Source organism: Arachis ipaensis, chromosome B7 (assembly GCF_059453495.1).
Source record: "Arachis ipaensis isolate K30076 ecotype BB chromosome B7, ASM5945349v1, whole genome shotgun sequence".
NCBI lineage: Eukaryota > Viridiplantae > Streptophyta > Magnoliopsida > Fabales > Fabaceae > Arachis > Arachis ipaensis.
In genome coordinates, this window is record NC_142442.1 from 142,023,203 (window position 1) to 142,163,689 (window position 140,487).

The 140,487-nt window shown below is 35.3% G+C and overlaps 14 protein-coding genes, 1 long non-coding RNA gene, 1 other non-coding gene and 1 pseudogene across 36 annotated transcripts; 8 read left to right on the forward strand and 9 right to left on the reverse strand.

Annotated features, from left to right (window-relative positions):
• Positions 1-274: 274 nt before the first annotated feature.
• Positions 275-3,829, reverse strand: LOC107606321 (ferrochelatase-2, chloroplastic). The gene is made up of 9 exons (XM_016308366.3): positions 3,499-3,829; positions 2,624-2,954; positions 2,349-2,492; positions 2,086-2,187; positions 1,791-1,894; positions 1,583-1,709; positions 1,266-1,418; positions 1,067-1,167; positions 275-952 (listed from the first exon to the last, which is right to left on the reverse strand). The coding sequence occupies exons 1-9, from the start codon at positions 3,573-3,575 to the stop codon at positions 643-645; spliced, it is 1,449 nt and encodes a 482-aa protein (XP_016163852.3). The 5' UTR covers positions 3,576-3,829; the 3' UTR covers positions 275-642.
• Positions 3,830-4,023: 194 nt separating this feature from the next.
• Positions 4,024-5,742, forward strand: LOC107606322 (BRISC/BRCA1-A complex protein). Its single transcript, XM_016308367.3, has 3 exons — positions 4,024-4,384; positions 4,677-4,838; positions 5,019-5,742. The coding sequence occupies exons 1-3, from the start codon at positions 4,115-4,117 to the stop codon at positions 5,373-5,375; spliced, it is 789 nt and encodes a 262-aa protein (XP_016163853.1). The 5' UTR covers positions 4,024-4,114; the 3' UTR covers positions 5,376-5,742.
• Positions 5,743-7,217: 1,475 nt separating this feature from the next.
• On the reverse strand, positions 7,218-9,903 carry LOC107607947 (protein PARTING DANCERS). Of its 2 annotated transcripts, XM_021106599.2 has the most exons (8): positions 9,775-9,903; positions 8,624-8,745; positions 8,455-8,543; positions 8,258-8,353; positions 8,062-8,156; positions 7,947-7,987; positions 7,759-7,842; positions 7,218-7,457 (listed from the first exon to the last, which is right to left on the reverse strand). In XM_021106599.2, exons 1-8 carry the CDS (start codon positions 9,830-9,832, stop codon positions 7,308-7,310), a joined length of 735 nt encoding a protein of 244 aa, XP_020962258.1. In that variant the 5' UTR covers positions 9,833-9,903; the 3' UTR covers positions 7,218-7,307. The 2 variants fall into 2 exon arrangements, with proteins under 2 accessions (XP_020962258.1, XP_088350105.1); XM_088493979.1 differs by having other exon boundaries at positions 7,356-7,842; positions 8,624-8,796; positions 9,775-9,832.
• A 10,814-nt stretch (positions 9,904-20,717) lies between these two features.
• Positions 20,718-22,792, forward strand: LOC107606325 (uncharacterized). 8 transcript variants are annotated; one of them, XM_088492663.1, is made up of 4 exons: positions 20,739-21,566; positions 21,998-22,109; positions 22,198-22,388; positions 22,506-22,792. In XM_088492663.1, the coding sequence occupies exon 1, from the start codon at positions 20,979-20,981 to the stop codon at positions 21,483-21,485; it is 507 nt and encodes a 168-aa protein (XP_088348789.1). In that variant the 5' UTR covers positions 20,739-20,978; the 3' UTR covers positions 21,486-21,566; positions 21,998-22,109; positions 22,198-22,388; positions 22,506-22,792. The 8 variants fall into 8 exon arrangements, with proteins under 8 accessions (XP_088348788.1, XP_088348789.1, XP_088348791.1 ...); XM_088492665.1 differs by having other exon boundaries at positions 20,845-21,570; positions 22,312-22,388; positions 22,506-22,645; XM_088492664.1 differs by having other exon boundaries at positions 20,845-21,566; positions 22,312-22,388; positions 22,506-22,645.
• A 393-nt stretch (positions 22,793-23,185) lies between these two features.
• Positions 23,186-25,470, reverse strand: LOC107606323 (uncharacterized). Of its 2 annotated transcripts, none has more exons than XR_002350605.2 (4): positions 24,959-25,470; positions 24,159-24,834; positions 23,921-24,051; positions 23,186-23,684 (listed from the first exon to the last, which is right to left on the reverse strand). It is a non-coding gene; the product is annotated as an uncharacterized LOC107606323 (transcript). The 2 variants fall into 2 exon arrangements; XR_015892040.1 differs by having other exon boundaries at positions 24,159-24,615; positions 24,959-25,081.
• A 500-nt stretch (positions 25,471-25,970) lies between these two features.
• On the forward strand, positions 25,971-33,987 carry LOC107606327 (protein REPRESSOR OF SILENCING 3). Its single transcript, XM_088492660.1, has 5 exons — positions 25,971-26,111; positions 27,157-27,381; positions 27,489-27,704; positions 32,053-32,457; positions 32,813-33,987. The coding sequence occupies exons 2-5, from the start codon at positions 27,175-27,177 to the stop codon at positions 33,803-33,805; spliced, it is 1,821 nt and encodes a 606-aa protein (XP_088348786.1). The 5' UTR covers positions 25,971-26,111; positions 27,157-27,174; the 3' UTR covers positions 33,806-33,987.
• Positions 33,988-34,409: 422 nt separating this feature from the next.
• Positions 34,410-42,111, reverse strand: LOC148554358 (CRS2-associated factor 1, chloroplastic-like). Of its 7 annotated transcripts, none has more exons than XM_088492653.1 (8): positions 41,675-42,101; positions 40,821-40,922; positions 38,028-38,855; positions 37,511-37,638; positions 36,885-37,110; positions 36,659-36,786; positions 35,636-36,534; positions 34,410-34,918 (listed from the first exon to the last, which is right to left on the reverse strand). In XM_088492653.1, coding segments are annotated over exons 2-7 (2,199 nt in total). In that variant the 5' UTR covers positions 40,822-40,922; positions 41,675-42,101; the 3' UTR covers positions 34,410-34,918; positions 35,636-35,646. The 7 variants fall into 7 exon arrangements, with proteins under 7 accessions (XP_088348779.1, XP_088348783.1, XP_088348780.1 ...); XM_088492657.1 differs by having other exon boundaries at positions 41,788-42,070; XM_088492654.1 differs by having other exon boundaries at positions 41,729-42,064.
• A 1,321-nt stretch (positions 42,112-43,432) lies between these two features.
• On the forward strand, positions 43,433-44,577 carry LOC107606328 (uncharacterized). Its single transcript, XR_001612647.3, has 2 exons — positions 43,433-43,730; positions 44,119-44,577. It is a non-coding gene; the product is annotated as an uncharacterized LOC107606328 (long non-coding RNA).
• Positions 44,578-45,425: 848 nt separating this feature from the next.
• Positions 45,426-47,352, reverse strand: LOC107607949 (protein PARTING DANCERS-like). The gene is made up of 6 exons (XM_016309840.3): positions 47,268-47,352; positions 46,112-46,284; positions 45,943-46,031; positions 45,746-45,841; positions 45,550-45,644; positions 45,426-45,475 (listed from the first exon to the last, which is right to left on the reverse strand). The coding sequence occupies exons 1-6, from the start codon at positions 47,350-47,352 to the stop codon at positions 45,426-45,428; spliced, it is 588 nt and encodes a 195-aa protein (XP_016165326.1).
• An 11,896-nt stretch (positions 47,353-59,248) lies between these two features.
• LOC107606329 (Protein phosphatase 2C family protein) lies at positions 59,249-61,415 on the forward strand. The gene is made up of 5 exons (XM_016308377.3): positions 59,249-59,491; positions 60,162-60,470; positions 60,560-60,674; positions 60,821-61,044; positions 61,200-61,415. The coding sequence occupies exons 1-5, from the start codon at positions 59,303-59,305 to the stop codon at positions 61,413-61,415; spliced, it is 1,053 nt and encodes a 350-aa protein (XP_016163863.1). The 5' UTR covers positions 59,249-59,302.
• Positions 61,416-61,624: 209 nt separating this feature from the next.
• LOC107606330 (uncharacterized) lies at positions 61,625-64,883 on the reverse strand. 3 transcript variants are annotated; one of them, XM_016308379.3, is made up of 5 exons: positions 64,829-64,883; positions 64,350-64,620; positions 63,937-64,042; positions 62,332-62,475; positions 61,625-62,174 (listed from the first exon to the last, which is right to left on the reverse strand). In XM_016308379.3, the coding sequence occupies exons 2-5, from the start codon at positions 64,604-64,606 to the stop codon at positions 61,911-61,913; spliced, it is 771 nt and encodes a 256-aa protein (XP_016163865.1). In that variant the 5' UTR covers positions 64,607-64,620; positions 64,829-64,883; the 3' UTR covers positions 61,625-61,910. The 3 variants fall into 3 exon arrangements, with proteins under 3 accessions (XP_016163865.1, XP_016163866.1, XP_016163864.1); XM_016308380.3 differs by having other exon boundaries at positions 64,791-64,843; XM_016308378.3 differs by lacking the exon at positions 64,829-64,883 and having other exon boundaries at positions 64,350-64,762.
• An 11,737-nt stretch (positions 64,884-76,620) lies between these two features.
• LOC107606332 (vacuolar-processing enzyme) lies at positions 76,621-81,233 on the forward strand. Its single transcript, XM_016308381.3, has 9 exons — positions 76,621-77,093; positions 77,691-77,855; positions 77,934-78,090; positions 78,553-78,638; positions 78,737-78,936; positions 79,264-79,312; positions 79,528-79,740; positions 80,424-80,630; positions 80,735-81,233. The coding sequence occupies exons 1-9, from the start codon at positions 76,884-76,886 to the stop codon at positions 80,915-80,917; spliced, it is 1,470 nt and encodes a 489-aa protein (XP_016163867.1). The 5' UTR covers positions 76,621-76,883; the 3' UTR covers positions 80,918-81,233.
• Positions 81,234-91,505: 10,272 nt separating this feature from the next.
• Positions 91,506-98,694, forward strand: LOC107606333 (uncharacterized). Of its 4 annotated transcripts, none has more exons than XM_088493038.1 (8): positions 91,506-91,706; positions 91,852-91,975; positions 92,073-92,299; positions 92,468-92,538; positions 93,155-93,568; positions 96,021-96,387; positions 98,256-98,333; positions 98,489-98,694. In XM_088493038.1, the coding sequence occupies exons 5-8, from the start codon at positions 93,174-93,176 to the stop codon at positions 98,537-98,539; spliced, it is 891 nt and encodes a 296-aa protein (XP_088349164.1). In that variant the 5' UTR covers positions 91,506-91,706; positions 91,852-91,975; positions 92,073-92,299; positions 92,468-92,538; positions 93,155-93,173; the 3' UTR covers positions 98,540-98,694. The 4 variants fall into 4 exon arrangements, with proteins under 4 accessions (XP_088349164.1, XP_088349165.1, XP_088349166.1 ...); XM_088493039.1 differs by having other exon boundaries at positions 91,507-91,706; positions 92,073-92,389; XM_088493040.1 differs by having other exon boundaries at positions 91,507-91,706; positions 92,138-92,299.
• A 14,056-nt stretch (positions 98,695-112,750) lies between these two features.
• Positions 112,751-116,220, reverse strand: LOC107606334 (glycosyltransferase BC10). Its single transcript, XM_016308384.3, has 2 exons — positions 114,794-116,220; positions 112,751-113,785 (listed from the first exon to the last, which is right to left on the reverse strand). The coding sequence occupies exons 1-2, from the start codon at positions 115,316-115,318 to the stop codon at positions 113,147-113,149; spliced, it is 1,164 nt and encodes a 387-aa protein (XP_016163870.1). The 5' UTR covers positions 115,319-116,220; the 3' UTR covers positions 112,751-113,146.
• Positions 116,221-117,137: 917 nt separating this feature from the next.
• LOC148554359 (uncharacterized) lies at positions 117,138-119,954 on the forward strand. The gene is made up of 4 exons (XM_088495128.1): positions 117,138-117,709; positions 118,586-118,981; positions 119,090-119,162; positions 119,442-119,954. The coding sequence occupies exons 1-4, from the start codon at positions 117,138-117,140 to the stop codon at positions 119,952-119,954; spliced, it is 1,554 nt and encodes a 517-aa protein (XP_088351254.1).
• Positions 119,955-120,375: 421 nt separating this feature from the next.
• On the reverse strand, positions 120,376-120,825 carry LOC148554360 (uncharacterized; annotated as a pseudogene).
• A 6,863-nt stretch (positions 120,826-127,688) lies between these two features.
• Positions 127,689-132,027, reverse strand: LOC107606335 (protein EARLY FLOWERING 3). Its single transcript, XM_016308386.3, has 4 exons — positions 131,030-132,027; positions 129,736-130,592; positions 129,120-129,171; positions 127,689-129,005 (listed from the first exon to the last, which is right to left on the reverse strand). Exons 1-4 carry the CDS (start codon positions 131,249-131,251, stop codon positions 127,989-127,991), a joined length of 2,148 nt encoding a protein of 715 aa, XP_016163872.1. The 5' UTR covers positions 131,252-132,027; the 3' UTR covers positions 127,689-127,988.
• Between the last annotated feature and the right edge of the window lie 8,460 nt (positions 132,028-140,487).

Genomic DNA, 140,487 nt, shown 5'->3' on the forward strand with positions numbered 1-140,487 from the left:
TATGAAGATATCTGCCTATGAATTTTCATCCTAATTTTTTTTGTCAGATAAATATAAATTGAACAACTCCCAATTTTAAGCATTACAAACTCATCTACACTGCACTCACATACAACACTTAAAAATTCCACCCACTCTTAACTTTAGCCTAATTTTTAACCCAAGTACACTTATTGCAAGGCATTGGTGATAACCACTTAATCAAAGTCTTACATGCACAGAAAATGCTTCCTCGGGAGCAACAGTATTGGACATGTAATTGAGATTTCAGACGAGAGAAAACAGAAGATCCATGTCATGAGTCGTAACCCAATAGCCAATAAGTATTGTTGCAGATACATATTTCTCCTCACACCAAAAAAAAAAATACATATTTCTCATTTATGAGGCTTAGGCTAATAGACACTGCTCTAATTGCAGCCTTTTCCGTTTCGGTTGTATGACCAATTCGTAAAATTCAGAAACCTATAATGAAATATTAGATACGATCCATATTCATTACAGAGACAAGCTATTTTGAGATATCCATATTACTCTGCTGATTAACGATGTGTAAGAACCAGTCATGATCAATGTACAAAAATCATTGCTTCATTTCTCTGTGTGTTGGCATGCGAATTCAGCATGCGGTTTGTAACACTTCTAGATTAGATTCCTGAATGCCGTTATCATTCTAGGTGACAGAAACAAGATGAATGCCAATATTGAACCAAAGAACATCTTGACCAAGTATCTAAGTAGGTCATGCTCTTCTTCAGAAGTGCTGGTAGATGCATACATTGCTTTTGCAGATGGAAGAGCTTCTATCACTGCATCTGCCAGGTCTGTAATGAAGGAAGGGGTGAGACCAAGAGCAGGAACACGCCCCCAATTCTTGATACCAGATTCAAGAGCCAACTCCCTGTACTCCATGTCAATTTCTTCAAGGGTCTCTATGTGCTCACTCACAAAGCTGAGATACAGGGAGGAGGAGTGTCTTTTACTCGTAAGGCTATTTCACAACTTTCAAGAGTGTCTAATGCAAAACACAACTAAAAACAAGGGCAAAAGTCCAAAAACAATGTACCTCACTGGAACAGCTAAAAGACTCCTCACACCTTTCTGACCAAGCTCAACGAGAGTTTCATCTGTATATGGTTTCAACCACTGTACCGGGCCCACTCGACTCTGGAAATTCATCCAACAATGCCATAAGAAACAGAGGCTCAAAAAGGTAAGCCAACAATTCAGCAATTAAAAAGCAAGTTGATGAGGTCCAAACTAACCTGATAAGCAAGAGTGTGCTCATTGTTAATTCCTCTAGCTTTCAACTCCTGCATGATCAAGTAGATGCACTCCTCCATTTGATCGCGGTATGGATCACCAGCATCCTCAACATAACTGACAGGTACACCATGGGCGCTAAAAAATATCATTGCCTGATATTTACAAAAACAAGATACAGTATGGTTCAGATTGCATGAAAATAAACTACATAGCCTTCAAAATTTTTAACCCTAATAACAGGCCTGTAGTGAAATATTTTCATTAATTGCATGAAAATAACTTTGTTCACACCAATCAAAACAAGAATGAGAGTCACCTCCTTCGGTTCAGAAAAGCTCTGTAGCTCCTTCTCGATTAAATCAGCCATTGACTTGATGTAACCTTGTCGTTGATACCAAGAATTTATAATGGAAACAGGAAGCTTGGACAAAGAAGCATCTTCCCTGAAAATTACATAATATCAATTAATAATAATCTTAAAATCACTTCAGAGGTTTGACAAATCAGAATATTACAAAAAGTACCGGAACATATGCTGTAGAACGCGGATGCTAGATCCAGTAGTGGAAATAGAGAACTGGGGATAAAGTGGTAGCACCACAAGCCTTGTTATTCCATCTCTCTTAATCTATAATGCATGACAGGTATTTAATTAGATTCAACTCAAAGATGATAAAAATGATCTTGGAATAAATAATCTAACTTGGGACTATTCACCCTGTATATCATTTAACAATTGAAGGAAATACCAGTACATGATGAATTGATGACTAACATAATAACAACATGGACAATACAAAAAGAGGACTCTTCATTTACTTGATGAACTGCTTCTTCAGTGAATGGATACCAGTACCGCATCCCAATGTAGACATTTGAGGAGAGGCCCTTTGCGTCCAAAGCCTCTTTAAGTGCAAGTGCCTGCACAATTGCAAACCATAAAGGCTTTGTAAGTTTCAATATAAATTTAAACCAGAAATAAGCAGAATGTTTATCAAACATTAAACACCAAAATGGTATTCCTCTTGCAAAATAGTAATAAAAAGCACCAAGGAAGGCACAAAAGGGAATCGAGTGTCCACCTGATCATCTGTGATTTTGCGTAAAGGAGAGCCCCCACCAATTGCAGCATATCCTTCCTTGGATTTAGGAGCCCGAAGTACAGAAATCAATTTTGCAAGTGGTCGCTGAAGAAACTGAAACAGCCTTGGAAGACGGATGATATCCTATCACAAAACATGCAACATATTAGTAAAGATTATACTAAAGTGTACTATTGCTACTATGCATCTTCATTTAACAGAATGAAACTCCATAATCAAACACTATCATAAGTACAAAAAGAAAATTAACTTACAGGATCAGCAAAGAGATTGAACAGAAAAGGCTGAACATCATTCAGCGTCTCTGGTCCTCCTAGATTGAGCAGCAGTACCCCAACTTTTTCTTCTGCAATATGAGAAGGAGATTCTATAGCAACCCCTCCATATGTGGTTGTACTCACAGAATAAGAAGTTTGACCAATTAGGTTCCTCCTGGGAAGGGTATCCCAAGAAGAAGCTCCACCAAGCATGCCCTTCCATCCATTATTTGAGCTACGACACAAAAGTAAGGATGCTTGTGATGTAGACTTGTTACAATCCGAATGACAAGTGACACGAATAAGACTTGGGATACCAGAAGATGACCTGCCAATAAAGAAAGCCATTGAAGCAGAGCACTCTATTTAGCAAATACTAATTGTGAGCATAGTGATGAATTGTTCACAAGAAGAATAACTTAGATAACATATCGAATTTGAAAGGGAAACCAAAATGGATGTCTCTGCTATCACTACAGTGTAAATAATGGCGCAGTTTCACTACATATAATAATTCAGAAGGAAATATGCAAAACCCTGAATAGTTCAATCAACCCAAACTCAAGCTGGAAATTCAAGAGAGAAAAAAATAATAATAAAAGCAGCTCACTTTGCTAAATATATAGAGTTGTTTCAACAATGATAGTCCAGAAAATCGTTTTGAGAAATGAAAGATACATAATTTGCAATGAAGAACAGGCGCAGAAAACAAATATAGGGCTAGGTCAGGGTTTTATTGAAATTCCGGAGAATGGATCACCCTACAGAATTCATAATCAAGCATTGTTTGTCTTTGGGATAAACTTAATATTAGAAAATGAAGAAACACAGAAGCGAAAATATCAGTTATGATTAGATGAATGGGAGCTTACGGAGAAAGCTTGGTATCCAAACTTCGGAAAGCAGAATGCGAAACAACGGAAGAATAAGAGGCGGCGTTCATGGTCATAGGATATAAATTGCGGATCCAGATCACTTCTGAGTTTGGCGAAGTACGAAAAGAATAATGAATTGGGAAAAATCTTTTATGATATATTTTATTTTATTGTATTGTTGATATTTTCCTTTGTCTTGTGGGGGTTGAAGGAGTAGTTGAATTGGAAATGAAGCGGAACAAAAATTTAGGAAGAAGAAGAAAAAGGGGAAGGTGGTGAACAACTGAAAAGTCAATACCAAACTTAAAAATTAAGGAATAAGTCACCAGTCCAAGGTGCAGCTATACCATTTAGAATTTTGGAACGAAAGCTACGTCCACGTGTTCCAATTCAGGACGCCAAACCGCACCGACCTTTCCATCCTGGGCTGGACCAGCCCAATTCCTCTTCTTCAAAGTGTTTAGTTATTGGGCTTACTACGGCCCAAATTTCTGAACATATCCCGTCCAAAGAAAGGGGGCAGAAGACGGTGGTGAGTGGTGACTGGTTTTGTGTTGAGCTGAAATTCCACTCCAGTTTTGAGAAGAAAAAAAAGGAGTAATTGGTGATCAAAATGGAAGGGGTAGAAGGAGAAGGGAGCGGCGGCGGTGGTGGTCAGAGGTACAGTTTGAAAGCGTCGCGAATCAACAACGAAGATATTCTGATGTGCGTGGATGTGGATCCTCAGTGCCTGGTTGAGATGAAGTTTTCCGGCGCCAATGGCAGGCCCCTCACCCGATTGGACTCTATTAGGCAAGCCATCGTTCTCTTCGTCAACGCCAAGCTCGCCATCAACCCCGAACACCGCTTCGCTTTCGCCACTCTCTCTAATTCCATCTCTTGGGTACAGTACCACTCCTATTCTCCATAACGTTTATTTAAATCCCAAATTACTGCTCTTAATCTTAGATTTTCATTCTCGAGCAAACTTTATAAGATGAATACTTTCGTTATATGCAAATGCAGATGTTGTTTCTGCAACGATAACCTTTACTTATCTGCTACTTGTTGTAATCAAAGTTTTTGGGGTTTCCCCTGTCTTAGATGTGGCTCTTTCGTATGTTCCATTCTTTTTCTTTGCCTGTGTTGGTATTATTTGAAGCACATTAATGTTGAATGTTCTTTAATGATTACAGCTTAGGAAAGAGTTTAGCAGTGAAATTGAGTCAACAATTGCAGCAGTGAGGGCGCTTTCGGCTACTTCCTCAACCACTTCTCAACCGGATCTTACTAACTTGTTCCGACTTGCTGCTCATGAAGCTAAGAAGTCCCGCATGCAGGGTCGCATTCTAAGAGTGGTAAGCAGTGGCTGCCTCCACTGATTACATAAACTATCATGTGCACTTGCTTGCAAGTCATTAGCATTTTTGTTGGTTACTACTTATTAGTTATACCCATGAGCTATCTAATTATAGAACAAAACTGTCGAAAGTCGAAACATGAATCCTAATTTGCAATAATATCCTGTTCCATTGTAGATTCTATTCTACTGCAGATCAAATATACGGCCGCAGCATCAATGGCCGGTGAACCAGAAGGTCTTCACTTTGGATGTGATGTACCTTCATGACAAACCAGGACCAGACAACTGCCCCCAGGAGGTGTATGATACACTGGTGGAAGCTCTTGAACATGTTAGTGAATATGAGGGTTACATATTGGAGAGTGGGCAAGGCTTAGCGCGCGTTCTTTTCCGGCACGTTTTGGTACTTTTGTCGCATCCGCAGCAGCGCTGCATCCAAGAGTATCTTGACATGCCTAAGTCACTTACAAAGAAGGCTCCTCAGCCAGAGCCTATGGCTACTGAAGATAGTGCACCAGGATCCAGTCAGTGAGAATGGCATTGAACAACTTGGTTCTATCATGTCACTTATTCTAGTTATTTATTGCCTTTGTGTAAAGGTTTCTTATATCTCCAAAAAAGATATTTGATTTTGTTAGAGTAACATGGACATGTATGACTCTGGTAACTTTCTGTAAAATATGCATTTTAATTAACTGAAAATTTTCATGGATTGTAAGTTACCTAGTTGCACTTTCCTTGTGAAAATTTCTCCCCAGGGCATGAGTAAGTCTTGGCTTGGCTTCTGGAGGTGCAATTTTTTTGCCTTAGTCACTGATGTAAAAAAATTTGCTTTATTCTGTATTTACCACTTCTAAAACAGATCCTAGTGCTTGAGAATGTATTTAGTATTTACAGTATTCCACGTGTTTCCCACATTTTCCCTCTAATTGCTCACATCTAGGTACAGTTCTTCTGAATCTAGTTAAGCAAATTTTCTCCTCATTCTTTTTTCTAAACACCACACACAATTACTTTCTACGGTCCTCAAATTTGATGATAAAGTAATGAATAACAATAAACGCATTGAGTAGGGTAATTTAAAATGTTTTTATACTAATTTAAAAAAGAGTAAATTACCATTTCTATCAAAAAAAAATAAAATTACAGTTGTACCCATGAAAAATAGATTTTATACAATAAAATTATCCAAACATTGAAAAAAAATGTAAAACCTGGATAAAAACAACGATTCATGGCCAAATTGGGTAAAGTACCAAATTGGGTAAAGTACTAAATTGGTCTCCTATGTTTGGGCGTAATTCTGTTTTGATCCTTAAGGTTTAAAGTGTCCTATTTGAATCCAAAAATGTTTCATTTAGCATCAATTTAATCCCACAGTGAGGTCAAAGTTAAATAATTAACGAAATGTCCTACATAACAACAGTACAAGAACAAAATCGATAATCTAGAGAACATGTACAAACTCCAGAGGCACAAAATCAACCGTTGATGCATCAATACATTTATTTATTATTTTTCTCATAATATAAATAAAATATTTTCTATAGAACTAAAGAAAATGATAAATAAATATATTGATGCTTCAACGGTTGATTTTGTGCCTCTGGAGCTTGTACATGTTCTCCAAATTATCGATTTTGTTCTTGTACTGTTGTTATGTAGGACATTCCGTTAATTATTTAAATTTGGCCTCAATGTGGGACTAAATTGATGCTAAATGAAACTTTTTTGGATTCAAATAGAACACTTTAAACCTTAAGAACTAAAACAGAATTACACCCAAATATAGGGGACCAATTTAGTACTTTACCCTGGCTAAATTCATTGTATAAATCGTGGTCAAAAAAGAAAAGGGAAACCTTGTTGGCAAGGTGAGCCTAAATTGTAGGTAAAAAGAAGATTCCATAATTTATGTACTATGTAGTTCTAGGCCAAAACCCATAAGAATCTCATGATTTATATAGTTTTAGACTAAAATACATGAGGATCCCATGATTTATGTGTTTTCTTTAATTAATATAACTATTGTTTGTTTCAATTATCAAATACAGATTAAATATCAGAATTACTAAATATAGTTTAACTATTAGTTTTTACCTGTAAATTGTTTTCAGCCTTTATATTTTAAGAAGAATTACAAGTGTTTTAGTATTTAATCATTTCAGGTATATATAAAACTCAATAATTAAAATTGATTATTAGTATAAAATATATAGTAGAAAATAAAATATACATAAGTACAAACAACAACCGTATAATGAGATTTGAATACTGTTCAACTAGAAGGTTTCTAGGTGGCTATCTACTTCTCGGTCGGATTTGAAACTACGAATACGAGAACTATTTTATAGTGAAGCTAACCAGGTAAAGAAATAAAAAAGAGATACTCACTTTTTATTATTATTTATTGTTGTCGGAGAAAACAAAAGATTCCAACCTGGGTTCCATTGTTATTGCGCCATCAGGTGATCTTGGGAGAAGAGTAAAACTTGGGGTCCCTCAGAAACCTTGAAATCATCTCCGCCTTCTCAGCTGAAAGGTCTGTGTTCTCCAGAATTTGGTCTTTTGATGCCTTGGCAATTGCTTGGACAGAACCAATAGCTTGACTAAGCTGAATTGAGTGACCAGAATGACAAAATAACTCAAGCTATGCCTATATGCATATGCTTATCATGGTTTCATTTCACATTTAAGTCAAATATTAGGTGATATAGTTATTCTCTAACGAGAAGTAGCACAAGCCTAATATTATATACAGCATCAAAATGCACAAGACCGTATCTGTACTATTGTTAGAGAAAGATACTCCAAAGTTTAAACATCTATATAATTAAGAGTCCTGAGCTTTACAACTGGGAATGAAAAATTACGAAAACTAAATTGAGAAGATGTTTCATAATAAAATGATTTACCGCATTTGCATCGTGATTGTCAACGCCTGGAATCGAAGTAACCACTTTAAGGTAAAAGTTCATTCCTTGCACCAATTGCTTCCTCTTTATAACCATAACAAAAGTCCATGCATTAAATCAATATTTAAGATTTCATTCTTAAACAAGTCCTGTCAGCTAAACTATTGTGTGTTCTTCGCACAACTGACCTCAGCTTTCAGTTTCTCTCCAATTTTCTGCTGCTTGTATACTGCAATTATTTTGACGATAAGAAATATGAATTGGAACAACACATCATAGTTGGTAACAAATTTCAGTTTCTACCTCCAGATGAATGAGCTATTTTTACCATCTTTTCAAACCCCATCTCTATGTCCTGAACTGGAACAAACGTAGGCTTGCCAATCACCATCTCAAATCTATTGGTGAAACATAAACATGGATCTTGCTTTCTCACTATTGAAGTTGTACATAGCAAATGATCAATTAGAACAAAATAAAAGTAACGTATTTAACTCACTTGAAGTATGACTGAATAAATGAATCGATTTGCTGTTTAGCTGGGAGTGTGATGATAACATAAAAGCGTGCAAATTGTGTTCTCAATTTCTGAACTCTGCAGGAGAAGATTTGAACCTGACATACGACTCGAAAAGCTCTTTATTCAATAGATGACAAAGTCCCAACTAAAGACTTGAAAATCAACAGCTCAGTTACCTGCTGAAGATCAGAGATACATTGTTGCAATCCCAGTTAGTCACAAAAACAAAGGCTACAGACAAACCCCCACAATTGAAAATGAAGTCCTACAAATAAGCTTCTCGAAGTTCAGTAGAGAGCAAGTATTTGAAATAAACATTAAGAGGACACAGAATCTGTCAATTACTGGAGCAATAGGGACAAAGTTAAGGCGAAAAGAATTTGCAGAGAGGAAACTGGAGATAAAGTTGATAACAGATGGATGTTCCCCTTTCCATGCATTTCTCATCAAACAGACTCCCCCTGGGCCTGCAGCAATCCATAATTGCAGCCTCATTATAAAGTGTTGGATGCAATTTCCTGTGATTAAACATTTAAGCACGAAAAATAAATATAAAAACAAACATGCGATGCTATAATTGCCTGCATCAAGCTGTAATTACTCAGTACAGGGTTAAGACAGTGCAATAGTGCATACTTAAGAAGCTAAAACAAATAGATAATGATCGGAATTCAGAAGCATTATAATATACTTTTTAATCTACAGTTGCAGGTTAACAAGCAGCTCTACCAGTACATATTATGGAGCATTCTCTTGAAAACGCCATTACTTACCTAAAATATTCTCATACGCCACAAATCAATCCATGCTCTAGCTAGATTTGTTACACCATAATTAATTTATGATAATTACGAATTGTTTGTTTCATACAAGCTAGTTAGGCAGTTATTAAGGGAAGTTAAACTTGTCACTCTCTTATTCCCATGGATTCTGTGGTTACAAACCAGATTCTGATTATTCAATGAATTGTAGTGCTGATTTAATCAAAATCGTACTTCAAAAAATGTTTATGGTATTCGAACTGTGAAAAAAGATCAATGAATAAAAGCAATAGATTCCTAAAACACGAAATTCAAATTGATTTTGAAATTTTCTTCTGCCGATACACTATGAAGTTGTTCCTACACCGAAATCAGATCAAACCAAAAAGTAGAGAAAGAGAATCGCATGAACCTACTCTTCTCGTTTCATCTTGCTATTAGTAAAGCAAAGCTTATTATTACTAATTTTACTACTGTATCAACTAGCATTAGATCGATTCCATGTCCTCTATTTATAGGATTCGTAACGCTAACAAACGGAATCCAACCAAAACAAAACACGATTAGTTTTCTCGCGGAACAAACATAATCGCTAAGGAAAAAAAAAAAAAAAACTAATATTCAATAGAAAATTAAAATAAAATAAAATCGATAAGCAAAGAGCATTCGTTCTGGAAACGAAATTGTGACTGTAACAGTGTTTTTCAGGTGATTAAGAAAACAAAAGATCGGTACCAGATAATGTGGCATGCGATGGAGCTGAAGTACTTGAATCACTGAGGTGCATATCCATGAGAACTGAGAACTGAGCATCAGAAATGAGAAGAAAGAAGAAGCGGTTTGCTAGACGGATCTCGAACTCAAAGTTCGTTCTCTTTCGGTATTGCAGAGAACAAAGAACGGAAACAGAAGATGGAACGTGATTCCCGTCTTAGCCTCTTAGGTACACACAAAAAAGGTGTTTCCCGCCAAGTTTTGAACCAATTTAATGAATTTATAATTTTATACTTCTCTGATCTTTTTTAAAAAAAAATAAAAATAAGAATTTTATACTTCAAGCATTTTTCTTTTATTTTTAAATTTTATTTATTTAATTTTTTTTGGGTATTATCTATTAATCTATCTATTAATATATAATATATAATATATAATACGAGAATAGTAGTAAGTTGGTTGAAGGACAAGTGTTTAGATTTGTTGAACAACAAATGTATGGGTTAACGAGTGGCAAAGTAACAAAAATTATGTGTAGGAATTCAAAGTTTCTTAACATAGAAAAGTATTTAGCGGGAGTTTTATTAAGTTTAAATTTAAAATTATTTTGTTCTAACTTTATTTCAGCTGTAGATCACTTTTAAAATTATTCTTTCTCTCTTATCCTTATATATGGATTTGTTTGTTCATCTTAGTCATAAAAAGAAACAAAAAATTGAAAAGACAAATTTTGAAAATGAGAAGAGAAGAACAGAGATAGAACTGCAATTCTTAATAAAGAGGAGTAGGTGGCGTGGACTGGAAAAAGACTTTCTCAGTGACGTTGCAGAGAAAAGAGGGTTAAGGGTGAGAGAGAGAAAGACAGAACGAAGCAGAGAATACGAAAACCTGACGGAAGAAGGAGAAAAGGGTGCTGAAAAACTGGGATTCGCCGCAGAATAATGCCGCAACCGCTCCTTCGCCAACAGTGGCAAATGCTGCGAATGTGAAGAACCACTTCATTACGTGGTTGTTGTACGTCGAAGATTTAGATCCTGTTGTCGACAAGAGGCACCGCCACTATTTGTTCATCCAGGTCCGATAAGGGGTTTCAGTTTAACCCGAAACGAGGTACTTAAAATCCTTCATGTTTTTCTTCCTATTTTTTTCTTATTAAAAGTCAGTTCTATTTTAAATTATTATCAAATTATAATAATGTTGCATCTTTTTTTTAACTTTCGGATAGGATTAGATACTCGCGAGTTAAGAACGAGTAGGGTTAGAGTTGAGATATTCTCAACTCGCAGATAGAATATGATTGAATTTATATAAAAATTTCTACCCGCGAATAAGATCAGGATTGGATCCAAACCCTATCCTACTCTACTCATTGTCACCCCTATATTTAAGTCAATGTGTCGTGTGTTAGGCTATTAGCATATGAAGTGGATTTGAGTAACATATAAAAAGAACAACTGTGCCTGAATAAAAATAAGAGATATCAAAGAATATACATGTATTAGAACTACATAAATCATGATGATCCTCATGGATTTTGAATTAGAACTACATAAATTTTGGGTTCTTCATATGCTTTACCTTTTTATGTTTAAAATTATCTTTTTATTCATGATTTATGCTCATTCTGCTAACAAGGTTTTTCTCCTTTTTTTTTTAACCACTATTTATGCACTGCATAATTTAATCATGAATTGTTGTCTGGGATTTTATATATATATATATATATATATATATATAAATAAAGGCAACGATTTATATAAAAATTAGGAGGACAAAATGTTATCCTTTCTCATTTAAAATAATATGATAGTTTTCAGTTTCACTTTCATTTAGCTTCTTTGAGTATATTATCCCATTGCGTAGCTTTAATTGTTTTCGACCTTAAACATCATATTGTTGGATTTTAGACTCTCTTCATATATGGAAAAAGGCCCATATATTGGTATTCAGTTTCATAGATAGTTTAAGTTGTTGAAAATGTGCTAGGGTTGAAATGAGAGGTTTTATTTTGTCAAAAATACAAGCATTGAGAGAGAAAGAGAAGAAAGAACATTGTCCACGTTTTTTAACAGAATAGCAGATTTTGAACGTTTGTTTTTCACTCGTTCACCATTGGATCGACGAGAAATTTGGACTGCATATTTACCTTATCTTTTTCTTCATTCTGAATAGTAGAGATTTTGATTAGAGCTCTACAGTTGGAGAAATAGAGCTCGGACAGAGGCTCTATTTTATGGTATCTTCATCTTCTTTGTTTTTTGTTTATGAGTTTTGAAGTTTGGGTTGTTTAGCTTATTGTATGCACATTTTGTATAGTAATTTGTGATTTTTTTATGTCTTATTTTTTTTTATCATAGTGAAGCTATTTTCTAGTCTTGGTGACTCGTGATTTTTACTTCTCACATTGAGGATGCTTTTCACGTTAAAAATCTTGGTGTGTTAGCTTGCCTCTATTTTCTGGTTTATGTGATTTTTTTGCTACTATTTGGTATTATTGTGCTATTGTTATTACTTGTTGTGAGTGAGTATTGTTGCTCCTCTTATTATTGCAAGTAGGAAATTACAAGATCAGGAGCATATACAGCAAAATAAGCTTTTGGTTCCTGATGATCAGTAGTTGGGAGATCTAATTGATGCTCTAGCTAATGATGATATTGATAATCAACCTGAGCTACCTAAAGATCCACTAGGTTTTCATCCTAGGAGGTCTACTAGAGAGCAACGACCTTCAACGAGGTATTATTCTAATGAGTATGTAATATTTACTGACGGGTACGTGACTGTTGAGTTAAGAAATTAACTAACTAAATTGATGATAACAAACATTGATCTAATGAGTTAAATACCCAGTTAGCTTTTAATTGTTTTGGTTATTAGTGCAGGCCAAAATTACAATAGCAGCAGCCCAATAAGATAGAGAAAATAAAACAAAGATTATTAGTGAGTTCTCTAGCTAACAAAGCCCAAAATTAATAAAGCAAAGAATTCTGCTGGGTCAGATGGAACATATATCTAACCCAAGTCCAAGAAGCTTCCACCAAGCTGAAGCTTTCCAAAGTCAACGTTCACATAATTTGCTTCGGTCAAAATCAGAGAGAGAGAGAGAGAGAGAGAGAGAGAGAGAGAGAGAGAGAGAGAGAGAGAGAGAGAGAGAGAGAGAGAGAGATCAAAAGCTAGTGTCTAATCACCCAAATCAAAGCAAGCTAAGCTAAATCAGAGGATAAAGGTGATTTATTTCCATTTGCATGTAATTTACTTTCTTTACTCCTTCTCCAAATTTCTACAACTCCAATTTGGGATAAATGGAGAAAGTATTCTCTGATAATCACTGCTGTAAATCAAAGGCTAAAGTTATTTCTTGGGGACAAAGCACTTGCTCAAGGGTTCATATTTGGGTTTACCATTGAAATATTTCTCTTTGCTGATCTGAGATCTTCGATCAAGCAAAATGACCATTTTTGAAATCCCTAATTTGGGTATTAATTGAAGAAAGTGAAATGACAAGCCTGGGAAGCACACGGCTTAAAGAGATGACTAAGAAGAAATCCAAACAGAAACTTGGCAAGAGGTACAAAAAGAAAATGTTTTTCATTTTTGAAGACAAGGAGAGAGAACCAGAAATTGAGTTTGCTTTGAAAAACTTCTCTGTGAAGAGTTCATTAATTTTGGAAAGTGTTTTCTAAGGTAAAGAAGCATTCTGCTAAGATGAAGAACTTAATCAGAGTCAGTTGAATTCGGTTCAACTTATAGTAACAGAGGCTGTTAATGGATCAATATCCTTCATGTTTTACAGTTTGTATGTCATTTTCGATGTATTATTTCTGTAATTTCTTGAGAGGTAAAAGGCTGAAAGAGAGAATTCAAGAAAAAGCCAATGAGTGACAAAAGGCTGAGTGAAACACTTGAGAGAAAAGTCTAGAGTTATTTCAGATTTCTTTAGGTTGTTTCATATGTCTTGTGTCTTGTACCTGTGAGGTGTCCCTTTCTAAGTTGGATTAACACTTAGAGTAAAGAGTTAGGTATTAGCATCCAAGTTGGATTAACATCTAAATTAAATACTGAAAATATTCACTTGTTATGTGACAATATGAGTGCCATAAATATTTCCAAAAATCAAGTTTTACACTCTAGAACTAAACATATTGAGGTGAGATTTCACTCAATAAGAGAACATGTTCAAAAAGGAAATATTAGCATTCAATTTGTTAAATCAGAAGATCAATTAGCAGATATTTTCATCAAACCTCTAGCTGAAGACAGATTTTGCAAGTTTAGGACTAATCTAGGGATTTTAAGTCATGATTCGTTATTTGTGCATAGCTGATATTTTTGTTGAAATTTTTGTCTCTCAGTTATGGATGAGAAAATTATGGGCAAATGAAGAACCATCGCTCTGAATATCACTTTCTGGGCTCATTTGCACGATCTGAATCTTCTGGGCTAACCCTTCAGTTCAGAGTTACGTTGGTCCAATATGTTTCCTTAAACACCACCATGTGATATTCTGTGTTTTGTCCTTTAGTAAAAAAAGTTTCTTTTAAAATTGTTTTGTTTTATTTATTAATCAAATCAAATCACGTTTTCTATGATGTCAAGTCTTTTCAAGGTCAAGTCATAGGTGATGCAGTTGCATGTTTTAAGAAACCTCTTTTCTTGGTGCAGCTACCAAACTTCTCTCTTCTTAACTCCATCCACTACCTCTTCATTTCTTTCCCACTACCATTAGTGCTTTGTTTCATTCAAAACCTGAGTTCACTCTAATGAGGAAGAAAACTGTGATTCAAAAGGGTCCAAGGGCTAAAATCCTCAAACTCCCAGAGAAACCTAGACCCTCTACTCGCTCCCAAGATCAGACTTCCACACCCTCTCCATATCCTCCTACCTCTCCTCCTCGTACAGTCCCCATGGTGCGAACGAAAAACCCTTCAAGGTTTCCTTCTTCCTCCAAGCCGACAGCTCCACCTAGCGCTCCTTCCAAGCCAAGCACTTCGAAAGGGAAGCACCCTGCTGCAGAGGAACCTGTGCCTGAACCCACAAGATCTAAACCTAGGTCTGCTCCTTCTCGTCCTCAAAGAGGTAAACCTCGCATTCCTCTCAAATCAGTTAAAAAGCCCTCCATTGATCTTTTTGTACACAAATCACACTTTATGACCTTCCACTCAAACTACAATCCTCTCCATTTTCGATCTGCAATGAACAATAATTTCTATGATGGTGTTATTGCTCATCGTACCATATGTCCCACTTTTTTGGTTGATTTACCAAATCTGAAAAAGAAAGGTTTTGTTTATGCTGAAAATTTTGAATTTCTGGACTGGAATTATATTTTTAAAATAAAAAAACCAGTTTACCCAGTTTTAGTCAAAGAGTTTTATGCAAATATGACCTATCATGAGGGCACCATTCACTCCTATGTTAAAGGCCGAGATCTTGTTCTGAACAATGAAACCATCAGTGATTCGTTGAAATACATTGATGTTGGTGCTTGTGCATACACTTCGAGTAAGTGGGATGAAAGGGGTAGATCTTTCTTACAATGATGCTCTGGCCTATCTGTGTGAGCACATATCTTTGATTGATGGCATCACTCCAACTCACAAAGCTCTTGGTTACACTCGTGCTCAATTACATTGCATAGTGAACCATATCATCCTTTCTCAGAGTGACTCATATCAAAGGGTGTCTTTCTGTGATACTTTGGTTTTGTATGCTATTCTCACAAAAACTGAAATTTCTTTTGTATACCTAATGGTAAGATACATGTTTGATTGTGTTAGAAGTGAGAAAGATAAAGCTCTTCCTTATGGCATGTTCTTAACCTGTATTTTTGAATATTTTGGTGTTGACTTGTCAAATGAGACATATGAAAATAGACACTCATATCTAAAAGGAGGTGGTTCAGTGAAACAACAGAAAAAGGGACCAACTCGAACTGAAAGGGTGGTAATCAATGATGATGATGATGATGACTATGAACCAGAAGAATCCTCTCCTCCATCTGCCTCTGGGACTTCAGCTTCCACTAGACACAAATCATTTTTATATGGAGTGGTGAAAGATGTAGTCTAGAAATTTGTTTCTCAATCTAACCATCTAATTGCAATGAGCAAAGAACAAAGAAAACTTGCTGCCAAGCATGAAAACTTCCTCAAAAAGTCCAGAGATAGAGTGGCAATTTCATGAAGTTCATTGACAATCTCCAAAAGAATGAAACAATGGCCATCGATCCTGAAGATCATGCTGATTCTGATCAAGAGGATGGTTCAGATGCCTAAGGATGCCTCCTCTTTTGCTATTTTATATGCTGTTTTATTTTGAAAATTATCTCGTGGAACGATTGTATTTTGTGTTTGGACTTCCTAGCAGTCTCGGATGACTGTAAATTGTTTAACAACTGCTAATTTTTGTTTTACTTTTCTAATTATCTAGACTATGTCTTAACTGTTTGCTGTAGGTTTGGAAGTTGGTTGCAATTTCCTCCCTTGATTACAAAAGGGGGAGTAGTATTAGTATTAGTATTTTGTATTTTGTTGCTCTTGCTTTATTTGGGTTGACTGGTCTTGCTGTTTTTGATACATTATTTGGCTCTGTTTCATGTGATGTTAAAAAGGCTAAAATTCTTGTTGGATGCTTCATCTATGGATAACAAATTGTATATAGTATAGTGTTGTGTTCCCTATGTGAATATGTAAACAGAAAACAAAAGAAGAGCACTAATTTAGGGGGAGCAACTCTTGAGAAGGAAAGGAAGAGCAATTCAAAAGCAAGTGACATCACATAAAGGGAAGTACTTTAATCTTATTGAATTAAATCTCTTTTGATCAATTTCATAACTATGTTTGTCATCAATGAGGAGATTGTTGAGTTAAGAAATTAATAACTAAATTGATGATGACAAACATTGATCTAATGGATTAAACACCCAATTAGCTTTTAATTGTTTTGGTTATTGGTGCAGGCCAAAATTACAATAGCAGCAGCCCAATGAGATAGAGAAAATAAAACAAAGATTGTTAGTGAGTTCTCTAGCTAACAAAGCCCAAAATTAATAAAGCAAAGAATTCAATTGGGCCAGATGGAATATATATCCAACCCAAGTCCAAGAAGCTTCCACCAAGCTGAAGCTTTTGAAAGCCAACGTTCACATAATTTGCTTCGGTTAAAATCAGAGAGAGAGAGAGAGAGAGAGAGAGAGAGAGAGAGAGAGAGAGAGAGAGAGAGAGTTGTTCTCTTTGTTCATTTCACCAGAGAAGAAAGAGAGAGAGAAAGGTAAATATCAAAAACTAGTGTCTAATCACCCAAATCAAAGCAAGCTAAGCTAAGTCAGAGGATAAAAGTGATTTATTTCCATTTGCATGCAATTTACTTTCATTACTCCTTCTCCAAATTTCTGCAACTCTAATTTGGGATAAATGGAGAAAGTGTTCTCTAAAAATCACTACTATGAATCAAAGGCTAAAATTGTTTCTTGGGGACAAAGCACTTGCTCAAGGGTTCAGATTTGGGTTTACCATTGAAACATTTTCTCTTTGCTAATCTGAGGTCTTCGGTCAAGCAAAATGACCAGCTTTAAAATCTCTAATTTGGGGGTTAATTGAAGAAAGTGAAATGACAAGCCTAGGAAGCACATAGCTCGAAGAGTTGACTAAGGAGAAATCCTAACAGCAACTTGGCAAGAGGTACAAAAAGAAAATATTTTTCATTTTTGAAGATAAGGAGAGAGAACCAGAATCTGAGTTTTGTTTGAGAGCTTCCCTGTGAAGAGTTCAACGTTTTAGACAGTGTTTCTAAGTTAAAGAAACATTCCACCAAGATGAAGAGCTTCATCAGAGATAGCTAAATAATCCGGTTCAACTTATAGCAACAAAGGTTGTTGATGCATTAATCTCCTTCATGTTTTACAGTTTGTATTTCATTTTCAATGTATATCTTTCTGTAATTTCTTGAGAGGTAAAAGGCTGAAAATGAGAATTCAAGAAAAAGCCAACGAGTGACAAAAGGCTGAGTGAGACACTTGAGAGAAAAGCCTAGAGTTATTTCAGATTTCTTTAGGTTATTTCATATGTCTTGTGTCTTGTGCCTGTGAGGTTTCCCTTTCTAAGTTGGGTTATCACTTAGAGTGAAAAGTTAGGTATTAGCATAACCAAGTCAAGTTAGATAAGAACTTGAGAGTGAAAGGATTGAGTAAATCCTAAGAAATTGATGTATGTAATAATTTAACTATAGTAAAAATTTTACCACTGTTGTGGTGGAGACTGGATGTAGGTTGCATTGCACAAGGCATCTGAACCAGAATACATACCTGTGTCATCTTTCTTCTCTTTCTCTAAGTTCTGTTTTCTGATATTTATGAGACAAAATAAAATTGTCTCATAAAATTTTTGCTACACAGTTTAAATAGTTTTTAACTGTAACTTAGATATTAAAGACTTAATTCATTAAAGTAAAAGAAGGCTATAGATTCAACCCCCTTCTCTAAGCCTTCTACAACCTTCAGTGACATTAACTGATAGGGGAGAACCTAAATGTTATGAGAAAGCTATGAAAGGTGATGACAATAAGAAATAGTTTAATGCAATGCAAGATGAAATGAAATCCTTGCATGATAATCAAACATTTGAGCTTGTGAAGTTGCCAAAAGAAAAGAAAGCTTTGCAAAACAGGTGGGTTTATAGGTTGAAGCATGAGGAAAATTCTCAATGTTCAAGGTACAAGACTAGATTGGTAGTCAAGGGCTATAGGTAGAAAAAGGGAGTTGACTATAATGAAATCTTTTCACCGATTGTGAGAAGATCTTCTATTAGAACTGTTTTGAGTTTGCTTGCAAGTCTTGATTTAGGGATATAGCAAATGGATGTGAAAATTGATTTTCTTCATGGTAATCTTAAGAATGAAATTTACATGCAACAAACTGAAGGTTTCATAGTAAAAGGCAAAGAGGATCATGTTTGCAAACTGAAGAAGAGTTTATATGGCTTGAAACAAGTTTCGAGACAATGGTACAAGAAGTTCGAGTCTGGTATGATAGACAAGGCTACAAGAAGACTACTTTTAATCATTGTGTATTTATTAAACAGTTTGCTAGTAATGATTTTATTATTCTTTTGATAGATGTTGATGACATGCTTATTGTTGGTCAGAATACTTCTATGATTGACACATTGAAAAGGCAATCATTTGCAATAAAGGATCTTGGGCTGATAAAGGAGATTCTTGGTATAAGAATCTAGCGTGATAAAGAGGAGAAGAAACTTTGGTTATCACAGGAGAAATATATTGAGACAATGTTGCATAGGTTCAACAAAGGCTTTAGTACTCCTCTTACTACACACTTCAAATTGAGTTGCAAGAAAAATTCATCAAGTAAAGAAGAGAAGAAAGATATGAAAAAAATTCTATATACATCAGCCATGGGTGGTTTAATGTATATTGTGGTGTGCACAAGGCCGAATATAGCTCATGCTGTTGGTTGTATTAGCCATTTTATTTTAAACCCAGGAAGAGAGCATTAAAATACTGTAAAATGGATAATGAGATATTCTCGTAGTACTTCTAGCATGAAGTTGTGTTATGGAAGTGAGAAGCCTATTCCATTTGGTTATACTGACTCAGATATATTAATTCTAGAAGGTCCATTTCAGGCTTCTTGATCAACTTTGCAGGTAGAGCTATGTCTTTGCAATTTAGATTGCAAAAATGTGTTGTTTTGTCCACTATCGAGGCCAAGTTTATTGTCATTACTAAAGCGTGCAAGGAGATGTTTTGGATGAAGAAATTCTTGAAGGAACTTGGATTTGTTCAAGAGAGGTACGTGTTGTTTTGTGATAGTTAAAGTGCTATACATCTTGGTAAAAACTTTACTTTTCATTCTCGGTCAAAACATATTGATGTGAAGTATCATTAGGTATATGATGTTTTGGATGCTGAGTTATTAGAACTTATGAAGGTTCACACTTATGAGGGTGATTCTGATATGATGACTAAGACATCACCAAGGTGGAAGTTTGAAGTTTGTTACTTAATCGCGGATTGGCGGTTACCTCCACATAATCGTGAGGGGGAGATTTATTGGGCTTTGGGTTCCTTTCCTACATGGAGAAAGGCCCAAATGTTGGTATCCAAGCCCATAGATAGTTGAAATTGCTAAGAATGTTAAGGTTGAAATGGGAGGTCTCATTTTGTCAAAAACACAAGCATTAAGAGAGAAAGAGAAGCGAGAACACTGTCTACGTTTTTTAGCAAAGTAACTTTGAGTGTTCGTTTCTTGCTTGTTCACCATTGGATTGGCGTGAAATTTGGACTGCATATTCACCTCATCTTGTTCTTCATTTTAAATAGTGGAGATTTTGATTGGAGATCTACCATTAAAAAAATCGAGCTCGGATAGAGGTTCTATTTTTGTGGTATCTTCATCTTTTTTGTTCTTGTTTATGAATTTTGAAGTTTGGGTTGTTTGACTTGTTATATACATATTTTATGCTCTAATTTATGACTTTTTTGTACCCTATTTTTCATCATAATGAATCTATTTTTTTATTTTAGTAACTCATGATTTTTATTTATCACATTGAAGAGGTTTTTTACGTTAAAAATCTTGTTGTGTTAATTTGTCTCTATCTTTTTGTTTATGTGATTTTTTCAGTACTATTTAATATTATTGTGCTGGTGTTATTATTTATTATGAGTGGGTATTTTTATTCCTCTTATTCTTATAAATAGAAAATTGTGTATTTTATTTATATCACATATAACACGGATTACATGAATATAATATATCTTAAATAAAATGGTCAAAATTAAAGGTAACCTAACGTTATTAAGAAATTTAAAACTTAATAATAACAGTGAAAGTATTTAAGATATTAAAGCTCTCCTCTCCTTTTTTTTTCTTTGGTGACACATCGTAACCATTGAGTTCTCCCTTTTTATTTTTTATTTATCTCATACTTTCATTATTATATTTCAATTGAACGCATCATATAATTGAATGATCATGAGAGAAGTTTGCCCTTTCATGCGAACCTAAAGTTCTTCCACTCTAGATTTATATTTATTGCCGTATAAGTAATCCTCAACATCCATCTATATTTCATTGTTAGAATTAGAATTGGTTTGACCTTCCAAAGTAAGTAAACCACGCATCTTACGAGAAAATTGATAAGAACTACCAATAATTGGTCTTGTATGATTAATTCCCAATAGAAGATAGCAATCTACCTTTCTCGATGGTTACCGACGCTGCTTCACTTTCTATGAGAACCTGTGAAGTTGAAACCACAGATGATGTCAGGGGTTCTCCACCTTCTGATAGCACAAAACCAAGTGTTTCTGTGCTGGAAAGTTGTGAGAATTCTATTGATGGCAAGGTAGATCCTTCTACAGATGGGTTGCTAGATAGTTCAAGTGCAGCTGATGAAAGTTTAATTTCAACATCATCTGCATCTTGCACAGAAGGAGTTATGTTACTGTGGGAGCAAGCTGTTGAGAAAGGTAGTGCACTTGTTTTAGATGAAAGATCTTTGGATGCTGACAATGTTTATCAAACCGCAGTGGCTTTTGCCAAATCAGCTCCCCCAGGGCCTGTTTTTAGCCGATCTAGAAAGGTTAGGGTTCAAAATAATGACGAGCAAGAAGATTCAACTTTTGAGAAAAAAGAAGTTACCACTGTTGTAATTGAAGGTAAAAATGGAGAACACTCGAAAGAGTTCCGAAATTCGAAGAAAAGACTTTGATGAGCGACAGAGGAATGTAGTGCCACAGGGAACAACAAGAGTAGATGAATTTGTGAGAATTCTGACATGATACCACCAAAAGTAGGTACTTTGTTGCACAATAAAATTATTATTGTTTTGATATCCAAAATAGTTGACTGTTTTATTTTTGAATGGAATTAAATTATTGTCAAGAAGATATCTAAGTGTGATCCAAGTTTAGACTTGATTCATGACGTTTGATCTATGTAGACTTGGGCAAGGTTTTATTGTTGTTGTTATTATGCTATTGCTGCCCCTTGCCTTATTTTTATTATTTTGAATAATCATAATTCTTATGTTATATCAATGCAATTTTCTTTGCGCATCTAATACATTGGTCTTGGATTTCACATTTAAAAGTTAATGTTGACACACTCAAGGGAAAAAAAATCTCACTCGGACCCTACTCCCTTAGTGGACCCGAGATCTTCCATATGCCAAAGTGTAACTTAAACATAAAATGACTCTATTACCCTAATGACTTTTGACAGTGTCCTAGCTGCAAATGGGGCTAATTAGTTTAGGAAGTCCAGAGATATGGATGGAAAATATCCTTGTGTTTGGCTACGGTTCCAGCAACTCTAATGTTTCTAGTTCTTGGAGGTACATTTTGTAAGAAATTATATTATGTCTCTAGTGTTGTGTGTTTCATTTTATAGGATTAATAAATATATCAATTAATTAAATGAAGGAAAGCTTGTTAGTAGATATTTGAAAGTAACTAACTTGATGGAAGTTAGTTTTATGAGAAACAAAACCAGAATTCCTCTTCCTGCCAATGAAGTTCCTCTTCTTCTTTCACAAGTCTTGACGAAGAAATAAAGAAAGGGCAAAGGAATAGACAAGTGAATTCTCAATATGAACTCCAATCAATGGATCAGGGTTAGTAACTCTATCTATTCCTATTTGTGAGAATAATGAATTTCAAGATTCTTATGACATGAATGGTAGTTTTAGAATGTAACGTTGACACTATTAAATTTGGATATATTTGTACAGAGACACCTAACAGCCTTGCGGAACCAGGCAAACTTGAAGAGGCAAGATGGGTGCTAGGGAGAGTTAGAGCCAAGAGGCATCGAGATTATGGAAGCCAAATTTCATGCTAGGCTCTTCTGTTTGTTAGTTCTTATTTGGAAGCCTTTAGCAATATTTGAGTTGCAGAGAGACCTAATACTATTTTTCATTGGTTGCCTTGTGATTTGAGAGGCCTGAAATTTCATAAACAATATCATATTAATAATGCACATTTTTTTTATATGCTACATTAGGTATATGGCCATCATCCCTTTCATCCAATTAAAGTGATTATTACATGTTTTATCATAAAAACTAGGGCAAATTACACTCCTTGAGGTTTGCTGAAATTTTTTACAATACCCTCGACTTGTCCAAGTGACGTTGATCTCCCTCAAGGGAAGGTTAGTGCTATATTTTACACAGGAGAAATGTTATACGCACCACTTTTGTATATACCTTCCACTTTTGGTATTAAAAATGATCGATAGAAAATGAAAGAAGATAAAAAAAATTGTCTTTTATACCATAAAAGGAAGGTGTACAGAAGGTGGTGTTAGGTGTAGACATCATTTCTCTCCCCTAATCGTAAGGACTTGTACACTTGTCTAGATGTGTGTGTGAAGCGCCTCGCTTTGAGTATGATCAATCCTAACTAATTATCTCGGTCAAAATTTTGAATTGATAAATGCTTGTTGCTTAAAACATTTTCCAAAAGGAGGTCAATTAAAAGAATGAACTTATTGACATTAACTTGTTGAAAAACATTACATAAATAGTAATCAAAGAAATGACAGTCTGAAACAGAAGCTCACCCAGTCATGACAAGCAACAAGAAAATGGTCTGCTCCCCCAGTTCTGTTCCAGAATCGATATCTTCCTGCGATTAAATGCACGTACCTCTCTAGGTATTGCTCCATCTGCTTACCATTAAGCTTTTGTTCAGCAAGAATAATTCTTAGCTTTTGTGAACTGAATGGCAGGTAAAACAAATGAGCTCTGCGAGGATCCTTCTCTACGAACCGTTTATTTCCCTCCATCAGTTTCATAAACCAACCTTCGGATGCATATAGTCCCCTCGTCCTTGGCTAGTGAAATATAGGCTTATCTCCTTCTCTGTAGACGTAAACTTTGAGCCTGCGTTCCATCAGTGCATAACTCCTGAAGAACAGATGTAGAGAAATGCTTCAACCATCAATTATCTACTGGAAGAAGAATGGTGAAATCTAGTTGACATGTGCATATTTCAAATTTGAAGCACTAAAATACAAAGGACTTGCTGAATTAATCAACGTTATCAAAGTTGCAGAATGATAACAATGATAAAAATGGAACAAGAATAATTCACAACTCAATGCTATATATCTATCTAGCACATTTAACTATTATGATCATACCTTGAGAACTTGGCAACATCCCGGAAAATAGGTGGATGAAGCCCAGAAGGATTTGATACGACACGGCCATTTTCGATCTCCAGTTTTGCTGATAAGAGTTCACGATCAGGACGAGAAGACCACCTAGGTCTCTGTCATCAATGATCAATCAATACACAATATGCAACAATTAGGAGTCCATACATACATATTCCATAATGTCTCATCTTTTTTTTACCACAAAGCTGAAACTCCATACCATATAAGAAGAGTTAAAACTCTGAAGCAATAAGGAGTTCATCCGAGTCAATGAAGTACTCAAATTGGACAAAGGAACTTTCGATAGAGGTGACTTCTCATTTTGAGCTTTCATTTCCCCCCTTTGCATTCCACTGCCATTTGAAGATTTTCTTGCAGTGATTAAGGTGCCCAAATCTTCATCCAGAAATGTTATGCCCTTTGAAGGAACCCCTAGTGGTGAAGCATTATATCTGTATTCTACAGGATCATGTGCATAGTTTGGTCTTTCATGAATGAAACCTTTCTGAATTGCATCTTCACTATTTTTCCCTCCATAACTGCTATCTAGGGTCTCTCCAATGCTCAAATTCCCATCCACATTAGACTCCAACTCATAGTCCAAATCTACTCCATTCCCCATATCCTTAGCTGGCAGAGCTACTGAGAGCTTCTCCGAATCTAACAGAGAATGTAATCTCCAAGAGGGAAGTGCAAAACATTAGAAAACAACTACTATTGCAACCAACACACCAACAAATAAGAACCGCATAGTAGCAATATGGTACAATCTCCGATCTAGAATAGACATAACACCCATTTTCATGCCTCAAAACTCAATTCATCATCACTTCAAAGTTCAAACTAAACATTCATCCTTACAGCAATCTTAAACTCCTGTTCCAATATCCCAAAAACTAGAAAAAAGTTTAAAAAATAAAAAATAAAAATATAAGCATGGTATCCCAACAACAGTTCTCACTTCTTAAAACTAGAAAAATTAAGAAAGAAATTAACTTTATCATGAATTAAAACATATACCTTTGCTCCAGCAACCAACTAAGCTTCACACTACTCTATTCACTTGCAAGGAGAACGCATAAGAATCAAACTGAAGTTACTATAAAATGCTCTCATTCTTGAAGTTAATTACGTTCATACCACTGTCCAAAAACTATACAAAAAAAAATTGCCTTTTTGTGTGTTGGCGATGGAGGAAAAAAGAAAATAGAAAACCCCAAAACGACGTCGCTTCGTAATTCCGAAAATGCCCTTCATCCTTCGGTTTATCGGTTAGGAGAGTTATGTTTCACTGTTTTGAGCAATATTCTGAAAACTGGACCGAACATGTCAGTTCGACCGGTCTAATTATGAACCGGCAGTAATTACGGTCCGATTTGTCTTCTAAAACCGTTTCTCTAAAAATCGGAGGAGAATCGTCGAACCGGCCGGTTGAATCGGACAGAGAACCAACCGGTTTAAAAGAAACGGCGTCGTTTTTGCCAAATTTGCTCCTCCGTTTCTTTCTCCCTTTCTCCCTCCGTTTCTATCATTCACAGAAACTCCGCCAAAAAACCCTAGCACTGTAAGCCTACACCACCGCCGCCGCAAGGAGGGGCATACTGCCGCCGTCCGTCCGTCTATCTAGCTTCCCTCGTGCTCCAAGTCTTCAACCCCCGTTCGTTGTCACCGATCGCAGCTGCTTCCACGAGCTCGGCGTCCGCCGTTGGTTGCCGTTAACGTTCGCGTCTTCGTTCAGCCGTCGTCTTCGTTCGCGTTCTTCGCCGTTCAAGTTTGCTTGGCGTTCACCGTTCGCGTTCACCGTTCGGGTTCGCGTTCGTCTGGAAGCCATGTTGCCCTGCTTCAAACTCTGCGACCAACCCGCGCGCTTCACCTAGCCGTCGAACTGCTCTCTTTTGTCGCCGCCGTGAGTTCCCTAAACCCACCACCAGACAATACACTCACACAACAACAATACTCTGCGTGAACCAAACACCCCCCCTCCCCCCTCTTCCCCCAATCATTCATTCATTTAATCATTTGTCACTATACTCCCTGTACTGGAGATTGGAGAACTCTGAAGCGGAGGAACCCTAGCCCTCCATAGTCGCCGCCGTTCCCAGGTCGTCGAACCCTAACCCAGTAACTCGGCAGGTACTCTTCATCTTCGCTGGCTTCTCGGCACCGAACCCAGGTTAGTGGCTCGTCTTCATCTTCGGTCTTCTTCTTCAATTTTTGTTCCATTTTTTCTTCAATTCTTCTTCGGTCTTGGTTTGAACTTTGAAGTTTGGTTCTTCAATTCTTCTTCTTCGGTCTTCCGTCTTGGTTTCCAGTTTGGTATTCCCTTGTATTTGCTGGTGGTTAATGGTGGAAATTTTACAAATTTGCAAATTTGTATGTATGATTCTGATTGCTCTGTCTTGTATTCACTATACTCTGATTGCTCTGTTAGTCAGTAATACTTACTCTGTTAATCTGTTTTAGTGTTTTAGTCAGTAATACTTACTCTGATGGCTCTGATAGTGTTTTACTGGTTTACCAGTTGCTGATGGCTCCTAATTTGTTTGTTGCAATATTGTTGAATGCTGTAGGCTGATGGCTCTTAATTTTTTTGTTCAAATTTACTGATGGCTTTGTTTGTAGTTGCTGGTTTTGCTGGGTGAAGGTTTAGTGTTTTGGAATGTTTCATAACGTGCTAATGTTTGTAATTGCTGGCTTTGTTTGTAATTGCTGGGTGAAGGTTTAGTGTTTTGTGATTATTGGTTAATGTTTTGGTTTAGTGCTCTCTCTTTTCCAGATTCCCCTTTTCCCTGTATTTCTGCATGTTGCTGAATTGGTAATTAATAAATTTGCCTTTTTGCTGTAAATCGGGACTTTACTAGGATTTGTTAAATTTGTTGCTGTAACTTGAATTTGTTGCTGAATTTGTTGCTTCCCAGTCACAGAATCAGAACAGAATGCTCAGTCAGTGCTTGATTGATTGGCTTTGCTCACAGATTGTATTTGATGATAAATTTTAAATTTTAAATTTGCACTGCCTATGTTACTGATTCACTGTTCTTTTAGTGCTTTTTGTTGTTGTTAATCATTGTGATGAGCTTTGTTAAAATTTGCACTGCCTATATTGTTAATTAAGAAAAAAATTGCCGCTTCTAATTGTTACTCTTGGAGGCACAAAACATTGTCGAACCAACTTAATAGCATTCCTATATCACCGTATTATTGTTAATTGAGTGCAGGCTAACGATCCTTAGGGCATGGAGGGGCAACAGAACAAGACGGTGAGAATATTTGTCGGTGGATTGGGGGAATCAGTAACTAAACAAGACCTACACAGTTTGTTCAGCTCTTTCGGCAATGTCGAAGCAGTCGAAACAATCCGAACCAAAGGTCGCAGTTTCGCCTATCTTGACTTCCTTCCTTTTCCCACCGATGACAAATCTCTTTCCAGGCTTTTTAGCAAGGTTAGTTTTTTCTCTTTTTTTTTTAGTTAAAACTTCATTAAATTCAATTGATTATAACAATATGCATTTTCTGTTAAAAACTAAAAAAAAAAAAATTGTCTTGGCAGTATAATGGTTGTGTTTGGAAGGGTGAGAAGTTGAAGCTTGAGAAGGCTAAAGAACATTATCTAGTGCGGTTGAAACGAGAATGGGATGAAGATGCTATGTCTAAGATTGAGCATGTTAGTGACAAACCAGTCACTACTGATAAGTTAGAGGAAAAGCCCACAAAAGAGAGTTTAAAGACAAAGCAGCTCCACATTTACTTCCCGAGGTTAAGAAAGGTGACATACTAATGTAACATACCTTTATTTATTCATTTAGTCGACACAAGTATGTATTCATTGGTCATTGACGTTGTTAAAAGCCAATATCCAATGAGTCTGGATGGATCAAGCTCCTCTAAATTGAGGATGTTGGTAAAGTTACAAATTAAGATAGTGGGGTTCACATAAGTTAGAAGTTACAAATTCAGTGGTGATTAAACCTTCACTTTATCACTTTACTAATCTCATTTTAGAGGATCTTTTTTCAGTTTGGGAACCCTACGTTGAATGAACTCCATCTACAAATATGTTCACTGGTTGTGTTTCAACATGTTTTTTGGATGTTGAACCGTGACCTTTAAAGGCGTTTGTGTTTTGAATAACCTTTAAACTGTGAAGCTAAAAGGTGTGGATGCCAGTCTTTGGTGTGTATCTAGTGTGGCTATGGCTTTGTAGAATGCCATTTTTGCGTATGAAAGTGGTATAACATGGGAAATATTATGTGAAATACTGTAGAGCTTTGTCATGGATTCATGTCTTAATATTTTTGGTTTTTTTTTTCAATGTCAAGAATTAAGCTCACAATATTATTGGTACAGTTATTTCGGTAATGAATGACACTAAGAAATGATCTGAACTGTTAGCTGTCTCCATTTCTATGAGGCCATACTGTAAACATTTATTATGACATGTTTTAAAGGTTTTGGCATTTGGCAGGAATAACAAGGCCAACATTTGTGGGAGTGTCTAATTATGCTGTTCTCAGATGGTCTGTTTGTTTGAAGTGTGTCATCTTAGATTTTTTAGGATTATTCTTTTCTTTTACATATCTTATAGGTAATTTTGTGCTTTTGGTGTCTTGTTTTTGTTCTGTGATGTATATGTGTTTTTTCGGGACTGTCCCTGTATAATATGTAGAGACTTCAGGGAATGTTTGCAACATTTGAAGCCTTGAAGACTCGTTGTTGCCTTCTAGGTACTTTCATGAGAAGAGAGAGAAAAAAAGAGAAGGGGGGGGGGGGGAGGGTTTGTATATATTTTTATATCATTGTTTTAAATGGTTTTCATTTATATTCCTCCTCTATTCTGTTAAAATTTCTGTTCATGTAATACATGTTAGGTTTAACATCTTATCACGTAATAAGGTTTAAAATGGTCAAGAATTTGAGATTAAGAACCTAAGTTGTAATGCACCTTATAAGAAAGGGGTTAAGTACTGAAATCGTCCCTAAGGTCTGGGGTGAAAATCAAAATCATCCCCGACCTTTTTTTGTTATTAAAATCATCCTCAACGTTTAAAAACGCTTTAAAATCATCCTTTTTACCAATTTTATTTTTTTTATTACCAAACTACCCCTCATTAAAAAAATTAAAAAATAAAATAAATAAAATTATAAAATAAAATAAATATAAATTAAATTAAAAAAAGGGAAAGAGGGAAAGAAAGGGATACAGAGAGAAACGGGGGGAGAGAAAGAAGGGGGTGGGGCGCGAGAAGGGGGGTGGGGGGAGGGGGAGGGAAGGGAAGCCGGGGGACGGCGGCTGCCAGGCACGGCGCCTCCTCCGCCTCGGCCTTGGCTCGCATCTTCTTCTCCCGCTCCTGCTCGCGACTCCAACGGCGGCGGCAAGGACGGATTCGATGGTCAGATCCGGCGAAGCTGGCGGCAAGGATGCGATGGTGGCAGTGCGGCTTTTCTGCAGCGACGGTGGCCACCCCTCCGCCTCGGCCTTGGCTCGCATCTTCTTCTCCCGCTTCTGCTCGCGACTCCAACGGCGGTGGCAAGGACTGGTTCGATGGCCAGATCCGGCGAAGCTGGCGGCAAGGATGCGACGGTGACAGTGCGGCTTCTCTGCAGCGACGGTGACCACTCCTGCGCCTGGTGCGACGACGTCTAGGGACGGCGACCAAGCCGCCTGTGATCTGCCACTGTTCTTCTTCTTCTTCTTCTGCCACTGTTCTTTTTGTTGTAGAATTTCCAAATTTTTTGTGAATTGTTGCTGAGTTTTGATTATTGCTGAGTTTTGATTATTGTTGTTGCTGAATTTGTTGATTATTGTTGCTGAGTTTTGATTGATTATTCTGATTTTTTGAGTTATAATTTTCTGAGTTATGATTTTCTGAGGTGGGGGTGGTGGTGGGTTCTGGGGGAAGGGGTTACGGGAGTGGGGTGAGGGGATTACGGGATAGTGAGGGGAGTGGGCTGAAGGGAGTGGGCTGAGGGGGTGAGGGGTGAGGGGTGAGGGGTGGGGGGTCGGGAGGGTGAGTGAGAGGGAGTTACGGGAAGGGGGATGGGGGAGGGGGAGGGGTGAGGGTTGAGGGGTGGGGGGGGGGGGTGAGGGAGTGGGCAGAGGGGGGAGGCGAGAGTGAGTGAGGGAGGAGGGAGGGGGGAGGGCGGAGGGCGGAGGGGGAGGGTTGAGGGGTGGGAGGGGAGGGGGGTTGTTTTAATTTTTTAATATTATTTTTAATTATTTTTATTAATAATGAAGGGTAATATGGGAAAAAAATAAAATTGAAGTGAAAAAGGACGATTTTATAACGTTTTGTAACGTTGAGGATGATTTTAATAACAAAAAAAGGTCGGGGACGATTTTGATTTTCACCCCAGACCTTAGGGACGATTTCAGTACTTAACCCTATAAGAAAGTATGCAGCTGAAGATATAAGATGTGAAGAAAAAGGTAAATGGGTTAAGGAAAATGTGGGGCAGGTTTAGAGCTTATTTGGGTGAGCTTTTAAGAAAAGATCTTTTTTTGAGTTATCTTTTTTTAAAAGATCTTATGGAAAAGTAAAAGTAATTTTATGTTTGGGTATCTCATGTAAAAAGGTCTTTTTATCAATCAATTATGTTTGGGTATAACAATATAAAAGTACTTTTTTGTTTATTTATTACATGAAAAACATCTTTTTTTAAGGAAAAAATATCTTTTAAAAAAAGATGTAAATTACAGCTTCTCAAAAAAGATTTTTTTTTTATTTTACTAGTGCTTTTACTTTTACTACTAGAAATTTGCCAAACACGTTAAAAAATAAAAAAAGATATTTTTTCATTGAAAAAAGATCTTTTTTTAACAAAATAATGGCGCTCAAATATGCACTTAGAAGAATGATCTGGTGGGGGCAGGGTCAGCGTAACTGACTTGCTGACTCAGCAGAAGGGTGTGTGTGAGGTGCTGTGGAGAATATGCAGCATGGATAGGGCACATTTGTAGGAATATGTGTGTCATTTGGAGGTAGGCTATCATTTAAGCAACAAAAGTTCGGATAAATAAGAACTAACAAACAGAAGAGCCTAGCATGAATGTAGCAAAAATGTGAAATTCACTAATCTATCTCTCTTAATTTCTAAGCCAGATACCTCAAATGTTTACGTGCCTTGCACCATGTACAAGCAAGGCATCAAATCCTATCCCACATGGCTTGCTTGTTGGAATGTCTGTCATAGCCAAATGTGTCAATGCCAATCAATAAGAATTGCTCTGAGCCTCTAGGATACACCCAACACTCGCCAAAGATACTAAACAATGCATTCCAAAGAAAGCAAGCCACTGGATAATGTAAAATGAAAAAAAGTGATATTGATTCAGAATTCAACCTGAACATAGCACACATCTGGAGGATTATCCATATATGGCCTTTCAAACCTGAGAAAGGTCATTGTTATCCTTGGATGTGAACAATACACCTTTTTTCCTTCTTTTCTTTTTATCATGTAACATTGAAGACCAAGAAGCTATTTCAGCAAAATTAAAGAAGAATCTGCAGAAATGCACACACCAGAAAAAAGAAAAAAGAACTCGTGTGCAAATGATAAAAAACATGAGAAACTCTAATTTGGCCATAGCATAACATATAAGATACATTGCCTTTGTTTACTGTCTTTGTTTCTCCTCTGTTCCAACTGCGACAAAACACAGGCTGAGACAGAGAGAAGGGATGAATGAGGCTGCAACAGAGGAAGAAGAACCTAATTGGGTTACCCAAGTTGTTTGTCTTTGACCTGACTACCCACCATATTTTGATTATGGCCTCAACACCACGGAAAGAAAAGCACTCCGCACCAGAAGCTCCATTGCATCCGGCTCCTGCTCTCCTCTGCCTCAATCATGTGCTATATACCCCTACAATTGCTAAGCCTGCATGCTTCTATTGCTAAATTTTGGCTCAATTTGTATGTTTTTTAAATTTTTTGGATTTTTTTTGTTGATATTTAATTTAAGACTTCCATTTATCTGTGATATATAAGTGTGTAACAGTTTTATTATGTAGAATGCATTCTTGCCTTTCCCTTATATTCGGTCATGTAAAGAAACGTTAATGCTTAATCATATGGTTCAATTTTCACATGCAACATCTGTACTTATGCAGGTAAAATCTATACCATTCACTGGAACTGGAAAGCACAAATACAGTTTCCAGAATATTAAAGTTCCTCTTCTCCCTGTGCATTTCTGTGATTGCAAGGAACATTGTAGTCCTTCTGGCACAGAAAGGGGAAAACTACATATTGAAAGGGCAACAGAAATTGGAGGAATGAATGATGAAGAAATTAACATAATGAATGTCGTGATGAACAAACTACTTGGAAAAGAAAATGTTTTCGAAAAGAAGAATCTTGAAACAGAGGATTCCTTTGAATCACCTGCACATCCTGATGACTCTGAAGTAGGTAGTTCAACAGATGAAGATGATCTCATTATTAACGTGAACACACAGAAAAATAAATCGTCCATAATAGGGAGTGAGAAACTTCAAATGATCTTGGAAAATCAGGTTAATTTTCATTGCTGTCATTATTATTATTATTATTATTATTATTATTATTATTATTATTATTCAATAGGGCTTACTAGCAAATGGATTCTCTCAATTTTTTTTCCCTCAATTGTTTGGTAAAGTGTGATCTCTCACGTTACATTAAGTGGGACCAAGAAAAAAATATGTGAGAAAAGATATTGAATGATAAGAGATCACACTTTACCAAACAATTAAGAGAAAAAAATTGAGAGGATCCACTCCCCTTACGAAAGAAACCGGTTAAGTTATCTCTTATTGTATCACTCCTTATTTTTTTTTATCAAAGAATAGATTTATTTATATTGTTTCTAATTGCTGTTTGGATATTCAGGACTCATGGTCCAATAAATCAAAAATTGGTAAGGAAGAAAATGACAAGAGTGAGTCTGATGTGCATAAAGGGCATAAGAGCAATCCCAACAATAAGAGAAAATCACTTCGCAAATCGGAAAGGGAAAGCATTGGACATGTGTCTACTACTGCTAAAGGAAAGAATAATGTGCAGACCCTTCCAGATGAGGTAGAATCTGGAGTGCAACCTGTTGAGTCAGAAGATGATTTTGGCAAACCGTCTAAAGTTTCATGGTCTCAGAAATCATCATGGAAAGAACTACTTGGTAATGGAGGTAATACTGCTTTCAATGGCACTCTCATATTTCCTACAGAACAAGAAAGACCTGATAGTCCATCCCAATCCATATCTTTAAACGACAAAACTGAAAACATGGAAGGGCATGAACACCTAGGGAGTGAACCCACCGATACAGAATCGACAAAGGAGCTCACTGAAGATAATCATACCAACACATCAGCATTAAGAAAGCATGCTGAATCTCAGCCTGCTGACAACAATGTGAAGTTGAAGAAGACCGGTCGAGGTGCATCATGGCGACGGAAGCAATCATGGACACAACTGGTTGCTGGAGACAACAGTTCATTTAGCATTTCACAGATTTTGGCAGGCATTACATTCTCAGAGCCAATGGCCAAGGGGTCTACCGTGGACCCTGCAAATTCCAACAATCCCAAGCATAATAATGTAGGTAAGGATGCCATTAATGAAGTTGTTACTAGTGATGGGTGTATACCGGAAAAGAGTCAACATGATGGTGGTGGTGCCAATGATACTGCATATGAGGAAAAGAGTGAGACAAGAGAAAAGGAAGGATCGTCTGAAGAAACAGTACAAAAAGAGAGATCCACTGCGAGGGTTGAAGTAGGCGAAACTTGCACATTCATGAGAAGTTGTTCTTCTTTGAAAGAGTGGGCGAAGGCTAAAGCTGCTTTAAGTGGATCACTCAAAAGGAAACGTCCCAACTCCTGAGAACCAGTAAAGAAGCATAAATAACACTGTCGTGTATTTTTAATTTGTTGTTTTTCTTGGCTTATGCATAGCAAAATGAGGGAAATTAATTTTCAGATACTGCAAAATGATTGATTTCTGTTTGATTGGACAATGCTGTAGGGACTGCTTAACAACGTGCTATTTTTAAAATTTTCTGAAAATTTTATGGCGCACAATTCAAAGAGATTGTATTACCTGTACAAGTCTTTCTACATGTTCTGCAGTACACATTTTTGTTGGAGAGCATACAAATTTCGGAGCATAGCATATAAAGTTTTGAAGTATAGCAGACAAATTTGCACGTAACACAAACTTATCAATATAGCACACAAATTTTTGCACGTAACAAATTTTTGAACTATAGCACACAAATTTTCGAAGCGCAGCATACAAATTTTTGCTGCACCAAAATTTAAGTGTGTGTATTTTTTTTATTGAGTTCTTTTACACATTTATTTTCTCTCTTTTTTTCTTCATGGTGTGTAAACCAATCACCATTTATTGCAAGCCAATGTTACATTACAAGTTCCATTTTCCAACAGACACACACAAAAGGATACTACTATTGACAAACTTATCGATATAGTACACAACTTTTTGCAAATATTACACAAATTTTCAAACCATAGCACACAAATTGTCAAAGCACAGCACACAAATTTTTGTTGCACCAAAATTTATGTGTATATTCTTTTATTGATTTTTATTACACATTTATTTTTTCTTCTTTCTCTTTTTCTTCATGGTGTATAAACCGATCACCATTCATTGCAAGCCAATATTACATTACAGGTTCTATTTTTCAAAAAAAAAAAAAACCACAAACACACACATAAAAAGGTGCTGATGACACTCTTTTAAAGTATGTCATCATAGCTCATGGCTATTAACTTTGATGTGCAGTTCCAACATTTCTTGGTGGTTATGGTCCACAGAAAGTGTGACACGACAATCTCTGAGTGCACTCAACACATCTCCTTTGTGTTCATGGAATGTTGCCCTTAGAAGCAAGAGGTGCAAATCAGATTTGAATGCAATGGCTCTTGAAAAGTTCAGCGATCGCCTTGTCTTTCTTGCAGTTGTCCATCAACACTGTAAACAAACCATACCACATTACATGTGTAAATCAAGCAAAGTGAAACAACACACACCCCTTCATTTTTACAGCACACACATAATCGAAGCTAATAGTTTGGTAACTCACACTAATTTGACAGATATCATTAAACAAATTCTGGTTTATCATAGCACACAAATATTTAAGCGGAGCACAAATTTTTGTTCAGCATAGCACAAAAATTCACACATATAGCACAAAAACCAAAATCATAGAATAACACTAATTTTCTAAACAACTCAATTTAAAAAAAAACTAAGATCATCATAAATAACCATAATCAAGAAAAAAACATATACAATAGCACACAAATAATCGAAGTTAATAGCCTGGTAACTCACACTAATTTGTCATAAATCATTAAAAAATTTCTAGTTTATTACAGCATACAAATATTTAAGCATAGTATACATTTTTGTTCAACATAGCACACAAATTCATACATATAGTATACAAATATTGAGTATAAAAAAATAATATAAAAGACATTCGTGCCTTTTTAATTTCACTCAATAAAAAAGATACATCCAATTCACAAAGAAAAAGATACATCAAACGTTGTGAATCAAGTCTAAACTTGGATCACACTTAGATATCTTTTTGACGATAATTTAATTCCATTCAAAAATAAAACAGTCAACTATTTTGGATATCAAAACAATAATAATTTTATTGTGCAACAAAGTACCTACTTTTGGTGGTATCATGTCAGAAGTTTCACAAGTTCATCTACTCTTGTTCCCTGTGGCACTACATTCCTCTGTCGCTCATCAAAATCTTTTCTTCGAATTTCGGAACTCTTCTGAGTGTTCTCCATTTTACCTTCAATCACAACAGTGGTAACTTCTTTTTTCTCCAAAGTTGAATCTTCTTGCTCGTCATTATTTTGAACCCTAACCTTTCTAGATCGGCTAAAAACAGGCCCTGGGGGAGCTGATTTGGCAAAAGCCACTGCGGTTTGATAAACATTGTCAGCATCCAAAGATCTGTCATCTAAAACAAGTGCACTACCTTTCTCAACAGCTTGCTCCCACAGTAACATAACTCCTTCTGTGCAAGATGCAGATGATATTGAAATTAAACTTTCATCAGCTGCACTTGAACTATCTAGCAACCCATCTGTAGAAGGATCTAACTTGCCATCAATAGAATTCTCACAACTTTCCAGCACAGAAACACTTGATTTTGTGCTATCAGAAGGTGGAGAACCCCTGACATCATCTGTGGTTTCAACTTCACAGGTTCCCATAGAAAGTGAAGCAGCATCGGTAACCATCGAGAAAGGTGGATTGCTATCTTCTATAGGGTAAGGCACCTCAGCTTGAGAGAAACTCACATCATCTGAACTCGAAGAAATACTAGTGTCATAAGATTCACTACTTCGATGCTCTAATGAATTCTCCTGTAAAGACATTTCAGACAATTCTGGGGCATCTGAAGTCGGTGTATTGGAATTGTCACTGTCAACATCAATTTTATTGGCTTCATTGTAATCATCTTCGAGACCTGAGAAAGAGGACTTCCACTTTTTCCCCCTCCACATAAGTATGTGTTCATTCTCAAATGAGAGCAATATGCATGGAACAAGATCCTACAGTCAAGAAACAAAATTGGAAGAAAAATGTTACTTATTATCCTATATCACCAACGAAAAAAGGGCAAAAAAAAAAAAATCTTCAATGTTGTTTGCAAGATATAGGAGAAAATGGCTATACCCTTAGTTTTCCTCCAATCCTTCGATAATCACTTTCATTTAGTCCTTGACAATTTATTCGCACTAGTTCACACTCTTCAAAAGCCTCTCTGACATTTGCTACAAGGTCACAGTAAACACCATTTTTTGCTGTATATAAAGATAGAAGTTAGTCTCACATGGTCAGCAAAAAAAGAGCAAAAACTTGCTTTCTTGTTAAATTGTAATGAAAATCTGAAAGATTCTACCTAGCTTGAATATCGGTTCCAAGTTCCTTCCCTTCCGACGAAATTCAGTTGCTTCTTCTAGTGTTAGGCCTTCTGGAACTCGCTTAACCAACCTAGGATATACTGGAGATACAGGTTTCCACAGCATCAGAGGAAAACGTTGGCGTGTTCTATAGTTGTAGTTTCTGCCCCGGAAGAGGTATACCGTACCACTTTTCCTATGAATGATTTTTCCCCCAGTCCTTTCCTACGAAACCAGACAAAGACCATAAGTAATGAAAAACAATTAATTTCTTTATTGAGGAATGTCAGAGGACATGGTCAACTCAGAAAAGTAAGATCAGCGAAGGCATCGTAAAGAAAAGAAAAACAAAAGTTAAAAATTTATATCCTTGAGAGAAGCCAAAGAAAATGTCATCGGAAACCGTAGCCCCCCACCCCAAAACAAAAGATGCATGAACTATATTCTCCTTTACCATTTAAATTGCATAGCAGGATGAACAAATAAACGAATGTTTTAACCCAAAAGCAAATACACATCGACCACACAAGATGAGGTTTTACTTCCAAAACACAAGCACAGATTTGAGGTCATTATGAATTGATATCAGTGAAAAGTGGGACAGTTGAGAGCAGAAAAAACCAACCTCTAACTGTTGGCACACATTATCCATGTCGACGGTGCACACTCCTTTGCACTTTATCTTGCACACTCTCCGTCGTTTCCAAAGAGCATGTATATTCTCCAACATGTTATGTGTCAAACCATCTCTACCTGAAAAACACCCAACACAGAGAGTGCGTAGGAAAAAGGTAAATTTTCCATGAAATTCACATAACACTACCCAGAGTAATCAAATTTGCACAAACATTCACATACACACCCTGATCCACCATAACCTTTCCAATTGGGCCAAATTTTGCATATCTTATCTTATTGATTAACCCTTAATTTTGTTGGGGCAAAAGGATATTTCAATTATCAACAAAAGGAACACACTTTTCATTACCTTAGAAAACTCCCAAGTACAAACTAACTAGATATTTTCGAGCAAAGTCTAACTTCTGCCTCACATCAATTAACTAGATATCTTTAACTCTCAAATATGTAAAAAATAATAATAAAAAAAAATTAAAGAAAAAATTCAAAACAAGCAAAAGTACCAATATTGAGCTGGCGGGCAGATTTGACGGTGCCGGCAACCAACGCATTGATCTCTTCCTTCGTCAATGGCTCCCCCAACAACTCTTCCTTCCACTGCACGTGTTTCGGGCCCGATCCAGGTAAAAAGGGCCCGGGCTTCTGGACGGGCTTCACCCCCTTCTTGTCTGCCGGCGGCAGAACGAACGAGTCGAATTCCCTCAACTTCTTCTTGCTCGTCGGCAGCGGTGCCCGTCCGGTCCATGGCCGCAGCATCGTCGCTGGTCCGAACGGCACGTACGATGGCTCCCGAATCTTCACCGGCTTCGCTGCTGGCGTTTCCGTGTAGCTGTACCGAAACTCGAACGGTGCGCCTTCGACCACGTAGGAGACTCCGTCGTCACCGATTCTCACGTTTGCTGGCGCCAATTGAGTCCTGCTTGGATTCGAATTCGGGGTGCTGGAAAACCTAACCGCCGCATGAGAATCCCGCGGGGGCTCCGCCGGCGGTTTGGAGTACTTCGATTTCCTGCCGGGGATGGAAGGCCTCGACGGAGCGGAGGGCGTCCCGGCGGATTTGAAGGTTTTAACAGTGGCGCTGGAAACGGCAGAAGTCTCGGCGGTTCCGGCGATTTTGTCGGCAGAGTCGAAGCGGCGCGTGCGGCGTATCTCATCCTCGATTTCCTGCTGGGTTCGCCGGCGCTCGTTGAACTTGGCGGCATTGGCGTTGTTCCAACGAGAGAATCTGACCTCTGTTGATATTTGGGTCGGTTCATGGGTCGGATACGGGTCGATAATTGGCGCGGAAATTGGGAACCGTATTGGCAGCTTGACGGTTAGAGCCATTTTCACTGATCCAAAAGTGAAGTGAACTCTCAGAAAACTGGATTGGTCATCGAACCGCTCATTACTGGTTCACTAATTCATTGGTTCAACTGGTTCAACCGGTTCAACCGAAAAAACCGGTTCAACCATGGTTCAACCGGAAAAACTGTTTTATAATAAATACCTGATTCTATAAAAATTCAATGAATAAAGCAACTGGTTCTAAACACTCTTCTACTGCATTTTTTTACTTCAAAGGGGGATCATAAACAACTAGTTCTATGAATAAACAAACTACAATGATATGCAATGCCAAAAATAGGCCAATGATAAAATAATAAAGGGTTTCTCTCTTCAATTCTATGTTCAAGCTTGTAGCATACCAGAATCAACAGAATAATACCGTTAAAATAGTCTTTCTTCTTAATTCTTATATACCTCAAAGAATTTCCTACAAAATGAAAATTGAACACAATACACAGCTTTAAAACAAAAACAAAACAACACTCAGAAATCAATCACCTCTTCTAAACTCAGCCTTAAAACAAAACAGAACAACATTCAGAGTATGAGCATTAATCACAAAAAATTGATTTCTGAAACAACAAAAACAGCAGAACAACATTCAGAGTTTGAGCATTGATCACAAAATATTGATTTATGAAACAAAACAAAAACAGAAGAACAACATTCAGAGTTTGAGCATTGATAACAAAAAATTGATTTCTGAAACAAAACAAACACGGCAAAACCAACAGAACAACATTTAGAGTTTGAGCATTGATCACAAAAAATTAATTTCTGAAACAAAATAAACAATCAACAAAACAATGAAAACAGAATTTTTTTTTCCTTCAGAAGAAGAAAACAATGAAAACATGAAGCATATAATAAATCAATGATCACCAATATCCAGCAAGAATCTCAAAGACAACAAATACACAACAAAAATTTAGCAAATAAACAAGAACAAGACCTAAATAGAAAATCCAACAAATTAAATCACAGAAACCTACAATTTAGCAAATTAAAACAACAGCAGCCCAACAATTTAGCAAATTATCAACTTAACAGGTTCAAGAACAGAAAATCACAAAAAATAAAATAAAATAAAATAAAAATAACAGAAGAACAACAGAACAACAACACAAGAACAATTAGCAAATTAACAAGTTCACACTAACCGTTAAAATTTACCAGAAGAACACTAATGCAAGTGGAATCATCATGCTAATATGTTTTCTACAAAGATGCTATTTGTGCAGCTAAAATTTCCTAATTACTAAGATCCAATTATTCTAATTTCACATGCAATCAACTTACTAAGTTTCTAAAAGCTAGAAATGATAAAACCAACCCGAAATATGGTTAAAGCATTTCATCAAACATGTTGAGTGCGGTAAACTTGAAACGAAATAAGAGAATTCAAAGCTTAGTATCAATGTGATCAAGGTTTTGAAAACCGGACCGGTCATTGAACCGCTCTAATCACTGGATCACTGGTTTATTGTCTAACCGGTCTAACCGTGGTTCAACCGGAAAAACCGTTCCTTAATAAAATAATAAATAAATTATAAATAAACATCATAAAGTATCTTTCAAATTTAAAACCCTATATAAAATATCACCAACTAAATGTAATTAATCATCAAAATACTCAAATTTACAGCAAATATGTTGACATTTAACATAATTATACTTTCTTTAAAAATAGTTGGATTGAATTGCAGTGCACAAGTTAAAAATAGAGAATATAGCCTTAATGTAGCTAAGTCAAAAAGTAAAACAAAACAGGATTCTTACGCTTGTAGGCTTCAATATAATCATTACCATACAGAAGAACTTTCTTCAAGGGATTTATGGCAACCAAAATTGTACAAGATATGATTAACAAGGTTAAATTTAAAGAACACTTTCCAGTTGTCTCACTGAGTCCAGCTAGATGAAACAAACATCACTGTGTACTATGGTAATTCTAGATCAAATCTTACTTTTCCATCAGGCAGTAAAACAACAGACTCAGTTCCAGAAGATGTTATTATCTTCACCAGCTCCCAATTCCCATTTGAAAGTTGAAGCCAACACTAAACCTTCTGAAACAATGAACTTCAGAAGTAAGGGAAAGAAATAGAAAATTCTAAACTATCCATGTCTTACTAATAATGAGAACAGAAAAACTCAATCTCTTGAACTCAATAATTACATCAGTTATTCAACTAAATAATTGCATCAGTTATCATAAACTGATTTCAAAGCCTAGAAGTAGAGTGAAATTAAAAACATGAGGCATATAATCAATCAAAAGATCAATTGCAAATTTTTAACAAGAACAGCGGTTAAGAACAATGAAATTAATAAATCATTCACGAAATTAAAAACAGCAGCAGCATTCAGCAACAAACACTTAGCATTCAGCACAAACAGCATTCAGCAAGAAGACCATATCTGAACTCAACAATCAGCATTCAGCAACAAACATTACAAAACATTAACCAATAATCACACTAAACCTCCAACCAGCAATGACAAAATAGCAACAAACATTAGTACATAAACACTCCAAAATAGTGATGACACTAAACCTGCATCCAGCAACCAGCAATTACAAAACAGCAACATTATCAAACATTACAAAACATTACATACAAATTTGAACAAAAATTCCAGAAATTAAAAAGAACAAGAAGAACAAAGCATTCAAAAATTAAACAGAGCCATCACTTATCAGTAAATAGAGCAAATTAAAAGGAAGAAGCGAATGCGAAGCAAAATTAAACAAACCCATCAGTAACCAGAAACAACATTAAACAGAGCCATCACTCATCACTCATCAGTAACCACTAACCATGGCAAAATTAAAAGGAAGGAGCGGATGCGAAGCAAAATTAAACAAACTAACAGAGCCAGGGATGGGGGCAAGGAGAAGGAGAGAAGGGGGCAAGGGGCTCTCAGCGCTACCGAAGCTTTGTTTCTTTTTTCTGGGTTGTAAACGAAACGGCGACGAGACGACGGCGAGCTGCTCCAAGGCTTGAACAAAGAGGCCAGGGATGGGGATGACGTGCCGCGCTAGAATAGAGGTCCTGGGTTTTGGCTCGGGAAAGGGGGAAGGAGGAACCCACGGAGGCGCCGACAACCACGCACGGCGGTAGTAGAATCATTGAGGAGGAGGCTAGGGTTTTGGTTTGTCAGTATTGTGAACTTTGCTTTAGAAAGGGATGAGATGAGTGTGGCATTCACGAATGAGAGAGGGGTGTTGGGGGAAGGAGGTGACCGGGTGAGAGTGACGCGTTGCTTTTCCTTTTTTTTCTTTTTTCCAAAAAACTCCAAACGGCGTCGTTTTTAAGGAACCGGTCGGTTTCCGGTTCGGTCCAACCGGCCGGTTTTTGACCGGTTCAACGGTTTTTAAACGGTTCTTGACAGAGCGGTTATAGATAGCGGACCGGATTGTTTTTGTTGTCGGTTCCCGGTTGAACCGGTTCGACCGGCCAGTCCGGTCCGGTTTTCAGAACATTGAATGTGATAGAGAAGAGAACATAACTATTGTATACTTTAATTCAGTCTATGAAAAAAATCCAAACCACTGCCAAATCAAATAGTTACTTATCGTAATAGAAATAAGAAGTTGCAGAGTTTCAAGCAGAGTATTGGTGTTGTGTGAGTGTATTGTCTGGTGGTGGGTTTAGGGAACTCACGGCAGCGACAAAAGAGAGCAGTTCGACGGCTAGTTGAAGCGCGCGGGTTGGTCGCAGAGTTTGAAGCAGGGCAACGTGGCTTCCAGACGAAGGCGAACCTGAACGGTGAACGGCGAGTGAACGCGAACGGTGAACGCCGAGCAAACTTGAACGGCGAAGAACGCGAACGAAGACGACGGCTGAACGAAGACGCGAACGTTAACGGCAACCAACGGCGGCGGAAGCGCAGCTGAGCAGACAAAGACGACGGACGCCGAGCTCGAGGAAGCAGCTGCGATCGGTGACAACGAATGGGGGTTGAAGACTTGGAGCACGAGGGAAGCTAGATAGACGGACGGACGGCGGCAGTATGCCACTCCTTGCGGCGGCGGTGGTGTAGGCTTACAGTGCTAGGGTTTTTTGGCTGAGTTTCTGTGAAGGAAAGAAACGGAGGGAGAAAGGGAGAAAGAAACGGAGGAGCTTTAGAACCAAGAGTGAAAGTAAGTAAATTGGCAAAAACGACGCCGTTTCTTTTAAACCGGTTGGTTCTCTGTCCGGTTCAATCGGCCGATTTCCGGTTTTTAGAGAAACCGTTTTAGAGGACAAATCGGACCGTAATTACTGCCGGTTCACGATTAGACCGGTCAAACCGGTAATCCGGTCCAGTTTTCAGAATATTGCTCAAAACCATGGTTCTAAAAATCGAACCGAACTGGCCGGTTCAACCAAATTAACCGGAAATCAGTTACCTAGCCGGTCCGGATAAGGTCAAAAATCGTTTGGCAAAAAACCGGTCAAAAAACCGGTCGAACCAGCGGTTAACCGGTGAACCGAAAGAACTGTCCGGTTTTTTTACGGTTTTTGGTTTGAAAATAAAAATGCTAAACGGCGTCGTTTTGGGAGTTTAAAAAAAAAAAAAAGGGGGCTAAACGCCTAAACGAGTAAACGAAGCCCTAAATCCCTAATGTTCACAGAAATCACCCAGATCCCAGAACTCCAGAAGCCAGAAGAGAAGAAGAATCACTGAAAAAGCAGTTCACCACCCACAGTTCCACCGCCATCGCCACCGCATCCCGCAGCGACAGCAGCGACAGCGTTGAGCACGGCAACCACCACCGCGTCCTGTTTCGTCGCCGAACTCGCCCCCTGTTGCGTCGTCGCCGAGCTCGCCTCCTGTTGCGTCGTCGCCGAGCTCGCCTCCTCTTCCGTCGTCGCCGTTACTCGCCGCCGGTGATACTCTGTTATTCACTTGTTCTATTATTCCTCCTTGCTGCTTCATGATTTGTGGTTTTTGATTTGCTGAGGTTATTTGAATTTTTTTGCTGCTTCATGGTTTTGTGGTTTTTGATTTGCTGAGGTTATTTGAATTTGTTTGCTGCTTCATGGTTTTGGGTTTTGATTTTCTGAGGTTATTTGAATTTGTTTGCTGCTTCATAGTTTTGTGGTTTTTGATTTGCTGAGGTTATTTGAATTTGTTTGCTGCTTCAAGGTTTTGGGTTTTGATTTTCTGAGGTTATTTGAATTTGTTTGCTGCTTCATGATTTTGGTTGCTGAATTATTTATTTGTTCATGGTTTTCTGAAATTATTTTCTGGCCTTTGATTTTCTGATTGTTACAGATGGAACAATCACAAAGTAACCCACAGCCACAAGATAATGCTGAGAAGTGATTGAGCAATCTGGAGCAGTTCTTGCAGGCGATCACGCCCTCTGTGCCTGCTCAGTATCTTTCTATGGTTAGTTTTCAGTAACTAGCTGGCAAGTTTTGGCTGGAATTTTTAATAGTTGTGGCTGGGTTAGGGAAGAAATCGTTTCTTTAACTAAGTTATGTAATTTATTGTAGTATTGTCATTGTTTGTAACGGATAGATTTAATGGCTGGTGTGACAATAAGGAGTAACATTTTGAAGGTCTGAATAGGATCAATGAATAGAAAGGAGAAGTGAGTTTCTCATCCATAAAGAAGTAAGCTAGTAAATGATTATTTGGTATTTGATTATTGACAGATTTCCATTGTTTACAAGTCATATGACAGATTTCCTTTATTTTAATGTGGTTTACGGATTTGATTCTCCTTCATTGTTTTTGTTTTTAGCCATTTGCTTGTCTTTCCTCTTTTGATTGTGAATTGAATATTGCAGAGGATCATGATGAGAGTATACCCTTGTATTAAACAAGAATGAGAGTGTTGTTCAATATTAAGTTTTCTATTTTTCTAGAATTAAACATGATCATGATGGATTGAAATTTTTATTGAATTTGTATATTTAAAATTGTATATTGAATTTTCAATAATTATATTATATATTTAATGAAACCGGTTCAACCCCGGTTGGACCCCGGTTGAACCATTGAACCATTAAACCTGTCACCTGACCGATTCAATGACCGGTCCAGTTCTCGCAACCTTGCTCAAAACAGTGAAACATAACTCTCCTAACCGATAAACCGAAGGGTGAAGGGCATTTTCGGAATTACGAAGCGACGTCCTTTTGGGGTTTTCTATTTTCTGTTTTTCTCCATCGCCAACACACAAAAGGCAATTTTTTTTGTATAGTTTTTGGACAGTGGTATGAACGTAATTAACTTCAAGAATGAGAGTATTTTATAGTAACTTCAGTTTGATTCTTATGCGTTCTCTTTGCAAGTGAATTGAGTAGTGTGAACTGTGAAGCTTAGTTGGTTGCTGGAGCAAAGGTATATGTTTTAATTCATCATAAAGTTAATTTCTTTCTTAATTTTTCTAGTTTTAAACTTTTTTCTAGTTTTTGGGGATATTGGAACAGGAGTTTAAGATTGCTGTAAGGATGAATGTTTAGTTTGAACTTTGAAGTGATGATGAATTGAGTTTTGGGGCATGAAAATGGGTGTTATGTCTATTCTAGATCGGAGATTGTAGCATATTGCTACTATGCGGTTCTTATTTGTCAACTGACCTCAGCTTTCAGTTTCTCTCCAATATTCTGCTGCTTGTATACTGCAATTATTTTGAAGATAAGAAATATGAATTGGAACAACACATCATAGTTGGTATCAAGTTTCAGTTTCTACCTCCAGATGAATGAGCTATTTTTACCATCTTTTCAAACCCCATCTCTATGTCCTGAACTGGAACAAACGTAGGCTTGCCAATCACCATCTCAAATCTATTGGTGAAACATAAACATGGATCTTGCTTTCTCACTATTGAAGTTGTACATAGCAAATGATCAATTAGAACAAAATAAAAGTAACGTATTTAACTCACTTGAAGTATGACTGAATAAATGAATCGATTTGCTGTTTAGCTGGGAGTGTGATGATAACATAAAAGCGTGCAAATTGTGTTCTCAATTTCTGAACTCTGCAGGAGAAGATTTGAACCTGACATACAACTCGAAAAGCTCTTTATTCAATAGATGACAAAGTCCCAACTAAAGACTTGAAAATCAACAGCTCAGTTACCTGCTGAAGATCAGAGATACATTGTTGCAATCCCAGTTAGTCACAAAAACAAAGGCTACAGACAAACCCCCACAATTGAAAATGAAGTCCTACAAATAAGCTTCTCGAAGTTCAGTAGAGAGCAAGTATTTGAAATAAACATTAAGAGGACACAGAATCTGTCAATTACTGGAGCAATAGGGACAAAGTTAAGGCGAAAAGAATTTGCAGAGAGGAAACTGGAGATAAAGTTGATAACAGATGGATGTTCCCCTTTCCATGCATTTCTCATCAAACAGACTCCCCCTGGGCCTGCAGCAATCCATAATTGCAGCCTCATTATAAAGTGTTGGATGCAATTTCCTGTGATTAAACATTTAAGCACGAAAAATAAATATAAAAACAAACATGCGATGCTATAATTGCCTGCATCAAGCTGTAATTACTCAGTACAGGGTTAAGACAGTGCAATAGTGCATACTTAAGAAGCTAAAACAAATAGATAATGATCGGAATTCAGAAGCATTATAATATACTTTTTAATCTACAGTTGCAGGTTAACAAGCAGCTCTACCAGTACATATTATGGAGCATTCTCTTGAAAACGCCATTAGTTACCTAAAATATTCTCATACGCCACAAATCAATCCATGCTATAGCTAGATTTGTTACACCATAATTAATTTATGATAGTTACGAATTGTTTGTTTCATACAAGCTAGTTAGGCAGTTATTAAGGGAAGTTAAACTTGTCACTCCCTTATTCCCATGGATTCTGTGGTTACAAACCAGATTCTGATTATTCAATGAATTGTAGTGCTGATTTAATCAAAATCTTACTTCAAAAAATGTTTATGGTATTCGAACTGTGAAAAAAGATCAATGAATAAAAGCAATAGATTCCTAAAACACGAAATTCAAATTGATTTTGAAATTTTCTTCTGCCGATACACTATGAAGTTGTTCCTACACCGAAATCAGATCAAACCAAAAAGTAGAGAAAGAGAATCGCATGAGCCTACTCTTCTCGTTTCATCTTGCTATTAGTAAATCAAAGCCTTATTATTACTAATTTTACTACTGTATCAACTAGCATTAGATCGATTCCATGTCCTCTATTTATAGGATTCGTAACGCTAACAAACGGAATCCAACCAAAACAAAACAAGATTAGTTTTCTCGCGGAACAAACATAATCGCTAAGGAAAACAAAAAAAAAAAATAACTAATATTCAATAGAAAATTAAAATAAAATAAAATCGATAAGCAAAGAGCATTCGTTCTGGAAACGAAATTGTGACTGTAACGGTGTTTTTCAGGTGATTAAGAAATCAAAAGATCGGTACCAGATAATGTGGCATGCGATGGAGCTGAAGTACTTGAATCACTGAGGTGCATATCCATGAGAACTGAGAACTGAGAACTGAGCATCAGAAATGAGAAGAAAGAAGAAGCGGTTTGCTAGACGGATCTCGAACTCAAAGTTCGTTCTCTTTCGGTATTGCAGAGAACCAATAACGGAAATAGAAGATGGAACGTGATTCCCGTCTTAGCCTCTTAGGTACACACAAAAAAAGTGTTTCCCGCCAAGTTTTGAACCAATTTAATGAATTTATACTTCTCTGATCTTTTTTAAAAAAAAAATAAAAAATAAGAATTTTATACTTCAAGCATTTTTCTTTTATTTTTTAATATATAATATAATATATAATACGAGAATAGTAGTAAGTTTGTTAAAGGACAAGTGTATAGATTTGTTGAACAACAAATGTACGGGTTAACAAGTGGCAAAGTAACAAAAATTATTATGTGAGCAAGAATTCAAAGTTTCGTAACACAAAAAAGTATTAAGCGGGAGTTTTATTAAGTTTAAATTTAAAACTATTTTGTTCTAACTTTGTTCTAGTTGTAGATCACTTTTAAAATTATTTTTTTTCTCTTATCCTCATATATGGGTTTGTTTGTTCATCTTAATCATAAAAAGAAACAAAAAACTAAAAAGACAAATTAAAAAAATGAGAAGAGAGGAACAGAGACAGAACTGCAATTCTTAATAAGGAGGAGTAGGTGGCGTGGACAGGAAAAAGACTTTTTCGGCGACGTTGCAGGGAAAAGAGGGTTAAGGGTGAGAGAGAGAAAGGCAGAACGAAGCAGAGAATACGAAAACCCAACGGAAGAAGGAGAAGAGGGTGCTGAAGAACCAGGATTCGTCGCAGAATAATGTCGCAACCGCTCCTTTGCCGACAGCGGCGGGTGCTGCGAATGTGAAGAACCACTTCATTACAAGGTTGTTATACGTCGAAGATTTAGACCCTGTTGTCGACGAGGGTACTGCCACTATTTGTTCATCCAGGTCCGATAAAGGGTTTCAGTTTAACCCGAAACGAGGTACTTAAAATCCTTCATGTTTTTCTTCCTATTTCTTTTTTATTAAAAGTCAGTTCTATTTTAAATTATTATCAAATTATAATAATGTTGCATCTTTTTGGTAACTTCCGAATAGGATCGGATACTCACGAATTAATAACGGATAGGGTTAAAGTTGGAATATTCTCAACTTGTGAATAGAATATGATTGAGTTTATATAAAAAATTTTACCCACAGATAAAATCAGAATTGGATCTAAATCCTATCCTACTCTACTCATTGCCCCCTCCTAATTTAAGTCAATGTATCGTGTGTTAGGCTATTAGCATATGAAGTGGATTTGAGTAACATATAAAAAGAACAACTGTGTCTGAATAAAAATAAGAGATATCAAAGAATATTGCATGTATTAGAACTACATAAATCATGATGAGATCCTCATGGATTTTGAATTAGAACTACATAAATTTTGGGTTCTTCATATGCTTTACCTTTTTATGTTTAAAATTATCTTTTTATCCATGATTTATGCTCATTCTGCTAACAAGGTTTTTCTCCTTTTTTTTAACCACTATTTAAGCATTGCATAATTTAATCATGAATCGTTGTCTAGGATTTTATATATATATATATATATCTTTTTAACTAGTATAAAGGCAACGATTTACATAAAAATTAGGAGGACAAATGTTATCCTTTCTCATTTAGAATAATTTGATAGTTTTCACTTTCATTTGGCTTCTTTGAGTATATTATTCCATTGCGTAGTTTTAATTATTTTTTACCTTAAACATCATATCGTTGGATTTTGGATTCTCTTCATATATGAAAAAAGGCCAATATATTGGTATTCAGTTTCATAGATAGTTAAAGTTGTTAAAAATGTGCTACGGTTGAAATGAAAGGTTTTATTTTGTCAAAAATACAAGCATTGAGAGAGAAAGAAAAGAAAGAACACTGTCCATGTTTTTTAGCAGAATAGCAGATTTTGAGCGTTTGTTTTTCACACGTTCACCATTGGATCGACGTGAAATTTGGACTGCATATTTATCTCATCTTTTTCTTCATTTTGAACGGTAGAGATTTTGATTAGAGCTCTACAGTTGGAGAAATAGAGCTCAGACAGAGGCTCTATTTTGTGGTATCTTCATCTTCTTTGTTTTTTGTTTATGAACTTTGAAGCTTGGGTTGTTTAGCTTATTGTATGCACATTTTGTATAGTAATTTGTGACTTTTTTATATCTTTTTTTTTTTTTTATAATAGTGAAGCTATTTTCTAGTCTTGATGACTCGTGATTTTTACTTCTCACATTGAGGAGGCTTTTCACGTTAAAAATCTTGGTGTGTTAACTTGCCTCTATTTTCTGGTTTATGTGATTTTTTTGCTACTATTTAGTATTATTGATTTGCTGTTATTACTTGTTGTGAGTGAGTATTGTTGCTCCTCTTATTATTGCAAGTAGGAAATTACAAGATCAAGAGCATATACAGCAAAATAAGCTTTTGGTTCCTAATGATCAGTAGATGGGAGATCTAATTGATGCTCTAGCTGATGATGATATTGATAATCAACCTGGGCTACCTAAAGATCCACTAGGTTTTCATCCTAGGAGGTATTCTTCTAATGAGTATGTGATATTTACTGATGGGTATGTAACTGTTGAGTTAAAAAATTAACAAACTAAATTGATGATGACAAACATTGATCTAATGAGTTAAATACCCAATTAGCTTTTAATTGTTTTGGTTATTGGTGCAGGCCAAAATTACAATAGCAGCAGCCCAATGAGATAGAGAAAATAAAATAAAGATTGTTAGTGAGTTCTCTAGCTAAGAAAGCCCAAAATTAATAAAGCAAAGAATTCAGTTGGGTCAGATGGAACATATATCCAACCTAAGTCCAAGAAGCTTCCACTAAGCCGAAGCTTTCCAAAGCCAACATTCACATAATTTGCTTTTGTCAAAATATGAGAGAGAGAGAGAGAGAGAGAGAGAGAGAGAGAGAGAGAGAGAGAGAGAGAGAGAGAGAGAGAGAGAGAGAGAGAGAGAGAGAGGTAAATATCAAAAGCTAGTGTCTGATCACCCAAATCAAAGCATGCTAAGATAAGTCAAAGGATAAAGGTGATTTATTTTTATTTGCATGCAATTTACTTTCTTTACTCCTTCTCCAAATTTCTACAACTCCAATTTGGGATAAATGGAGAAAGTATTATCTGATAATCACTACTGTGAATCAAAAGCTAAAATTGTTTCTTGGGGACAAAGCACTTGCTCAAGGGTTCAGATTTGAGTTTACCATTGAAACATTTCTCTTTGCTGATCTGAGATCTTGATCAAGCAAAATGACCAGTTTTGAAATTCTTAATTTGGGAGTTAATCGAAGAAAGTAAAATGACAAGCCTAGAAAGCACACAGCTCAAAGAGTTGACTAAGAAGAAATCCAAACAGAAACTTGGCAAGAGGTACAAAAAGAAAATGTTTTTCATTTTTGAAGACAAGGAGAGAGAACTAGAAATTGAGTTTGCTTTGAAGAGCTTCTCTGTGAAGAGTTCATTTGGAATGTATTTTCTAAGTTAAAGAAGCATTCTGCCAAGATGAAGAACTTAATCAGAGTCAGTTGAATTCGGTTCAACTTATAGTAACAGAGGCTGTTAATGCATCAATCTCCTTCATGTTTTACAATTTGTATTTCATTTTCAATGTATATCTTTCTGTAATTTTTTGAGAGGTAAAAGGCTGAAAGAGAGAATTCAAGAAAAAGTCAATGAGTGACAAAAGGTTGAGTGAAACACTTGAGAGAAAAGTCTAAAGTTATTTCAGATTTCTTTAGGTTGTTTCATATGTCTTGTGTCTTGTACCTGTGAGGTACCCCTTTCTAAGTTGGGTTAACACTTAGAGTAAAGAGTTAGGTATTAGCATCCAAGTTGGGTTAACACTTAAATTAAATATTGAAAATATTCACTTGTTTTGTGGTAATATGAGTGTCATAAATATTTCCAAAAATCCAGTTTTGCACTCTAGAATTAAACATATTAAGGTGAGATTTCACTCAATAAGAGAATATGTTCAAAAAGGGAATATTAGCATTTAATTTGTTAAATCAGAAGATCAATTAGCAGATATTTTTACCAAACCTCTAGCTGAAGACAGATTTTGCAAGTTTAGGACTAATCTAGAAATTTTAAGTCATGATTCGTTATTTCTGCATAGTTGATGTTTTTGTTGAAGTTTTTTTCTCTCAGGTATGGATGAGACAATTATGGGCAAGTGAAGAACCATCTCTTTGAATATCACTTTCTGGGCTCATTTACACGATCTGAATCTTCTAGGCCAACCCTTTAGTTCAGAGTTACATTGGTCCAATATGTTTCCTTAAACACCACCATCTCTGGGCCCAATGAGTGTTACATTATCCATGTGATATTCTGTGTTTTGTCCTTTAGTAAAAAAATTTTCTTTTAAAAATGTTTTGTTTTATTTGTTAATCAAATCAAATCACCTTTTTCTATGATGTCAAGTCTTTTCAAGGTCAAGTCATAGGTGATGCAGTTGCATGTTTCAAGAAACCTCTTTTCTTGGTGCAGCTACCAAACTTCTCTCTTCTTAACTCCATCCACTACCTCTTCGTTTCTTCCCCACTACCATTAGTGCTTTGTTTCATTCGAAACCTGAGTTCACTCTAATGAGGAAGAAAATTGTGATTCAAAAGAGTCCAAGGGCTAAAATCCTCAAACTCTCAGAGAAACCTAGACCTTCTACTCGCTCCCAAGATCAGACTTTCACGCCCTCTCCATCTCCTCCTACCTTTCCTCCTCGTACAGTCCCCATGGCACGAACGAAAAATCCTTCAAGGTTTCCTTCTTCCTCCAAGCCGACGGCTCCACCTAGCGCTCTTTCCAAGCCAAGCACTTCGAAAGGGAAGCGCCCTGCTGCAGAGGAACCTGCGCCTGAACCCACAAGACCTAAACCTAGGTCTGCTCCTTCTCGTCCTCAATGAGGTAAACCTCGCATTCCTTTCAAATCAATTAAAAAGCCCTCCATTGATCCTTTTACACACAAATCACACTTTATGTCCTCCCACTCAAACTACAATCCTCTCCATTTTTGATATGCAATGAACAATGATTTCCATGATGGTGTTATTGCTCATCGTAATGTTCCACCTTTTTAGTTGATTTACCAAATCTGAAAAAGAAAGGTTTTGTTTATGCTGAAAATTTTGAATTTTTGGACTGGAATCATATTTTTAAAATAAAAAACCACTTTACCCAGTTTTAGTCAAAGAGTTTTATGCAAACATGACCTATCATGAGGGCACCATTCACTCCTATGTTAAAGGCCGAGATCTTGTTTTGAACAATGAAACCAATAGTGATTCGTTGAAATACACTGATGTTGGTGCTTGTGCATACACTTCGGGTAAGTGGAATGAAGGGGTAGGTCTTTCTTACAATGATGCTCTGGCCTATGTGTGTGAACACATATCTTTGATTGATGGCATCACTCCAACTCACAAAGCTCTTGGTTACACTCGTACTCAGTTACATCGCATAGTGAACCATATCATCCTCTCTCAGAGTGACTCATATCAAAGGGTGTCTTTCTGTGATACTTTGGTTTTGTATGCTATTCTCACAAAAACTGAAATTTTTTTTGCATACCTAATGGTAAGATACATGTTTGATTGTGTTAGAAGTGAGAAAGATAAAGCTCTTCCTTATGGCATGTTCTTAACCTGTATTTTTGAATATTTTAGTGTTAACTTGTCAAATGAGACATATGAAAATAGACACTCATATCTAAAAGGAGGTGGTTCAGTGAAACAATAGAAAAAAGGACCAACTCAAACTGAAAGGGTGGTAATCGATGATGATGATGATGACTATGAACCAGAAGAATCCTCTCCTCCATCTGCCTCTGGGACTTCAGCTTCCACTGGACACAAATCACTTTTATATGGAGTGGTGAAAGATGTAGTTCAAGAATTTATTTCTCAATCCAATCATCTAATTGCAATGAGCAAAGAACAAAGGAAACTTGTTGCCAAGCATGCAAACTTCCTCAAAAAGTCCAGAGCTAGAGTGGTAGTTTTCATGAAGTTCATTGACAATCTCCAAAAGGATGAAACAATGGCCACTGATCCTGAAGATCATGCTGATTCTGATCAAGATAGAGGATGGTTCGGATGCCTAAGGATGCCTCCTCTTTTGCTATTTTATATGCTATTTTATTTTGAAAATTGTCTCATGGAACAATTGTATTTTGTGTTTGGACTTCCTAGCAGTCTCGGATGACTATAAATTATTTAACAACTGCTAATTTTTGTTTTACTTTTCTAATTATCTGGACTGTGTCTTAACTGTTTGCTGCAGGTTTGGAAGCTGGTTGCAATTTTCTCCGTTAATGACAAAAAGGGGGAGTAGTATTAGTATTAGTATTTGTATTTTGTTGCTCTTGCTTTATTTGGGCTGACTGGTCTTGCTGTTTTTGATACATTCTTTGACTCTGTTTCATGTGATGTTGAAAAGGTTAAAATTCTTGCTGTATGCTTCATCCATGGATAACAAATTGTATATAGTATAGTGTTGTATTCCCTACGTGAATATGTAAACAGGAAACAAAAGAAGAACACTAATTTAGGGGGAGCAACTCTTGAGAAGGAAAGGGAGAGCAATTCAAAAGCAAGTGACTTCATCTAAAGGGAAGTACTTTAATCTTATTGAATTAAATTTCTTTTGATCAATTTCATAACTATGTTTGTCATCAAAGAGGAGATTGTTGAGTTAAGAAATTAACTAACTAAATTGATGATGACAAACATTGATCTAAAGGATTAAACACCCAATTAGCTTTTAATTGTTTTGGTTATTGGTGCAGGCCAAAATTACAATAGCAGCAGCCCAATGAGATAGAGAAAATAAAACATAAATTGTTAGTGAGTTCTCTAGCTAACAAAGCCCAAAATTAGTAAAGCAAAGATTCAGCTGGGCCAGATGGAACATATATCCAACCCAAGTCCAAGAAGTTTTCACCAAGCTGAAACTTTTCAAAGCCAACGTTCACATAATTTGCTTCGGTCAAAATCAGAGAGAGAGAGAGAGAGAGTTGTTCTCTTTGTTCATTTCACCAGAGAAGAAAGAGAGAGAGAAAGGTAAATATCAAAAGCTAGTGTCTAATCATCCAAATCAAAGCAAGCTAAGCTAAGTCAGAGAATAAATGTGATTTATTTCTATTTGCATGCAATTTACTTTCATTACTCCTTCTCTAAATTTCTGCAACTCCAATTTGGGATAAATGGAGAAAGTGTTCTCTGAAAATCACTACTGTGAATCAAAGGCTAAAATTGTTTCTTGGGGACAAAGCACTTGCTCAAGGGTTCAGATTTGGGTTTACCATTGAAACATTTCTCTTTGCTGATCTGAGGTCTTCTGTCAAGCAAAATGACCAGCTTTGAAATCCCTAATTTGGGGGTTAATTGAAGAAAATGAAATGACAAGCCTGGGAAGCACACAACTCGAAGAGTTGACTAAAGAGAAATCCAAACAGCAACTTAGCAAGAGGTACAAAAAGAAATTGTTTTTCATTTTTAAAGATAAGGAGAGAGAACCAGAATCTGAGTTTTGTTTGAGAGCTTCCCTGTGAAGAGTTCAACGTTTTAGACAGTATTTCTAAGTTAAAGAAACATTCCACCAAGATGAAAAGTTTCATCAGAGATAGCTAAATAATCCGGTTCAACTTATAGCAACAAAGGTTGATGATGCATTAATCTCCTTCATATTTTACAGCTTGTATTTTATTTTCAATGTATATCTTTCTGTAATTTCTTGAGAGGTAAAAGGTTAAAAGAGAGAATTCAAGAAAAAGCCAACGTGTGACAAAAGGTTGAGTGAAATACTTGAGAAAAAAGCCTAGAGTTATTTCAGATTTCTTTAGGTTGTTTCATATGTCTTGTGTCTTGTACCTGTGAGGTGCCCCTTTCTAAGTTGGGTTAGCACTTAGAGTGAAGAGTTAGGTATTAGCATAACCAAGTCAAGCTAGATAAGAACTTGAGAGTGAAAGGATTGAGTGAATCCTAAGAAATTGGTGTATGTAATAATTTAACTATAGTGGAAATGTTACCACTGTTGTGGTGGAGACTGGATGTAGGTTGCATTGCACAAGGCAACTGAACCAGAATACATGTCTGTGTCATCTTTCTTCTCTTGTCTCATAAAATTTTCACTACACAGTTCAAACAGTTTTTAACTGTAACTTAGATATTAAAGGCTTAATTCATTAAATCAAAAGAAGGCTATAGATTCAACCCCCTTCTCTAAACCATCTACAACCTTCAGTGACATTAACTGATAAAGGAGAACCTAAAGATTATGAGAAAGCTATGGAAGGTGATGACAATAAGAAATGGTTTGATGCAATGCAAGATGAAATAAAATCCTTGCATGATAATCAAACATTTGAGCTTGTGAAGTTGCCAAAAGGAAAGAAAGCTTTGCAAAACAGGTGGGTTTATAGGTTGAAGCATGAAGAAAATTCTCAATGTTCAAGATACAAGACTAGATTGGTGGTCAAGGGCTATAGGTAGAAAAAGGGAGTTGACTATAATGAAATCTTTTCACCGGTTGTGAGAAGATCTTCTATTAGAACTGTTTTGAGTTTGGCTGCAAGTCTTGATTTAGGGATATAACAAATGGATGTGAAAATTGATTTTCTTCATGGTAATCTTAAGAATGAAATTTACATGCAACAAACTGAAGGTTTCATAGTAAAAGGCAAAGAAGATCATGTTTGCAAACTGAAGAAGAGTTTATATGGCTTGAAGCAAGTTTCAAGACAATGGTACAAGAAGTTCGAGTCTGGTATGATAGACAAGGCTATAAGAAGACTACTTCTAATCATTGTGTATTTATTAAACAGTTTGCTAGTAATGATTTTATTATCCTTTTGATAGATGTTGATGACATGTTTATTGTTGGTCAGAATACTTCTATGATTGACACGTTGAAAAGGAAACTTGCGATGTCATTTGCAATAAAGGATCTTGGGATGATAAAGGAGATTCTTGGTATAAGAATCTAGCGTGATAAAGAGGAGAAGAAACTTTGGTTATCACAGGAGAAATATATTGAGACAATGTTGCATAGGTTCAACAAAGGCGTTAGTACTCCTCTTACTACACACTTCAAATTGAGTTGCAAGCAAAATTCATCAAGTAAAGAAGAGAAGAAAGATATGAAAAAATTCTATATGCGTCAGCCATGGGTGGTTTAATGTATGTTGTGGTGTGCACAAGGCCAAATATAGCTCATGCTGTTGGTTGTATTAGCCATTTTATTTTAAACCCCGGAAGAGAGCATTAGAATACTGTAAAATGGATAATGAGATATTTTCGTAGTACTTCTAGCATGAAGTTGTGTTATGGAAGTGAGAAGCCTATTCCATTTGGTTATACTGACTCGGATATATTAATTCTAGAAGGTCCATTTCAGGCTTCTTGATCAACTTTGTAGGTAGAGCTGTGTCTTGGCAATTTAGATTGCAAAAATGTATTGTTTTGTCCACTATCGAGGCCGAGTTTATTGCCATTAATAAAACGTGCAAGGAGATGTTTTGGATGAAGAAATTCTTGAAGGAACTTGAATTTGCTCAAGAGAGGTACGTGTTGTTTTGTGATAGTTAAAGTACTATACATCTTGGTAAAAACTCTACTCTTCATTCTCGGTCCAAACATATTGATGTGAGGTATCATTGGGTATATGATGTTTTGGATGCTGAGTTGTTAGAACTTATGAAGGTTCACACTTATGAGAGTGATTCTGATATGATGACTAAGACATCACCAAGGTGGAAGTTTGAAGTTTGTTGCTTAATTGCGGATTGGCGGTTACCTCCACATAGTCGTGAGGGGGAGATTTGTTAGGCTTTGGGTTCCTTTCCTACGTGGAGAAAGGCCCAAATGTTGGTATCCAGACCCATAGATAGTTGAAATTGCTAAGAATGCTAAGGTTGAAATGGGAGGTCTCATTTTGTCAAAAACACAAGCATTAAGAGAGAAAGAGAAGCGAGAACACTGTCTACGTTTTTTAGCAGAGTAACAGACTTTGAGCGTTCGTTTCTTGCTTGTTCACGTTGGATTGGCGTGAAATTTGGACTGCATATTCACCTCATCTTATTCTTCATTCTAAATAGTGGAGATTTCAATTGGAGGTCTACAGTTGAAAAAATAAAGCTCGGACAGAGGCTCTATTTTTGTGGTATCTTCATCTTTTTTGTTGTTTATGAGATTTGAAATTTGGGTTGTTTGACTTGTTATATACATGTTTTATACTCTAATTTGTGATTTTTTTTGTACCCTATTTTTCATCATAATGAAGCTATTTTCTGATTTTGGTAACTCATGATTTTTACTTATCACATTGAAGAGGTTTTCTACGTTAAAAATCTTGTTGTGTTAGTTTGTCTCTATCTCTTTTACTTTTTGTTTATGTAATTTTTCCAGTACTATTTAATATTATTGTGTTGGTATTATTATTTATTATGAGTGGGTATTTTTATTCCTCTTATTCTTATAAATAGAAAATTGTGTATTTTATTTATATCACATATAACGGATTACATGAATATAATATATCTTAAATAAAATGGTCAAAATTAAAGGTAACCTAACGCTAGTAAGAAATTTAAAACTTAATAATAACAGTGAGAGTATTTAAGATATTAAAGCTCTCCTCTCCTTTTTTTTTTCTTTGGTGACACATCGTAACAATTGAGTTCTCCCTTTTTAATTTTTATTTATCTCATACTTTCATTATTATATTTCAATTGAACGCATCATATAATTGAATGATCATGTGAGAAGTTTGCCCTTTCATGCGAACCTAAAGTTCTTCCACTCTAGATTTATATTTATTGCCGTATAAGTAATCCTCAACATCCATCTATATTTCATTGTTAGAATTAGAATTGGTTTGACCTTCCAAAGTAAGTAAACCACGCATCTTACGAGAAAATTGATAAGAACTACCAATAATTGGTCTTGTATGATTAATTCCCAATTAGTTGTATCTACATTCTATGGAATAGTGATATAGCATCAAACGTGTATGAATTGTTCAAATAATGGAACACTAATTTTGCATAACCTTGCTAATAATTATAATAGAGTAAAGTATCGTTTTTATTCCTAACGTTTGGGGTAAGTCTTATTTGTGTCCCTAACGTTTAAATCGTCCTATTTGTATCCCTAACGTTTATAAAAGTGATTCAATGTTATCCTACTATCAATTATACTAACAAATCAGATTATGTTTTTCAATTATTCTCATTTGGATGTATTCATTCTCAATTAGGTATCACTTGGATGTGTTCGATTTTAATATTATACACACTATTTGTGTTTAGATTCAATTATGTTCCTAGAAAAGTGAATTATGTAAATGTTGTAGAAATCAGTTTCAACTTTTGATGATCTATTTTTCAAAGTGGATCATCGATTCTATCCCAAACATTTGTATTCTAACTTTAAGAAGAGATTTTTAAAACTCAAACTAAAGCGTTCATGATGTGTAATTGACGGCAGGATAACATTGAATCACTTTTACAAACGTTAGGGATACAAATAGAATGATTTAAACATTAGGGACACAAATATGATTTACCCCAAACGTTGAGGACAAAAACAATATTTACTCAATTAGAATATAACATGATGCAAGTGAACTTAATTTAAAATAGAAAGTCATACCCCTTGATGACTATAATATGGTAGAAATACGACGTACATGTCCCTTAAAGCCACTGTTGGGACATCCTAGTTTAATAAAAAGACATTAAAAAATATAAAATAGTCAATCATAAAGATTTTAATAACTTGTAAGCTCTCTACGTATGCACGTTTGTTGTAAAATGGCTATATATTTAGTTCCTCAACTTCTTGAGGAATGAGGATTAGGACTTATTTGATTCTTTGACCGTAAATAAAAAGAAATTAGAAAAAGAAAAGCTTCCTCAATTGAAATGGGTATCTGCATATCCGCTGAATCTTCAGAGATTCATCACGAATCATCTAACTTAGCTACTGAAGAGAATGTAACAGTGTATGAATCTAGCAAGAATGTTAATTTAAGTAAGATTCACAGACTTTCTTCTATTCACTCTAAAAAGGGTAGCAAAGGACTTAACCAAGATGCTGCCACTCTTTGCCAGGTAATTGTTTATTATGTCGAACAAAATTTTTGCTTGATATATGTTCATTATTACAAAGCATATAATAAAATCGTTGAAGGAATTGAAACCATTTTGGCCCCTGAAATTTTCGACCGGCCTCAATTTCGACCCCCAAATTTATAGTTACCCAATTAACACCCCCAAATATTATATTGTGACCCACGTTTGTCCTTGTAGATATCTCCATTAACAGAGATCTGATATGGCACGTTAAGTTGACATAATGTGTATCCACATGACACCCAACTTGCTAGAATGGATGTGTGATGAGTGAATGATGTGGCAAAAGTTGAATGAACTCAATTTCTCCAGTAAAGTCTCGAACATATTGGGAAAAGAGGATCGCAAATTGAGTTCATTCAACTTTTGCCACGTCATTCACTCATTACACATCCATTCTAGCAAGTTGGGTGTCACGTGGATACACACTCTGTCAACTTAACGTGCCACATCAAATCTCCGTTAACGGAGATAGCTACAGGGGCAAGCGTGGGGCACAATCCAATATTTGGGGGTGTTAATTGGGTAACTATAAATTTGAGGGTCGAAATTGAGGCCGGTCGAAAATTTCAAGAGCCAAAATGGGATAGCCAAAATGGGATTCAACTCATCGTTGAAGATTTCTCTCTTTCTTTTTTCATCCTTAAAGGGTTATGGAATGGAGGATGCAGCATTTTGCGGTGTTTTTGATGGGCACGGAAGGAATGGTCGCATAGTGAGCCAAATAGTAAACAAGCGTTTGTCTTCACTCATTCTGGACCAAAAGAATATGATAGCTCATGCCAAGATTGATAACAATACCATATTGGAAGATGATGACTCGTGCACAAACAAGAATTTTCAAGAGTGGAAAGAAGCTATTCTTTGTGCTTTCAGGGTGATGGACAAGGAGGTGAATCAACTAGAGAATCTAGATTTCTCTTGCAGTGGAACTACAGCTATAGTTGCTATAAGACAGGTAAACCATGAAACTATTGCAATATTTGCACTGCTTCTGTGGTCTCTTCTCTTGTACCTCAAAATTTGCTAATCATAACAACAAAACAGAGTGAAGATCTTATCATGGCTAACCTTGGTGACTCAAGAGCTGTCTTGGGGACAATTTGTGACGGTGAAATCATTCCCATTCAACTGACCACAGATATGAAGCCTGGATTACCTCGTAAGAGAGACTAATACTATGACCACTTTTTCCCATTCAAGCCTTAACCATCTAACAAGGATATCAAACATTCAAGTTTATGAGTATAATGAGTTCTCAAACTTGATAATTTTGCATACTAAGTATGTTATATTGACCCAATGCAGGTGAAGCAGATAGAATAAGAAGTTGTAATGGTCGTGTATTTGCTCTACATGAGGAACCACACATCCAAAGAGTGTGGTTACCCAATGAGAACTCCCCAGGCCTAGCCATGTCTCGTGCTTTTGGAGATTTCATTCTTAAGGACCACGGTATCATTGCTATTCCGGAGATTTCGTTTCGCCCTCTAACATCAAGTGACCAATTTGTTGTGCTTGCAAGTGATGGGGTATGTGTTGTGTGACTAATGGTTTCTTGTGTGTATGAAGATTTAGAAAGGAAAAATAAAAGGGGGAGGGGGAGGGAAAGAAAATCTATGGATGTTGATTTTCATTTTCATTTCACATTAGCATTATGGTTCAGAGGTTTCTTATCTTGTTGTAGGTGTGGGATGTACTAAGCAACATCGAGGTTTGCTCGATCGTGTGGATGACAGAGAATGAAGCAGCGGCAGCTAAGGCAGTGGTGGAAGCAGCTACAGCTGCATGGAAAAGCAAATATCCTTCCTCCAAGGTAGACGACTGCACCGCAGTTTGCCTCTTCCTGCAGAAGAAACAAAGGAGCCTAGTATATGTAAAAACTGGAAATAATGTTAACTAACTTGCGTTATTGACAAAGGCCTTGCTATGATATAATGTGGAATCGCAAGCCTAGTTCAATGTGATATATTTATATACATGATACATCACTTAATGATAGTAGTATGGAAGAGAAATTCAAACTCTGAAAGTGATTAGTACATCCTCAAAAAGTCCTCCAGTTCTTAGTTCATTATTTTTAATAGAACTCTTCAGAGACAAGGTTTCATATTAGACAAATGCAGCGTTTCATATTAGAGAATTGAAATCACTATACATCCAACATTCTTTTGTAATTAAAAAAAGGGGGAAAGAAAAGAAAAATACTTAGCACGATTCTCTTTGAAGAAAAAAGGAATATACAAACACTGCTCAATCTCTTGTAAGTTGTATAGCAAAAAGAAGTTGGGGAGGGGCGAAAAGCAGAACAGAGTAGCAGTCCAAAAGGGGTATGAAAAAGAGGTGAAGTAGAACTCCAAAAACTTGCCATGTGATAAAGGGCTATTTACTTCCATAATCAGGTTGCATCTTTTTCTGGATCCTCTCCAAGCAGATCATCATCATACGAAACAGGGGTCCTTAACCTATCATGAATAACAGGGATAGGTTTCGCTTCAGAAGTTGCTGCTGGTTCATGTTGATCTTGCATTTGGGAAGCAGGGAAGGCACTGCCTAAAACATTTCCCTCATCTCTGTCAGCAAACGGAAGGTTGATCCCTTCCGAAGGATCTATCTTCTTTGGCACAGGTGGTTGCTTAACGTATGGCTGCCTGAATTGCTTCTGCATCATTGTACATAATGAGGAATGACACAAATAGAAGTTACTACAAAGCCGATAACAACTTTTAAGAGTCTTGGACCTTGGCTATCAATTACTTTTTTTAAAAGAAAACTTATGAAAAAAAGTGTGAGCACTAGAAAAAACATCAATTACACACCTCGAATTCCTTTACTTTTTTCATTATCTCTTTGTACACCTTTGGTTCTCGAACTTTAATGATGTTCCACAGTATGCCACCCCCTGTCCGGAATCGACTGCCATCAGCTGTTTTTTGGCCCCCACAAGCCTGAATTGCATCAACCTGTGACTTTCACATATCATTATGAAGTTTGTGGTGTATTGATTTGGACAGATTCAAGATAGTAAAATTACAAGTTGGTTCTATAAGTCTGAAATTTAAGTAAGCAATGTCTCCAAAAAAAAAAGGGCAACCTGGTGCACAAACATCTCACGTAACACACGGTTTGTATCAGTGGAAAATTTTACGGCTTAAACCCATGAGATAATATAAATAGAGGACATTGCCCAGCCATTGCATGAAAAGTACATGCCCAATTATAATATAATATAATAATGTATAATGGCACTGTCAAAATAGTGGGGGGGGGGGGGAAGGGAAGAAGAAGCAGACTAAGTTCATAGGTTATAGTATTTCAAAATTTCTGCCAAGTTTCCAACGCTTGAAGAAGCTAGAGTAGAAAAGGATGCAGACGTTAACCAGGGGGAAAAATACTAGATGACTTGCGATGTAAAAAATGAAATGATATTGAGATAACCATCAATGTGATATGATGTAATTTTAGAGGAAATCAGATATAAATTTGGCTCTGAACTTTCTGTAAATTTAGGTGAGTAAAAATGATTTAGTTGATTGCACTAGTTTCCCTTCACCTTCACAACAGGGCATGGTAAATCTTAATTTAGTTTAAACTGAAAACTAAAAGCATTCTCTACAGTCTACATGCATATACATATCAACATAAATAAATGGATATCAACCTTCAAAATCAGTAAATAATGAAGTGGTTCACTCAAGAACAATGAGGCTCAAGCAGAGGAGAAGGAGCAAACTAGCATCAGGAAGAAAATCTGCAATGTTATGGGAAAATTACACACATCAGAACTATGAATGGTTGTGTGATGCTTGAAAGAGTTGATGAGCATAGCAGCTTAAGACTTTTCCAAATCTGATGGAACCTTAACTCCCACCTTTCCTTGCAATAGGTGAGTAAGTTGCGCCTACTCCCAAACATAACCACATTTCCATTTAAGAAATGGAGAAATTCAAAGGAAAACAAAACGCAAAAATAGTAATTTGAAATGCACATTTCAGAGAGTGATTAAAAGAACAGACCATTGTGGAAATCATCTAATAAGCTTGCACATGTGGCCAAAACAGGTCAAGACATAAAACAAAGACAATTCTAAACAATATGTAAGATGTTGAAAACCATACACAATTTGGGTGGGAAAAGAAGGATTTAGAAGTATGAAACTAGTGGGAGCAAACAACTACACATGACAAGATGCAGAGAGAGAAATTTTGTGAAGGAGGCTGAAAACTCCAATACAAAGATATCATTAGAAACAAATCCTTGATTAGCTTTTGATGACAGAAAAACAATTGGGTTGGTAGACCCTCTGATTAGATATATCTTCTAGACTTCTAGTTGAATACTACCAAGTCACATGGTGCACTCTTATGGACAAAAAAAAGAACAAATGAAACTTGCTTTCTAAAGACATGGAATACATAACCTACCTCTTTGACGAGATCGCTTAGTGCAGAAATCCCAAGGCAACCTACAGCAGTGTATACCATATATTGTTTTTTCTCTTTCAAACGGCGACACACATCTATCACAAATCTGAAAAGCACACAATTCATTACAAATTCAATCATGTGGACAAGATGGCAGCAAAAACTTGTTAACAGTGATACAAACAAATCAAGGCTTATCTACACATTAATTCGATTAAGTTTCAGGGACTATATTGAGGTTGGGATTAAAAAGGAGCAGTGACCAATGCTTCATTCTATAACTAAATGAAAATGAAGAGATGAATTCAAAAGCCTTAAATACATCATAAAACAATCCGAATTCTACTGGGTCATAAAGTTAAAATGAGTTCATGAAGATAATATTAAATTTCGCATTGGAGAAAATGATAAACCTGTTTATATCAATTGCCTTGTTGGACCCTGAAGCTTTCTTCTTTCTCTTATTCCTTTTCTTTTTAGCTCTAAGCCTGTGGTCCTTGTTATGAGAGTCTTCATTTGCTTCATTGGTACCTCCAGCTTCACTTTGTCCCAAAGAATTCCGGGAATCAGGTTCCACCAACTCTCCTTCTTCAACATCAACCATTTCAACATCATCACCATCATCATAATCATTATGAATGATATCTAGAATGTTCTCTCCACCTTCCATATCAAACAGATAACCTACACACAGGGTACCCAAACTGTTACTCATTTGAACATATCAACAAATAGATGGAGCGCAGAACATTCAGGTCGGTGATAACAACATAGGAACAGTAACAGTATTATGATAAGTGAAATAAACAACGAACTAAAATGCGAAAACCATAAAGTTACAGAGATGAAATAACTGAGCAGAGTAAAAAATGGAATGATGAGCTCTGGTCACCTTTGCTTTGCAGAGCGCCACTGTTGAGGAACGGAACAGAATAGAAGAGTATTGCCGTAATGGCGTAGGTGCAAGAGTGGGCCAAATATATAATTGGGCTTAAATCATTTAACTTGGGTTGGTCTTCTCAGTTCTTATTTTGGGCTCATGAATATAAAATCACTACATAAAATATATACATACAAAAAGTGGGGCCCATATTTGGTGGTGGAATGTTAAATTTTGAATTTAACTTTAAAGAATAAAGTGTGATCTCTTACTATTTATTGAAACTAAAAGAAAATATGAGAGAAAAACTATTCAAGAATGAGATATCACACTTTATCCTCTAAAGTAAAAATTTAAAATTTAGAGGATTCAAATTCGTTTCTATCATAAAGTAGTATCTTTATATATGAATAATGTTAGAGATATAAAGAATTAAACAAATTTAGGTTGGTCGATTGGTTTGTTCACTCGTCTATTTTTATTGAGTAGTTTAAATTTTAAATTTTTTAATTAAATTTCAAATATTTTTATTTTTAAAAGTTTTAAATATTTTTTCTTATATTAAATGTTGTTTGCATAAGTCACCAAAAAAAATGTTGTTTGCATAATGTTAATTATCAATACTTTTTACTTTATATTTTATGAATAAATATTATTATAAATCAATTAAAAATGGTATGTAGAGTGTTATTTTTAAATTAGTCAAATCTAAATTAAACTATTTTTTTATTAGCCAAATTATAATATTTTATCATGAAAAAATCTTGTTCTACTCTATACAAAAAGTTGACCCTTTTTTAGTATGACAAAAAAAAAAGAAGAAAAGGTGTCAAAATAAGGATATTTCTAATATTAAAAGATGTTTGTTTGAAGAGAACGAAAGATAGCGTGTATAATATATTTTTAAAAAATTAATCAAAATAAAATAATATATTAAAAAAAACTTAATTATCTATAAAAAGTAATTTTATAAAAAAAAATTAAGTGTACTAAAAATACTAATATTTCAATTATTTTAATAGTTAATTTTAATTAATTGATTTTAATTAATATATATTATATATATCGTTTATAATTCAAATCAACAATTAAAATAACGATATTTTTGGTAAACTTAAAAACTCTTCCAATCTTATATCCCTTCGCCATTTTTTCTCTTCCCCATGCACAAAGAAATAAATCTGTTCTACATTAATAACTATTGTGAAATAAAAGATATATATATATAATAAAGTTGTATAAATAGAAGACTCTAGTATTAAAATAATTAGCTCAATAATAATTTATATATATATAATAAAATTATATGTTGTATTGTGTATATATATACAAAGATAAGAAAAAGTATTAAAAATAAAGAGAGAGAGATTTGCATTTGATACTATCTCAATATAATAAAGATGGTTAATATTGCTATTAATATTATATGTAAAGAGTAATAGAAAATAGAATTTAAAATACTTATAAAATAAAAGAAGAGGAAGAATTGTAATAGTAATATAAGGAGAAGGGTATTTGATTGTAACATAAAAGAGGATTTATTTGTATGAGAAGGAAGGAAGGATAATATATTTATTCTGTTGTTGTTGTAATATATGAATAGAAAAGAACTTTTGTACGTAGAAAGAAAGAGAAGATTTTGTATTTGTATTATTGCTTGTGTGTAATTGTTAGAGGCTTAAGCCTCTATTTATACACGTACATTAGGTAACTTTTTCAACTTCATATTAAATGAAGTCATTCTTGAGAAACTATATATCATGGAAAATGGTCATCCACGTAAGGTATGATAAAGTATCCTTATCACAACACTCCCCCTTGGATGACCATTTAGGATTATGCCTCGTTAAAACCTTACTAAAGAAAACCCAATGGGAAAAAAACTTTAGTGAAGGAAAAAGAGTACAAAATCCTTTGTGATGGGGACTGCCTCATTAAAAACCTTGTCAAGAAAAACCCAATGGGAAAAAACCTGACCAAGGGAAAAAGAGTACAGTCTCCCCCTCTTGCCGACATCATTTAATGTCTCGAAATCGGCGCATCCCAATCTCATGTACCAATCTTTCAAAGGAGGATTTTGGGAGTGACTTTGTGAATAAATCTGCCAGATTGTCACTTGAACGGATCTGTTGGACATCAATTGTCCCTTGATTTTGTAGGTCATGAGTGAAGAAGAATTTGGGAGAAATATGCTTTGTTCTATCACCTTTGATGTATCCACCCTTAAGTTGAGCAATGCATGCTGTATTATCTTCAAACAGGACAGTTGGAGCTATCTTATGATCAATCAGTCCACATGATGACATAATATATTGAATCAAACTCCTCAGCCAAAAACACTCGCGACTAGCTTCATGAATCGCCAGTATTTCAGCATGATTAGAGGAGGTTGCTGCAATCGTTTGTTTCGTGGACCTCCATGATATAGCTGTACCACCATATGTGAACAGGTATCCTGTTTGAGATCTCCCTTTATGTGGATCAGACAAGTATCCAGCATCTGCATAGCCAACTAATTGTGACTTGGATCCATGGGGATAAAACAAACCCATATCAACTGTCCCATGAAGATATCGAAAGATTTGTTTGATTCCACTCCAATGTCTTCTGGTTGGAGAGGAACTATATCTTGCTAGTAAATTCACAGCAAAAGATATGTCAGGTCGCGTATTATTAGCAAGATACATTAGCGCTCCAATGGCACTAAGATATGGTACTTCAGAACCAAGGATATCTTCATTTTCTTCTTTAGGACGGAATTGATCCTTTTTCACATCTAAAGATCTTACAATCATTGGGGTACTTAATGGATGTGACTTATCCATATAAAATCTTTTCAAGATCTTTTCTGTGTATGTTGTTTGATGGATAAAGATCCCGTCTTTTATATGCTCGATCTGCAGGCCGAGACAAAACTTAGTCTTTCCAAGATCTTTCATCTCAAACTCTTCCTTTAGAATTTTTATAATTGTTGGAATCTCTTCAGGAGTCCCAATGATATTTAAATCATCAACGTACACAGCAATTATAATGAATCCAGAAGCAGTTTTCTTTATGAAAACACACGGGCATATATCATCATTCTTGAAACCGTTTTTGGCCAGATACTCAGTAAGACGATTATACCACATTCGTCCAGATTGCTTTAGACCATATAAAGATCTTTGCAATTTGACTGAGTATAACCCTTGCGAATATTCATTGGATGGTTTAGATATCTTTAGTCCTTCGGGGACTTTCATATAGATATCCCGGTCTAATGAGCCGTATAAATAGGCTGTTACCACATCCATTAAATGCATATGCAGTTTATGATATGCAGATAAACTGACCAAATAACGCAATGTTATCGCATCCACTACTGGGGAATACGTTTCTTCATAATCTATACCGGGCCTTTGTGAAAAACCTTGTGCCACAAGTCGGGCTTTATAGCGCACAACTTCATTTTTCTCATTTCGTTTTCTCACAAATACCCATTTGTATCCAACAGGTTTTACATCTTCTGGTGTACGGACTACAGGTCCGAATACTTCACGTTTTGCAAGTGAGTCTAATTCAGCCTTCATGGCTGCTTCCCATTTTGGCCAATCATTTCTTTGTCGACATTCTTCAACTGATCTTGGCTCAAGATCCTTACTTTCATGCATGATATCTAATGCCACGTTATATGCAAATATTTCATTGACAATTGTCTTATTTCGGTCCCATTTCTCTCCTGTAAAGACATAATTTATCGAGATCTCGTCATTTTCACAGTTTTCAGGTACCTGAACGTCTTCTGGCGTTATATCAGAATTTTGGACAACTGCGGGTGTCTCTACTATGTCTTTTTCAACAGGAATAGTATTTACCTCTTTTCTCTTTCGAGTATTTCTATCTTTAGAACCGACAGGCCTGCCACGCTTCTGGCGTGTATTTGCTTCAGTGGCTATTTTTCCTACTGGGACATCAATTCGAATTGGGACATTTTCCGCCCTGCCATGCTTCTGGCGTGAATTCGCTTCAGTAGCTACTTGTCCTACTGGGACATCAATTCGAATTGGGGCATTTTCCGCTGGTATATAAGATTTGGTTATCCTCTTTGTATCGGAAAATGCATCAGGCAATTCATTTGCTATTCTTTGCAAATGTACAATCTTTTGAACTTCTAGTTCACATTGCGCTGATCGAGGATCTAAATGCATCAACGATGATGCATTCCAATTAAGTTCCTTTTCAGGAAACTTATTCTCTCCCCCTAATGTTGGAAATTTTGATTCATCAAAATGACAATCGGCAAACCGGGCTTTAAACACATCACCAGTTTGTATCTCAAGATACCTCACTATAGAGGGAGAATCATATCCAACATATATCCCCAATTTTCTTTGGGGTCCCATTTTGGTGCGATTAGGTGGTGCAATGGGAACATATATCGCACACCCAAATATTCTTAAATGGGAAACATTTGGCTGCTGGCCAAAAACTAATTGTATAGGAGAGAATTGATGATAACTCGTTGGCCTCAAACGAATAAGTGCTGCGGCATGTAAAATAGCATGCCCCCAAACCGAGGTTGGGAGATTTGTTCTCATAAGCAAGGGTCTAGCAATTAATTGGAGGCGCTTAATAAGTGATTCTGCTAACCCATTTTGTGTGTGAACATAAGCTACTGGATGTTCAACACTTATTCCATTAGCCATACAATAAGCATCAAAAGCTTGGGAAGTAAATTCACCAGCATTATCAAGGCGAATTGCTTTAATTGGATTTTCTGGAAATTGTGCTTTTAATCGAATAATTTGAGCCAGTAATCTCGCAAACGCCAGGTTGCGAGAAGATAATAAGCACACATGTGACCATCTCGAAGATGCGTCTATCAGGACCATAAAATATCTAAAGGATCCACATGGTGGATGAATAGGTCCACATATATCACCTTGAATCCTTTCTAGGAATTCAGGGGACTCAAATCCAATCTTTACTGGTGATGGCCTTAAAATTAACTTCCCTTGAGAACATGCAGCACAACAAAATTCACTAGTTTTAAGAATCTTCTGGTCCTTTAGTGAATGTCCATGAGAGTTTTCAATAATTCTTCTCATCATGGTTGTTCCCGGATGGCCCAAACGGTCGTGCCAAGTTATGAATTCATTTGGGCTAGTAAACTTCTGGTTTACAGTGGCATGTGATTCAATTGCACTAATCTTAGTATAATACAACCCAGATGAAAGTGAGGGTAATTTTTCTAATATAACTTTCTTATTTGAATCATGAGTTGTGATACATAAATACTCATGATTTCCCTCATTCATCGTCTCAATATGATATCCATTTCGGCGAATATCTTTAAAACTCAACAAGTTTCTTCGAGACTTGGTAGACAATAGTGCATTATTTATTATAAATGTTGTTCCTCCAGGAAACAAAATTACAGCTCTTCCGGAGCCTTCAATCACATTGCCTGAGCCAATGATAGTATTAACACACTCTTCTTTTGGCACAAGATGGGTAAAATATATATCACTTTTGAGAATAGTGTGTGAACTTGCACTATCCGCAAGGCATACATCTTCATTACATATCCTTGCCATTCTTCAAAAACAAATAATAATAAAATGAGTAGTATGCATAGTTAAATTGAATACTTGATCAGAATTATTTTCTAAGAAATACTGCACATAAAATAATGTCATATACTGAAATTTTATTTTAAAATTTGACACAATTAATAATTTCAAAATTCATAAATATTAATATTTCATTATTTATGTACATCACATTTGAAACTTAAATACATAGAAAATAAAACTTAACAATAAGTTCTTTACATTATTTATTTACATATATACTTCACAATCCCATAGATTAAACTATTCCATCATTGATCAAATGACCAATATTTCCTTCAGGATCCTCAAAGAAATCAGATACATCATAATGAGTGGTGGAGTTCTCAGCATCATTTGAAACAAAATTTGTTTCCTTTCCTTTGTCGTTCTTTTTCAAAGATGCCTGGTAAAGATCGACTAGGTGCCTTGGGGTACGACAGGTACGAGACCAATGGCCCTTTCCACCACAGCGGAAACACTTCTCCTCGGTTGATTTATTCTGCCCGATATTCTTTTCTTTGTCCCACTTCTGGTGAGATCCTCTCTTTTGAACATAATTCTTTTTCCTTCCATAATTTTTCTTGTTATTAAAAGCTTGCCATTTACCTCTTCTGGGGTAATGATTTGCCGCATTTACTTCAGGAAATGGGGCGGCGCCAGCTGGGCGCGCTTCATGATTTTTCAATAACAACTCATTGTTGCGTTCGGCAACAAGAAGGCAAGAAATTAATTCAGAATATTTCTTAAACCCTTTCTCTCGATACTGCTGCTGCAGGAGCACATTCGAGGCATGGAAGGTTGAGAAAGTTTTCTCCAACATATCATGATCAGTTATTTTTTCCCCACACAATTTCATTCGTGAGGTGATCCGAAACATTGCAGAATTATATTCATTTATAGATTTAAAATCTTGTAAACGCAAATGCGTCCATTCATACCGGGCTTGAGGAAGTATCACCGTTTTCTGATGATTGTACCTTTCTTCAAGGTCTTTCCAAAGATCTGCAGGATCTTTTAATGTAAGATACTCATTTTTCAATCCTTCGTCAAGATGACGACGGAGAAAAATCATGGCTTTGGCTTTATCCTTCTGGGATGCATTATTTTCAGCCTTAATGGTATCTCCAAGATCCATTGAATCAAGATGGATTTCAGCATCTAGTATCCATGATAAATAATTGTTTCCAGATATATCGAGAGCATTGAATTCAAGATGAGAGAGTTTCGACATAATGAAAATTTGTTACCTGAGTCTTCCTAAAGATTTGATCAGAGTCTCGTGCTGATAACGTATTGTGAAATAAAAGATATATATATATAATAAAGTTGTATAAATAGAAGACTCTAGTATTAAAATAATTAGCTCAATAATAATTTATATATATATAATAAAATTATATGTTGTATTGTGTATATATATACAAAGATAAGAAAAGTATTAAAAATAAAGAGAGAGAGATTTGCATTTGATACTATCTCAATATAATAAAGATGGTTAATATTGCTATTAATATTATATGTAAAGAGTAATAGAAAATAGAATTTAAAATACTTATAAAATAAAAGAAGAGGAAGAATTGTAATAGTAATATAAGGAGAAGGGTATTTGATTGTAACATAAAAGAGGATTTATTTGTATGAGAAGGAAGGAAGGATAATATATTTATTCTGTTGTTGTTGTAATATATGAATAGAAAAGAACTTTTGTACGTAGAAAGAAAGAGAAGATTTTGTATTTGTATTATTGCTTGTGTGTAATTGTTAGAGGCTTAAGCCTCTATTTATACACGTACATTAGGTAACTTTTTCAACTTCATATTAAATGAAGTCATTCTTGAGAAATTATATATCATGGAAAATGGTCATCCACGTAAGGTATGATAAAGTATCCTTATCACAACAATAACCGTACTTAGTTTTTATTGCTATTTCTTTTAATGATCTGGACCACCTAAAAGCTGCTCATTACGAAATTCATGGCAACAGCTGTGAAACATGCTCTTTTGACCTGTGTCTCAGCTGTTGCCATGAATTTCGTAATGGGCAGCTTTTAGGTGGTCCAGATCCAATTGGGTTTGGGTTTGTCAACCGGGGAATCGGATATCTGCATGGTGAACCAAAACCAGAAGTAAAGGGAAAATCCAATGGATCACAGGTTCAGACTCAGGAATCACAGGCTATTCCTGTACCACGTGGGTGGTCAAGGGATGGGTGGCATGCAGAGAGTGACGGCAGCATACCCTGCCCAAAAGTCACTGAGGAGTGCTGCGGCAGATCTCTGGAGCTGAGAAGTGTATTTGGTCCAAATTTTATCTCTGAGTTAGTACACAAAGCAGATGAGCTAGCAGAAGCATATAAGCTTGACAATTCAGTTGAGATTCCTGATAGCTGGTGCTCATGTTCGACGTTGAGAAACACTGTTGATAAAAATAAAAATTACAATGGTAAACCTATTATTGATAAAGAAATAATCTAGGTAACAGTTTTTAAGGTGAATGGTTTGACTGTTTGGTTAGTTCTTCATAATCAAGCCAAGAGAGTTTAGAAAAACCTTAAAACTATAAATATAGTTATCTTAATTGAAAAACTTGAAAAACTCCATATTTTTTTTGAAAAATAAGTCTGCCGATAGTTTCTTATATTCTCTTAACATGAATTGAGCTGATAATCTATTTGTTTTATGCTTCATCCTGTATTGATATACATTCAATGTATATTATTTTATCTGATTCGTGAAACAACCTCCTCAGTCACATGCGGTATCTTGGCGGGACATGTGTTAGTTATCCATCAAGTGTAATTTTAGAATAATTAATTTCTGATATGCAAAGAATATGCATTTTTGTGTGTGAGCAATTTGCCTGAATTCTGTTCAAGGATTAATATTTCGTTGTAAATGAGTTTAGAAGCAATCTGAAAAAGCTAAGCGAGGTAAGTATGAAAACTAAGTAAATCTTAATTAATGAAGCAAGTTGAAAATCTCTCACCATCAATATTGATTGCTATAAACTACCAAAAAAAATTGATTATTATATATTGGATTGGACAGGAAGTAAGGATGAAAAGGGTGGCAGTCTGGCGGATACACAACTGCAACACAAAGTCAAACAAACAAACGTTGTAGATATCAATCGACTGTATTATTTATATGATGAAATTATTGTAGTGTATCCTACGTTTAAGTCATTCTGTATCATCAAATATGTGTTGCTTTACTACGCATAAAAAAAAAGGGTATTGCTTTAACTTTGTAAGTCAGCATGAATCACTTAAAAAACAGGGGGAAAAAGACTAAAGAAAGAGAAAAAGGGGATACAATAATGTTAATTTTATTGAACTCCATATATATGCGATAATTAAAAAGACGTGAAACAATGAAATTAAACTCTTATTCAAAAAATGCGAAAATAATATTCCAATCATATTTAAATTAAGAGGTAAATACTAAATTGATATCTAAAAGATGATAACACTGATAAAATGGTATCTGACTTTTGTTATTGATATAATAATTTTTGAAAAATTTAAAAATTTGATAAAATCATTTAACTGTGAAAAGATGACGTCATAGTGAACGAAAAACGGTAATGTAACCATCGAAAGAGAGCTTTGATGATGGCAAAGAGCTCCAGCGATGTTTCTGGCGACCTTCTTCTTCTTTTTCGCATTCGCTACTTTTTCTTTAACACGTCGCTGCGTCCCCTTTCACCATGGCAGCTCAAGAAGAAGACCGCCATGGCACGCCACTATGTCCCTTTCCGCCATGGCAGTACCTCGCTGTATTCTTGTGTTCGCTGCTTTTTCTTCTTCAACACGCCATTACGTCCCCTCCGCCATGGCAGTATCTTGCCATTGCATCCCCTTTCGCCATGGCAAAGAAGAAGAAGAAAACGTCCTCTCCGCCATGGCAACATCTCGCCACTGCGTCCCCTTCCGCCATGGCAAAGAAGAAGAAGACCAGAAATGTCGTCAGAGATTTCTGCTATCATCAAAGCTCTCTTCCAACGGCCACAGCAATATTTTCCGTTCACTGTGACATCATCCTTTTACGGTTGGGTGACGTTGTCAAATTTTAAAATATTTCAGGGGCTATTTTGTCAATAACAAAAGTCAAGTACCATTTTGTCACCGTCAGAATCTTTCAGATACTAATTTGATATTTACCTCTTAAATTAAAAATAGTTTAAAACGAGAAGCTTGATAAAATAAAAATTTAAGAGTTCAATAATTTTAGAAAAGCTTCATTTTAAACATGAAAATTCTAAGATTTTCTTAGCCCCAAAGATCATCTATGTTAAATCATTAAGAAAGAGATACTTGAGAGCGCAAAGATGTACTTGAATTCGTGAGTATAATTGAGAGAGTTGATTCTTTGATTTTCTTCAACCAAAGTCTTTTGTATCCTTGGTAGAACTGAATTGTAACTCTTTTGATGAAAAAAGAGATACGGAGACGATTTTGATGTATTGGGACCAAAATCCTGAAATCACTATTTATATTTGAGTGTGATACCCATTAAATCCTAAAATCCAAATAAAATAGTATCTTTAGTTTTATTCTCGTTTAATTTCAAATCAAAAGTAATAATGACTTATTTAATTCAACATTTATAACAATAAATGAGATCACCGTTATATAAGTCATTTAATGTAAAATAACTTAATTTGCGATTATAATTAATATATGTATTGTCTATAAATATATTAGAAAATAATAATTTCTTAAAAATCTCACACTTGAGCTATACATATATACTTTTCTGAGATAATCACATCTTATAAACTTTATGCGCGCATCTAAATGCTATTTCTTTTATTACTTTAATAATCTGGTCCATCTCATATATCAGCTATGAAATTACTGCAGCTTTTATCATATTAGTGTTGCAACGAAACTAGGATAATCACCATATTAATATACTCAACAATATAGATCAAATTTAGATGAGAACATTCAGAAATTACATACAAAAATAATCTCATGCATGCCTATTTTCAACTGGTCAAACTTTAATAAACTTTATGAGATCACGAGTCAAAGTGAAAACGAATCTGAATACTTTATTTCTGCAGAAATATCTATCTTCATAAATTTGTCTAAATCATATGAGAATTCAAATGCACACTTTCACTAAAATAATATAAGAAAAGTTTATTACTGTTCATAGAAAAATTTTTAGACGTTGAAAATATTTAGATTTATATATATAAAAAAGAATAAATTACCATTTGTACCCATAAAAAATATAGATGCTGATAAATGTACTCATATAAAAATAAAATGACAATTATAATCATGGAAGATGGTTTTTGTGTGCCAAAAGTACCCAGACGTTGGCTACACAATTGGTCCGTTAGGGTATTCTTGGCACACGGAAACTATCTTCCGTGGGTACAGTTGTCGTTTTATTTTTATATGGATACTGTTCATGCCCTAGGTAACCCTCAAAACAGATACATTTGTCAGCGTTTATATCTTTCATGGATACAAATGGTAATTTATTCTATAAAAAAAAGATGTATCTTACTGTCTTGTAATAGCAACACGAATATATAAATTTAAAAAACAAAAAAAATTTATATTTATCTTCTTATTATCAAATATAAAAGTGATATTTTTATGATAGATGTAAATATCGGAATGACTTCTTTTTTTTTTTGTGACTCAAATGACTTCTCTACGAATGAAAAATATTTCTTTCTGTAAAAAAAAAGGCAAAATGCAAGAAAGGTGAAAAAAAAGTACGAGTAAGACATGTTTGGATGAGTTTTTAAAAAAAGATTTTTTTTGAGTTATCTTTTTTAAAAAAGATAAAAAATAAAAGTAATTTTATGTTTGGATATCTCATGCAAAAATTTTTTTTTTATCTATTAATTATATTTGGGTATAACAATATAAAAGTACTTTTTTGTTTATTTATTACATAAAAAATATTTTTTTTACGAAAAAAATCTTTTAAAAATAGATATAAATTACAACTTCTCAAATTTTTTTTTTATTTTTTTAATGTTTTTATTTTTATTATTGAAAATTTGTCAAATATATTAAAAAATATAAAAAAAAATCTTTTTTTATTAAAATAATATTTTTTTATTAAAATAATACCACCCAAATAAGCATTAAGAGAAGGGAAAAAAAGTTGGCAAAGGGTTTAATTATAAAACGTAAGCAACAAGGAACCCTTCAAATGTGGCAAGAAGCACTATGAATAAACAAAAAACAAACCTTGAAACCCCCCCAAAAAAAAAAAAAAAAAAAGAAGGAACCTTCCAACGAGACGTTACTTCGTCTCTTTCCTTAACAAACACCATCCTCATGATAATAATACACACGACAACATGAAATATTGAATTGGGGGAATACCAATATATATATGAGGGAAGGGAGTAGTGCTCCCTTTCTTTATTCATCTCCTTCTTCTCCTCTCACCTAATCTTCAAACCCCTTTCTCCCTCTCTTTCTTTTCCAGCCCAATGGGCCGTTCTCTCCTCTTTCTGCTCGCGGCCTTCCTCGCCGTCCTTGTCTCCGCCGTCCGAGACCCCGACCGAGAAGTTATCCGCCTTCCTTCCGAAGCTTCCAGATTCTTCAAAGCGCCTTCCGACGACGGCGACAACGTGGAGGAAGGAACTCGCTGGGCCATTTTAATCGCTGGTTCCAATGGCTACTGGAATTACAGACATCAGGTACCGTCATTCTTATACTCCCGTTCTTTCAAGCTTCAATTTTTTTTTTCTTCTTATGCTTTCCTTTCCTCAACGCTTTCCCTTGTCAGTATTTTGTTCCTTCTTTGTTTGACTGTTTAGTATGAAATTGATGAACTGTTGCTTATCACTGTCCTTCGGTTTTCATATTGTTTTTCCTGTTCCACTGGTTCGTGGGCATCTTGTTTAGTTGACAGCATTTAGAATACTATTTTCTTTTATTTCAGTCTAGGTTAAAATCGGCATTTGATGCAGATTCTGCATTCGCCTCAGCTACTTGCACCTTAGATTCTAAAGGTGAATTGTGAATAGTGGCCCTTGGAGGATCTAACGTCTATACTGCACTGAAACAAAAGCCTGCAATAATTGATAATTTGTGTTCCACGTATCAAAAAGAAACTGCTCTCTGTTTTGTTCTGGGTTTGGGTTGTTCAGTTTGGTCAACTTAATCTGTGGTCATTGGTGATTGGTCTATATAACTTGCTGATTCAGCTGTTAGTACTAATTTACCATTTGGACTGTATTACTTGGTTTGTTTCACTGATGAGTGATGATTGATGAGGCTTCATCTTTTTTCAGGCTGATGTTTGTCATGCGTATCAATTACTGAGAAAAGGTGGTCTCAAAGAAGAAAACATCATTGTGTTTATGTATGATGACATTGCTTTCAATGAAGAGAACCCAAGGCCCGGAGTCATCATTAACAGTCCACATGGAGATGATGTTTACAAAGGAGTTCCAAAGGTTTGAGATCTTGTTATTGCAAATCCTGATTCTGTTTGAAACTTAAAAAGTCTTCTGATATGAACTTTGTTATGATAGGATTATGTTGGTGGAGATGTTACTGTAAACAACTTTTTTGCTGCTATACTTGGAAATAAGTCCGCTCTTACAGGTGGCAGTGGGAAGGTTGTGGATAGTGGTCCCAATGATCATATATTTATATACTATAGTGATCATGGGGGTCCTGGGGTGCTTGGTAAGTAGCTCTGAATTCTTCCAAAGGGACTTTATGACGAAAATCATGGATTGTGTATGTGTTGATTGTATCCTTTTTCAGCATGGTACTATGGGTTGTCTTCTACTGGGGAGTATTACTTGCAAATAGTGTTTGCTGTAGCATTTTGGGTTTATTTGCTAACATGGAGTGAAACAGTGAAAGAAGTTATGTTCTGTTATCTGGTTATTTTTACGGTTAAAATTGTCTTTTAGTTTTTTTCTTTTTTGTTTTTAGTGTGTCAAGATAAGAATGATAGAGAGAAAACTGAATTGATTGGACGTGATCCCTTTATTCCAGTCAAAATTGTCTTCATTTGTGATCCTTTTACTAAAATTTTGCTTTGCATCCTTACACAATACAACTCTTCTCATAACAATGATATCTGCCCTTTTGAAGCTCTTATATGGTCTAATATTTTGTGGGAACTGGGATGGATTTCAGGGATGCCTACTAGTCCTTACTTATATGCATCTGATCTGATCGAAGTCTTGAAGAAGAAGCATGCTTCTGGAACATATAAAAGCATGGTAAGTTACTTGCATACTATACGTTGCTTGATTAATGTTTATATCAATCTTTGTTGAGATATTTCCCAATTCTTTGGATTTACGTAATGCTGGTGCAGGTATTTTATCTCGAGGCATGTGAATCTGGAAGTATCTTTGAAGGCCTTCTTCCAGAAGGTCTGAATATCTATGCAACAACAGCCGCAAACGCAGAAGAAAGCAGTTGGGGAACATATTGCCCTGGGGAGAATCCTAGTCCTCCACCAGAATTTGGAACCTGTCTAGGTGACCTATACAGTGTTGCTTGGATGGAAGACAGGTATGAAAATAGCATATAGAATAAATAAATCTTTTTCCTATATAATTTGCTGACTCTATAATTAATTATAAATTATATGAGAGCTATAATTAAATAAGGTTTATTGAGTGTGTTATCTGTTCCCAGACTATCACCATGAAGTGTTGAAAACAATTGGTTGCTATGATGAGAGCATGTCAATATTAGGATTTTATATACCTTGTATTTGTAATTTGCTGAACGCATTTTGTTCTAGAAGGAAAAGGCAATCTTTTTCATCCCTCCTTTTTTACTGCAAGTTCTTTTATGGTACTGATTCTTTGTTTTGTTCTCCTTACTCTTGAACAGTGCCATACACAATTTACATACAGAAACTTTGCACCAACAATACCAATTGGTAAGATCCTATTGCTAACTTAGTTGTTTTAGATAATCAACTAATATTAACTGAGGAATGTAGATTTATACCTTGGTTTCTTAAATGGATGGGAGAAAATTTTGTTTGTTTTCAAAATTGTGTATGTTGATTGGCCTAAAGATTTTCTGGTCTCAAAATTGTAGAATGTGTGCATGAATTGAGTGAGAAAAATTTTGTTATTCCTGTGTTCCCAGGTTAAAGAAAGGACTTTCAATGGAAATTCAATGTATGGCTCTCATGTGATGCAATATGGTGATATAGGGATTAGCAGTAATAATCTCTTCCTATATTTGGGTACAAATCCAGCTAATGAAAATTTTACGTTTGTGGATAACAACTCCTTGAAGCTACCGTCAAAGACAGCAGTAAACCAACGTGATGCAGATCTTGTCCATTTCTGGGATAAGGTATCATTTTGTGAAATATTTTACTTTATTCCTGTTCAAATTATTTCTTTGCTATGTCCTCCTTGTGTACCCAAATTTGAAAATGGAGCAGATTGAGTGGTAGATATATTTTTCTCATCATTCTAGCATTGAAATTTAATGAAGGATAGCATAAGTTAGTATTGAACAATGAAGATATATGAGAATGGTATTGGGAGTTCAGGTCTAGCTTCTTGTCTGATACTTGGATTGTGATCCACCATTACTTGGAATGAGGCTTATCGTTGATTTATTGTAAGTACAAAACAATTGAATGTTGTTTTGTTCCTGAACTTATGAAGCTTAACGCTGGGAATGGCTATTCCATTTGAGGTTACTCCATAGAATCTACCACTCCTTGCCCTGAATGTGCCATTAGAGTAGATTCCATTAGCAAGATATTCTATGGCTGATTTAATTTGGTAAACCCTAGGAACTCTATGCTTCAGTTAGAACTTTAGATGAATGCCTGTTCTGTTTACAATGGTTTCCTCTAAACCGAATATGGGTTATTTATTCGGATGCAGAACTTGAACTAGATTGGGAATGTTGGCATTAATGTCTGAGTCTACACGATGAAATAAAGATCGTTATTTGTTGACACTTGACACTTATTTTCTGGTTTATCTACCTGTTGACATCATCTTCTGTTTCTCGTTTGTCAGTACCTCAAAGCTCCTGAGGGTTCTCCAAGGAAAGCTGCAGCAGAGAAACAAGTTATGGAAGTAATGTCTCACAGAATGCATATAGACAGCAGCGTCAAACTTATTGGAAAGCTCTTATTCGGCATTGAAAAAGGTCAAGAAATACTTAGCAGTGTTAGACCTTCTGGGGAGCCACTTGTTGATGACTGGGACTGCCTGAAATCACTGGTACTGTTTTCAATTATTCATTTTATGATTTTTGTTTTATTATTATTATTAATAATTCTATGATTCTTGACTTCTTGTTACACCTTAATCTATTGTTGATGCAGGTTACGACTTTTGAGACGCATTGCGGATCCTTGTCTCAGTATGGAATGAAACACATGAGATCCTTTGCAAACTTCTGCAATGCAGGCATAAGGAGGGAGCAATTGGCTGATGCCTCAGCACATGCATGCACAAGTGTTCCATCCAATCCATGGAGTTCATTACACGGGGGTTTCAGTGCATAGTTCCGAGAATTTGCTCCATTAAAGACCACTGTTACAATTAAAATGAATATACAATATATACATTGGTGATGATTTCTCACATGCTAGTTTTGTAAATATACAAATGGGAGGATGGGAAGCGGGGAACCTCCTCTGATTGTGTGTCCGTTGTAATTAAGGCATTTTATTGAAGGAGGAATAGTGGACCATGAAGTTCCATTGGACCCTCCAGGATAATGTCATGCATCGATGCCAAGATCATACAGTAACCTGTTATTTGGTAAAATTTTAGTAGAATCTCCATGGTATGGTAAATATATTATATTTGGTCTAAATATTTTACTTGAATCTTTAAAAAATTACAATGCATTTTTTTAAACTTGGCAATGAGCCAATGACCCTTCGGGTATTCCTAGTCTTGATAACTCAAAGAGAAAGTATTGGGAACTAATATTGTGTACAATGAATTAAAAAAAAAGGTAAAATTAAAATTAAAAATTAAGATTAGTATTTAAATCTATTCATACTATGTACAGTTATTTCTAATCTTACCGTAACTTTTAATACACGTCTAAAATTTACAGTCATCGTCTTCGGTTCTCACCTCGCGTCACTGAATTTTTCGCCGGCCATACTGAGGCCGCCGCATCCTCCCACCAATACCGTTCTCAGCTCCGCCGGTCAGTTCGATGCGCCTCGTCCTCCGACGCTAAGCCTAACGTTGCTGTCGCTGTTTTCGTGCCTCTCTTCCGAACCGGCTTCGCTTTCTCCCATTCCTTCAAGCCTCTTCTCACCGATGATACCACCATGCTCTTCTTCAGATCCAAGCATGGTTAGTTTCTTTCATGATTTGAGCCATATGCTTTACAACAGTGCTGCTTTTGTCATGACTAGTCTTTTAAAATTATGTTTCACCACAATAATAGTTTCTTCTGTTTATTCATCTTCTATTTTAATGGTCAATTTAGGATGGTCATTTTAGTAGGTATGTGGATGGTTATTTTATTTTTTATGTAGATGATTATTTTGATTAGCTTGAGTTTAGTTATATATAATTAAAATATATTAGATGTTCAATTCATTAGGTATGTGGATGATTATTTTTATCCTTAAGTGGATGGTTATTTTTATTAAGGGTGAGTGGCGTGTGGCAAGCCAAGTAGCGACGGTGAAATGGGATGATTATTGATGAAGGTGGGGTGGCTGCCGGTTGAAAAAGAAGAGAGTATTGAAGGATTTCAGATGGTTATTTTTTTGAAATAACTAACTGGATTTTTTAAAAATTTGAAATTTAAAATTGGAGAATTTGAAATTTGAATTTTGATGTGAAATACCTGAATAAGAGTTTTTAAATTTATTATTTCGTGGGTAATTTTTATTTTTAACTCATATTAGGCTAAATAAGCAGCCCATTGTACACATTATACAAATACCCCATTGGCTCCCTAGCGGGACTCTAACTCAAATAATACAAACAACAACAATAAAGCCTTGTCCCACTAGGTGGGATCGACTTTATGAATCAAACAATGTCATTGAGTTCTGTCATGTATCATGTCTGCAGAGAGATAGTTTACATGTAGATCTCGTTTGACCACTTCATGGATGGTCTTCCTAGATCTTCTTCTGTTTTTCACCCCTTGTCCATCTTCCATCTCATCCACCTTCCTGACTGAGTGTCTGTTGGTCTTCTTCTCATATGTCTAAACCACTTGAGAGGCGATTTTACCATCTTTTCCATAATAGGTGCTATCCCAATTCTCTCTCTTATATCTTCGTTCCTTATTTTATCCAATCGTGTATGACCACTCATCCATCTCAACATTTTCATCTCTGCCAGACTTAACTTATGTTCGTGCTCCCTTTTGGCCGCCCAACACTTTATACGATAAAGCATAACCGGTCTGATAGCACTGCGATAAAATTTACTTTTAAGTTTTAAAGACATTTTTTTTATCACATATAAAACTAGACACACTCCACCATTTTGACCAACTTGCTTGGATCCTATGATTTACATCTTGTTCAATCTCTCTATTATCATGTATGATACACCCAAGATACTTAAAACTTTTAACTTTTTGTAGGATAATTTTTCCAATCTTCACTTCTGTATTAGAGTTTTTCCTTCGGCGGTCAAACTTACATTCCATATATTCCGTCTTGCTACGGCTTATGCGCAAACCATACACTTCTAGAACTTCTCTCCATAAATCCAATTTTTTATTTAGGTATTCTCTTGACTCTCCCATAAAAACGATATCATCGGCAAAAAGTATGCACCATGGAACAGGCTTTTGGATATGCTCTGTGAGTCATTCCAAGACTAATGTAAAAATGTATGAACTTAAGGATGATCTCTAGTATAATCTTATACCCATAGAAAATTCATCTATTTCTTATATAAGTAAAGAAATAAGTAGTTAGCTACGAAAATCATTGGAGTCTCTGTAAAAATGTCAAAAGGGGCTGAATTTTCAACGTCCAAATAATATAGATTTTTATAGTTTGATCCCTAAATTAATTTATTTTATCGTGTGAATATTAAAAAGTCTCATAGTAATTTTTGAAATTGGTCGTTTGTACTGAAGAAGCCTTTAAGATCCTAATTGCAATATAAATATTCTTAAGATTAAAAAAATTTCACTCTGTTGGTTTCTCATTCTCTTTTTATTGAGTTATTCTTTATTCTGTGAGTGACCTGACACATCATTTTTATGTTGGACTAAACGAAACAATTTTGTTTTAGTTTTGATGCTAAATACTTGGCAAAACAATGTTGTTTCACCTTAATGGTCATATATTTTCTTGTGGGGAATAAGATGTTTTGTGGTTCTTAAATAATGTTATTTTATCATGCATTCAGCGTCAAAACTAAAATAACGTCGTTTCATCTAGTCCAATGTAAAAGAATATGTGTCAAATCACTCATAGCGTGATGTGTAACGGATAAAAAGGGAGTGGGGATTAATATTGATGCAAGTTTTTTTAATTTTGAGGACTTTTATGATGCAATTAAAATTTTAAATTTTTTTTCGGTGCAAACAACGAATTTCAAAGATCATTTTAGAGTTTAATTCAAATATTAAGCTTTATGCTTGATATTACAAAACCGAACTATCAGAGATTACTCCAACTACTTAACTATAAATATTTAATTTAATCAATATACAAATTGGATTAAATTCTTTTAAACTATAGTAAAATTATTAATAATCATTAAACTATTGGACCTACATATTCATTAAATCAAATTTAAAATACATCTAAGCCCCTATAAATAGTTTAGTGGTGATAAAATATGATGGGTAATTTTGAATAAGATCTTATATGCAAACCTTTTTGTTGTCAATATATATATATATATATATATATATAATTAATGATCTAAAGCCAAATATTGTATTAGATATTTCATTATTTAGGTTCAAATAATATAGATCTAACCTTGTGAAATTTGTTTAGTCATGAATACATAATAGTTTATTGAGAGGAATAAGTATTTTTTTGCTTCTCAAAATCTATGTCTAAAATTAAAATTATTTTTAATATTTTTTTTAAATCGTCCTTAACATTATAATTATTTTAAAATTATCATTTTTTTATCAAAACATTAATTTTTAAACTAAATTACCCTTGATAAAAATGAAAAATTCACAACTCCTTTACCTCTTCATCATCTTACTCCTTCTCCAAAATTCTCATCTTACTCCTTCTCAAAAATTCTATCTCCAACACATATACCACCACCGTCACACCTTCATAATCATTCTTTCATTTTTGCTCTCCTTCTCTTTTCTATCAACATCACTCTACCTTTTCTTATTACAATTAAGAATCTTGAAACTACAAATACTACCCCAACAAGAAAAGATTTCACAAATAGATTCTTATTTGTCATATCATAAGTGAATAATCAAATTGGATGTTGAGTTTTCATTGACACAATTCAAAAAATTGATCTTTATTTTTATTAAGGTGATTGCTTAGGTAGCGTTTAGTAAGAGGTACTAAAACTGATAATGGGGGACTGCAACTCAGTATTGTATTTAATGATTAAAGACTGGAACTAAAATTTTAGTTTCCGTCCCCAAAATTTCAGTTCCTTTAATACCTCCAGAAAGTGAAAACACAGAAAACTAAAATTTAAAGACGAAGACTGAAATTTAAATAACAATTTTTGTCTAAAATACCCTAATTCCAAACTTGAAAATCCAACTCTACCCCTTTGGCCTTCTCCTTTCTCTGCACAGTGCACACTCATCCAACTCTCTTCTCCGTCTTTGAAGCTCTACTCTCTCGCGTCCTTGCGCCTTCACCGCCGCTCATCCCTGAGGCTTCGCTGTTGCTCGTCCCTGCGCCTTTCTCGCCGCTCGTCCCTGCGCTTTCGTTGCCACGCGTCACTATACTGTTTGAAGAAGAAAAGGGAGAGGGAGAAAGAGAGAATGAAAAAAGGGTACTCAAGTAATTTTGTTTGTTTTAGTCTCTGTATTTATCTCAAATCAAACAGGATATTGAGACATAACACGGTCCTTTACACTTTACATCAAACACAATATTGGAAATTTCAGTTTCTATTTCTTAGTCTCTGTCTCCAATCTTTGTCTCTCAATTTCAGTCTCTCTTCCAAACACTACCTTATAATTAGAAGATTGCCAGGGAGAACAACAATGAGATAAAAAAAACTATTAGAATTCTCATATAAGAAGGAAGCTTTTGAGCAGAGGAATTGACCCTGCAACTTACAAGCCTCTCAATGATTCTTTTGCAACTCACACGCCCATACTTCCAAACAACAAATAAAAACATTCATCGCGCTTCTCTTCCCCCATTTTTTTCCTCTACTACTCTCTTTTCTTGCACTTTTGCAATCGAGAATCAGCAACCATGTCTTCTTTGCTCCTCAAATCCAACAAGCCCAAGCTCATCTCTTCTAAGAAGTCTTCTCTTTCTAGAACCCTAAACCCATCCCACTGCCTCTCCTTTTCCTCAGATCGAATCACTCTTTCCCCTCTTCCACCACACCAACTCTTACTCCCGCTTCCCTAGTACTTCCACCGCAATTCCTTCGCCCCTTTCCCTTTCTCTTTTTCTAATTGATTTTTATTTTGGAGATAACAGAATGATGACGATGGAAAAGAAAGTGATGATGAAGATGAGCAAATTATGATAGAAGACTTTATTGCTTGGAATGCTAGGAATTAGAATTAACGAGTTGAATTTTTTTATTTTAGAACAACTAAAAATAAATAATTTGAATTCTTTTGAGAATTCTAATTCCCATTTTTTTCTCATTTTTAAATTAGACCAAAAGGGTATTTGATTTCTAAATCAATTTTCACACCTTTCAAACAATGTAAAAAAGATCCTTATTTACAATTAATAAAATAATTTTGTCAAAAATAATATTATAAAAGAAAAAATTTAATTCATATAAAAGTTAGTCTAAACTAAAGAATTGAATTCTATTCTATTAATATATTATAGTCGGTAAAGTACTAAATTGGTCCCCTACGTTTGGGCCTAATCCTGTTTTGGTCTCTAACGTTTAAAGTGTCTTATTTGAATCCAAAAAATTTCATTTAACTTCAATTTAATCCTGCCGTGAAGTCAATATTAAATAATTAATGTCACTATTCCACCAAACCTTAAAGTCCTTCCCTGAAAAAGAGGTACAAACTCGAGAAGCACAGCATCAGCAGCGGATGCATCACCGCGAGCCACTAGCCTTGGTTCAAGCACATGGAGAACATATTTAAGAACTCGCCTTCCGCGAAGAAGTTCGCCGGTGGCGACAAGGACAAGGTCATCGTCACCTCTACTGCGGGGAACCCCTCTCGGCAACCAAAGAATTTGATTATATAAGTTTTCCATATCTAAAAACTGAGTTTCGTTAATTACTTAACATTGACTTCACAGCAGGATTATATTAAAGTTAAATGAAACTTTTTTGGATTCAAATAGGACACTTTAAACTTTAGAAATCAAAACATGATTAAGTCCAAACGTATAGGGCCAATTTAGTATTTTATCCAATTATAGTCATTTTAAATTATAAAATTGAATTTTAAATAAAATGAATTCTTTTTTTTAAAGAAAATATAATTATTTTCTCATATTAAATAATTTCCAAACAAGTTTTAAATGTGTGTGCATGATTTTGGAAAAGAAAATGTCAAATGGAAAAGACGAAGAAAAACAGCGAAGGTCTCTTTAGTTTTTCAAAGGATATTTTTAATTATTATCTTTAAAATGATGATTTTAATTCGAAATGCAATGTTGAGAATTATTTTGAATAGAAAAAAAAATGTTATGAACGATTTTAATTTTGACCACAAATTTTAGAGGCTAAAGGAATACTTATTTCTTTTATTGAACAAAATTTTTTTACAGTAAATTATATTGTTTTTATGATTAGGTGATATTATATTCAATATCTTTTAATTTGTCTTTTTCATAACAATTTTTTAAATATCACATTTTCGTAATTATGGATTCCATTTAAACTCAAAAGAAAAAATATAAGAATATTTTCTTTTCTCTGAAAATCAATCCAAACACACTCTTATTAGCAAAATTATCTTTTATATATATATATATAAAGAAATGACATATATAAGAAGAAAAATATTTCAGTAGGCTAATCTTGACAGTTTTCATTTTCTATTGAGAAAGAGGCAGGCCCCAAGAGCACTCCAATAAGTGCACCGAAAGTGGCCAAGTTGAAGCGTTCAACGGCCTACCACCTTTCTTTGATTTGGAGCTGCTTATTTCGGCCGGCTTGTGATGAGGTCTAGCCAGCTCGTCTCTGCCTTGAGGCCCTACAATTACCAGCATCTCTTCTTTCCCGGCTCCAATATGAGTTGAGATTCTCAGAGTTTAGAGTAAAGTATGAGTAGAATGTCAGAGGTCGTGTAGTACGGCAGGCAGAAGATATTTTATTTATATGATAGTCACGTTGAAAGTCTTACCTAAACTCTTCTGACTAAATATGATAAAGCCTCTAAAAAAATATTAACTACATACCTCAAAAATGTCTCACGATCAAGGATATTTGAGATTTTTTGCTTATATGAGTTTTTTTAATGCTTCCCTCGGTCTATTAGTGAACTATCTCTCCAGGGATTGTGAAAGATGTTCCACTAGAAATATTCTTGTTATTGCTTTGACTCATATTCCCCAAAAAGTGGATCCCGCGGAAATGCCGTTCGTTTAAGATGATTGATTGCTTTGCTCTCTAGGGCCAAGCCCAAAGTTCTTCTTTGGCATGGTACAAAACAAGTGATCTTGGTGCCTGCCATAGTGCCATTACGCGTTTATACTATAAAAAGTGGATATATATATCTCCTTAAAATATTAAAATTGATTTTTATCCAAACTACATGGCTTAGGTGTAATGTTCTAATTATTTTTTTCCCTCATTTCTATCTCATTCATATTCTTCGTATTTTTTCAGTCCATAATTATCTATTTTTACCCAATAATTTTAATTTTTACTCTTAGTTCAACAAACTTGCAATTATTATAAGAATTTTATAATTATGATTACTAATTTATAAAACAAATAATAGAAGGCAATGCAACATCTTACCACACAAATTCTTACGCTATAGTCGTAATTTCTAAGAGGGATATACAAGTTAATATACAAAAGTGGAGAATACATATAAACTAGCTACAAAATATAACTCCCAAAATAAAATCTTCACTTTCCACAGAGAATCTAGCATGCTCAACGAGATGCGTCATGTCTTGTATCTGAAAAACAGAGAATTTTCAAAATAGGTGAGAACCAAAAGATTCCCAGCAGGATAATAATTCCAAAAAAAGACGATGTAAAACCATACGAATTCACTAGACAATCCTAAACTCTGACAAACAAGATCAAAGCTTAGGGTCATACTAATCCAAAACAGGGTAAACATACTACATACTTTTCTATGTCAATGATTCATAATCTCAAGTTCTCTCTAACGCTCCTCTCAACCTTTCTCTTTTTAATTCAATACCACAGAATTTCGGTATTGAATTCAGTAAATATTAAGCAGAAACAAACATAAGTAATAGGGTGCAAACACAATCAAAAGTAATTACAGCAAATATATCAAATAGCAGTTAAGCAGAGATATACTCATAGACAATCCAAGTACAAGATGCATACTTAAACAATTTCACATAAATGCACATGATACCTACCTATCCTACTGGCCATGAGCTCACGTGTCGGTTACACTACCAGAACCCGACACATCCAATAGCTAACCTGTATATTGTCTCTCTGATTGCGCATCTCCAGGAGGCATATAATTTAGGGATTAGTGTCCTACCACCTACTCTTGGATGCAAACATCAGGGGGTATAAATCCAGAAAGAGTACCATACCACCTTCCCCTGTGAAACTGTGCCATACTGATCCAGGGATTAGTGCCTTACCACCTTACAAAACAGAGAGAACCATGGAACAAGCGGAATCTACCACCATCCTTGTTCTGGTATATCTCAGCTCAGTGCGCAAGCGGGATTTACCACCGTCCTTGCCACGTTCTTGCCAAAAGTAAGCATTATTTCAGTATGCAAGCGGATTATACCACTGACCTTGCCAGAATACAGTAATTGAGATCGTCATCAGTCTTATCATTCATGTCTTTAATCATTTTTGTAATTAGCAGGTTCATTAACCACAATCTTTCATCAATTATCATTAACTTAGATTCTTCAATTCTCCATCCTACTCAAACATATTAGTTTAATCCATTCAATACACTCTCACTCGTTTCAGAGCCTAAAAGCTAGTTAGCGGACCTTAAACAGGAGTTACAGAGGTGAAAAAGTAGATTGGATAGACAAAAATAGTTAAAATCAACATTTTCTAAAAAAACAGGACAGTCGTACGTACGCACGAGTTCCCTTTGGCGCATACACACGGAAACACGTACGAAAAATATTCAATTCCATAATGCAAGTCATGCGTACGCATGGGTCATACATGCGGATGACTTGGAATGAGTAAAGAGCTAAGTTTTACCATTTACACATAAACCGTGGAATCCCTATCACGGTTTATAAAGAGGCAGATTTACACATAAACCGTGGAACCCCTACTACGGTTTATGAAGAGCTACGACTCTATATATACTAACTGAAGCCAATTATTAAGAAAAGTAGTACTTTTACAATGTCTAGTAAGGAAGAGAGTTTTTTATGCTAGTGCATTGCTTTGGAAAAAATTCATAAAACCAAATAAGGTCTGATCCGGTCATGTAGAAGCATATTCTATTGCCTCCTAAAGCTACAAATACACCTAGTCTGTTGCATCATGCAAAAAAATAATTTGGTTCTAATCAAATTTTAACAGATAAATCACTAAACTGTTAATTATTTATAAATTAAATAATTGACCAATAAAAGTCTAACACATTAATTAATTAGCGAAAAAATTAATTCGATACCAATCAAACGGTACAAACGATCTTGGTTTTCCATGACTTCACCCCGCTAGAGTATCGTTGTCGCTTTCTCTCCCAAATTCTCTCAATTCCAACTACTCACACACTCAAGAATATAATCCGTCCCTTGATATCGCAGTTTATATACAAACTTAGCTATTCATAAACCGTAGTAGGGATTCCACGATTCATGTGTAAATGATAAAATGTAATAGAAATTTTGCAGTTTAACATAAAACACACATATAATCAATTTAAAATGGTTGTATTTGCATAAATATAAATCTCAAATATTTTATTTAAATAAATTATCCTTAAAACAATTTATGAATATTATGAGAAAAAAATTGGAAATAAACCACGCACTTAACAGAAAGAAATATTAAAATAGTGTTTCTATATCAGAATATTATGTATAAGATATTAAAGATTTAAAATTTTACATATACGATAATAAACTAATATATTTTATAGTCATACTAAATAATATTTATTATTTTTAACTTGCACGGTAAAATGCAAATAAATGGGGAGGTGAAGATCTGGTCAATCCGTAGTTGCTTGCTAGATTCAAGTTAAGCTTTCATTATTTATACTATACCCATTCCAAGTCCCATCCACGTACACCCAACATCACAAACACAACTGTCATCGAACCATACCCACAGTTACTAGGTCTAAGTCTTACATAACCGGTTCCTAGGTTCCAGTTTACCCCCAAAACAGGGTTAACTAACCCTAGTTAAGTTAAACATCCTGCACCCAGCCCAATAAATATCATTTCTGGTTCTGGGCGCGGTAATGGACTCATCTACTTAACTCAACTCAACTCAACTGAGACCCAAACAAGAAAAGAAAAGAAAAAAATTAATGTACAAAAATAAGTAGCAATTAATAATTGGGATCTGACGACTGAACTGATTCCGTCAAAGTACTTAACGCCGTAAGGAAACTGCAAACATTAACTAACGGCGTTAAGGGCTGAGGGGAAGTATTGAGGTAACGGGTTTGAAATAGGGTGAACCGTGAATGGTTTAGGGTTGCGATAGATATGAGCCGTGAGATCGTTGATCTACGGTCACAAGTTGTGGGAGTGGACGGTTGGTGATAAGGAGTGTAGCACAATGATGTATATAAACATAAACCATGCTCCTCACCATTTTCGTTCTATCAGAAAAGAAACCAGAACAACCAGCTCCTTCTCTACCCTTCCCCCTTCTTCTTCTTCTTTGTCCTCTGTGTCTTTCTCATTATATTTATATATATATCTATCTCCTTCAAGCTAGTAGCGCTTTCTCTCGCCATTTTTTTCTGCTGAACACGGTGAATGTTGAGGATCTGCCACTTTTCTCAAATTGAATGAGGTCTACAATTTACAAGGCCTCAATTTCTCTTTTCGATTATGTCCTTTTGTTTATCTTCACGGTGAAGAAGCTCGTCTTTTTCAGTTTTCTATGTGGAGTTTGGATTGTTTTTTATTTTGTGTTGGTGGCTCATTTTTGTTTGCAGATGCATGTTCAGAGAGGATTTGCCGGATTATAGCAGAGTTTGATTTTGGAATTCTCAAGTGAATTAGATTTCCTTAGTTTCATTGATATATTCTAGCGCTCGTGAAGATTTTTCCCTTCTTAAGGTAGGGAATTGAGCCGGAGTTTTCTTCTCTTCCTTTTTTTCCCCCTTCTCTTCTCTGTGCTAAGTTGGTTTGTTTGCCATTTCTGGTGCATCTGCAGATACATTTTTTTCTTGGAAAATCACGGATTTTGGAGCTCTGAACTTCGATAGTCCTGTATTACAGGGACGATCGTGGCCGACTTGATTTTACAGCCATAGTCGGAGACAGAAGCTCTGAAATGTCGCCATTATTTGGATTTTAGACATAGATTCGCATTTCTGCAGAGCCTAGGAACTGAAATCGGGAAGCTTTCTCCGTCTCATGCGACAGGGGAACCAGATTTAGGTGAGAAACTAAACAAAGTTAATCAGAGCTGGAACTGTGTGCGTTTGATTCTCCTCATCGCAACCTTGCAGCGGTGAATCCAATTTTGATGTTCGTTTCTATCTGCTGGCTATAGCTTCTCTGATTCATCTCTCTTTCTCTCCTTCCTTACGTTTTCTTCTTCTGCAGGAAATCGAAAACTCGCTTGTTTATTTTCTTCGGTTGCGGTAGTTCCAGAAGGAATTGATTGTTCATCAAGTGTAAGTTTACGTGAGAGACATTGATTTTCATTACTCCTTTGCAGTTTCCTCGATCTCTTTTCCTCACTCCTATTTTGGTGGCTCTCTCTGTTTTCTTTCTTCTTATTCTTTAATATCAATTAATGGCTTGCAAAAATCTCTGGTCTCAGTTCCGTTTTCATTTTCCCCTTTTCTGTATTTATAACTTCTTCTTCCACCTCGTTGTTCGATTTTTCCACATTGTCTTGGTTTTCAGAATTGGGGGAAAACAATTCGAACTTGGAGGCTCCGATTTTCAATGTAAAACTGGATTACCAAAAATATTTCAATAATATCTGCGCCTCCCTCATTTGTTTGCCATCGTCCATCTTTCGATGTTGACTCAGTGAAGCTGTAAAAGATGCTCACGTCTCACGCCTCACGCCTCACGCCTCACACAATTCTCATCTCTTTTATCCTTTCTCTATTCATTGGAAATCGTAGACACTTGGATGCACATCTCGTAGATTATTAAGTTCAAAATCAAAGCCAATCTCAATTGCTTACATGAAAAAAGATGTACCAATGTATGATTTTAATAGCTTCTTGTCATAATATAAGAAATTACAGCGGTTACTTGACCTTTTCAATGGCACAGGTGGAACAACAAAGAGGAGATGGATAAAGAGTCTTCTTCGGTTGTTCGGAGCAGCAATAACGTTAACGGCGGAGGTGGGGAAGGGTCTTTGGTGTTAAGGGCGAGTTCCGATGGGACGAGGCACACAACGACGCCGGATTTGGTGTTGCAGTGGGGGAACCGGAAAAGACTAAGGTGCATGAAGGTGCAGGTTAAGGACAAGGACAAAGATGACTCTTCTGCACCGGTCCAGAGGACAACGGTTCGGGTGGATCGCCGGGTCGTTAGAACCGATAAAGACTCTTTAAATAAGCCCCCACTTGGTCTCAATAATAACAATATTACCCTCGCCAATAATAATCATAATCATCATCAAACTAACGGATATCCCAATCTCCGTCAACGCCCATCTTCGCCGCAGCAACGAATTCTCAGGTAACTGAATTGCCAATTACCATGCTCCTTCTCTGTTTTCTTCTGCATTCAAATCTTCCTTCATATTAATAAGTGAACTGTAATTCTGTGTTTGAATTTAATGCCTGCTTTTTTATTCCCTTTTGATTGTGACTGAAGAGAGTCCCAGATTCAGATGCGTTGTCCACGGCTTTAGATCTGAACGGGTACAATTTTAGAATGAAAAGAAAGAGTAACAAAATAAAGGAGAAATAAGAGATTTTTGTGTTTTATATTTTTCCTATGAAATTTATATTAATTTATGTACCAAAAATTTTTTAGAGCATGATTTATAGTTTCCTTTCTTTTTATTTTTATTATTATTTTTTTTTGGCTTGATTAGTATCTTAAGTCTTAACCTATCTTGATGACAAGGGTAAGGTTCGTGTTGGTGGCGCACTGGCGCGTGGGCCATGCTCTTGCTTTTTCTATGTGAAATATAAATTAAAAAATCCAACGAGTCGGGGCTTGTATTGTGGACTTATCGTCCACATGTGTTGTGTAATTATTTTCAGCAAAGGATTTGTTTTCTTTTCTTGTTGTGGTTATCGATGAAAATATTCCATTACGAATTTTAATCTAGATTTGTTTTAATTTCTAATCAAGCATATGGAGGTGGTGTAAAATATGTTATCGGATAACTCTGTAGCAGTGAATAGTGTTTTCTCGGTTGTTCAATAGAAAACAAAAGTGGCATAGGTGGGAAAGCATGAGTTGAAAGAAACTGAAAGAGTAGTGGCCAAGTAGTGGGGCAGGTTTGTGGAACTAACTATGCATGCATGTATGGTAGCACCTTTAAATCTTGTTTCGCTCCCCATTTCCGCCATAATTATTGGTGCGATGGCCGACTATATATGGTGATGGCAACTTGTGAGTCTCAAATGTCAGGCAAAGAATCACCGGCTTAAAAAATGTTTCCATAGTATTAAAAATTGGGCTGAGTTATTATTGTACCTAACTGGGCTGAATGATAAGCATTTATCATGACTAAGAGGCTTATATTTTGTCCACTCTCCAATTGGTCAGGTCCTTGCGGTTGCCTCATCCGAATTGAAGAATAAAGAGGAGCTCACGGTATGTGCGTGAGATCCCCTTCCTTTCTTCCTTTCAAATTATATTTGGACTTAGATATTATTACCTCTAAGTAAGGAAAATGCCCAACAGAATTAGGATCAACGCCTTGAATATTTAGACACATAAAATATATAAATCTAGTTCATAACTGCCTTCTTTATACTCTTTCGTATTAGCGTGGTAATCGTTAACTAACAACTAACGATTCTAATAATCCCAATCAGGTAAATGTCAGAGTTCATGTTTGAAATTTCTTGGGTTCTGCTATTTTTCCGTTTTTATATTTCTCGTGTTTTATGCATATGATTCGCAAAATCTGCCTAAAATGTATGTAGATAGTTTCTCCAGCTCTGTGAAATCTTCATCTGGTATTTCATTTATTGTGGCAATTAAAGCTTTTCTCTGTTTATGATTCTTTTTATGTATTTAACTATTTATTTATTTTCTGTTTTGGATACGCTGCCTGTGTTTGATTGTTTTTCATGTAAGCATGTATATGATTGATGGAGTTATAGAAATTCTTCGATCTATCCTCCGGCATAGGTAGATAGATAAGGAGAGGAATAGTGATTCTGCAAGTTCTGGTTCTGGATCTACATCTACGATGCGGATTGCGGAAACAAAAACCCCACCTTCCTTATCATATCATATCAACAATTACTACAGACTCTGTTGGAAACATGGAATGGACATTTTCCATCCACGTGTTTAACAAAAAGTCCTTTTCTACTTTAGCCGTCGGATGAAGGGACCAGGTCTCAGATCCGGTCACTTCCATTTAACATCTCACCACGTAGCAATCTCCATCTTTGCTTTACCCAAAAGCACTCTAAGATCCAACGGCTCCAAATATCCCGCGGAACCAGCTGTACCCGTTATAGGGAATCACACACTCCTTCCTCCTCTCGATTCATTCTCTAAGGTCTCTCATCTCAAATATGAAATATCTCATGATCTAATCTATAAACCTTTTTTTTATTTCATTTCACTGCATTTAGGGAAAAAAATAAATTAAACGACCCACCTTCAAAGCACAGCGCAACACTACACAAATACAAAGTCACGCAAGGGGCCAAATACCAGCCCATATTTTACGCCAAACCCGTCTAGATTCCAGCCCCTCCCTATTCTCACCCTTCGATCTAGTTTAGATCGACCCCTCAAGGTTAATTTCGTAAACTCACTACTCCCCAGTTACTTTTCCACAATATTTTACTCCTAAACTACCTCCCAAATGCATCTTTATTTTTGCTATTTATTATATAGTCGCATGTGATGTGGATTCATGTTTCTTACGGTTAAGATAGTCACATAATTACCTTACATGTGAGTTTTGTTTGTGTTTTCTTGTAAATTTTAGGAACTCGGAGACTTCAAGTGCTATGAGAGGAGTAGTAGGAGGGCAGAGCAACGGGGGTGTTAGGGGAATTGCGTCGCCGGATAGGGGTGCGCACGATAAGAGAGGTACGCACAACAACAACAACCACCACCACCATCATCACCATAACGACAATAATAAGTCCGCTGCCTCATCGGATACTGCGCACGATAGCAAAAAGGGTGGGTCACCCTCCGGCAGCGGGGATGCGGTTCCGCAGGTGTGGCCACCTAAGTTCGTGATTGCCTTGACCAACAAGGAGAAGGAAGAAGATTTTTTCGCCATTAAGGGTACAAAGCTCCCTCAGAGACCCAAGAAGAGAGCTAAATTCATACAACGCACCCTCAATGTAAGAACTCTCCTTCTTCTGCTCTTAATTATTTCTATTTTTCCATTCTAATTTCCTCAAGTTCAATTATTATTTATTAACTTTGTCTTCCGTACGATATATTATATGCAACTTGATTCAATAATTTTATGTCTCTTTTTTGAAATAAAACTATATATATATATCACGGTTTTCAAATTAGAATTTGGATAAATGACTTTGTTTAGAACTTTTAGGAAGTTGATTTGTTACTCAACAAGGAGGAGGATGGTATAATTATCTGCAAAAATTGTCATGTAAGCAAGCATATAAAATATTAAAGTGGATATTGACACCAGCTAAAGTATATTTTAGTATGTGATTTTTGTTTTGTTTAATATTCTTTATTCCCTTTGTGCAAGTTAGTACGGGGGTGCCCCCGTTTTTGCTTTTGTATTTTATTCGGCCCCGTCGCTAGGAAAGCCATATATGGTTGGCAGCTGTGGAATTTGGGTACACGCGTCAGGGTGAGCTTGGTTCACACCGAATGGCCACCAAATATTTGTTAGGAAGCCTACGGGGAATTTAATTTGTGCTTCTTTGCCATTTTTCAAAAGCATATGACACGGCCTTGGAGCAGTGAGGGTGGGTGGCCGTTATCAATACCATAGTCCTGAAAATTAAAAAATGAAACTCTTTTCTAATTCGTTACATATTAATTTAGTATAAAATACATTGAAACTATACTTATTATTAAGTAGTAAAATGAATAAAAAATATTTAATTTCTCTCAAAGTAAAATAGTACTATTCATATGTGATAAAGTTATAAATTTAATGGTGATAATTTTTTATTCTATTATTTTACTAAATCATTTTGTTTTACGGAACTTTTCCTATTATTTATCTTGAGTATTAGTATTATTAAAGGCATAGTTGACCACTTGATGCGGGTTTAACATTAACTTTAAATTGGGCCTCGTGGATTCGGCCAGCACGACTACTACTTTCAAGAATTGTATTTTAAAAAAAGAAACGTTAAATATTTTTTTAACAGTTAAACTTGAATTTGTTTTTGGCGTATAATATGTTATACTGGGAATAATTTATAATATGTTAATCCATAACATGAAAAAATCTCTATGAAAAACAAAATCTCTAATTATTAAAAATTATAATAAAAATATATTATGTTAATAATATAATAAAAAATATTCAGTTATAAAATTAAAAATGTTATTGTTAAATTTTATTCAAAAAGTGACTGTTAATTTAAGAGGGCATTTTATCTCAGAATTAAATTTTATTCAAAAAGTGACTATGCTAATTATATTTTATTCAAAAAAAAAAAATATGTTACTGCTTATTATTATTATTATTATTATTATTATTATTATTATTATTATTATTATTATTATTATTTAAGTCTACAGCTAGTCCGCTACATTTTAGGGGAAAAACGAAAATGGGACGACGAAGCTGTGTTTCGATGAGGTTATAGGGTTTCGTTGGGGCACGTGCGATGGTTTGTACTTTGTAGGGTCTGGGTTATGGAGGGTGACCTTCGATGTTGGATGTATATGGCAGTAGTAAGCCGGAATGGTGTGGTTGCCAATTGCCATACTGGATTTTGTATCACCCTGCTATTGGCATGAGTGTTGGTAGTGCCAGTTGTAGTCGACGAAAAGAATTATTTGGGCCTTTTTTGGTTGGGTAAAAGATTAAGATGAAACTTTTTATGGATGGATGAAACTCATGCATAGTTTTACTGTCCGGGCTAAGTTTTCCACGCATTCGGAAGAATCATTAGCTAACCCCCTATCTGTTCGTATTTTCTTTCCGTTTTTGTTTTTCCTGCTGCATTATGAGTTGTGCTGTGAATTTACATTTGGGAATTTTGATCTATTGCAGCTGGTAAGTCCAGGAGCATGGCTGTCCGATCTTACCTTGGAACGGTACGAAGTTAGGGAGAAGAAGATTTCCAAAAAGGTAACGTCGTTGTAATTGAACCCCCCCCCCCCCTCTTCCCCCTTCCTCCCTCGATTACCTGGAAAAAGGAAGATTCGTTGTATTGTATCTTCCATTATTTTCCTTTCCCCCTTTGGTTGCAGCTATAATATATTGTAATTTTCATTTTGGTGCAGAGACCTAGAGGGTTAAAAGCTATGAACAACGTGGAGTCTGACTCTGAATAGTGGGAAAAGCGTGTTGGAAGATGATAAGATGTTTTAGGTGACGTGAGGGTGCTTATGTTTGTTAAGGATGTAACAAATGTTGGGATATTGTAAAGCATGGCATCCCAGGTTGCATGCCAACAAAATCAAAGTCGAAATATAAATATTTTAGCCTTGTCTCTGCTTATTGTCTCCCCTTTCATGATGATGCTCTTCTATTCTGCTGTTTATTATTTTTGGAAGGCCTCACTTTGCTCCGCAATTACGACTGATTGAAGGGTCCATCTCGTGCTGGAGGATGAGCATGTCGGAATAGTTTGTCGGGCTCAGCACCTTAAATTGAATTGACACTACCATAGTACGATTTCAAACCACGTCCTCGACTCCTGGTTGTGCAACTATAATTGACATCTGAACAAAGGTTAACGATGATCTAATGGGAAAAGGTTTCTAGAAAGTAAACAACCATTGACGTTACTTTGTTTATTGAAAAACAAAGTTAGGATTTTAGAATACGCTTTGGTGTTATGCAAATGTTGCAAAAATTAAAATAATATTTAGATAATATTTTTTTAATAATAATTATTTAAAATATTAAAAATAAAAAATATTATTTTAATTTTAATAATATTTTCAAAATATTATAATTACTGACTTACTGTAATATAATCTTACTAGAAGGGAAAAAAATGTTTCTTTCTTTTACGAGGAATGTTAGAGGGCTAGTAACTTTTGTGATTTGTAGCCATCAAATAGTCATCAATGATGATTTTAATGGTGTGAGATTGGTGTGAACTTTCATCTAATGGTTTACTTTTCTTTGCTGATTACATGTTGGGCAGAATTTAATAAAGTTGTTGTCGCCTAGACTTTTCCTTCTTTTATATTTTCTTTGGTTCAGAAGTTAAAATCAAGTTGAAAGAATTTATTCCCCACATTAGCGGTCCATAAGACAAAGAATCAGGATATTTTTTGTTTACTTATGCCTTTTCTGGTTGTGTAGTGATGATGATTACTTGAATTTATTGGTGATAATGATGGTGATAACGTCGTGTTTGAGAACGAGTTTTTTTTTTTTTTTTTTTTGAAAATATATATATTTGGAGGTTTGAGGGTAAGAGGTGAGGAGAGAGAAGTGACAAGCGAGATTATTGATTAATTATTAGTTTTGTTATTTTCCAAAAGTTGTCGATTCACATAATAATCTATAAGTATATGAAATAAAAATACTTCTCTTATTTTAAGTTTGAATAACTGAAGGAAGCTTTGTCATGGACAACCTAGAGAACGCTTATACAAGTATACAACATTTATAAATCATTGTAAAGCACACAAAATTAAAATTAAAATAAAAGTTACAATTGCTTTTAAATATCTCAAATTTATGAATAGCCCAACATGGATTTACTTACTTTCCACACTTGCAATTAAGAGCGTTAAATTTAAATCGATCTAAATTAAATTATTTATCTGTTCAATTTTATTAAGAGTATGAATTGAGTTGGATTTTGGATCTATTTATCAAAATCAATATAATCCAATGCAAAGTGCACAATAAAATTTTATTTAAAATATATTTAGTTTGTTATATATTTTTATCTTATTCATATATTATTATTACTTAATGAATATTTATGAATTTAGTTTTTTTTTTATTTTAACCAATTTATAATTTTATTTTTATTGTTATGTTATTGTTGATTTTGTAATATACTATTAACACTTATTATGTTTTTTTTTTTTTTTTTTTGTGTAAGGGCTTATTATGTTATTGTTATGATTTGAGGTTGAAATTCAAAATGCTTGAAATTAGATCAGCTTGGATTTGATTTTCTTAAAAATAAAAAATATCCAATTCAAATTGCACTGTAAGTAAAATTAGTATTATGCCGATTTTTAGTAAATTTGGGTTGGTTCGATATCTAATTATTTGGGAGTGAAACCTACTTCTCTTTAAGAATTCTAGTTTTTAATTGTGTATCAAAAACTCTCGTTGGACTAGTGATGAAAAGAAAGAACGTAGAAACAAAAGACAAAAATTACAAGATTTGAAATGGAAAAGATACAAGAGAAATAAAGTAAACGGCTAAATTAAAAGGAAGCAATAACATTGCCTTTGATATGATCAAAGGATTTTAAGATTCGAATACATTGAAATCAAAGAACGAAAGAAAAGGAGTTTGTAGGAAAAGTAAATCGCTGGAAAGAAAATTTGTAAGGGAAATTAAAATGAAAAGTAAAGACGATGGAATAAACTCTACAGAAAAAATAAACTTTGAGCAAGATCAGAAAGTCTCTAGGGATGTGATATTGTAAGAGTTTTTTTCTAAAAATAAATTTCGATTTCTGTTCCTTTCAAACTATGTCTATTTATAGCCATTTTTAACCAATCAACATTCTTTCACGTGCTCCACATACAAGAAAATCAAACATAAATGTTCCTGCCACAATAATAGTGTGATAACCGTCTTCAACTACCTCAATTATTGGCCTCCCCGTTGCTTAGCTTCGATCACAAATCCTCATTTTCGATATACATATTCGATCAACCTAGCCTACTCATTGATGATTTCTCTTCGATCACCTTGAGCACTTTCTCGACATAATCTAGACAAATGTCTTTGATTTGTTCATCATCAAATTAAAATTATTTTTAGCCAACAAATTTCTCCCTTGAATTGACGATTCTTTTTTTAAAACAAAGAATGTGTCGATTCAATAAAACTTCTTTTCTCTTTTATTTAAAACATTTAAGAAAACAAAATCTAAACCCAAAACGTTTGGAATTTCCAACTGACACCAAATTTTGAAAATCGCTCCACTTCGTCACTTTCATTAAATGTGTGTTCCATCATGTACACTTCTCCATTAATTTTGGGCGTTTCAACTCTCCTCAACTCAAAAACTTTTCAATTTCGCTTATAAATACCACTTTATCAACTTTTTAGAATCTTTTCCAAAAACTTCTTCATCACAAAAGATTATTTCACCTTCCAAATTCTGCACCTAAAAGTAGGAAACATCTTCTTCACATTCTTTTATTGTTCGGGAGAGTTAAATTTATCTTCTTCTTACCAGTGCGAAATTATTTCATCTTTCAAGTTTTGCATCTAAAAGCAGAGCGCAACTTCTTCCTAGACCTCTCACTGCTCATAAAGCTCATCTCCATCTACTTCTCTTTTCAAGGTATGTTTCATATACTAGCTATATATATTTGGAACCATTAATTCTGATATATCCATTTCATAAAGGAGTATTCTTATTTTACTCATCTCGTCACTGTGCATTTTCCATAATCACCATGGCCACTAGTAGCAAATCTTCTCCTTCCGCAAAAGGAAAAGAGACCATGGAGAAAAATCACATGTATGAACCTTCGAATTATAACTCAGAATCATGATATTATTATTGAAGACCCTATTAATGTTGCCAATGCAGAAAAAATCCTTTTTTCTTTCACTGTTGATGATCAAATGCATTGTTTTCTGAGCCCTTTGCTTCCCCCCTTAGAAATCGATCGAGTTCTCCCTTTTTTTTCTTCTATCCCTGGTCAAGAGCTGCTAATAAAAAAGGACATATACATGACTTCCTTCGATGATCATACAAAACTATTTTGGAACAACCCTAAGACTTCTTCAAAGAGTGTAAACTAGATAGCCTAGTTCAAAAAGATTGAACCAGAAAAGAAAGACTTTTGGGTCTGGCATGGCATATATGACTTGCTTCGATTATCCCAATATCAACTTACCACTCACTATTGGATGATCGGGGCTACCTTGTACTTCTAGAGTCGGTCGACTAACAACTTTCACTTGCCATGTGGGATGGTTGGCCCAACTCTTTTTTTATGTAGCAGCTATTACAGGGTTAAATCCTTCTAGGGTCGATATTACGTAGAACATGAAACCAGAAAAGAAATATAAAATCAATTGGAAGAGTTCTTCTTATGGAGAATTCATAAAAAATAACATGGGTCAAGGTAAAGATCCCATTTTTGATGACGAACATACAGTCTTTTTATGTTTTTGGTTAAATGTTGTGGTTTTTGGTTCTCGAAGTGTTACTATGCAAAGGCTTTATCAATTCCTTGCTGTCCTGATCCATGAAAGCAAATCACTTTTATATCTCTCCAAACTCCTTCTTGGTAACTTGTATGACGAGCTTGACCAAATGGTAACAAGTCTTGAGAATCGAACTCCTCTCACTACAGATGGACCACTTTGGCTTCTTCAGATAAAGTCTCTAATTTAGATAGTATGGGAAAAATCCGCCTCCTCCAGATAGGGAAGGAGTACATTCGGCGATCCCTCAACCAAATCTCTGTTTCTTTAAGAAAACAACAACCTCCATCTCTGTTCAATATTAAATAAACTTTTAAACTTAAATTTTGTTTCTAAATATTAATTTATTAATCTATGTATTACTAAATCACATGTACATAATATCTGACCATTCAAATACACTTGAAACATAAAAGTATATTATTTTTCACATTTTTATAACTTAATTTTCTACACCTGATATATAAAAAAATGCTAAACAAACTATAAATTATAAAATCAATATCAATAAAAAAATTAAAATCAAATTTTAAATATTAATATATTAATACCAACTATTAAATAAAAATGAATAGAATAATTCAAATTCATATAAGAATTACTAACCTGCTCTTCATTCATATAACCGACAATGTGTCTATTTTCATTGAGTTGACTAATGTAAAAATCCTATGATTCTCATCGGTGCTGAACATTATCCGTCATAATTGCTTTTCTTCTTTTACTTCCTTTTTTCAACCTTTTCACTCACTCCTTCAACCCTTTTACTATCATAGATGGTAAGAGAAATTTAAGAGTAAAGTATCAACCCGGTCCCTATCCATTTTTCTGAATGACAACGCGACCCTTAACCAAAAACACGATCCATTTCGGTCCCTGACCATGTGCTCCGTCTACCAATGCGGTCCTTCTGTGACTTTCACGGCGAAAACTCGACGGAAATTGCTGACGTGTGTAGGCAAGTGGATGACATGGATGGCTTGGGTGGTTACGTGGAAGATGAAATCCTACGTGGCTAGGTGAAATAGATAGGGTCCTTTCTGTCCTCGTCCACAACACAAAACGCCATCGTTTTGAGGGTTCCAGGCGTCGTTTGGTTTCGCGCCTTGACTCTGTAACACAATTACATTCTAAACCCTAGCAGACAGCTCTCTACTCCATCAAGGCAGGGGTGAGTGGTAAAAAGCTTGGTGACAAGGTTACTGACGAAGCTTTTGATGGAGATGTAGACAGTTGCTGGACAGCGCTGTTGACGGAAGTTGGACGGTTCGGCACACAGCACAAGTTGGTGTCGCTACTGTCCCTTTCACTGTTTTGCTTGTGTGTGGTCCTCATTCTACAATTGTTGTTTGCATTTAGCCATAGTGGGGGTATAGAGAGGTTAAAATATTATTTCTGTTGCCATATATCCTATGAGTTTTATGTATTTAAATAAGATGAAAGTGTAGAGATGTGTTAAAAAATTAGTGAAAGTTGGAACAGATTATTAGGATTGGTTGTTTAAATTGATGTAAGATTGAAGAAACTATGTTGCATGTTTAAACTTTTGAATTAGGAGTTAACAAAATTTTTTTGCATTTTTCCAGATGTCTGAATGTCTGGTAACCCCTGTGTTTCACCATGGGGGGAATTTCAAGAAGGGCAGTGAAGGATTTCTTAGCTACATGCATGGAAAAGTTCATAGGTAGCCACCAATGGATGTTGACCTGATTAATTACTTTTATTTGGTTGAGGCTACGTGGAGTTTAAGGCAATATACTGGTGTGACATGACTGCCCCTGATATGGAATCTGGACTTCATGCCATTCACGGGGATAAAAAAATTAATGAACTAAGGAAGGGTATTAATAAGAACAGGCATACAGATGAATTTTACATCTACTTTGATCATCCTGTGGACTTATCAGAGGTAGTTGGTGAGGGGGTTGGGAAGGACGTTGTGATTTCTAGTGATGGCATTTCCCTTAAGTCATCATCATCTTCCTCTGATGATGGATACGAAAGCACTGAGGATGAGGCTTATAAACCGCCTCCTCCTGGTTATGAGTTTGATGACAGTGGGAGTGATGACAACTTGATTAAGAAGAAGAACAAGTAGAAGACTCAAGTTAAGGAGAGGATGTCACCTAAAGGAAGAAATAAAACTGGTGTGGCTAAGAAGAAAGGGACTAAGTTAGCAGAAGATGGGCCAAAGATGTCCCCTAAAACAACTAAGAAAAGGGCTAGTAGAAAATACTCTAGTGCTAGGAGAAAACATGTGCTAACGGAGGGGCTTGATAAGTAAGGTATGCAGGGAGAGAACAGTGGGCCTGGGCTAGAGCTTGGAGGCCCAAGAAGCTCCAGAAAACATGGGCCTGCTGGACAGGATGCAACAAATGCTGCTGATGGAGCTGAAGACCATGTACCAGACCCAATTGTAGCAGAGCTGGATAGTGAATATGAGAAACCTTATGAGTATGAAAGTAAGGTGTTCAACAGTCCAGTTTCATCTGGAGATGAGGGTAAAACAACCTATGACACTTTTGATGAGGACACTGAATATGGTGAGGGTTTAAGGTTACATGATAGTTTATCATATAATTAGAATGGTTAAGGATTTATCATATAAGGTTCTTTAAGGTTTGATTTATCGTATAATTAGAATGGTTAAGGATTTAAGTGTCACATGATAGTTTGGTCAGATTTTTAATTGTCATTGCAAAAATTGATGAAGCATTTAATTGCCATCTCTGTATAATGACACACACAAAACCGGGTTGGTGAGGAAAACAATCTGAATGCTAGTGTTAAAGGAACTTCTCTGGATCATGTGGTAAGTAGTTTGTAGGGTTACTTAGTTTAAATGTGTTCATAAGTTTTATTGTTGACTATAGATTGAGATGTATACTATTCATGAATGTAGACAAAGGCAAAAAAACAAAAAAAAAAAACTACCTAAATTAGCACCAAAAGAAGTTTCAATAGTGGGACAAGGAGATGAAATTCCTCTTTCACAGTCTGCTCCCCAACTAGATGTTGTAAGTGACATAATTCACAATTGCATTATATTTAGCAATGTCTTAATCTTATTTTTTGTTTTACACATTGCAATACTGTTGGTTTACAGGTAGCATCTGAGACCCCCCAACTTACATAACCCACCTCCGCAAAGGATGAAGCAACCAATTGTTAGGCCACCAATTTCCTCCACCTTTGTTCAAGGTTCTATGGGGAATTAAATTCCTCTAATCATTGGACCTCAATTCAGGCCTCCTACTCCTACCAACACACAAATTCCACCCAACAATGGGATTAATGTTCCTACTGGATCAAAGATGCCTAAACCAAGTCAACAACATGGTCTTAGTGTCGAGACAATGGCCGCAACAACTTCCGGGACTGCATCAAGACTATTCAAGTTCATTCCCACTCTTGGATTTAGGCCTCCTAGGAAGAACTAGAAGTGTAGTCCTACGTTTATATTCCAACAAGTTGATGATGTCTTTTTGATAAACTAACTTACATACAGCTACAACAAACAGTTTTTTGCTTTCTGTTTTGATAGCCCATGTGAATTAAGGACCTATAATACTCTATTTATCTTTGTGTTGCTGATGTTGGTATATAGGGCTATATGTTGCCCACTTTTGGAGTCACCTTGTGCACAAGATGTTGACATTTGGTAACTGTATGAACTTGTTAATGTTACATATTACTGTTAGTTATTATTGGATTGCTTTTCATGGAATGAAAGAACTTGAGTATAACACATTCTATTTTTTGACACAGTCAATCTTTTCCAAACAAACAACACAACTATTCCATTTAATAAATTCGGATTTACACTGTTAAGTGATACAACTATCTCAACAACAGGCACTTTCAACACAAAACCAACATTATACACTAACTATCTGCTTTCCAATTTAACAGAGATAATTTGCAAATACAACTCCAAAGACAAACACAACAGCCATCAATGGATAACTAAAAGACCTATAACACTTAACATGCCTAGAATTTTTCATCTACAACTCTAACCCAGAAACTCTGTCCTCTAGCTTTGTCACTTTTTCCTCCAAAGAAATTGTTGTATCCAACAAATGATTTTGCTTTGGATTCCGACCATAAAGACTGTCATCATTTATTTGCTCCTCTTCAAATTGTGAAACATATTCATCCAGCCATAGAAAATATTTGCAATGAGATTCTGCAGTCTGCACAGTAAAAAGAAGAAAAACTAGAATTGCAATGAAGAGATGCTTGCTACAGATCTTGGCAGGAATATGAACATAACTAATTATTTCATACCTTGAAATTTGGGCATCCAAAGAATAGCCTATTAGGATTCGACTGTGTTGACGAAAGGAATAGAATTGCATGAATCCCACAATTGCATCTCAGGACAACGAATCTTTTCTTCTTCCTCGCTCTAGTACTACCAACGGAGCTCACAGAAATACTCCTACCCTCATCGTTTGATGCATCTCTTTCACTCCCACGATCTCTGCTATTGCTCATGCTGGTATCGGTTCCATACACGAAACAGGGAAGATAGACGACCAGACTCGTCTAATAAAGACACCTGGAACCCTAAAAACGATGGCGTTTTTGTGTTGTGGACGAGGACAGAAAGGACCCTGTACATTTCACCTAGCCATGTGGGATTCCATCTTCCACGTAACCGCCCAAGCCATCCATGTCATCCACTCGCCTACACACGTCAGTAATTTCTATCGAGTTTTCACTGTGAAAGTCACAGAAGGACCGCGTTGGCAAACAGAGCACATGGTCAGGGACCGAAATAGATCATGTTTTTGGTTAAGGGTTGCGTTGTCATTCGGAGAAATGGACAGGGACCGGGTTGGTACTTTACTCGAAATTTAACACATTGTCACAGGCGAAGGGAGCGTTTATAAAGACTTTATTTCATGTCTTTTTTGCAGGCTTGTAGTGTGAAAACGAAATTCAAAATTTACCTTCATTTTTTCGTTGTGTACTTTTGCGATAATAGGAGAGGATTCTGCCGTATTTTTGCAGGCCTCTATTACAGATATAAAAGATCTTGTTTTACATTTAATTCAAAAATGTAACTAAATGCACATAAAAAACAAAAAAATCTTATTTTCATTTTATATTTGTGCAAAAACACAACTAAATACAAAAAATGATATATTTTTGTAACTACATTTAAAAGTGGTAAATAATTAATTTTTTAATTTTAAATAAAAAAAACATATGTTTGCATACATAACCAAAAGAAGAAGGAGCAATGAGAGAAGGTGAGAGCAGGGGAGGACCCTTATGGGAAAAACACAGTGAGGTCGTTGGTAATGCCGGCGGAAGAGACAAATGGAGAGTGGGGGAGGATTTGTATCTAGTGTTAAGGAGGAAAATAATCTTGGGAGAGTAGCTAAGCCTCTGAGAGTGTCGTTTAGAGACAAAGTGGGGGGGCGAGAAAACAGCTGCGTCCTTTGCTTTGGCAGGGACGTTAAGCGAGGTTAAAATAGGTATTGTGAAAGGGAAGTAAGGTGACTCTATGCCACCATGTGTGACTTTTACTGAGGAGGCAAGGAATGCTCTAGCACAACCTTACAGGGATGGTATTGTGATCAAGGTATTGGACAAGTATTATAGTTATACGGCGCTAATCCATAAACTCAGTTCTGTTTGGTGTATAAAGGGCGGTTATGATCTATTGGACGTTGGTTACGACTAATTCCTTGTGAAATTTAATTCAATAGAGGATAGAGTGAGAGTTGTGCTAAGAGGCCCATGGTTGATCGATAGGAACTATGTCGCGGTGAAGCCTTAGACACAAGATTTTAGGTCGGGTGAAAATTCTTTTGGTTCAACGTTACTATGAAATTGAATTGCGGGGCTGCCTATTTGATGCTATCAAGAAGAGAATATGATGTGTATTGCAGAAGCAGTTGGAAAGCCTCGGATAGATCAGCTGGGCAGAAGAGGAGAATTGGCTGTGAATTTAGAAGCTTCATGTCCCAGAAAAATACAAACTCTTGATATGACTCTGTCTTCATAACGCTATTCCTTCGACGAATTTCAGATATAGTCGTGGTTTAACTACTTTTAATATATGTCACAGATGTAACGCTATTCCTAAAACTCTTTTGCACTATACTCTCTGAAATTGTCCCAAGGCTAATATAATTTGGACTGCTTTGGGTCTCACTATAGCAAACATTAACCTATCCTTTTGGTTAAAGGACAGCTGCAAGTATGGTAAATTTTTATCTTCTTTTCGGCTCTTTAGTGGATTTGGCCTGATAGGAATAATAAGCTTTTTAACTTTGAAGATCCTTAGAATGTGGACAGGTGATTAGTTTGATTAGAGGGCCAATTAGGGAGTTGCATACTATTTGTACCAAGCATCATTTCTTAAGTCCTCCATCTCCTTGGCTATTTTGGGTACCTCCCTCTATCAATGCTATTAAAATTAATTGTGAGGCTAGTCTTTATAGTTAAAATGGTATTGTTGGTTTTATTTGTATTATTCGAAATTCTGATAGATGTTAATTGAAGAGTTATGGTGATTTTATTATAACTGACAGTGTTCTTCGGGCTAAACTCTATGCTATTTAGAGGGGTCTTGTTCTTGTTTGGATTGTGATTATCAGGAAGTTTTGTGTGAAACAAATTGCTTAGAGACTTTTTCTTTGCAGACAAAGAGACTTGATGATGCAATGCAAAAGCAAAATTTGGTGAATAAAGTCCAAGATATCTTGACATGAAACTGGAGAGCTAATATTTCTTTGATGAGGAATGCTAGGAGGCCAGCACTTTTGTTAAATTCTGACTAGCACTTAACCATCAAAAGGAAATTGAATGATTCTACACCATTAGATACAATTTCACACCATTAAAAATATCATTAATGACTAATTGATGGCTAAAAACCACAAAATCTGCTAGCCCCTTAGAGTTTCTCTTCTTTGATCCAGAGATAAGCCAATAGTGCCACCAACTTCATAACTAAAAAAATTTTATTAAGTACAGAATATTATGTGGAGTACCTACAACCTTCAAATGACCTTCTTCATCTAATTTCTTTAGATTATAACTCTACTATGTGATTTGGCGTGTTTGTTTGTTTGTTTTTTTTCTTTTTATCTTTTATCTTTAGTCACAAAAAAATAACCAAAAGAGGAGAAACCTCATATTCTGAAAATGGAGCTCATACAAGATATATGACCGTTGACATTTTAGGCTTGATTGTGAACTAGGAATTGGGAGAAAAAGAAAAAAGTAGGAAAGACTTGTGAAATTAATTTTTGAATTTTCATATAGAAAACTCTTCATGTTCTTTCAACTTTGGTTCCCCTCCAAAATTCCAAATTGCAAATAATCTCATAATTAATTGAGATAGGCTTCTACTACTAATGTCTCTTCGCTAAATTCAACTGAAAAAAAAAAAATATACACGCTCAAAGCAACTTTTTTTTTTCCAGTAGTTAAGTTTTCAATACCGTAATAATATATTTTCCTTTCTCTAATGAAAAGCGACGTGAAATATTGCCTAAGAATATTATCGCAACTATAATAATGATCATGATGCTAAGCTTCCTTATCATTAGGTTAGACTTGGTTATCTCATATAATTGAAATCCAAAAACTTAAACTGATTTTTGGATTCACCAAGGATCGAACTCTTAACCTTTCGAATTTAAGGCTCTAATACCATGTCATGATACAACTCATCTTAAAAACTTCAGCTGATAGAAAAATGTAATACTAATGATTATATCTTTAATACTCCCTAAGCCTCCATTGTATAAATATTATTGTATAAATATTTCATTGGCTCCTCGTTTTTTCCTTGAAATATATTCAATCCTCGATTTCATTCGCTCAATACCAAAACAAATGCATCGCCAAATTATATTAAGAATCGACGCCATTCGAATAAGAAAAATTCATTATGTACTAAAACAGTGAAGTCACAAATATCTCATAATACTCTTCAAATCACAAAAATAATGCTATCGATAGAACAACACATAAGAAATCTCTGCACAGCAATACAATACGATACAGAAGAGGAGAAAACTACTACATGCTTCGTCTCCATAAAATCCACCCTGAAGAAGAAAATTAAGACGATAATCCACCATCTACAAGCTCAGATCCTGAGAGAAGATCCGAAGACGAGAGCAGCGGCGGCAGTAAAGATACCGGCGACAAAGGACGGAGAGATGGCGGCGGCGGCAGAGGTAGGGCTGGGAGCCGGCGCATCAGCGGCATGAGCAGCGCCGACGATGGCGACCAGCACCGCCATTGTGGCCATGACTGCGAGCTTAGTGGAAGCCATTGATGATGCTTTCTCTTTTTAGGATTTTAATTTGGACCACTGATTTTGAGAAGAGACTAGAGATATTATTGCAGCGAAGCTAAGTTTGAAGGAAAAAGAGTGTGTTCAGTGGTTATATATAAGGGAGTTGGGTGAAGAGAGGTTGCGGGCAGTCGGGGCAGCTGCCCGAATTTACAGTCTGGCCAATGAATATAGAGTGCCAGCTAATTCCGTTACTAATAATGCAAATTTTTCAATTTTTGTAACAGATTCTAGTTTGATGTGACCGATGTGCAACGACGTTGTTTCGTTAATTCTTCATCTAAAGGCGAAGCCGGCTTCAATCCCACGCTGCCATTAGGGGTGGTAATATGTACCCTATCTACGGGTATTTAATTCGACCCCATTCGATCGGATAGGGTTGTCAACCCGATCCGCAGTAGATAGGGTAGAATTTTCGTGCGAGTTGGGTAGGGTGCGGGTTGAGCCTCAACCCTACCCGATCAACCCGCACCCTATATATGTATATGTTATGTACTTATATAAAAATATATTTTAAGTGGATGTTGAACTAAAAACTTCTCACTAAATACAAAAGATCCTTAGTCATTAAAAGAAGATTATTAATTGATAATTTAATAAATTTTTTTTACATAAAAGTCAATTTTATTTTAAATTATCATCAAATTATATAATAACGTTGCATTTTTTTTAACCCGCGGATTAAGAGCAGGTAGGGTTAAAGTTGATATATTCTCAACCCGCGAGTAAGATAGGGTTGAGTTTATATAAAAATTTCAACCCGCAGATAGAATTAGGGTTGACTCCAAGCCCTACTCTAACCTACTCATTGTGCCACCTAATTTATGCCTCCCTTATTCTCACTATGATTCTGATTTGTAAACCTTTTTTTTTAAGTCGCACTTATTTGTCATTATTATAGTAAGTAATATTATTACAAGTACAAGATTTTTTTTATCAATTTAGTTTAATAGTTGAATTTGATTTAAAAATAGATTTGTAAGTGTAATATTTTTCTAGTAGAATATATATTAGGACTAATAAACCAAACTTTTCTAAAAAAAATAGTGTATGCCATACTATATAGGCAAGTTACATTCCATAAGATGAAAGTGTAGGCCAGCGATGGAATCATTTGATTTGAAAGACAGCAAGGAAAGGATGAGACACAGCCACACAGAGGCATAGAGAATCGGCGTTTCTTCTTTCTTTATTTGATTTCCACACATGTTTTTATAAAAAAATATTAGATGATCAATATTTTTTTTATATTTATTGTGTTTAAATTAGAATATTATCTTAATAATAATTTTATAGTTGTATAAATAATTAAGAAATTTATTATGAAATTAGGTGCGCAATCATGCCCACTGCAATTTGGAGTTGTCGTCGGGGCCCACAATGTGAGGGAAGGTACAGACAGTAAGACACAAACCCTCGAAATCAAACCTTATTTAGTAAAATTAATTATAGACCAAAAATTTTATAATTGGCAAATTAAATGATAAATTATGGTAAGTTCTTAATAAGCAACAAATTGAAAGATAAATTAGGTTATTAACCGGATGCCGCCTGCAACTTTCAAACTTTTCAGGTCATTAGGAAATTATAATACCTCATTGGCAAAAACATTATACATATACCACGTTCTATACCAATCCATCAATGAAATTGAAGTAAGCAACCTAAAACAAATAAAAAAAACCAGTATATTCATCGTGGTGAAAACTCAGGTGCAGTCGACTTTACGTGAAGTTAATAATTAAGAGCCGTTAGATGGAAATTTAGTCAAATAAATCAAATCATCTAAAGACTCTTAATTATCAACTTCACGTGAAATCGACTGCACATGAGTTTCCACCATTCAACATATCAAATATAAAAATCACGAGGAATTTGTTTCTCTTAATGAGAGAAAAATGCGACCTCAAAACAATCATCTTCAGCGAAAGCATTGCCTAAAACACACTATATACCTACACCTACGTACAGCACATCGAATTTTTGTAGCACCTAAGTTCCTTTTCTTTTTACACGGCATCTCTCAACTCGACGGATCAAAGACTAATCCATCGTTAATCGAAACTCCATTTAAGAATTTGCTGATGACCAATGAATTACTGCATGCATAAGGCGAAATTCAAACACCAATACTTGCTTAAGTGAGCTAACCACTTAACCGACTCAAATTGGTTTGTAGCAGCTAAGTCCTTATTCAACGCTCTATACTTTCCAATGGTAGTCAGGTAGTGTAGTGATCTAGAAGCCCAGGACCCTTGGTTCTATTTGTAACAGAGGTTCCAAAGCACTGGGAGCAAATTTTCTAGCAAAGAGAAAACAAACTGTAATGTTTCTGCCATTATAGAGGCATTTGTGACCTTCCCGAACTCTCTTGAAAAAGTCCAGTGTGATATCTGTTTTTCCAAATGTAGCAGGGTGAGCTCCACCCCTGGACCAGTCTACCCATGTTATGCTCCTATTTGCCAACAGATTTCCTGCTTGAATGGTTAGCATGGTGGGGAAGTAGTGCTCATCCACGTAACACGCCGGTCTACAAAATTGTTCGAATTTCGGATAAAATCTGGTGTCTTCAACAATGTTGATGGCAAGCTTTCGATTTATTTCGAACCACTGAGATCCTTTGCGCCACTCAGTGATATTCACAACTGGGGCCATGTTTTCATTATAGCGACCTCTACCGTAGGGACCAGGATCATCAAATGCACCAATGAAGCTGTACTTGGATTTCATTATGTAATGGTAGATGGCACTAAAACCATAGAGAGGGATGCATGATTCAGACAGAAGAATGAACCACTCGTTTGAGATGTCAAGCAATGCATTAGCAAGAAGTCTTCGTTCGGCATCACACATGCTCATCCTTCCCCACTCAGAGACCTGCACAGAGATGTCCATGTAGTGATTTAAATTCTTGATATATCAATTGGAAACCATGTTCTCGGAAGTTTATATGAAAACTCAAGGCTAAGCTGCTAAGGGGGGCAAAACATAGAATAGAAATTAAGCAAGAACAAAGAAAGGTACAAAATAAAAATCTAAAACTTTGAAGTGCAGAAGTTTGCAACCACTTACTCAGTAACTTCTTTCTTGCTTTTGGTAGCCAAAACTCAGAGATTCAAGAGACATGAGATATGATTGTTTTAGGTGGCATCTAAGTCCCTACTTGAATCAACTTAAATAGTGAATAGAAGTTGTGTGAAACTGCCACTCAGCATTATTTCATAATCCTAAGGAAATTAACCATCCAGCAAACATGTACAAGTATACACCTCTCCTTTACACATCAGATTTGCAGAGGCAATGTACTCTACACATAACAACTCTGAATTTTGTTTATGTCTCTAAATCCTATCCCAACTCAGTACTCATCTTCAAGCTATACAATTCACACTTTGAAGCATCAAAATGAGTGCACCATACCCTAATAGCACCACTATTTCTCAGTAAAATTTACATATTAGAATGCTCATAATTGGATTGCAATTTAGAGATTGCCAAGCTACAACCCGAAGGTAACATCCCTGCATGATCTCCACACTATACATGCCCTCATTAGCCTCTTAATTATCATAGTTTGGCAAGCTTATATAGTAATCTAGTAAGACCAACAAAATTATCCATACCAACACCGGGCGAAATTCAAAAATAAAAAATATAAATAGTATAGAGTGCGCAGAACCTAATTTTTCAGAAAAAATACATTCTAAGCAAAACCTTAAAACTGGTATAAAGATTTCTTTTGAAAAAATGAAAATTTTGAACTTCCCTGCAAAAATGAACAATGTATGCAAAGTGCAAACCACTAAACTAGCATTGATAATGCATTACCAACTGAAGACATGTATATTGTGGCAAAATGAACAAATCTCAACCAAAAATCCATACCTGGCTAGGGATTTGCCTGTTATAAAACGGAGATGAAGGAGGAAATGTAGCTTGATATGATGGCAGGGAATGAATATAGATGGAGTAAAGCCCTTCATGTCCCTTCAGAAACTTCGCCCAAAGAGGTGCGAGAGGCAACGGTCCCTTGGTCAGAAACATGAATGCAATCTTGGGAACTCTGGCAAAAGGATACTTCTTTATTCTTGGCACAAAGGAGGCTCTCCACAACAGTTCCTTATCACTCATATTGTGCATCAAGTTTGAGGGAGGCCTAATCCAATCCTCCAAACTAGTTGCCTCCTCATAACACGACCCGAAACCGGAGCTTCTTGCATTCATCACTAGGCTGTCCACACCGAAAAGCCTAACCGTGTATACAATGATGACCGAGAACACGACACATAGAACAATAAACAGAACAAGTAGCCGCGGTGATCGCAGAGGCAACACTTTGAATCGGTTGGTCCTGCTCAACACCCCTGTCTCCTTTCCTTCTTCTAAGGACACCATGACCCTCGATTGCATCTTCCCAAAAACAAAATCCTAGGGATCAATCAGCCTCAAACCTTAGCTAATCAATCCGGGATGAAAGTGGATTTTGACCAGCAACCAAAATAACCGCAAATACAGATGCAAATCCAAATCCAGAGTCCTATTTACCATCCCACAATAAAGGTCTGAAATTTATCACAACATGGCTATCAAAGTTTCAAAATTTCTTCCATAACATAACCACCCTAACCTCGGCACTAGAACATTCATATTGTAGATCTGAAAAGGGGCGCAAGAGTGAGGGGAATCAACTCTAAACATGTGATGTCGGAGAGACCAAGGTTGCATAGACTTGTAGCACGTGGGGTACTACTCTAAGTCAGAACCAACCATTAATCAAAGCTCTAAAGCAAAACCTCTCTGAAGACAACAATATAAGACAAAAGGAATAACCTTTTTTTATTAGTATTATTTTAATTACCTAGTCAGCTGAATCAGCAAAACCAATGGAGTTGGTGCAGCAGATTCTTCAAATCATCAAAGGGTTAGTATACAGAATAAACTGCAGATTCAGCAAAGCATGTAACGGAATGGATCAAGTGGGAGTAAGAAACAGAAGAGAAAGAAAGTGATGAGATGAAATGAGAGGATGAGTTTGGAAAAATGGAGAAGGTGACAAGCCCCGAGTTTGTTAAGAGAGTTGACACATCGCTGCCATGTAATAATGCAGCTACCACACCCATTCTTCAACCAACTCTCTCGCCTTCTTCATTTTTTTTTTCTTTCCTAATTTTCTTATTAGTCTCCGCTAATCAATAGCAAAAACGTAATTTACACCCACCTCAGGAAGTTTTGTTTAATTTTTCACCTATTTCCTGAGCTTTTAGTTGACACATATTTTCAAATTGATATTGACATGTTACAATCTTCTAGACGTTGTTCTTTGTTGTTAGTAAGTAGTAACACGAGATATAGTTCTTTATCTTTTCAAGGTTGCATAGATTTTTGAGTAATATTTCCCCTATTTATCTATAATTATAACCAAATATTAAAAACAAAAAATTGTGATGGGGGATATATTAACGCCGGAGATTGAGGTTTACTAATATTGACTAAGATAGACATGTGTAAGCAAAGAAATAACAGGTATTTCGGGATAATTTTATGTGATTTGAACCTGAAGGTAATGTTCAATTTTTTATTAGGGTTGTATCCGATATTTTTTAATGTCGAGGTATCCTGTCTGATGTCTTAGTGAGGAGGGGAGTGGTATCTGTAAAATATTTCAAATACAGGACGGCAGAATAGCTACAATCCACTCAGATCGCCAATAAGCTCGGCAGTGCTACAACGCAAGCCTGAAAAGGTTGGCCGCAAAACAGGAGTTCCACCAAGAAGTCAAAGCAATTCACAGTACGAACGAGGTATTGTCTCTAGCGGAGCTTGACCCCAGAGAAGACACCCAAGAAAAACCTCAGCCAGCGGACGAGCTCGTGAAGGTCTCGCAGTCTCGCTGACTTCAAAGCCAGAACACGTCACATATATCGGCCAAGCACTCCAGGAACAACAAAGAACAGAACTCATAAGAGTATTGCAAGCGAACGCTGATCTCTTCGCCTGGACTCTAGCAGATATGCCAGGGATAGACCCTAACATTATCTGTCACAAACTCGCCACTGATAGAGCCGTCCGACCTATAGCTCAGAAGAAGAGGAATCTTGGAACAGAGAAATCAAAGGCGGCCTTAGAAGAAACCAGAAAGCTTCTCAGTGCAAACTTCATTAAGGAAATCCGATTCACAACATGGCTATCTAACGTGGTAATGGTAAGAAAAAACTCAGGTAAATAGCGCATGTGCGTCGACTTTACAGATTTGAACAAAGCATGTCCTAAGGATGCATACCCTTTGCCAAACATTGACAAGCTTGTAGACAACGCATCAGGTTTCAAAAGCTTGAGCTTCATGGATGTATACTCTGGCTACAACCAGATCCTTATGCATCCAGAAGACCAAAATAAAACAGCATTTATAACTGAGCATGGAAATTTTTGTTATAGAGTAATGCCATTTGGCCTAAAGAATGCAGGTGCAACCTACCAACGGCTGATGGACAAAGTGTTTCGTCATCAAATAGGTCGGAACATGGAAATCTATGTGGACGATATGGTCGCCAAGACCACTCAGGAAAAGTCGCATTGCGACGACCTCAAGGAGATATTTGAACAGATCCGAGCATACAACATGAGGCTCAATCCAGAGAAATGTGCGTTTGGAGTTCAAGGAGGCAAGTTCCTTGGGTTCATATTGACCTCAAGAGGAATTGAAGCAAACCCCGAAAAATGTGAGACGATACTTAACATGGCAAGCCCAAGAATAATAAAAGAAGTACAACAACTGGCAAAAAAAGTAGCAGCACTATCTCGGTTCCTGCCAGCAGCATCAAGCCGATCATACCATTTCTTCCAAACAATATCAAAAAATAAAAAATTCCAGTGGACAGAAGAATGAGATAAAGCGTTCGCCAAACTCAAGACCATTCTGTCATCACCACCCGTGCTACATAGACCAGAAGTCGGTAAACCTTTATATTTATATTTATCTGTCTCTAACTGTTCTATAAGCTCGGCTCTAGTCATTGAGACAGGAAAAATACAACAACTAGTATACTTCATCAGCAGAGTCATGCAATCAACGGAGCAAAGATATATGAGGATAGAACAGCTAGCCTTAGCACTAGTAATAACGGCAAGAAGACTCAGGCACTACTTCCAAAGCCACACGATAATAATCAGGACCAACCAACCATTAAGACAAATACTGACAAAACCAGAATTGGCTGGGCGTCTGACCAAATGGTCTATCGAGCTCTCAGAATTCGACATCCAATATCAACCAAGGACGGCCTTGAAAGCATAGATCCTCGCAGACTTCATCTCAGAATTGACCCCGGATGAGCTCAATAAACATTGGGAACTACATGTTCATGGGGCGTCCAGCCGAGGAGGAAGCGGAGCAGGGATAATCCTGAAAGAAGGAGACAAAGTGGTAGCCGAGCAATCCCTCCAGTTCCACTTTTCGGCAAGCAACAATCAGGCCGAATATGAGGCCCTCATAGTGGGACTCAAGCTAGCCCTAAATCTCCAAGCAAAAATCCTGACAGCACACTGTGATTCCCTTTTAGTGGTACAACAAATTCGAGGAGAATTTCAGGTAAAAGATCCCTTGCTAGAACGGTACTGGCTCCTAGCAAAGGATCTCATTTCAAAATTTGGCTCATTTATTATTCTGCATGTACATAGAGAAAAGAACGTTAGAGCAGGCATATTATCCAAATTTTCCGCCACTAGGGCGGATACACAAACATCGGCATTATCACAAGTAACACTTAAAAAACCAAGCATTGAACTATTATCTATAACAAGCATTAACCACCTCCGAGACTGGAGAACACCTTTCCTTGAATACATCAATGTAGGTATCATTCCCAGAGACGAGCTCAACCCACAGCACTTCAGACGAAAAGCGAGCCTCTACACAAATATAGCTGGAGAGCTATACAAGCGCGGTTTCTCACAACCATTGCTAAAATGCCTAAACAAAGACGAGGCACAAGAAGTGATGGACGAAGTCCATGAGGGAGTTTGTGGGAACCACATCGGAGGTCGGGTCCTCGCCGCAAAGATCGCCCGAACAGGGTATTATTGGCCGACCATGAAAAGGGATTGCATAACAAAAGTCAAGACATGTGACAAATATTAAAAACATGCAGCCATCTCTACAAAACCGGCTGAAGCATTACACAGCATGGAGGTAAGCTGGCCCTTCCACAGATGGGGGCTCGACATTCTCGGGCCATTCCCAATAGCTCTGGGACAGGTAAAATTTCTTTTAGTATCAATAGACTATTTCTCAAAATGGATAGAAGCACAACCACTAGCAAAAATAACTGCCGAAAAGGTACGATCTTTCATATGGAAAAATATCATATGTCGATTTGGAATACCAAAAGAGATAATATCGGACAATGGTAGACAATTTACCGATAATAAGCTCGGCTCATTTCTAAAAAATTTTAATATACAGCACCATTTTAGCTCGGTCGAACACCCACAAACCAATGGGCAGGCCGAAACTGCTAACTGAGTTATATTGCAGGCAATAAAGAAAAAGCTCGATAATACAAAAGGGGAATGGGCGGAACTAATACCAGAAGTATTATGGAGTTACAACACCACAATACAAACAACAACGGGTGAAACACCCTTCAAGCTGGTCTATGGGTCAGAAGCTTTAATCCCGGTGGAGGTCGGAATCCCCACGCTAAGAGCTGACCTATATGACGAACAATACAATATAGATTTAAGAAATGCCGAGCTTGATCTCGCAGAAGAGGACCGAGAAATCACCGTCATTAAACAAAGAGCCCAGAAACAGCTGGTAGAAAGAAGGCACAATAAAAAAGTGGTGCCAAGGACATTCGAGGAGGGCGACTTAGTCCTCAGACGAACAGAAGAAGCCAGACGACCTCCTTCACATGGAAACTCGCCGCAAATTGGGAAGGACCATTCCGAGTATCCAGAGTACTCGGAATGGGGCCTACCAGCTACAAACATTACAAGGAAATCCAATTTCAGGAAACTGGAATATTTCTTCCCTAAAGTTGTATAGATCATGAATTTTACATTTCGCAAATGAAGGTACTCTTTTTACCCCTTAGAGGTTTTTTCCCAAAAAGAAGGATTTTACCTAAGGAGGGTTTTAACGAGGCCGGACGCCCAAATCAAACAAGATCGTTTGCTCTTGTACCTATTTCATCAAAATCAACTATACATTTACCTATCTCATTTCAACAAGTCAATTATTCACTTATCCAGCTCATCCTACTCAAAAACAAAAATTTTTAACTATACACAAGTCCAACGCAAAAGCAATACTATCGATTTGACCCCGGTCAGACATAAACAAGTTACGAGTTCAAAACACAAAACATCCAACATTACAATAAAGCTGACCACAACCCGGCCATCAGAAAATAAAAGAAGTCTGTATCATAACAAAAATAAACATGTCCGAAACAAAGATAGCAACATCAAGACGGAGGCGCATTCTCACCATGCTCCTCCACAGTTCCATCCACCACCAACTTACCACAAATCACAACCTTAGTGACATCAAGTTGATCACAATCGAAACCAGGAGCTAACAATGCAATCTGACTAACAGCACGATCAAAACCCGAAGAGAATATCTCCATTCCCTCTTCTTCCAACTCATGAACTCGCGAAGTCAGTTTCCCTTTAGCAATATCACTCTCCTTAATCTCAGACTGAAGTAACCGAACCTGATCCCTTAAACGGACTACCTCTTCCTCAGATTCCTTCATCTTAGCTGTGGCAGTAGCAAGAGCATCATCCTTTACTTTGGACGAGCTCTCCAGTTCAGCAACCCTAGCTTTGTACGACTTCTCTAAGTCAGCAACCTTATCCATAGCCACTTGCTACTCAGCACCAATGAGCTCGGCTGTACGACCAGCACACATCAAACGGGCTGCGAAAATCTACAACATGAACAGCAAAATAAGAAACGATATACCAAAAACAACAAAAGAGGAAAAAGTAGAAACGAGAGGTAACCTGAACAAACTTCCCAAGTCCCTCCATGCCAACCCGACGTGTCATAAGCATGTCGCCTGGATACTGGGACACCTTATCAGACAACTCAGCAAAAGGAAACTGGTCGCTCCATAATGAATGGGAGCTAGTCCCCGGAATGAAACCGTGAAGTTTTCGCTGACGATCAAAAACAGGTTTAACGCCACCCACAACCTCCTGATCAGCCTCAGAGATGACCTCCAGCGAATTGTCAGTCTCGCCCCTTTTCCTCTTATATGATAACTCTGGCTGAGCAATAAACTGAGCAGCCTGCCCCACATCCTCCTTCGAAACCCTAGAACGTCCAACGTTCTTCTCCTTTTTCTTTTTCAAAAACGACTGGAACCGATTAGGATCAAGATGAGGAACCCGTCCACCTGCCAACACACCAAGCATATTAGGAAACCCAACAATATGAAGTATAGTCAATAAAAGACAGAACTTTACCTATATAAGCTTTTAAGCCATCACTATCACCAGAATCATACAAATGCAAAAGCTCAAGGATAGACAAACACACCCCGTCAGCAAAACACTCAACCAAATAATCTAAAAGATAATCTTCTTCCTCACTCCGCTCAGTAGCATCAAGAATTTGAGTCGGTTCAGAACACTAATAAAGGGGGAACCTTTCAATAAGTTCATCGTCCAGGTAAAAAGGATACTCAGTTTCCACGGAACGAACCTTAACAAAAAGGGATTTGAAATTCTTAAAAGAAGACTTGTAAAGTAGGAAAAGAGAACGACCAGGAAAACTGCTAAGACAAACCCACAAGCCCTTACGAACCCCTTTCGACTGAAACAAAGAGAAAAATAAAGTTAAAGAACACGGGAAGGATAGGAACCCCATCAGACACTGAAAGGCACGAAGAAATGCCCAGGAGTTTGGATGTAACTGAGAAGGCGCACAGTTAAGCTGGGTCAACACGTCACACTCAAAGGTAGAAAAAGGAAAGCGAACGCGCAACTCGGTTAGACACGGCGTTTACATATAAAAGTACTACCAGTCACCTCTCCTCTCACAGACCCTATCTTCACCAGAACAAGGAAGGAGATTAATCGACAAACCAGAGCCACTCCTCACAAAGTTTAACCCATCTAAATCCCGCAATGAGTCAACACTAGTGTAGGATGAAGAACGGGTCCTGACATCGTCATGCACCCAATGATATGAATCATCCTCCCTAACCTCGATGACTTTCAACTTCTCTTTCTCTTTTTCCCTTGCCATTATAGAAAGAAGAAAAAGAAGGCGATAAACTAGAAAAGAGAACTAACCTTTGGAAGTCGTGGTAAGTCAAACAGGAAGAAAGAATTTCGAAGAAAGTAGAATGTCGAAAAATACAGCAGAAATTATGACAACCCACTAACTTAGTGAGCAAACAAAGAAACACAACCGCTCCAAATCTTGAAAACCCAAACGCCAAAAAAGGGGTAATTAATGAAAGCACGATTCACCACACTTTCTTGAAAACAAAAACTTCCCACCAATACTGTCACGCTTCTATTTTCTGGCTCAAGGAAAAGCCCAAAATATAAAATACCCAGGCCGAGAACAACCAAACAAAAATAACATTGCCCGTCAACCAACGTATACGGACAAGCTTGGGGGCTATGACGTGTACCCCTCAAATATCGGCGATCACCTTCTCGCCTAACCGACCAAATATCTTGGCCCTGAGAGCAGACCCCAAGCATAACTTGGTCAAAGTCACATGCAAGTCAGACCTTATCTTCGGCCCGTTACTAACAAACGGATCCCACCAAGAATATCAGAACAAATCTAAGAGCGTAGACCCTCCACTCATCTATAAAATGGAACCAAGCAAACTCACAAAGGCTCAGGTCACAATACACTCTCACTTTTACTTGTTCATCTCAATTCGAATACTTTTCTAACTTGAGCGTCGGAGTGCTTTTTGCAGGTGCTCCCGCCGCCGTATTTCATAAGAGCCGAGGTTAACTCCGAGCACACCCTTGAGGCGACTTATAGCTCTCCCCCAAAGCAGATAGCCTCACTGGAAGATACATACCTCGGCCAAAGCTGAACGGAACAATTCCAATACTTAAATTAACAAGAATTTTAGATATTTTTTAATAGATTCGAATTCGAAGAATACCTGTGGATGTCAGGTATTTATAAGTGTAGAGGTTGAGTCAATAACTACCTTTTAAGTAACTAACTTTTAAGTAGTTCCACCTCTAATGGTGGATTAATTACTCCCTTTTGTTAGGAGGTTGTTAAGATCTCCTTTCTACATTAATAAGAGATATTATAGGAGTTAATTACTTATTTAGATAAGTAGGGTTAGACCCATGTCATCGTATCCGACCTTTATGAGGTTGGGTGGTAATGTAGATCTGGGCATTATCTGTAGAGTGCCGATTGAGATTTATTCATTTTGGGTCTGACTAAATTTTCTGTTCATCTTTAATATTGGTTTTTCTTTCTTTTTTATTCATTATTGCTGGATGATATTTTTTGATGAGTGAAATTTTTTTGTTTTCGATAGACGCTTTAGTTTAACAAAAATGGTCTAACCATGGTTTTTGGTAATTGCCTTTTCTTGATTTGCTTCCGTATATAACTTCTGCTTACTCTTTGTAGTGGTAGATTTTTTTGTTTATTATTTCTATAGATTATCCATTTGTCGTGATTTGTGTTGAATTATGGGATTTTACTTTGTCCTCAAATGGAGCCATTTTCTTTTTAAGTGATGGCTTCATTTCGTATTCTGATGGAGTGAATTGAATTTTTTATTGTTGATGATGGTCCAACTCCTTTTGATGTACCCGACTTTTGTAGTGACATTGTAACTCCCTAATACTTTCAAACTGAGTTAAACTTTATTTGGATTATATTTAGTAGCTGATATTCAAAATCTTGTGAAATTTTTCTTTTAAAACAAATATGAAATATTTATATAAAATAGTTTATAGATAAAAATATTGAATAAGTTTTTATTAGAATAGTTACTAGTTGAAAAATATAAGTGGATTTGAAAATACTAACATGAAAAAAATCGGTGTGCTAAACTATGAAGGCACAACAATGACAAGTTTTACTCATATCAAATAAAAAAGGAATATAATAGTTACAATTGCAATCAGTCAATAAGGATAAAATAAGACACATAAAAAATCTTAATTCTCTTAATTTGTTTAACTATGGCTAAAACAATCGCATATTCTTCCTTCTTAAGGTAAACGTTTAATGTTTTATATCTACGTCCTCGATAGCTTGCTCCCACTAGTGCACCTGTCTTTTCACCTCAATTATATTGCTTCGTACTGCATCGTTCCTGAAGATGGTACGGAGAGAGGGGTGAGAAACAAAAGTTTCTCAGTAGTTTATCTATATGGTGTCATCGTATCCATCCCCAGCCACTCCGAGTTTTAAAATAAAAACAGTGATGATGCAATATTGTTCAATTATTATTTTCAAAAGTCTTGATTAGTCGGAGTGGTGTGACTTTTAGATGCTTCTCATTTACTTATGTTATGACATGTGTAATGCATATAAAATGCCTATAGCGTTAAAACATATAAAGGTAACTCATACACCTTGGTATGATGTTCTCATAGGCCATAAAATAAGACGAAATAAATAATAAATAAGAGAAGAATAGTAGCATTGTCATAGATAAGTCAAATAGAATAGATCTGAATAAAATAAAGATCTTAAACAATATCATACATCATACAAAAAGAAATTTTGGAAAAAAGAAAGATCTTTGAATGCAATAATAAACATAATCATAAATAAAAAAATAAAAGAAGAACAATCATGATCACACTTTTCATTGCACTTTTCATTACTTTTTTTCGTAGCTTTTATGGAAGGTATTGAGCTCAAACCGGTATAAAAAGTGGGAGTCCCCTTCCCTTACCGAAGGTTCTTATCCCAAACGTTTTGGTGATCACCTTTCCTTACCGAAGAATCATCTCGATCGATCACATTCCCTTACCGAAGGATCATATCGATATCTTATCTTTGGGGGTCACCTTCCCTTACCGAAAGATCATTCCCTCAGTTCAATTTACAATCAAGGTTATTTAGACATACACAAGAAAAGAATTATATCAACAAAGATATCTTATTATATAAAATTGATGGGAGTCTCCTTCCCTTACCGAAGGTTCCCAAAAGTTTGCCGGTCACCTTCCCTTACCGAAGGATCATCTCAATTATCTTGTCTTTGGGGGTCACCTTCCCTTATCGAAGGATCATTCTCTCAGTTCTTTAATGCATAATGTGTATGAGAAACATTATATCATGACATGCAATGCTAACATTCATATTCAAAATTATTTAAGATATGACATATAAAAATTAGCATAAAATCCCCTACCTCGAGTGAAGTTTCGCTAGGTATTCCGATGCAAATAGATGCGATTTGTTGGTGAAGAGAGACTTGTTTCATGGCTAAACTTTGTGTATACTAGAATGTTTTGTATAAAAAAAGGGAATAGAATGAGAAAGGGAGCATCAAATAGCTGTCAGGTATGTGCAGATTATGTTAGGAGGCATTTAGGTGGAATCTTCAATCTGGATCGTCACTTTGTGAGCCCTATAACTTTTTCTACATTTGGAATTTGGAATTAGCTATTAGAGACAAATTTATAGAGAATTGAATTATCTTTAAAACGAATCTTAAATTAAGTCAATCGGATAATTACAGCTTGAGATATTTCCAAAATACTGTTAATAAGAGCGCGATTTTCTACTCTGAACTTGTAACCGATTTATCTACCTAATTTAATTTGAATTTGATTTTATACTGAATTTAAGGAATAGAGCTAGTATTCTTATCTTTTCATATAACAAAATATCATTCAAATCTAATAAATGTAGAATTAGTTATGACTATGTTTTAAAAGATTATTTACTGTCGGTTAGAGATTTACTACCACTAGTGCTTTCATATAATTTAAATTTTAAATTCAAATCTTAAATCATTACCATTTTAATTAATTAATTAGTTATTAAATAATGATTTGATTCAAAAAGTTGGGATGTTACAGACATAGCTTTATTTTGTTTTTTGGTAGGTGTTTCGAGGGTTACCTGAAATGGTGATTTGGGTCTGAACGTGAGATCCAGACTCGTTTTGAGGCGGCGTCCAACTTCTACAAGTGCCGAAATGCCGCCGTCTGAGTTCCTCGTGAGGAGGTGGGGGATGGTACCTGTAAGAGACTCTGATGCTTAAGTTAGCAAGGGTTTTAGATAGATTTTTAGTAGATTGAGACGTGAATATACCTAAGAGATGTCAGTGTATTTATAGTAGAATAGATAACCACCTTTTGGAGTAGTTCCACCTTTATTGGTGGATAACCGTTCCCTTTATCTTGGGAGTTATTGAGATCATCCTTCTAAATAAATAGGAGATATCTTAGGAGTCAGTTACATATTTGGATAAGTGGGACCGAACTCATGTCGCTGTGTCTGACCTCTATGAGGTCGGGTAGGGGTAGATCGGAACGATGTTTGTAGGTTGGACTTTATTCATTTTAGGCCTGACTAAATTGTGGGTCAGTGCATGAACAGTAGGTATAACTCTTTATATCTCGTTCGATAGTTCTCAACAATTTTCGTTAATGATTGATGATGTAAAATGTAGCATACATGACATCTAACAAGTCTAATTAGACGCTAACCAAATATGTTTTGAAAATCTATCAATTTAGTTGCTAGATATATTAGGCATAGAGTCTATGTAATTGAGAAAAAAAAAACAAAATTAATAAATTTTTATAAACGTATATTAGTTTTTAATTAGACATGTTGGATATTATGTATATTGTCAATTGACGTTTCACAACATTAATTGTTGACAGAAATTGTTAATGGAGTGACTAAAGGACAAATATGATTAATTTTTTATTTCTAGTGGGCTAGTTTAATTGAAAAAATTTTTTAGGAATAAACTTAAAAAATACATTATTTTTCAAGAATTAATTTGACTATTAATCCAAATAATAAATGGTGTGATTATGAATTTTTTTAACTCTTAATATAATTGGTCATAATTTTATTTATCGGACCAATATATAAACTAATAAATTTTACAAAATTTTTACGATTTTATAATTTAAATCTTGTTATAATTTTATTTTTATGTATTTAATTTATTTTTTAATTTTATGTAAAATTTCGAATTTTTCTAGTGGGAAATCACTATAATCCTATGGTACTCGGTTTTATTCCTAAAATAAAAAATTAAAAGAAAAAAAAAATCTCATATAGATGAGTATCAAAATTACTTTACCATGTCTATCAAGCCTTTGTTATAGAGCATCCTTCACTTATTTTATTGGAAAATAATAGTTTACTATATATTTTCTATTCAACTTACACACAATATTCTATTTCTTTCCTTTATTTAGGAAATAGATCATCTCCAGTTTTTTCAACACTTTGAGGAAAAGCAATGTGATCTCTCAAAGTGAGACCAAAATTAAATATAAGAGAGAGAGTAATAAAGAGTGAAAGATCACAATTAATACCATCTAGTTTTTTTTTTTCAGAAGATCATAAAATTGTTGGCGTCAAACAACTTTTTGGAGCACCGGAAAGCATATTTCAAAGTCTTGTATTTCTAAAGTACCCTCCGTATATCCAACAGCTGCAGAACCTTATTGTTACAACACTGTCCACTACATACAAGCCTATTGTCTCTGAATTTCCATTACAATAGCTAATGTTTTTGAGGAAATGCGATTATTGAAACATGAAATGATAAAACTATATGGGTCAAAATGTACCTCCCTAGGTCCTTCCCATCATAATGGGAGAAAGAGAACCTAATCAGTTTTTACTATGGCATGACCAAGAAGTTCTTATAGAAATAGCTTACAGTAGTATATTACATTTTGACTAGTTATAATATGCTACATACATCTACATACATACATACATACCAGTGTATAGTTTCTTTTAAGGGAAAAAAAAAATACAATAGCTTGTTACATGATGCCAAGGCCCCCCCAAAATATTACTGCAGTATATACTTTTTAAGTTTTACCTACTCAAATGCTCAATAAACAGCACTCACATTGATTCATACTGTTTTCTTTCTTCTTGAATCGACCGGAAAATTCTAGCTGCTGATTCAGTTGCTGTTCTTCTATTGTGAGGTACAACTTTGATCACTCTTGTTTGCTGCCCGGTTTCAAGAGACTGAGGGGCACCCTCTGGTGTTACTGGACCCATTGGGAAAAGAGGAAGCACATCTCTTCCTGCATCGGTTCGCCCTTGCGCCGTTTCACTAGGACTAGTTGCAGAACTCCCTTGCAATTCAACCTCCCTAGAGCATACCTGGTATCTCATCACATTTGATATTGTTCCATTTCTCGGATCTGGCAGATTATTTGAGTTTTGATTATTTGTGCTTGGATTGGCGTCCCCACCCTGTGAATGGTCATTTTGCCCTTGAGAGCCTCGAGCAGAGAACTGGTTCGCCTGTTCAACAGCTGACTCCGACATGGCTTTAGTCATAACTGGCAAGCCGTATGGAGGGAAGAAAGCATGACTGCCTGGGGGTGTCTCTGGTGGAACCCCAGGTACTTGATTAGAAGTTGGTACTCCATATGCAGGATTCATGAAGGTACCACCCATAGGAGCAGGCGCAAACGGCCCACATCCTCCGCACATAGTTCCGGTAAATCCAGGCCCGGGATAAGGCTTATAGACCAGCCCTTCAGACGGAGACATAACTGGAATTAACCACTGGTGCCCGGGAGACTGATGGAAACCCCACGGACCCATTCCGCTATCAGCAGCCGAATTTGTCTGGTATGGGTTCCCAGCAAAAGGGGTGTAATTTGAAGGGTGACTACCATTTTTCACAGATGAAAGAGATGTTTTCCCAACCGCATTCTCAGCTGAACATTCCATTTTATGATGTAGCTTCTCAGATTCATCCTTGCGCTTAAGATTCGGTTGCCTAGGTTTTACAACATATTCGATCGCCAGTTTTTTAGGCGTAGAGCCCTTTGGGGGAGACTTTCCAAGAAAAGCAGCATCTTCAATCAAAATATCTGGTGATCCTGCAATCAACTTTTGGACCTGTTTAAACAAAAAAGATTTAAGCTGCAATTCTGTATGAATGGACTCCAGCAGGTGTGAGATAAGATAACAAGCTTCCCATTTTGATCTAGAATGAACTATGCGGGAGAGTACCTTTATCAATCTGTGCAACTCAAAAACTTGGACTGCAAACACCCTTTGTTGGCTGTAGAGAACAACAGGAGTTGAATCAACAAAATAGCATATACTTATCCAGTGAAGATTTGAGATACATACAAATCAAAATATAATGGACAATAAGCTTTTGGAACTAGGCATGATCATGTTGGAACTTGGAAGTACACATGAGGATACATAGACCACTTACTACCGGTAAGCAGAATAGCTTCCAGTCTATAACTCAATACATATGATATCTCCACAGAAATCTTAAACTTGACATCTTTCAGAAGGTTGGGATGTATTGATATAAATCTGATAACAATTGCTCTCAAAGATTACATACCTAGTCATTTGTCATAAAAAAAAAGTTTTCTCACTCAATTTGAAATAATAAAAAGTTAAAAACACACATGGAAGACTAATTTTATTAAAATCAAAACGATGACCCTTTTTTCTTCTGTTTCACATCAAAAATACAGTATTCCGAAGAATGAACAATTAAGAAGTTTCCAACACAAAGAATGTAAAAAGTTACACATGATAAATCTTTCACATTTTGGACCACAAAAGAAGGCTATCGTACTTGCAAGCAACAAAAAATACTTACTTGGCAATTGCTCTTCTAGCTTTCCAGAAATGTTTCTGACCTATAATCCCAACAACATCATCAGGAGATAAATCTGAAGTTGACAAATTCTCTACCACAGAAATCTTGGAAATATTGTCACTTTTGTTTAAGTTTCTCTTCTGTGTCGCACCACCAGTCCTGGTATCACGACATTCAGTGTCATTGATAGCCTCTGCTGGACTGGTTTGGTTTGTTGTAGGGACATTTCCTTTGTCTGTCTCCCTCGTAGACTCAGCAACGCCATCAACGTGTCCAATGCCATTGGATTGTGACCCAGCTCTGCCTTCGCGCTGTGTGCAAGCACCATCCTGTCGTAATCTGCTATGTTTTGACAGAGGACTATCTTGAAACTCTTGACTTGGATTCACCTTGGATTGCCTGGCCAAAATGTCAATATTCTCTCCTGTCAATGATATCTTTCTGACAAATACTACCGATTGCTCCTTATTCGTGCTCACTTGTGGAAGACCTTCGGTCTCACTTCTCCGATCTTTTCTCGTATTGACGAGTGAGGAGCCAAGTTGTTTTGGATTCCTTACACAATCATTTTGCCCTGCTACTGAGGAACCAAAATACCTAGAGCTCGATGGAACGAGCTTTTCCCCATCCAAGCTTTCACGCCTTTTATTGTTAGATAGACCAATTCTTGAATGAACATATACAGGAACTCTAAAGTCATCTTCATCCACCTTCTTTCTCTGTTCGAGTTGTAGCAATGAACCATTCCCATTTGCCACCTCAGATTGGCGAGAAACACTATATTTTTCAGCTCGGCGAGTAGGAGTTTGTGGGGGGAATTGATAAGGGAACGCATAGTTTCTCTCAGGACCAGTCCCCTGCAAAAAATGTTCATCCAATAATTAAACAAATGAATCAAGAGGAATGCTAGGGGGCCAGCAATTTTGTGATTTGTAGTCATCAAATAGCCATCAATGATAGTTTTAATGGTGTGAGATGGGTGTGAGATTTCATCCAATGGCTCACTTTTCTTTGCTGGTTACATGCTGGCCAGAAATTTAACAAAGTTGCTGGCCCATAAACTTTTCCACGAATCAATTCTTAATTTACACATGCAAAGCACCCAAAAACTAGAACAATCCAAACAACTAGTTAGTTGATAAAAACTCAACAGCCACTAAGTGCCAACTAAAGTAACAAGGCATAAATAGTCTTATGTTCCCTCACATGATCATCAACTTACAGATAAATAAAGTAACAAATAAGGCAAATAGGACTATGAGTAAAGCCATAGTGAGAGAATCAAAACAATTACCTGGGTTGAGGATGCTGGAGGTGGAGGTGTGTTAGTAGTAGAAGTATTTGGATTGAGTGGAAGAACACCAGAGTTGAACCTTTGAGAGGGAATACTGAATTGTTCATAAAGAGCCATCTTATTCCTTGGTGGTGCTTTTGGCCCTCCCTTCTCTGTATCATTCACATGCAATCTCGGGAACATTGGCCCCATAACCTTCTCATCATCCTTCCCTCTCTTCATCCTTTACCTTACTCTTCCCAATTCAAGTATTCAATCAAAGGATTTTACTTTCTATATCTCTATGTTAAATTGCAAACATGCACCAAATGCATCATGATGATGATGATGATGCTTCAATCCCAAATAAAAAAAAAAAACAGAAAAAAGAAACCCAATCAAACTGTTAATCCTGAAGCTCCAAGCTAGGAATTATTGAACTGCACAAAGGAATGGATCCAACCCAGTTTCAACTAGGATCCAAAATCTCAACTTTGACCAACTGGGTACTAGTCTGACCTATGAAGACACAGTCGATCTTGTTTGTGACTTAAATTGAACAATTCCAAAGGCCAACAGACGGAAAGACTCTCCTTTGAATTTTTTCTAATGGAAGAAGAAGAAGAAGAGTTAGCTGAACAATCGTTGACAGCAGGTAAGAAAGCGAAGAAAGAGAGTGGAATAGTGGGATTGAGAGAGCGAGAAGAGGAGAAGAACGAGTCAGAGGAGAAGGGTGAGGGAAAAACCAATGGCGGAAATTAAGAGAAAGAGACGAGAAATTCGCAGGAAAAAGGGGTGATGCCGGGTGGGGGGGACAGACACACAGGAGTGGGAACAAATTCCATCAGAAAAAAAAAACCATAAAAAAAAGAGAAATAGATAGAGATATCGAAGATATGATATTATGAGATTAGAAATTGTGTTCGTGTTAGGGATTCCTCAGAGAGAGAGAGAATAGGATCATCATACAAAAGGGAAAGAGAAAAAGTGCTACTTTGTGGGCCCCACTTTGGATAAAACTGGCTAGAGCAGAACTAGAACTACTTCTTTCTTTGCAACTTTTTTCATTCTTTTTTTTTTTTACTAAACATAAAAAGACCGAATCTAAACTACTTTGAAGTGTGTATGAAAAAATTATATTATTTGAACTATAATTTATTTATTATATATAGACAATTATATAAAGAGAATATTTGTGAAGTTCGGTATATAATTCTTTTTAAATGTGTGTTATTATATATCATTCATAATAAATATTTATCTTATTCTAAAATTTAAGTTCAATTTTTTTATTAAAATCTTAACTAATTTTATATTTATTATTATTGTACATATTTTATTTATAAAAAACTAATAAACACATTAATACTTATTAATATACTAGTTATGGATAATAATTATGTTTAGTTATATAAATAGTAGTGATACTTAACTTTATATTTATATCACAAAAAATTAATGGATAATGTTAAGGAGACAAAAAATACAGCTAAAATTTGTGTTATTTAACATTCATTAATTGTCGTAATTATTAATAAATATTAAATAAGACAAATTATGATTATTTTTGACTAATTTTCTTTGATTACCAAATATTTTTAAAAATTAATTAACTTTATCAATATAATACTGATACCTTTTAAACCTTTTTTCGGTTGATTGTTTTGAAGGCATTGACTAACGTCATTCTTATGGAAAATTTTGAAGTTCTTTTATTTAATATAATTACAATTGAAATGTCCATTTTTGTGAATTTTTTTTAATATTGCATTTTTAGGGTGAAATCCTTTAAGATAAACCAAACTGTATGTTAAACATTACTATGATCATGTACAAAATGTCAATGATATTTTGTGTTTTTCATTAAAATAATATTTTTTTAAAAAAAACGTTAATGACGTTTTGTGTTTTAATAATTAAAATAATATTTTTTATTACAAAACGTCAGTGACGTTTTGTTCTTTTATGATTAAAAAAAATTATTGTAAAATATCAGTAACGTTTTATGCTACTACCACAACCGTATAGAACACTAAAATAATCAAATATTATTATATTTCACACTAAAATTATTCATATATAAAAATTTTAGCCCATTTTTGTTTAGTATATTTTTATATATTTCTTATATTAATAACTTTAGCAATTACTTCTAAAACATTTACTAGTAAATTTTTTAGTTTTCATAAACAAGGGTTCAAGGTACAATATTGATTTATAAAAATATTTATTAATACCAAGAATGTTTAGTTACCAATAATTATTTATTATAATTATTAGATATTAATAATAATAAAAAATTATTTTTACATTCTTTTGAGATACAACCGAATTTTTTGCCACTCATCCAACAACTTCGTACACATCAGGAAGCATCAAGCTTTTTCAGAGCCCAACAACATTGGAGAAAATTGCCTAAATCTAGAGTAGTATCTACGACCTGGACAATGCTTTTTGTGTATCATGTATCAAAATATTGATTATTAATATTTGGTAACTAATTTTCTTAGTCAATATCGATTAATTTTTAATAATTATTTTAAATTTTAAATTATAAATTTAAATATTAAAATTAATTAATGTTAATTAAAAACTAATTAACTAAACATTTGATGTACTCTTAAAATGTTGTAAAGTTCATTAAAGTAACGTTTAGTAGAGAGATAGAGATAGAAAGACTGAGATTGATAATTGAAATAAATCTTAGTATTATGTTTGGTGCAAAGTGAAAGAAATAAATTGAAATAAGAATGAAACTCTAATTTAATTTGTAAAAAGAGTAAAATTGGAATTAATTAATTGAAATGAAGGTATTTTAGGTATAAAATTTGATTAAAGTTTCCGTCTCCATCATTAAAAATTTTAGTCCCATGTATCCCCATTTTTTGAAAGTACTAAAATACTGAAATTTTGGGGATAGAAACAAAAATTTTAATACCAATATTAAAACTAACAAATATGAATTTTACGGTCTTCCTATTTTTGTCTCAATATTTCAAAACAAATGCTACCTAAATATTTTTAGTAGTAAAATTTTAAAAAATGATCCATTTTGGTATTTGTGACATTAGATGAAAGAGTAAAATTGGTTATTTTGAACAAAATAAACATTCCCTCGTGCATCTTTGCCTGCAAATTCTTAGTTAGTGGGATGAAAACTAAAACCAAATAGAAATAGAAATAGGAGGTGGAATGAGAGTGCACAAAGCCGGGTCACGGTAATTAGATTCAAAATATTATAACGATGACAATAGAATAATGGTCGAGTGTAAAATTGATTGGATTGAGTTAATATAATTACGTTAATGCTAACATATTTTAACATAGAATTTGGATCGAAGCATTTTGTAAAACTGACGTGTTATGCAGTGATTGTTGGGTGTCATTATCAGAGGTTCCTTTTAAAAGGAATCCGTACGAAGCACGAAATAAAGCAGATTTGATGAAATCTAAATCCGCACTTGTTCACAAAAAAGATGACTGCGTGGGCTATTAGTGGTTTAATGTTTGATTAATGTGCCACAACACACGCATGTGGACCTTCATAAATCATATAATGGCTAACGTATCTGTGAAAAAACAAATGTAATATTATAAGATTGAAATACCAATAGAATCGCGTTTATGCGATATGCAGCTATATTGAGCGTATTTAATTTGAGCTCAACTTTGCGGTAATACCAAATTACCAATGCATATATAAAACAATTTTTTTTGGGTACAGAAAAAGAAAACGCCATCACCATTGAAGTCTTATATATGTGTGTTTGGATTCACATTGGGCAAAAATTAGAGTTTGAATAGAAGTAATTTTGTAGAATTAATTTTGGTTAAAAGTGAATTTGTGTCAACATGAGGTATGTTTGGCAATTTTTACTAAAATTAATTTTGATAAAATAAATATTATTTAGATAATATTAATTAAAATTATTTCTAGATAAATAATTAATTAATTACTAAAAAATATAATATTAAATTATAATATTATTTTTTTAAATATATTTAATTTTTTATATAATATTTTTTATAGTACTCTCTTTTAGTATATTATAATTTTTTATTATTATAATAAAATTAATATTTATTTATAAAATTAAAAATAATATATAAAAATTGACAATTTTTTAAGTATTTTTTATAGTAAAATTAATATTTATTTATTAAATTAAAAATAATATATAAAATAACATATTTTAGTATTCTTTTTAAGTCCTCTTAATAATCTTATTTTTATTATTATTTTAGGTTTTAATTTTTTACAAGTTATATTTTTATTATTATTTATAATTAATTTTTTATTTAATTTATCATTTTTAATAGGAACAATAATATATATTATAAAAAATTAAAATAGTAAACAGTGCACAAAAATTAGAATAATTGTTTTAATATTCTCAGTATTTATTTAGAAAAAATTATGGAAAAACCAATAATAACTAGAAACAACCTAAACGTGCGTTGAGTAAACGCAGAAGTTATAATTTCTTGCTTTTAGTGAATGAGTTTTTAGAATGTATAATCACGTTAGCGTTCAGAGAAAAAAAGTTGTCAAATATCAAAGAACAACGTTTAAAACACTGAAATACACTTTTATCTTCTAGTTGAGTACTACAGTATATTTCGAATTTTAAATACTGATTTATTATTTCATTTAATTTGAGGAATGATATATTAATATGATGAAGTTGTTTTAAAACGAGAAAACCGATAAAGTAAGAAAAGAGTTAATATTTAAATTAATTTCTAAAATTATATTCATATTTTAATTTAATGTTAAAATTTTAATTTACTCATTTTAATTTTTTAACTTACGTTCATAATTTAAATTAATTTTTTATTTTATTTTTATCACAAAATTATTAATAATATATTAAAATAGATTGATAGTTATCACATTAGATTTTTTAATGGCTATTTGAGGTTTATAATTCAAAATTTTCTTTTCTTTTTTTTTTTATTTTTTCAGTAGCCAACAGTTCTGTGGGGGCAAAAATTATTATGGTCATATGCACAAGAAGTTTTCAATAGCAAAGGAATGAGGCTGACGTATTAGTTAATAATAAATATCAAATGAATCTGAAAACAACCATGTATACATTTTCATATGATATTTGGTAATTGATATATACTATTAACTTTTCACATTATGTACATTTTGTTTTCGGTATTATTAATAAAACAGATTTGGTCTTGGCCCAATACAGAACATTTTATTAACTCATTTCGGATACTGATTTAATTGGTAAGAATAGGTCTTCTCCTAAACTGAAGTGATGAATATGTCACGTACACAAAAGCCGTTTCATTACCCAACTGCCCCAACTTTCTCTACTCACTAGGGAAAAAAAGAAAACATTCCTCCGCTCAATTTATCCTCATAAAAAGCACTAGTTTAAAGAATTTAAGTTTGATGTATGGTATAAAGAATTTAAGTTATAAAGAATTTAAGTTTGATGTATGGTATAAAGAATTTAGGTTATAAATGTATGGTATAAAATAGTTTTCACGTATATTTAATTATATAATATTATATTAGTAAAAATAATTATTTTTTATATTGACAGCATAAATAATTATTAAAAGATTAAATATAATTATACAATTATATAAAATATATTTTATACAGTAATATATCAAAAATAAACTTAATTATAAAATATATTGTTAAGAATAAACTTAATTATAAAATATATTGTTAGATAGCATTTGAAAAAGAGATTGAGACAGAAATTAAATTAAATATTTGTATTATATTTGATATAAAATATACAAGAATGAATTATGTATCAATATCTTATTTAGTTTAAGATAAATATAAAAATAAAATTGTCTAAATATCTTTATTAATTAAATACTAGACAATGACGATGACGATGAGTGAGGGTGTATTAAGAGAAGGGAGAGGGAGCGAGAGAATAAGAAAGTGTGGGAGGTGGGATAAGGGTATTTCAGAAACAAAATGTTGTTAAAATTTTATTCTTCTTCTTAAAAAAATTCAACTTCTTCTATCTTTATTTTTTAGAAGTAATAAAATAACTGAAATTTATGGCATAAAACTGAAATTTTAGTTCTAATCTCTAACCAATAAATACAATGCTGAGTTTCAATCCCAATACCCTGCATCAAACACAGTCTTCATAACACAAAAAAAAAAAAAAGTATAATTCGAATTTACAACTGTACTTACATTCTTACAACAAAAGCTATGTTATTGGAAGGTGCTCTTGAAGTGCATTAACTTGTTAATTATTTGGCAGACTTGGTCATTTTGAAGAGTAAGGGCCGTTATATATACAAACCCTGTTTATTTATCCCTTAAGATGTCTCGTTATTATGTTTCGGCTCTTAAACTGGTGCTATAGTTTTTTTGTGTTTGAGCTGAAGTTCCTACTATATGGAGGGATACGAATAAAAAGAGTTGAGTTTAATATTGTAATTTGAACTCAACCCTCTTAAGTTTTCTCTTTAAACATCTGAAATGAAGAGCAATTTATTATTGTCTAGAATGTAGGGTTTCCATATGATCAGAATCAGATTAAAATTAAATACCAGCAGAATTCTCAAATCTTGGGATGTGGTTCCATCGACGAGGTATAACAGCAATGCCCCTCTTATGCTAGAAAATCTGTATAGACATTGCCTTAACTAGTGTAATGATAAGAAAAATATGAACCTCCGAATCTTTTTTATGTTTAGGATAATGACTTTGATGAACAGATGGGGTTTACATTTATAAATAATCATATATACATCTTTAGAGTGACAATAATATTTTTGCGCAGGTTTATGGTAACGCATATTAAGTAAAGATTACAATGGCACATCTTTTATTTTCTCCTTTGGATGTGAAATTGCATCACCATATATTTAGAAAATGGACGATGATGACAATTGAAAATTTACTTAATATATTACGTCTAGATAATAATTCTTCTTCTTCTTGCCAACATTTGATTAACATTATAAATACTAAATACTAAATTCTAAATGCTAACTTCTAAACATCAATTTTAATAATATAAAAATAAAATATTAATTAAAAATATTAATAAATATTAATAAAAAATTATTGGCTTCTTAATGTTTCTTTTAAGGTTAAGTACCTTTTTGTCTCTAAGGTCGGAGGTCAAAATTAAAATCGTCTCAGACTTTTTTTTTTTATTAAAATCATCCACAACGTTACAAAACGTTATAAAATCGTCATTTTCTACTTCAATTTTAATTTTTTTTGACCAAATCACCCTTAACAATTAATAAAAATAATATTAAAAAACAAAAACACACCCACACCCCCGATATCTCTTCCCTCCCCATCCCCTTCCTCCTACTCTCTTCGAACTCCCCCCTCCCCCCGAAAACCTCAATCCTTCTTCTCTCGTTAAATAAAAAACCCTCCTTATCCTCACCACAAACTTCTGCATCATCATCATCATCGCTACACATCTCTCTCCCTTTCCCTTTCCTCATCGCCATCACCACAGCCACCCTAACCATCACCACTGCCACCATAGCCATCACACTTTTTTTCTCCTTATTACCTATTCATCATCCTAAATCACTATCACCCACCCAAAAACTAAATTCAGCAAAAGCAACAACCAAATTCAGCAACAGCAAATTCAGTAGTAATAACAACCACAAAATAAATCAATAGAAACATTCACAAAATAAATCAACAGAAATTTTAGATTTAACAACAATTCAACAATCATCAACTGCAACTTTAAATTCAAAATCAGCAACAACAGAAATTAAAAAAATTAAAAAGAAAGAAATGATGTGTATGTTCTTCAAATTAAAAAAAGGAAGAACGAAAAGAGGAGGAAAAAGTGACGGTGCGGAAACCTACTACTGCTAGCGCTGTCGCAGCTGTGGATGATGGAGCTTGACGCCGACAGAGCAGCTCCCACCTAAATCACGACAAGGCGGCGGCTGCACTAGAATAGAAAACCCAAATTGGCAGCCTGAGCTGAGCGATGTCGTTGAGGGCTAAGGAGGGGCTGGGATCGCCGAAAGAGTGGTCGTACTAGGAAATGAGGAAGGCGAGGCCAACACCAATGGAGGAAGGGTTGAGATTGGTGATGATAGAAAGGGAGAAAAAGGTGGACAAGAAGGCGGGACGAAGATGATAGGGTGGCAGAAAGAGAGAGAAGAAGAATTGAATTTTTTGGGGGGGGAGGGGGGAGGGGGAGGGGGTTCGAAGAGAGTAGGAAGAAGGGGATGAGGAGGGAAGAGATATCGGGGGTGAGGATGGGGTGGGGTGTTTTTGTTTTTTTAATATTATTTTTATTAATTTTTTAAAGATAATTTGGTCAAAAAATTAAAATTGAGGTAGAAAATGATGATTTTATAACATTTTATAACGTTGATGATAATTTTAATAAAAAAAAGGTCGGAGATAATTTTAGTTTTGACATAAGATTTTAGGAACAAAAAAAATATTTAACCATTTTTTTTATTATTATATATTATTCAAAATCGACTAACTGTTGCTTTTGACCAATCTCTCCATCCTCTTAACTTTCAGAGAGATTTATGGACTTTAAGTTCAAAAGATAAAAGTGGTTTAAATATTGAGGAATATTAAAAAGTTTTTAAAATATTATTTTTGTTATTAATTAGTTATTAATATTTAAAAATATGAAATAAAATATATTATTGAATTATTAGATTAAGAGAACTAGACTAAAAAAATTGAGTTGATGGTTAAGTAATGATAAAAAACAATAAATTTTGATAGCTTCTTAGTATTTTTCTATTGAAAGAATCTATTGTATCTCTAGAGAATAATAATGTGATGGAAACTAATCCTTAAAAACTTGTTGGAACATTATTCCAACTCTTATTATTACATAGACTTGATTTGGTAAAATTTTTTGAAAAGATACTTGTACTATTTAAAAATACAAACATTTTATTTTGTGTTTTATAAATTAAAAAAAATCATGTGTTTGTATTTGTAGTTTTTAAAGGTTATGGGTGTTTTTGAAAGTATTTTAAAAAGATCTTTTCAAAGTTGATTTGTACTTATCAAAATTAAAAAGTTTAATATAATCTCATACATTAATTAATATCTAAATTTAATTCTTATAGTAATATTTATTATAATATTTTTAAATTTTAAAAATTATTTTATCAAATACAATTATTGTTCGTGTTTATTAAAGTTATTTTTAATTTAATTTAATAAATATAAATACTATAACTTTTATAAAACTAATTTTTAAAAATTAATTTTTATAAATTATTTTTAAAAAATAAAAATTTTACCAAAAAGTCACAAGACTGAGAAAGTACTAATAGAGTAAAAATTGAGCGAGTGTTTTTTTACTAGAATTGGAATGTACATTGATATTGCTGAACTAGAAAAAATATATTACAACCATCTTAAAAGATTAATCTTGTACATACATGTAGCTAATTCAATATAAAGGTTTTGGTTATTGGTAAGGGATAATTAATATAAGGGATTTTTTAAA

What these genes read in the sequence shown, in the direction of transcription:
- LOC107606332 (XM_016308381.3), top strand. Translation starts at nt 76,884, where the DNA reads ATGGGCCGTTCTCTCCTCTTTCTGCTCGCGGCCTTCCTCGCCGTCCTT. An exon ending in CTGGAACATATAAAAGCATG is followed by an intron (nt 78,639 to 78,736) that starts GTAAGTTACTTG and finishes ATGCTGGTGCAG; the next exon opens with GTATTTTATCTCGAGGCATG. An exon ending in TGCACCAACAATACCAATTG is followed by an intron (nt 79,313 to 79,527) that starts GTAAGATCCTAT and finishes CTGTGTTCCCAG; the next exon opens with GTTAAAGAAAGGACTTTCAA.
- LOC107606335 (XM_016308386.3), bottom strand. Translation starts at nt 131,251, where the DNA reads ATGAAGAGAGGGAAGGATGATGAGAAGGTTATGGGGCCAATGTTCCCG. An exon ending in GCTAGAAGAGCAATTGCCAA is followed by an intron (nt 129,172 to 129,735) that starts GTAAGTATTTTT and finishes TGTTCTCTACAG; the next exon opens with CCAACAAAGGGTGTTTGCAG. An exon ending in AGTTGCACAGATTGATAAAG is followed by an intron (nt 129,006 to 129,119) that starts GTACTCTCCCGC and finishes TTGTTTAAACAG; the next exon opens with GTCCAAAAGTTGATTGCAGG.
- LOC107606325 (XM_088492662.1), top strand. Translation starts at nt 20,979, where the DNA reads ATGGTTACCGACGCTGCTTCACTTTCTATGAGAACCTGTGAAGTTGAA.
- LOC107606322 (XM_016308367.3), top strand. Translation starts at nt 4,115, where the DNA reads ATGGAAGGGGTAGAAGGAGAAGGGAGCGGCGGCGGTGGTGGTCAGAGG. An exon ending in TCTCTAATTCCATCTCTTGG is followed by an intron (nt 4,385 to 4,676) that starts GTACAGTACCAC and finishes TAATGATTACAG; the next exon opens with CTTAGGAAAGAGTTTAGCAG. An exon ending in AGGGTCGCATTCTAAGAGTG is followed by an intron (nt 4,839 to 5,018) that starts GTAAGCAGTGGC and finishes GTTCCATTGTAG; the next exon opens with ATTCTATTCTACTGCAGATC.
- LOC107606333 (XM_088493037.1), top strand. Translation starts at nt 93,064, where the DNA reads ATGAAAAAAGATGTACCAAT. An exon ending in ATGAAAAAAGATGTACCAAT is followed by an intron (nt 93,084 to 93,154) that starts GTATGATTTTAA and finishes TCAATGGCACAG; the next exon opens with GTGGAACAACAAAGAGGAGA. An exon ending in TCATACAACGCACCCTCAAT is followed by an intron (nt 96,388 to 98,255) that starts GTAAGAACTCTC and finishes GATCTATTGCAG; the next exon opens with CTGGTAAGTCCAGGAGCATG.
- LOC107606321 (XM_016308366.3), bottom strand. Translation starts at nt 3,575, where the DNA reads ATGACCATGAACGCCGCCTCTTATTCTTCCGTTGTTTCGCATTCTGCT. An exon ending in TCAATCTCTTTGCTGATCCT is followed by an intron (nt 2,493 to 2,623) that starts GTAAGTTAATTT and finishes GTTTTGTGATAG; the next exon opens with GATATCATCCGTCTTCCAAG. An exon ending in GTTCTACAGCATATGTTCCG is followed by an intron (nt 1,710 to 1,790) that starts GTACTTTTTGTA and finishes TGTAATTTTCAG; the next exon opens with GGAAGATGCTTCTTTGTCCA.
- LOC107606334 (XM_016308384.3), bottom strand. Translation starts at nt 115,318, where the DNA reads ATGCAATCGAGGGTCATGGTGTCCTTAGAAGAAGGAAAGGAGACAGGG. An exon ending in ACAGGCAAATCCCTAGCCAG is followed by an intron (nt 113,786 to 114,793) that starts GTATGGATTTTT and finishes ATCTCTGTGCAG; the next exon opens with GTCTCTGAGTGGGGAAGGAT.
- LOC107606330 (XM_016308378.3), bottom strand. Translation starts at nt 64,651, where the DNA reads ATGAGTAACAGTTTGGGTACCCTGTGTGTAGGTTATCTGTTTGATATG. An exon ending in AAGGCAATTGATATAAACAG is followed by an intron (nt 64,043 to 64,349) that starts GTTTATCATTTT and finishes TGTGCTTTTCAG; the next exon opens with ATTTGTGATAGATGTGTGTC. An exon ending in AAAAAGTAAAGGAATTCGAG is followed by an intron (nt 62,175 to 62,331) that starts GTGTGTAATTGA and finishes ACAATGATGCAG; the next exon opens with AAGCAATTCAGGCAGCCATA.
- LOC107606327 (XM_088492660.1), top strand. Translation starts at nt 27,175, where the DNA reads ATGGAGGGGCAACAGAACAAGACGGTGAGAATATTTGTCGGTGGATTG. An exon ending in ACTTCCCGAGGTTAAGAAAG is followed by an intron (nt 27,705 to 32,052) that starts GTGACATACTAA and finishes GTACTTATGCAG; the next exon opens with GTAAAATCTATACCATTCAC. An exon ending in AAATGATCTTGGAAAATCAG is followed by an intron (nt 32,458 to 32,812) that starts GTTAATTTTCAT and finishes TTGGATATTCAG; the next exon opens with GACTCATGGTCCAATAAATC.
- LOC107607949 (XM_016309840.3), bottom strand. Translation starts at nt 47,352, where the DNA reads ATGCTCAGTTCTCAGTTCTCAGTTCTCATGGATATGCACCTCAGTGAT. An exon ending in GTATCTCTGATCTTCAGCAG is followed by an intron (nt 45,842 to 45,942) that starts GTAACTGAGCTG and finishes CTTCTCCTGCAG; the next exon opens with AGTTCAGAAATTGAGAACAC. An exon ending in TTTATTCAGTCATACTTCAA is followed by an intron (nt 45,645 to 45,745) that starts GTGAGTTAAATA and finishes TTTCACCAATAG; the next exon opens with ATTTGAGATGGTGATTGGCA.
- LOC107606329 (XM_016308377.3), top strand. Translation starts at nt 59,303, where the DNA reads ATGGGTATCTGCATATCCGCTGAATCTTCAGAGATTCATCACGAATCA. An exon ending in CTATAGTTGCTATAAGACAG is followed by an intron (nt 60,471 to 60,559) that starts GTAAACCATGAA and finishes ACAACAAAACAG; the next exon opens with AGTGAAGATCTTATCATGGC. An exon ending in TATGAAGCCTGGATTACCTC is followed by an intron (nt 60,675 to 60,820) that starts GTAAGAGAGACT and finishes GACCCAATGCAG; the next exon opens with GTGAAGCAGATAGAATAAGA.
- LOC107607947 (XM_021106599.2), bottom strand. Translation starts at nt 9,832, where the DNA reads ATGGATATGCACCTCAGTGATTCAAGTACTTCAGCTCCATCGCATGCC. An exon ending in ATCGCATGCCACATTATCTG is followed by an intron (nt 8,746 to 9,774) that starts GTACCGATCTTT and finishes GGATTGCTGCAG; the next exon opens with GCCCAGGGGGAGTCTGTTTG. An exon ending in TTTATTCAGTCATACTTCAA is followed by an intron (nt 8,157 to 8,257) that starts GTGAGTTAAATA and finishes TTTCACCAATAG; the next exon opens with ATTTGAGATGGTGATTGGCA.
- LOC148554358 (XM_088492653.1), bottom strand. An exon ending in GGAACCGATATTCAAGCTAG is followed by an intron (nt 36,787 to 36,884) that starts GTAGAATCTTTC and finishes CTTTATATACAG; the next exon opens with CAAAAAATGGTGTTTACTGT. An exon ending in GGATTGGAGGAAAACTAAGG is followed by an intron (nt 36,535 to 36,658) that starts GTATAGCCATTT and finishes TCTTGACTGTAG; the next exon opens with GATCTTGTTCCATGCATATT.
- LOC148554359 (XM_088495128.1), top strand. Translation starts at nt 117,138, where the DNA reads ATGTGCGTCGACTTTACAGATTTGAACAAAGCATGTCCTAAGGATGCA. An exon ending in AAAGTAGCAGCACTATCTCG is followed by an intron (nt 117,710 to 118,585) that starts GTTCCTGCCAGC and finishes GCATGTACATAG; the next exon opens with AGAAAAGAACGTTAGAGCAG. An exon ending in TCCCAATAGCTCTGGGACAG is followed by an intron (nt 119,163 to 119,441) that starts GTAAAATTTCTT and finishes GTTATATTGCAG; the next exon opens with GCAATAAAGAAAAAGCTCGA.